This window comes from Aplidium turbinatum, chromosome 17, assembly GCF_918807975.1.
Source record: "Aplidium turbinatum chromosome 17, kaAplTurb1.1, whole genome shotgun sequence".
NCBI classification, from domain to species: domain Eukaryota; kingdom Metazoa; phylum Chordata; class Ascidiacea; order Aplousobranchia; family Polyclinidae; genus Aplidium; species Aplidium turbinatum.
Genome location: NC_137488.1, coordinates 17,082,874 through 17,227,052, shown reverse-complemented (window position 1 = coordinate 17,227,052; position 144,179 = coordinate 17,082,874). Strand labels below are relative to the sequence as shown.

Here is a 144,179-nt window from a genome sequence, read left to right as displayed (position 1 = left end):
GCTCTTTTTTGCCCCCCCCCCCTGTAAAATGGTTCTGGCTATGCCACTGCGGTGAAGTGAACTGAACTAGCATCTGATCAAATTTGACAGGAAGGCCTCACGTTTTCGTCTGACGTAAACAGTGTGCATCAACTGCCGACTGCAACACACTCACCTTTAACAAAAACAAACAAATCTTTAAAAATCGTTGAACCGTGAACTTTGCATAAAACACGTTACGGTTGAAAGCGGTCGAGTAAGTGGCGCTGATTTTATTCTTGTGTGAATGTTTTAAAACTTAAACTTGTAACCAATAGACGTGATGTGCCAAATAATAGTATTTGACTAAGATGTGCCCTATGTGACTCCACAGCTGCGTGATATTTGTCTAAACAATCAGGTCGACTTTTACAACGTTTGTTTTGCGTTGTTTTATGCTAATATAGTGGGGTAGTTTTTGCAGCAATGCACAGAAATTTTGGTAAAGAAATACCTGCTCTTTTGCTTTGATGGCTTCTGATAAAAACATTTAGCCAACACAATGAGGTTGTTATAGGGTAACCCCTGCCGATGAGACGTGTATGAAGTCACAACAATAATTAATCTAATGATAATAAGTAATCTCATCATTGATCCACATATGGTGGTGTCACATAAGTCTCCTAACAGGGGTTGTATCCTTACCCCTTTTGGTTGCATTGTTGAATGCAGGGTTTCACTCTTAAAACTATCACACTTTTTTTGAAAACACTAAGCGGTGGGGGATAATTTGAAACTGAAATGTGTTGAAATTGTAGAACGGTAGCTAGTTGTAAATTGAAATAGAGATAAATAGATCAAAATAGCAGTGGTATAGATCGATACAGCGACAAAACGACATAGCTTATCATGTCTGCTTTCGCCACCACCTATGACCTACTTCAAGTCTAAAAAAACAGTATCATTTACTCACGTAAACGATGTTTATGAAAAACACAAATGAACGTGTGGTCTGCGGCTTTTCTCATCTTTGCAAGGTTACAACATTCTCCTTACTTTCACATGGTTGTTACATGAGTTTCGAAGTGTGCCGAGAGTGTTGTTACAAGGATGGACATAGCTTATAACATGACTAACAGGATGAGTCCCTTTTCAACAATAAGTTCTTGATGAAATGAAAAGCATTAGTAAAAGATCGCTAACTTTTCTGAGAATCGTGTTGGCTTTGCTTTCACATCTTCAAGCAGTAGGCTACCTTACCGGCAGCTTGCAGTAGGCCTACTGTACACAATCATGATAAGAACTAGAGGATTCTTTTAGAGTAAAGCCATTATGATGCCAGCAGAATAATGTTTTGATATTAGCTCTGAAACACACAACCACATCAAATGTGCACATTAAGTGTCCAAACGATTTCTTTTAATTTTTTTAGCTGTTCCGACCAGAATAAAATGGTCATTTGCTATCACAGGATATATCAGTTTTTTTAAAATTCAAGAAAAAATGTCTTCCCAATAATTTTATGCAACATGACATTCACAAAACAAATGGAAAATATTTTCCGTAGCAATTTTGCAAAATGTGCAGAGGTTGCTCTTCTTCGGACCACACGCGAACAACAAATCATTGGTCACCATCGCTCTGAGGTTCAACTTTATTTGAAATGCTTGTAATTTGTTATTGTGACTCCTTAGAGCTCCGCACACGTCATTTCTCTGTTCTCTGACACCACTCATAGAATGTGTGTAGCCCTTGCAGGCTTATAGTTTATTGCTGCGCTTTTCACAACCTTTCTGGAATTCCACAAAGCGCGTGGCCGCTCTCTTGCAATTGCGTTACATATACATAGTTTTGCGTCCATCTACGTTGTTAGTTTGTTGCTTGCCTCTTGTAGTCAGTAAGTCGTGGCCTCGTTTGTAATCCAGGACTAGTTCTAAAGCTGGAACGTTCAGCGTTTTGACTTTTAACTCGTCTTAATTCTCAACTCTTGATATGTGAGTTTCAATAAGCTACAGAAGGAGTTGGTTTCAACATGTAAGTTCGGTACATGTTCCAAGAAGCTTCCAGAAGTTTCAATATGTAGCCGAAATGTAGGAACACAAAGTTACGTCCAGATCAGGGTTAGGCCTACTCAGCTAATCTTTACAAAAGTCCAGTTTGACAAATTGAATATTTTAGCGGTCCGGTGATTAAGTTATTTTACACGCAACCACGAAAGTTAAACTATCTGTACCAAATCACTTTTAGGTAAAATGTAACTCGAATTGGATTTCTGAGAAAGTGTTGGGGAGTCTGGGAGTCGAAGCCCCAGAGCAACTATGATAATCACAGTAAAAATTGCTTTCTTCCAGTAGAAATCTGTTTAAAGAAGCCCTGAAACGTGGCAATGAGGTTATTTTTCCAAAAGCTCAAGGTCCACCACCCAGAAGGTCCGGATTCGGACCGCGGTCCGCCAGTTGAGTAGCCCTGGTCTAGATGTTCGTTTTTTCGAATCTTGCATCGAACTTGGAATCTGTCCAGAGTTCCTTTAATTCAAACCTCCAAATTTAAGCGTCTATAAACACTCGTATGACATTTATCGTTTTGTTCTCAACAAGAAATATAGAAAAGCAGTTTCAATAGTTTTGGAGATGATCGGTATGTTCCAGTATGCAACCAGTGCATTTCAATTCGTTTCAATATGTATCGACATGCACCGGAGAGCTTTGTTATGGGCTTCAGTTTCAAGTTTGATTTCAATCAGTTCTGCACATTGTTGTTGCTTTAATTTCTGAGCGCCAGACCCGTCTTCCTCTCTTTGTTCTGATGGTGTTGGTTTTTGTTGCTGTGATAAACAACTACTCAAGAGCAGGGCCGAATTTAGCTGATGGGGGGCCCGGGGCACTTTTAGATCGGGGGGCCCCCTTGCAAAAACCACCTCTGCGTATACAATAACATCAATCCAGCACTGTACAGCATTTTGCAGAAACTTCAAAGGCTGAAGGGAAGAAAAAAATAACACAAAATCACATTTTTCCACGTAGGGGGGCCCTTCAAAAGTCGGGGGACCCGGGTACCTGCCCCCCTCCTAAATCCTCAAGAGTAGACTATAGACATTGTCTTCAAGTTATCCCACCACTATCGTGCTCGGGATGTGCTGCACCAACCGCAGCTGTGTAGGCTATGAGCGGATTAATATCAATAGCGCCGCTACACTCTCTAGCGTACACATTTGTAAACGTTACATCACAGCGTCGGGTTCCAATTCATTTCTGCAATTTGCTGCCATCTGTTTTGCTGCTTTATAGGAATTAATTTGGCTTTGCACGGTAAAAACAATATGCAGTTTTTGTGGATTCACATATTGTGTTTAGATTGGCTGTGAGTGTGAAAACGTGGTTGGTGTAGTTTAGTTGATTTAAATTATCGTTGTGTTTCCAGGAGAGAGGTAGGGTGAGAGATGGAATCGATAAATCTAAGGGTGATGATGAGTTCGATAAATCTAACAAATGCTTTCTTGCTGCGTGTCAAGTTGTAAGCTGAGAATATTTCATCTACTAAGAAATTAAGGTACTGTCCGTTAAGGTCTAGCAATTCAGAAAAAGGTGGGTTTAAGGCAGGCGCGGATCTAAAATTTTTTTTTGGGGGGGGCCAGAAAATTTGAAAATAAATTAAAAAGTAAGAAAAAGATAAAACAGATATGGACAGTGGCGTAGCTAGGAATTTGGGGGTTTTTGACGGCCGGCGGGCGAAGCCCGACAGCGTGTTCGCCAAAGACGACACTCAGCGGCGGGGGGTCTGGAGGGCCTCCCCCAGAAAATTTTGAAAAATTACTTTGAATTTGGTGCATTCTGAGAATATTTTCAACAAAAATGTGGGTATGAATATTCCTGTAAAATGGTGCTGTCCGGTGGCATAGCAAAAGGATAAGATCATGTTTTCTTGGGCATTTTTCGGAAATAAAGCTACAAGTCTCTATGTTTTCTTGTTGCTAATTCCTGGCTGAGATATTTGAATGTTTGGTAATGGCAAAACTCGCTCTTTGCATATTTCATTTAAAATTAGGCAAACTTTGTTTTTGAGGCATAGACTGAAAGCATCATTCTCAATATCGTGACGTCACACACGTGCCAAAAGTTGTAAGTCCGCTGTGGGACTAATATCAGCTGTTTAGAAGCATATCAAACCATTAACAAATTCTCACAAAATTTCGGGGGGGGGGCCGGGCCCCTTGGGCCCCCCCATAGATCCGCGCCTGGTTTAAGGTAATAAACAAAATCCTACAAACCATGCCAGTAATTAGGCTATTCAAATAAAACAAAATTAAAAAAAGTTGCGTTTTGTTTGAAACACCCCTTGCGTACGCCACTGGCATCTTGTTGCTAACTAGAATAATCCGCCCCGACGATCAAGCACCTGACTTTGTGCATAAACAAACCGCAAGATTAAGCAGCGCTGGTTCGACTCTCGGGTATGCGCTTCAGCCTTCTAAGAATTGCTTTCTATTTAGCGGAACCTAGCGAATGGAATAATTCACACACAAGTGACACAACAACATTCTAAAACTTCACACTGTAACCGGCTGTTGTATTTCCAGACGTTTAATACCTAATTGTAGCGATAGCCAACCAAGTGAGAAAACCATTTACCTCTTGCTACTTACTGACTGATGTGCACAAAAACAACTCAATATATATCAAGAAAGAAACGCAAATCAATCAACTAAGGAGCGTGGTACAGAACGCTCAATCGATTACACGCGCAGTGCGGTGGTAATCAATTCCAACGTCTGTACCAGAAAACGCTGAACTGTGATTATGTAGTGACGCTGGTCACGAGTTACATATATTCAACGTAAATAAAATGACGACTATAACACCTCCCCCGATAATTTTTATACACAAAGAAAAATATGAACAAGACACCGAATTAAACAATAACTCTCAAAGTCCGAAACGGGCCGGAGGTCTGCGGCGACGGCTCGACCTTCGTGGGTTGTGTGGCCCGAATTCCGGTATAGTCGGTGTGTCGTCCGAATCCGTTCGAGCTGAGGTGGAGACAGCGGAGGAGTCGACTGTTGGTGCAGGAGTTTCTCCCGGCTCCTGGTCCTCCGATGATGCATAGCGAGGTTGCAGTTGGTCCATATGGCGCCTCCACGTCGGACCATGTGGCAGCAGACGTACCAGGAAGATTCGGCTACCCTGTCGCTTAATCACCTCGGCTGGAACCCAACGAGGATCCTGGCTCCGTCGTGGAGTGAATGATAGCGCGTAACAGGGATCTCCCGGTTTGAAATGTCGTTTTGTAACTTCAGAGGCGTCCGTGTTGTGAGGGTTTTGTCGGGGTACCACTTGAGACGGTGTGGGGAGAAGCGTGTCGATCTTGGTTCGAATCTGACGATTGTTGAGTAATTGGCTTGGAGAGTAGCCACTCGGAGTGGGCGTGCGTCGATACTGCTGTAGGAATCCCAAGACTGCTTGTTTCGGGGGCAGGGAAGATTTGCGAAGTGCTTGCTTGAACGTACGTACGAGGCGCTCCGCCGCTCCATTGGTTTCCGGATGGTAAGGGGCACCCGTGATGTGTACCATACCCCTCTCCTTACAGAAAGTTTGGAATTCTGTGGATTTAAAAGTAGTAGCATTATCGGTAACTACAGTATGGGGATAGCCGAAATGAGCAAAATCTTCTTCTAACAGGTTGATAGTAGCTGTTGAAGATAAGGAAGTAGTAGCATGAATACAAGGGTATTTAGAAAAAGCATCAATGCTGAGTAACCAATGGTAACCCATGAATTCTACCGCATGATCTATGTGTAAGCGACTCCACGGTGCTTCTGGAACCGTCCATGATTGGACCTGGGTTTTAGATTGCGGTTGATATTCGCCACAGGTACTGCACTTGTGACAAAGTTCCGCGATGTCTCGATCGATGTTTGGCCAGTAGACGGACGTCCTTGCCAACTGCTTCATTTTCTCAATGCCGAAATGTCCTTCATGAAGCAACTGAAGAACGGAAGGACGAAGTTTGGAAGGGATGACCACTCTGGAACCGTAAAGTAGACATCCGTAACAAGTAGAAAGAGAGTCTGCGTACTTACGGAACGGTTCCACCGGGTCTTGTGGAGAAGACTTGGCCGGCCATCCTTCATGAATGAAACGCATTACCGTGGAAATGATAGGATCTTTAGAAGATTCTTTACGCAGTGAGGCGGCATTTGGGGTCTGGACCTGCAAATCCAAAGCATCGATAGCACAGACGATGTCAATGTCATCCGCACTTTCCTCTTCATCGAAGACTTTATCCCCTCCTGCTGGTAAGCGACTCAAAGCATCAGCGTTTTGATGATCCTTTGTCTTCCTGTACTCAATAGTGTATGTAAATTGCGACAAAAAGAGTGCCCAACGAGCCAAACGATTTGCTGCCAAAGAAGGTGTCGATTTGGTCGGGCCAAAAAGACTAAGCAATGGTTTATGATCTGTGACCAAAATGAATGATCTACCAAAAAGATATTGATAGAATTTCTTTAGCGCAAAAATTATCAACAAAGCCTCTTTCTGAATTTGACTATAATTTCTCTGAGAGGCTGTTAATACGTTTGAAACGTTTGCTATAGGCCGTTCTGTGCCATCTGGGTAACGGTGAAACAAAGTAGCACCAATGCCCACACTAGAAGCATCACATGCGATACCTACCGGAAGTGACGCATTGAAATGTGTAAAAACCTCATCAGTAGATAGATGATGCTTCAGCTGAGCAAAAGAGTTTTCCTCTTGTTTTCCCCATCTCCAAGGAATGTCCTTTTTCGTGAGATGGTATAGTGGTTCTGCTACAGTAGAAGCGTTCAACGGTAGAAACTTCGAAAAAAATTGTAAGGAACCTAAAAACGAACGAAGAGAAGATACGTCAGTGGGGGCAGACATCTCCAGTACGGCGTTTACCTTGGGACCTTTGGAGATGCCCTGCCTGGACAAAATGTGTCCGAGATACTCTACCTGAGGTTGTGCAAACTTACACTTGTCTTTTCTACACCTCAGGCCTTTTGAGTGAAGTCGATCGAGGAGCCGTCTAAGATTCTGGAGATGCTCCTCAGCAGTAGTGCCACTGACAAGAATGTCGTCTAGGTAGACTGCAACCCCTGGAAGGTCGGCTGTAAGGTCGTCCATAATCTTCTGAAAATAACCTGGAGCAGAAGATATGCCAAAAGGTAAAACATTTTGTAAAAGTACGCCACGGTGAGTGCTTAATGCGAGTCGTTTTCGACTGTCAGGACCAAATCGAATCTGATTGTAGGCATCAGCCAAGTCTATCTTGCTGAAACCGTACCCACCACCCAACTTTTGCATTAAGTCTTCTGGTAAGGGTAACGGGTGACGATGGGTCTCCAGGGAAGGGTTCACCGTGACTGAATAATCGCCACATATGCGTAACTTGGCCTTCGCTCCTGAAGAGTTTGAAGGCTTACGGACTGGAACAACCGGTGTGCCCCAATCGCAAAACTGAACTGGTGTCCATACACCACGTGCAATGCCCGAATCATAGGCTTGTGCTAACTGCTAAGTCCTCCTTTAGCGCGAAAGGTACAGGCCTAGGTTTGAGAAAAACAGGTTTAGCATCAGACTTAAAATCTATGTCTAGTTCATAATCTCGTAAGCACCCGAGTTCAGGCTTAAAAACATCTTTGAACTCGTCACATAAGAGGGAGCATGCTTTCTCCAGACTCTTATCAGGCTTGTCGTGTGACTGGATACTCTGTAAAGTAGAATAGTTAGACAGAAGGAATTTATCGATAGAAATTCCTAAAAACGAAATTGCATCACGACCTAGCAAGTTCAGTCCTTTGACTGTCGTGACTACAAAAGGAATATTATCTGACCTTCCCGTGGAAGGACAAGTTACCTGGGCCGTGAAAGAACCCGTGATTGGTACTAGATGCTTGGTAGCAGATTGGAACTGCGACACTGGTGCTTGCAATTGAGGTGCGCCTACCCGAGTCCAGACGTCGTTGGAAAGGAAATTTCCATTTGTAGCAGTGTCCAGTTCTAAGTGTGTGGTTACCGAATTAATGGAGATCGGTACTTGCAACTTTGAATTTCGAGGTTTTCTGCAAGAACTAGAGAGCATGTTAATTTCCTCGATACAATTTACCTTAGAGGGTTTGAACTGTCTAGCTTTCTTTCGACAAACACTCTGCAAGTGTCCCGTAATATTGCAGAAATGGCAGGTGGCTTTCTTAAACCTACAGTCATTGGCGTTGTGGTTGGAATTACCACAGCGATAGCATTCTTTATTTTTAGAAGTAAAGAAAGTACCTGCAAGTCGCCTAGTTTTTGGAGGTTTGCTGATGGTCCTTACTTTCGCAACTGGTGCTGGTGGAGTGCCGTAAACAGTTTCTTTGGCCACCTTGGCTGCCTCTTCGGTTTCTGATGCAACCTCCACCGCACGTTTGAAAGTAAGTTCATCAGCTCTGATTTTGAATAACGCCTTAAGCACCGCCTCGTTACCTATTGAACAAATAAAACGAGTACGTAAAGCTTCGTCCAATGGATTTGAAATGGACGAGAAGTCACAGGTGGCAGCTGCCTGTCGTATGCGGATGGCTAGTTCTTGAGCTGTTTCACCGGGCTTGCGCTTCATTTCGCTCCAGAAACGGAATCGCTCCCTCACGATGAAGCGTTTTGGGTCGAATTGTTGAGCCATGTAATTTGTAATTTCCGTCATGGTGAGATCGTTGACTTCTTTTGGGTTTGTTTCCTGCGCAGCCAAATTTGTTAACATTTTGTAGATTGTAGGTGATTGATTGGTGAGAAAAACCTGCGGCATTTTGTCTTGTGCGACTGAATGTGCTGCTACAAAGGTGTTAAACCTCTTCCAATAGTCTGCCCACAGTTCAGTGGTGGCATCGAACGTTACAAACTTAGGTAAAGATACCTGTTGTATTGTTGTTGGTTGTGGTCTTGAAGTTTGGGCTCGCATTTCTCGTAGTTGCTGTAGTTTCGTCTGATCTTGGTGACGTTGTTCTTGTTCTCGGTGACGTTCTTCTTGTCTGGCAATTTGCTCCTTCGTCTGGCGTTCTTGGTTGGCAATTTGTTGTTGTAGGACTTCGATCAGTTTCTCCATGTTTCTAAAATCCTGTAGAAATTCTGTAAAGATCCTGCCGGCGACGCCAGCTAAATGTCTGTTGTATTTCCAGACGTTTAATATAAAATAAACAATAATAATTGTAGCGATAGCCAACCAAGTGAGAAAACCATTTACCTCTTGTTACTTACTGACTTATGTGCACAAAAACAACTCAATATATATCAAGAAAGAAACGCAAATCAATCAACTAAGGAACGTGGTACAGAACGCTCAATTGATTACACGCGCAGTGCGGTGGTAATCAATTCCAACGTCTGTACCAGAAAACGCTGAACTGTGATTATGTAGTGACGCTGGTCACGAGTTACATATATTCAACGTAAATAAAATGACGACTATAACATTCTAAAACTTTCTAAAACATTCTAAGACAACATTCTAAAACCATTCAAAACAACATTCTAAAACAACATTCTAAAACAACATTCTAAAACTTCACACTGTAACCGGCCCTGCGTCAGAGCTCGAAACTCCTACAAGTATGCGAAGCTTTCTCAGTCCGACAATGAAGACTCCCACAATCCAGGGAGTTATTGCATCTGCATGTGTAATTTGTGTCGTTTAGAATCATATAGTATTGTATATAGAATATACTGCTCAACTGAAAAAGTTCCATTAAAGATCATATACTTGATTGTCAAACAATACACCATCCCTGGAGTCTTTTAGAATTGTACATGAATGCTTCACCGAATTTGATACTAAACTCCATGAGGCTTTGCTCATAAAATCTTGCAATCCTCGCCTCAATAAGCAGCTGTTTGCCACAGGCGCCTCCTATTTGCTAAATGTCTTCACGTAATTTTGCGTCATTGATTTGTGTTTTTTCCCAGGCAATTGGCGCAACAAATGAGATGGCGCAATGGTTAAGGCGTTAGCTTTCCAATTATGCAAACCTGGTTCGACTCCAGGCTTCAGCTGGTTGTTGAAAAACACCGTTCACCTCTACCCAGAGTGTAATAAGTTGGGTGGGCGTAGTTGCTGAAGTAAAGGCGGCCGAGAGAAAGGAACTGGCCACCCTACTCTCGTTAGTGCTGAAGGCTTAGTATAATGAGAACCTTATCTTATCATTCCCCAAAGCTCAGTATCTGAGTATGGGACCTTTACCTTTTACCTAGGCAATTAAGCGTCATGTGATTTTGCCTCTCCTCTGCCTTGCCGTTTCATTCTTATGCGTTTCTTTTTTCAATTTTTGTGTAGGCTATGTAGATCAGATCTGTTATTTCAATTTATGACATGAAAATTACCTCTCTACCAAAATTGTAGGACTTGAACAAAAAGTCTTTGGAAACTGTCAATTTGCAGTGTAGCAAAGACATGTACCACGTATCGCCCACTCGGTTTTCTGTGTTGCTGTATCCAGGGCCGTTGAGAATATTTTGAGCCCGGTACCAACCACATCGTCGGGGCCCAAAGAAAGACGCTTTTAAAAAAAACGCACTACATCGAAATAAGCAGTGGTTTCCTTAAGGTTTCGGGCCCAGCGCCAAAAGTATCCCGTCAACGCTACTGGCTGTATCTACGCCCTGACGTGTGGTGCACATCAACCTCGTGTGCATTTTTCCCGGGCGTTGAACTTCTAATTACGCTACTGACCGCTGCTAGCAAAGATTATTGTAGGTATGAGTGAAAAAATAAGTGTTCAACATCAAAGAGCAAGTTTATTGAACAAAACAACATTAACCCAGCCAGCAGAAACTGTGCGGCCGTTGAATCGATGTAAAAAGGACCAGTTTTACTTGCTGGGAAATCAAACTTGTTGCGGTTGAAATAGACACATTAATGTTGCACATTGTGCATTAGCCGCTTGTAAGCAGCACGAAATAGTCGATGCTAGTAATAAAAAATCGTAACGAAAAACAAGGCAACAGAAAGACATGGTTACGCAACGAAAGCGTGTAATTTCATTAGCAACATTGACATAAAACATCGACTGTTTATACAGTGATTGCGCAAGGCAACAAACAATTTGGTTATTTTCAGAGCCTAACAACCAGGGCTGTAGAGTTTGGGTTGTTAGAAAAAACTAAATACAAAACAATAAATAAATTTTTTGTTTGCAATCTTCTCCAGCCTACCTAACAGATAAGTGTTTGTTCTTGTGATCAAAATTGAACGGCAACTTTCACAACTTAAGTGAAATTAAATAAAAAAAAATGTAGCAACACTAAAGTCGGCGTCGGCCAGTTATAAATTTTTCCACAGCCCTGCTTACAACTCTACCATTTTGGAATGACAAGTTTAAAAAATTTAAAATTTTACAGACATGTTGTGCCGACTCAGCTAACAAAGGTGTTACTTGCACATCACTTCGATGTCAAGCGACCTTGCTGTGTGGTCGCAATCTGACTGGAGTGTTCCTAGGTAGTAAAGTAAACAGTGTTTTACTTGCAAAAATACAACAAAGTCCAACGATTAAACAATTTTTGAGAAGTATTCTTTGCAACCTTTTTATAGGGAACGGTGGCAGTTTTGCTAGATTTTATTGCCAATACAAGTTGAATGAAACGTTGAAGCAACAATGATGTTGCCAATAACCCGATTGAAGGAAATGAGGTTGTACGTACCCTGCACAGACAAACTTGTCTATAACTTTAGCCAATTTTTGCTCACAGTGGACTAAGATGTAACTGTGAAAGTGGACTAAGATTAAACTGGAGCAGTGAGGCTTCGTTAAGCCTCCCTAGTGAGGTTGTCCGTGGCAAGAAAATTTGTAATTTAAAAATCCAAACTGCGATCCCTGCACAGCGTGTTACGTCATTAGATGGGCTTGTGACGACACAAATATTGCCCAGTTCAGCTGGTGGTCCTCTGCCTTATAAACCACGTAGCCTCCGGGTTGACTTTAATCAAGGCGCTCATGTTGGTGTCCACATCAAGGCACCGCTCGTGGATGTTCCCACCGACTTCGTACAACGCGTGACTGAAGTTTGTCACTTCCGAGCTGCAATAAACAGAGGTTGCCAGTCTGAGTTGTCTTTCTGAATATTTTAGACTGCTTTTCAGCAAATAGTGACTTAGATTTGGCACTAGTGCTGGGATATCTGAAGAGGATTTAGCAATAGTAAAAAGTGTTTTTAATGGCGTTTTTTATGGCGTGCAACCTTACTAGATTTGTTCAATGTTTTGAAATCACTTTCTAGTGAAGTGGATTTATTAAGTAAATTTTACAGTGTTTGGTAAAGAAACGGGCCATTCAGAAGCCAACACAGTGTGGTCCCGTCCATGCAAGCGCAACTTGTTGAGCGAACTTTGACTGTACAAAGACAATTTGAGTATCCAGGTCGTGGTTAAAATACAGGTCTCCTCGGCGCATATGTCGTTGGTAGATTGAACCATACCATAAAAACCACCTAGCAAAACTACTCATGACGAACTAACTTATCCACTTACGCCACATTGGTGCCACCCAGGTTCATCCTCTCGCATTGACGCTGATACTTCCCGATGACGTCACCGGCGGTCAGTTGGTCATCCAGCTGGACGGCCATGGACGTCAGGTGCATGTCCGGGGCTTGGACTCGTATCAGCCCCTTGGGAGTCTCGTACTGCAAAATAAACATTAAGTTTTATTCGTCGTCGGGGACGGAAAAGTAAATGAGATATAATTGAAAACGGCGCTTTTAACGAGTACTAATGTTGTTGTGTAGTCATGGTAGGAACCCTCACACAAATCCTTGTTTCAAGAGGAGTGAGTTCCTTCCATAGACAATGGCAGGCGGATCAGTTCCTGAAGCGATGACGTGTCTCACACTACCCCATGTATTATATTGTCAACACAAAGTGTTATCCACTGACTCACATCAAACGGTTGGGAGTCATCTTGAGAAGTTTGTTTCTTGCTCGTGTCTTTCTTGGACTTTTTCTTCTTTGCCTAAGTAAAGAAATCATTTAAAACATGTTCCTTATCTGATCATAGAGTTGTTTGTTTCCACAAAGAGGCGGTCAATGAAGCCCAATCCCGAGTGAGCAATATCGCCATCTAGTTCATGGCGTTTGAAAACAACTTACATCAAGATACTTTCTATGTACAGTACATTTTGCTAAAGTATTTCAATAGTGAGAAAGTTGTCTACACATTAAAAAGTTAAAAAGCTGGGTCAGCGAGGTCTACGTGGAAATTTTTTTAAAGGATTCGTAAAGTCACTGATTTTAACACACCAAAATTCACCTGGTTAAAATAATTTAATCAGGATTACTTTTGGAAGAGCAGAGCCGCAGGCGCAACTAAGGTTTTAAATAATGAGTTAAAGCATGGAGTTCCTTCCTTGTACAACATAAGGTACATTTTGACAGCTTTTCATAAAATCTGAAAAGTGGCATACGCAAGGGTGCTTGGGTGGGATGACTCAGCTAGTAAAATTGGTGTTTGCGTTTCAACGTCTGCAGACATTGTATCGAACAATGTAAAATGTATCAACTTCGTTAACTGGAATGAATTCGCAACAGGCTTGTCAATCGCGACCAGTTTTCCTTTTTGAGTAGAAAAAATAACAGCAACTGATTAAGTTTCGCTTTTATGAGCCACGAAACCCTTGCTTCATCAAAGACAATGATGAGAGTCAGTGAAAAGTTCGGCCGCACCCGAGCCCAAATCTGGTACTTAAAAAATAAAAGATTAAGAGGCAATATAACCAATTAACCAACCTTTTCCTTTGAGGTATTCTGCTGCTTTTTGCTGCTTATTTCAGCGCTGTTCATATGTCGAACCTGAAAGCAAAGTGTAAGTGCAATTGGCGATATGTCCAACAAAAATACCCTGTCCAAGCCTTAAAGCTAGGGTTTCCAGACAGCAATATCCGTCATTTTACATTGATTCAACGTCTGCAAACGTATTTTGTTGTATGGGTTCAAGCAATTGCTTAACCTTCACTGCAATATTCTATTGAGAAAACATGCTGTGTTTGTGCAACGTAGTCAAAGGTCAGTACAAATAGAAATATTGTCAAATGGCATCACAAAAACATTCACAAAACTGTGAGCTGAGTCACTACAACGTGACAACATTGACGTGCTTCCTGTCCAGTCAACAGATCAAGCTTTTTCCATTGATTCAACGTCTTTAAACGTTGAATTAATGTAAAAGAATCGGTTTATTAGCTGGACGTGTTAATTTTTACATTGTTATACTGTGGTTTGAAACATGCACGAAATCTTAGACTTCCGAATTCCACGGTTACTCAGAAGCGGACAATGAAGTCGGGCGGGTAAGGTCCACAGCCCTGCTTTGAAGACATAAATATAAAGCATACCTGCGTGAGCATAAAGGCAGGGATAGTCCACAAGAGCTTGTGGTATTTGATCAAGATCCTGACTATGTTTGAGGTACCGGCGGCGTGTTTCAAGTCTTGTGATGTGGTGTTCTCTTTCTGAAAACAACAATAAAAGCGTCACATCTCAATAGTGATTGGTAGATATCAACTTGGTGACTTTGCATACGCGTACGGTGTTGGGAATTAAACCACTGGTGCAGTTCCTTAATCTTAAAGTGTTGCTGTTTCTAGGTGCCGCTAAACGGAGAGCTGTGCTGCACAATGGGACCCACCAAAAGTTGTGCGAGAACAAGGGTGAGAACACTTCCCAGCTTGTGCGTAACAGTAGAGGTGGTAGATTTCCTCATTTGTTATTGACCATCAACAAACTGTCTCACCTTGCTCTTCCTCCCACATATAAACAAGTTCGGAGCTGTTATCATCGCAACATTGTTCAGTGACATCTTGTTTGTCTCCTCATTGACGACCACCTGGGATAAAAACTTCAGGAGGAGTTTTAATGAGTCCCGATGGACCTCATTGAGGAGGATAATGAGAAGATTGAGAGCTTGCAGTTGCTCTTTTCGGTCGGGTATCACTGAAAATAAATAACAATGAGCATTGACCTATATATGCCTCTACCCAGCGATCGATTTCGAGTAATGGGTAGTACCAAATTTAAGTCATAAGTAGAGTAAACAACCGGAAACAGACATTGCCGTCGGCTGCAGCGTGGGTCAGGTGTACGTCGGAAGGCGTACACCGATGCATAGCGCTCAAGTCCGCTTTCCCGCAATGCAGGATAAAGATATGAAAAACGAACAAACAAACAATATATAATCGTCACAATGTTTACTGTCATGCCATAACGCCTGCCACTGTTATCATCATCATCCCACTGTCGTGTTACATACGTGTGTGGTTCACGGTGAAGTTAGAACAACAATGTGTGTTTTCATATAACGTTGCTCTCAACGCTTCACAAGCAAATTGTGCCAGTTTATGATTACTGAGCGGAAACAAGAATTAGTGTAACAAAACAGCGTCTATACCGACACCCTATGGAATTAACGATTTAAATAACAATCAGAAAATCCATCAGATCCCAGGCTATTTACTGCCACGGCTGTCAAGAAAATGCGAAGCTCACTAACGTGTATGCACAATGTTACTTCGTGTAAATACCACTCATACTCACGTCCACATGACTGGAAGGCGTCGATATATTCAGTGGTCAGCAGTGGGTCTGGCAGCTCTCGAAGGAATTGCTTCAATAACGCGGCCACGTCGTGAGAGCGGGCATCCGACCACACTTGCGAGTTGGAGGCGGCTGATGCGTTGCAACCAAATCTTGCTTCTATGTCCTGAAGCGCATAAATTGATTGTTTTAATTGTCGCACCCAAACTTAGGCCTGGTATTAAAAGATTTAGACTTAGCGATATCTAATGTGTGGCCCGCGTGAACACTATCTGCGGCCCCATCTGGACTCTACAATCTTAAAGCTTGGGCTGAATTGCAAGGAAAGAATGAGTGAGAATTTTAATGCGGCGCCAACACCCGCAAATAGCAGCTAAAAAACTTTGGGATTGGAAGGCAAGGAATCCATCATTCGTGTCCACTCTCAAGCATGTCATTTAATGTCTTGCTGAAGACACAGCCGCATGCTCTAAATGGGTGTGGAACCGATGCTCATACGAGGGTCGTGCAGGTGCTAACACCCTTTAAATGTACAAATAAACAGTGCCAAATCATGGCGGCCAACGACAGATGTGAAAATAATTAAGTTTTTTTCGTCGACTGAAATTTCAACATTCAAGCACATAGTTTGTAAATTATTTATGACCAAGATTTTACGTCAGTTTTCCCATTGGTATTCGTTGCCATAGGCGCCGACTTTTCAAAAAACCTTGGGGGGCGAAAAAGGTGATGACGTCATAACCATAACGTTATTTTACTCAATTAAAATAGTCTTTGATTAAGCTTACCGTCTTGTTTACATTGACACCTAAGTCGCTAACCGAATTTATTAGAACCGCTGCTTGAAACGATTAGTTTTACGCATGCAGTACGCCCAGTCATAAAAATTTTGATATTGTTAGCTCATAATTGGAACAGTTGGAAAACAAGCCGATTCATTTCCTTTTCGTGCGAGCGAATAACAACGATCAAGACAGCGAAGTTATCGAAATAAAACGCTAAAAATCATGATTTTAAGCAGAGTGGAAACCCGCTATCAGTTTTATTAACCTCGTTTTGCTAATTACTTACCTTCAAAGCGCTAACAAAGACGAAGTGTTTTCTCTTATGTTTTTTATCGAAAGTCTTTATAGTCTTTTATCGAATCCCGTATATACTCGATTATAGGTCGAGATGTTCGCAAGTGATTTTTACCTCAAAAAGACAGGTTCAACTTATACATGGGACAAGCTGTTGTCTCCAGCTCGACAGTTTTCAAAACGAACGCATTTTACTGCTGCAAAATCATTGCCGACGTAGATTACGGAGTTTGAAATGGTGTCGGCCGAATTAAAAGTTTTGAATACGTTTATTTGCAGTGATTCAAACTTAATTTTCAAATTTAATGATTTCTTGTCAATTCTAAACTTTATGCACTTGTTGAGCAATATGCAAAGCTCACGAGACAAAACAGCGGAAAGAGCTGTTTTAAGAGATCGATTTTTTTTATTTTTGCGTATAGGATATAATCGTTCTTATTACGTAACATTCCATGATCGTTGAAGTCGATGTCAAACCTTAGCGGCCGCATAAAACAATGATGTCAGGTTGGCTAGGTGATAATAGCGGTAAAAGACGTCGTTAATGCAGGCAATATCCTTTTCTTTTCTTTTATCAGTTTTCGATTTAATTCTCAATTAGCGCGTCTAATTTAGCTGGTTTACTTAATATTGCTGTGAATAGTTACGTGACTATTCCAGCAGCGTAATCGTCTACTTTGAAACTTCAATACCGTATGAGAAACTCATGCGATCAGCTGCTGTTTTGCGGGGAAGAGCAACGTAGGCTATTTTTCGCTTTCGGCATTCTTTAAGTCCGTTTAAATAATCTAAATCTCTTTCGCGAAGTGTTTTATCTTTGAAACACCATTTGTAATAACCATTTTTGTTGCCCCTCAGCCATAAGTTTACGGGGGGCGCCGCCCCCCGGCCCCCCCGGAAGTCGGCGCGTATGTTCGTTGCAGTGATAAGTTAAACAAACAAGTCACAGCCATAAGGCTGAGGCGTGTATTCCCTGTTGAATGTTGAAATGGTGTTAAACGCACAGTATATTAAAACAAGTATACGCTCAAATGGGTGTTCTGCTGGCGAAGCATTTCCTTTGATTGTACCATACCTGCTTCAGCAATTTTGTCCTGGCTGCAGAGCCTGACTTTCTTAGAATCCCTTCCGCCTGCAATGCATTGCTCTCGAGGAAGTCTATAATCTCGGTTAAGACCAAAGGAACCCGACAGTTTTCATTCCCGGTTCTTTTCCTGTCCCACTCCACCATGGTAGTAAGTGCTGTCCCAAATGCTCCAGTTTCTGCGCCAGTATAGTTGGAATACTTGAATTAAATTTTACAACTCAACGATTTAATAACCTTAAAAGCGTGCAATTTCTGTCGAAGCGAGTTCTGTGACATATCTATGGTAATCCCCTCTATGAACACGTGAGGTGTAAAAAATAAAAAAAAATTTACTGTTTCAACGAGTGAAGTTTTTAGACCCACAACTCTGAGCTTGACGTCGACAACAACAAGGACCCCCTGTGACGTCAAAAGAAATGGCACCAAGTAATGATATTAAGTAACCTAAATATTATGGTAAGGCAATGTTGTCTTGAAAGATCAAAGAACAAAATATACCGTTGGCTTGAACGCATTGTAACTAACAACAGTCAACTGTCATGCGTATCTTCAATTCGAGGCTCATGGTTACCTTTGTGTTTATTTTTTCCCAGTTTTCGTCGCTTTAGATCAATTCCTCTCAGGTCAAAGAGCGCAGACAGCTCAATCAAAGCAAGGCTCTGTACCTTCCGCATATCCACGTGGGACAGATCACTGCGGAAAAGTTAAAATCTCAAACATAGACAACAAATTATTAAGTTTACATCTGATTCTGTGGGATTGCACTCGGCTATAAAAGAATTGGTTTATCTCAGACAGCAAATTTTGTCATTTTTATGTCTACAGACGTTGAATCGGTGTAAAAATGACGTTTTTTCTGTCTGGGATAAAGTAAAAGACTGTGTGATCTAAACAAGACATCAGGGTACTACATGTCAACACAGTTACAAGTTACACCATAAATCAACACTTGCCTTATTTTTGTAATTCCAAGCCTGTCTCTTACAAGGGAAAAATTGGGAAGGTTTTCTTGGTTGGCTGCTTCACTGTAGCTCAAGTTCTTTGGCTGAAACAAATAAATTAACTCAATAGGTTGAAAACTTGAAAAAATCACTTTCTACTTGAAACCAGTCTTACTTACAATCTTGCCACCAGAGTCATTAGCAGTAAACTGCGTGGGTATTTCCCCTCTGTCGTCACGCCACGTTGAGGAGTCGCTCTTTGTGCTGATACTCAGCATCTCGATACCTGCAAAGCCATAATTCTGGTGTCATGCGCTAACGAGGAATCACTTAAACTTTGAAATCTACACCCACTGTTGACCAACCGTGCATTTTGACTATCTGAATTATTTATCTGGTAAAAAAAAAAACATTTTCATCCTGAAATTAAAAATACACTTGACATACAAATACAAAAATCGAGCTAAAGTCCCAAAGGTTTAAGTTCCTGCACAAAAATATTGTTTTAAGTGCAAATTTTGGGTACTGACGTAGAATTACTTTTAGCAATTGAATACGTGAATTTAAAAAGGGCCCATTTCCTACAAAAGATATTTTTGAGATAAATGCGTTTTATTTATTTTGGCCAGTTATTTTTGTGGTGGAATTGAGATAATGATTACACGCTTAGAGATACCAGTAAGAAATATTATGCCTGAAAATGTCACACGCTGAAGATTCTGTGAAGAAACCATGGAAAAGTTGAAGCCTAACACTAACAGCTGGAGTTGAGCCTTCGAAAAACACTTGGAGACTTTGAGCCTTTTGAAAAACACAAAAACACACACTAACAGCTGGAGTTGAGCCTTTGAAAAACATTGGTCGTTTTTTTAGGTAACATTTGGAAGACATTAAAAGGAATTGAAAAAGTACAAAATTGAAATTTGAAAAAAATGGAATTGGACCCTTTTTGAATTCACGTATTTAATTTTTAAATCATGAAATAAGAATCTCAATCAGGGCACTCCAACTTAAGTCTTGCATTGTCTGTCGATGACAAATTTAGCATGCCATGATAACTTGGTAAATCTCTTTTCTGAGCTATTGGAAAAAAAAACAAGACTTTCTCAACTACAGACTCAGTAAACTAATGTAGTTTAACCGATAACAAAAGGATATTGACTGGTTTAGCAGCACGCAAATTTGAAACATAGCAATGAAATAATAAGCGAATTGATCCGTTAGAAAACCATCAGAAACAAGCAAATCAAGCAAGCAAACATCACACAAAGCTACTATAAGGTGTTGACTGTTGATTCTATGGTGGGATTAGTATTTTAGTTTGAAAACATAATCACGTTGACGGTATTGGCAAGCCTAAAAATAAATATGTAGAATTATAAAGGTTAGACACTTCAAGGTTTGTTTTCTGGTTGATGCAAACCTTGGGATTAAAAAAGCTTTTATTCCATGGTTAATGGTTAAATGATAAATTAGGGGGAAATGCTGATCATGGTGAGCAACACGAATCGATGTTGTTTTATTTCTGAACAATGAACATAATCGTAAAAGAAACCAGGGACAATTAACTGGCTGACGTGGTGGGGAACAAAGAAATCCAGCTTTCAGCCATTCTCTGAAGCAAATCAGGTTTGCTTCAGTCGATCATAAGAAGCATGGTTGTTTGAAGGGTGCGATTGATTGAAAGAGTAGAGAACTGAACGAAAAGAAAAACGTGCGACATCCAAACAGAAAGAATGATTGCATATCAACAGACTTGGAGCGTTCGTGTTGAATTGAGACGCATCGCTGGATGATTGCAGTCTGGCGGATACCAGGCTAACCGGCCGCTTTTTTCTCACTTTCAGCGACCGGGAACGTCGCAGCGATCGGCGATGAGTTGTAGCAGCAGCTTTAACTTCGTAGGAACCGGTTTGAGTCGGTGATGAGCGGAAACTTGAGAAAGACAGCGATGACAGTCTATGAAGTGGCGATTGCTTTACAACATCTTTAGTTTTAGGCTGAACAGGAGGCGGGGAAGTTGGTATGATCAATTTGCGAGCTTTGAGAGGAGAGTTACTGGGAGAGCGACGCTTCAACGCCGATATTGATAATGACGGAGACAGTAGAAATCGGTTCTTCAATTCTGGCGATTGTGTCATTCGCTTTGAAGCTGTTTGTTGTTCAATACGGGTTTTTATAATTGGCTGTTTGAGGACAGGAACGGGTGACGCGGACGATTTGTTATCATTTGCTGCTTTGGATAAGTTAGAGCTCGAAAATACATTGTCGTCACCGAGTATCGAGCGTATTGAAGATATCGCTTTTAATTTCAGACTTCTAGATTTCTTTGGCTTTTTGCTCTTCTTTGCGTCGCGTTCGTTCTCAGCATTCAACAACAATCTGGGCACGTCAGCAGGCGGAAGATCACGTGACTGTAAATCGGAAATGTCGCTGAGAGCTTTTATATTTCGATCTGCGGCGACGGGATGCAGTCGTCTCACGGGAGAGGCAGGAAGGCTGTTCTGCTGCTCGCCTGAAGCAGCCACTGAGCTGTCAGGTGACGAGGGAATGCTGATGGTGGATTCGAGTTCGTCTGGTTCCAATGCGTTTAGCTCCGGCATAGATATGGAGGCAGAAACTGGCACTTCGTTAATGAGATGGTAGTCGTGTTTTCTTGGTAACGTTAAGGTCAAATCATCATAATATAGATTGCAAGGCGGATGAATATCAGTGGGGGTAGTTGTAGAAACCGACTCTGTTGATACAGCTGGCGAATTTGCTGCAGAAAAACATTTAGCCGCTAAACACCATGCTCAAAACAAGGAAAGGTATGCAGATCTTCTGATGTCAATGTTTATAAAGTTAGAGGTACGAAAGTATTACATAACCAACCAATGAATAATTGTAAATAAATATGTTGTTCACCAAAACAACAGTTTCCACCGTTTCGATTCTGAGAATATTACGCAGCAATATCAACTTAATAGTTAGTTTGCTACTCATGCAAATACATTTAATTAATGTAAATTATGTTATTTATTATCCAAAACGTACACGATAAAAAGTGAGCGATTGAAATGCGAAAACAACCAAGCCAACACACTGCACGATTTGATGTGAAGGACCAAAAGCACTCATGACAATCGTAACACAGCTTTCAGTGCAAGGGTTTCCAAACTTTTCATGACGAAGGTCAGAGAAAAAGAAAAGTCATGTGATAGCCTGATAGGCTTGTAGTCCATAGAGATAACTGCATGTGTGAATAGCACTGGTAGAGGTATATTCCAGAACATTGAAATACATTATTTAACATTCGTCCATAACCACGACCAGACAAAGCGACTACAACGTGTCATCCAGAAGCACAAAAAACAAACTGTTCCTAGTAGCTAATGAGAAAAAAAAAGAATTGACTTTTTTCAAGATTAAGTCCAACTGGGATTTGAAGTAAGGGCTCCCTGTCAAAAGTATTGCTATAAATACATGTTCGTCTGTTCAAGCAAATCTCCAGTTTCGCTAAGCACTGCATTGCTGGTAATGAATACTTAAAGGGCCGGAACATGGAATGTACACTGTGAAAGTTGTCTTATTAGGGTACCGGTACTTATTTGTGTGTTAAGCATGGATATTGGATAAGACATTGATCTAACCGACAATTTTTGGCAAATTACTAAAAGTTTGCCAAGTCAGTAGTTTGGAAACCCCTGCTTTGGTACAAGGTAGTTAAATCTTTTGGTAGTAGAATCAAGGTAGTTGAACCTTCGTTGTCAGCATTTCCGTTTAAACAAAAGGAAGTTTTGTAAGATTTTAAATAACGCAGACCACTATTACGTGGCACATAATGCACATTTGATAACTGAAAAATATCAGCTGTCGTTTTGTGATTAGAAAGTGCTATGTAAACACTACGCCATCCTTTCTGAATATATTCTTTCTACAAATCATAAAACTTTAATGCCCGGTCACTACAAGGCTAACAGCACCAGGAAGCCTACAATAGAAAATACATTTCTTCCGGGATGCGGGTTTTAGAAGAATTTCGAGGTTCACAAAACTCACATGAGGTGTTTGGCCATACTGATATAAAAACTCCAATTTCTTATGGAAAAAAACTTTTTTGCTGTTTACTGAATGGCAGCTCAAACCAAGATTATGCAGAAAAAAAGCAAGCGAGCTACGCAGGCGTTGGAAGAATCAAGCACAATCAAAATGTACAATTTTGTTAAGTTGGCCAGTGACACTTTGCTATATCAATTTATGAGCACTTGTGTCAAACAACTTCCTACTGCACATCCAGGGCACGCTGTCAACGCAGGGCATAATCTGTTCCTATTCAGTCCCTTAATTATACTCAACTGCCACAAAGAAATTGGACTTAACTTTGCATAGAACAAAAATTCAATCAAGAAATTAATGCTTAACCGACAATCTTACCTCCTGATAGGTTACTTGCAACAATAGAATCGACAACGTTTCTTCGCTGTTTGGCTCCATAATCCATTCTCAAGGAGCTATCCAAACTCCCTGGGGTCATGGGAGTGATAGGGGAGCCTTTTACTCTAGGTGTTTCTGAGTACCGTCTGGGATAACCCCCTTCTCCAAAGCGGTTCTCCAGAGGAAGTGACCCTGGCTTCACAGGGGGTTTATCCCGCTGTAAATAGGTAATTTCAATATTTATTGGACATACTGAAATAACTCTATCTGAATGTTTCAATCCCGATGCTTTTCCAGTTATCAAAACTGGTTATAAATGCAACCGTGATGCAACGTTTAAAGGCGTTTAATCAATGTAAACTAAAACAATTTTGCTGTGTCCTTTGTCATCCTGAACATAGTTTTGGCGAAAAATGAAATAAATTTATTTATTTTTAAAACAAAGCGATAAAGCTTAGAAAGTTGTAATGCTTTCATAACAATCTTTCTTAGAGCTGTGGGTCGAAGCATAAATGCTACGGTGATACATTTATCAGAAAAACTGAGCCAATACGTCAACGCATTGATGCACGGAGTAGCGCATCACAGGTAGGCAGTCAGCTAACAAAAGTTGCGATTTTTTCCGTCGTTTCAATATCGACAGATGTTGAAACAATGCAAAAAGGAAAACTTTTACCAATCCGGTAGGCGCAGCAAACAGTTTTCTATACAGAGCATATTACGTGTTTGTGCTGTAACCAACAAACGAAAAGTTGTCACGATTTTTGACTGCATCATACTTCATGAAATGAATGATAGCGTCTTGTTTTAAATGTAAACAAATTGAACAAACACAACAAAGAAAGTGTAAAATATTTTTCAAACAATATTTGAACAAAACTGGCTTGAGGTGAAGCTACAATTACAAATTTCCATATGACATTGAGTGAGTTTGGTGGAATGTTTTTACAGTCTAAATTTTAATTGACTGTTTTTTCTTATTTAAACATCTACATGTCGTCTCATTTCTTAATTCAAGTATATAAAAATTCAAGTAAACGTGAAAAATATTGCATAGGCGTAAGTTCGTCTTGAAAACGTGTAATTTTAAACGAGTTCCTCGCTTGCGCTTTAATGTTTGTAGAAAAGTCATTTGCTAGTTAAGGTATGCGGAAATGCCCTGCAAATGTCGAAACACTGAAGTGTTTTGTAATGGTTGTGTGACCATGAATACACAGGTAGGCCATAGTTCCCTATTGCTAAGCATTTTGATACTTTCGTCATGCAAAATTCACGGCAGCAGTAAGAATTGTGAGCGCAAAGATAAGCCAAGGCTTAGATGGTGAAACTATGTGGTACCTTTTCTGAAATCAACTTCGACCCAAGTGGATTGCTTCCGTCTTCAGGAGTGGTTGCAGGGGATGTATCGACAGTAGGAAATATTGACGTAATGGCAGGCTTGGGTCGCTTCTTTGTTTTCTGAAGGCGAAAAGTTAAAACGTAACGATTTTAAAAGTTGATAGCCTGCATAGTGACTTAGCCTACGGTGAAACAAAAGCCGGAAAGTGGTACATTAGTGTTGGAACAAGAATTACTTGCTGCCGAGTATGCTGATTGCTGAATACACATCGCTTCAATTAAGACAAAGTAGAAACAGTCAAATCACTTCTTAATATACTTGAAACGATAACAAAAGCTAGACATACTCTGACTTTTAAAACACTGCCTGTTGAATCGACATCTTAATCATTATGTCGCACATACATTAGAAATTTTGAATACTCTAGTATCGCCTCGTAGGCTACCTGTGCAACGTTAAAGGAGGTGATCCGTTTCAAGACTGCTTCCCGTTGGGGCCGCGTCAGCGTCGATAGCATGGTCATCGACGACATGTCAGTGGGCAGTCCGTCTGACGTCATCATGTTCGGTGACGTCATAACGAGATCTGATAAGCCTGCCTTGCGCAGCCAATCGTCTTCCAGATCGTCATCTTGGTCTTCTGTGGGATAAAAACGCAATAGTTTGAGCATATGGCAACAAACTATAAAATATTAACTTTAATAAGTAGGCTATAAAAACATACATGGAAGACATACAAATTTATATGACAGCCTCTATTTGCGTTTAATATTCACAAGTTTGAACAGCAGATTTGGATAACATCCAAAAACAAAATTTCCAAATTTAACATCTATCGCGCTGATAACTTTACAACCTTTGCGCTTTGGTCAATACGTGTGTGGTTAACGGGGTAAAAAAGCAAAAGTATCACAAAAATGTAGGGATTTAGTTTAGTTAGGCGTATTTTGCCACCAGATTGCACCACACTGGCGCAAATTGCGCAGTGTATTGTGATATGCAGGTCCAGTTTTCTGTTGTTTATAATCTGCAAAATGCAGACTTCTTTTTCTTCTTGCGTTTGAGGCAGCCGCATATCACGTTGTTACATCCAGGCACAGCAGCCAAGACCTCTTATTTTTACTAAATATCTTAGCTGGTTGTAAGAAGTGGTGAAATACGGAACATTAAAGTGTCACAACCCTGGCAGCAAATCAGTCATCTTTTACATTGATTCAACTTCTGCAGACGTTAATTCAATGTAAAAAACGACTAATGTGCTGTCTGGGAATTGTTGGAACCTCACTAACCCCCGGAATCACTTCTGGCCATACGATGTTGGTCATCTTCGCCGCTCCTTATAATCACGCTTTGCCTGATATCCTGAAGTTCTCTTAAGTAATCCTCATACTGGTTGATTGGGAGTGGAGGCAACATTTCATCTGATGATGATAAATCTTTAAAAACATTATATGGTTGAAGTTAAAGTAACAAGATTGTTTAAGATTAAAAAAGGGCAACTATATATTAGGATTTCACAAATGTAGATACAAACGACCTGCTTTTCTCTAATACTGCGGGTTCGCTGTGGTAGTAGCGTTGTCACGAGCTTCCGAAATACAGTTTCCCTACTGCAGCGAACCCGCGGCGTCAAGCTAAAACAGGTCGTTTGTACCTACACATGTGAAATAAACAACGATCATGCTGCTAAAAGCGAAACTCAATAGATTGCAAACTTCATGACATTTGTAGTTTTCTCTATTACTTTAATACGCTCAAGTATGTAGTTACAACCATAAGCATGTAACGAATCATAATCTTAATACAAGCATAGTTTGAACGTGTAGACAATCTGACTAAAAATAGAGCTCAACATGCAGCAACTAAGCTCATGCTGCAGAAAAAGCTGAAGTTAATTGTTTTCCGATGAAAGATGAAGACAGTTTAGTTTTCGAAGCGCTGCTATAATCATGATTTTACTTTTTGTCTTTTGGATTGTATTTTTTATATTGCAAATGAATCAAAGTTACTTTAACAAAGAAAAAAATGTCAATACCGTACCAATAGAATCATCAGCAGGCCCGTTGCCATTAAATCCACTTTCGTTGCTTTCCAAGCTGTCCATTGAGCCACACGATTTTTGCCTGCCAATAATAAATCAAATACCGGAACATCAGATTCAAGTTTGAAACAGATTTTCAAAACTGCTGACAAAACGACATAACCATGGTGGCGTTTTGTTGCTACTGTGGTAAAGTTTCCCAAGTCCAATGTAATAACATTAAACTTACGTTACAGCAGTTCACCATATTAAAGATGAGCTGGCATTTACAAATTAACGAATTTAATGAAACCTGCTAGAGACTACAGTTGCTGGCTCTGTACCATCATTGTGATGACGCTTTAAGCAATCTAGGCAAGTAAGCGGCATACCCATCTTGCGTATGTGGTAGCAGTCACGTTGCCCCATCCAGGCGCTGTTATATTAGCATTTCTATCTCGAAGTCGGTAGACGTAAACCAGTTAGTGCAATGTTTGTTTTTTTTGAACAATCACCTTGAATATATCCCGCTGTCTAGGCTATCAGCAGACTTCCTCGATGGTTTGTTTAATGAAACAGCAGGAGATTTTTGTAGAGGTCTTCTATAGGAATGCAGCTGTTCAGATGCAGGGTACTCGTTTCTTGAGCTGTTCGAAGTACTTGAAGGTTTCTTGCTACCCCCCCAATTGTCTTTTGCGTAGTTACTCATCATGAGAACTGAGCAGTCTTTACAAAAGTGTGTAAACTTGCAAATTTACACATCATAATGAAAGTAAGTCAATGAAGTTAAGTTACCGAACACAATTTGTCCTTATTCGAACTTTCTGAAAGAGATATAGAACACTGTAGTGTATAACGTGTAAAAAATACATCAATCAAGACACTCTGAGAACTGTTTGAAATGAACAGATTGGTGTAAGCCAATTGAAATAATCCCGTAAACAAATTGCGCAACAACGTAATTGATTAATTACCTGGTATGGCCACTACGGTATGTAGCAACAAGCAAAAACACAACTAAGAGCTTTTCAATTGCAAAAAAACAAGTAGCTACTAAATTGATATCTACAGTATTTGAAGCATATGATTTGCGGCATCCCGACTACAAGAGGTCACGCTTTTGCATAGAAAAAGTAGCTTAATTGCATTTCAGCGACGTTGCAACCATAAAAAAATGTTTTGTAGCTGGACACGGTTTTCTGTTTTGATGCTGCCTTAATCGTTTTTCACAAACTAAATATTTCAATGTGATCGGTCGAGTACTCTTCCGTCCAAACTACTGAATCTTTTCTCTCGAAATTAAAATTAGGTGATGTAGGAACTTTTCCATATATTTCATGTTAATACATTGATTTAAATCCCATTTGCAATCAATATATAGAATATTTTGTTTAGTCTACGTGTTGGTGTAGAGTTGAGATAACACGTAATCAATAAAAACCTACCTCCAACGCAATTTATTGAAAAAAAAAAAAAAGACTTTCACGCCGAACAGCATCATAAATCTTGAGCTTGACGAATGATACCATCAATATCCCTTCTTTAATAATTGATGAAAAACCAGTTGCTTTCATAACATTCCAGCTAGTAAAACCTGTCCTTTCAAATCTGCAGCCATTTAATCAATGTCTCTCTATCAATACGATTTAACGTCTCTCGTTCCCCGCATAGTTAAGGTTGGACGCCAACAAATGCCTACTTTGTCTGATGGCATTTCCCCATACCACCCGGTCTTGAGAGTCGACCGACACAAAATCTTCCAATCGCAGACGTTCCGGGATGTTGTCGAGCCAACGCTTCTTAGGACGTCCTCGAGGGTTATTCCCGTGGGTGCCAAAGGAGCGGATTGTCTTTGGTCACGGGAGATAAACGAGTGTTAAAATTAAGTAAAGTGGGGTGTGCGACTGTGCGCTATAAGCACAGATAGAATTTATTCGTTAAATTGATGTTCACAGGAGATCTTTGAGTGTCTTTTTTTAAATTGTGTCTCAATCACATAATAATTTTACATGTATGAAACTGATCACAGTTCCAGTCTAAACATCGCATCTTGGTAACAATTTGCTGCTACTGCTACCAAATAGCTGCTACTTTTCCAAATGTGTAGAATAAGAAACATAAAGTTAATTGGTAGTAGTCAATGAATAAGCTTTCTGAAATTCTACAAACTACATTCATGACATGTTTACAAGCAGTCGCTCGTTTTGGTCTATTTGATGTAGATTAATGTCATATCAATACAAGAAACAAGTCTTGGTACCAAGTTAAATAACATTTATCAGTCGTTTTCATTCCGGATATGCTGTTTCGGAAGTGTTTTACTTCTTCACCAGAAACGACTTCAAGCTGAATTACAGACTCGACGTTCAAAAGACTGCAGATAAAAATACTAACTGGTAAAAGAACGTGCTTCATCAAAACATGAGCTCCGTTTGGGTTAGTAAAGGAGATGAAATAGACAAAGAATTTTGTAGAACTTACAGTGGCCAAAAACTCCTTACTTTTCAAGCTTAAAAGCCTTTTTGAATCATAAAACCAAAGACGGCAACCCATTTTACATAATTTCTATTGATTAAATGCTATTGCGTACAGTGTGAAACAAAAACGCTCGTCTAACTATATAAACCAGCCAGTTGACCGTGTAACAACATATGACGTGATCTGCTCAAGAAGACCTACATTTATCAAAGAACAAACAAAATCCATAGCCATGTCATTGTAACTTCCTAGCTCTTGAAACACCTCAATTAAACAAACATGGGAAGCCGATTAACTGCCACGCCAACTTTTACTGTGCAATGGAACATTCAACCGCTTCAATAAGGGTATGTCAACAGCTAATCCTGTCAACGAACGCATTTGCAAGACAAGCGGGTGCACCATTGAGCAGAGAGTAAGTCGCAATATCTTTGTTTATATCTGACACAAAGCAGGAAATGAACTGGGCCTTGCGGAAACTCGCCTTGTTAAAAATCTCTGCAGGATTATCAAACACAACATGGTCAAGCAAAAATTCAAGCAAGCAATTTTACCGGCATCTCATCTTTGAACTCGTAACATTTTAAGTAGACTATTCAAAGTATACTTGCCCAACTTTTTGTTTTTTGAATCACGAAGCGATGGATTACACTAGTAGTTAGGGAATGACAACTGTCGAGAACTAAGCGTCATTTAGAAGGAGGCAGTTGTAACATTTTCTTAGATTTGTCAATGCAAGCTTTTATGAATACAATGTCCACGAACAGTAGGTCATGATCCGAAGTTTCTAAAATAGAAACCGGTAATTGAGTCACTGCATGCACTACGCAGATGAAGAGTAACCAGTATTTAGAAAAACTGCAACAAACTTATAATAATGATACGACGGCCAGACAAAGGCTTTTACAGCTTTAGTGAAAGCTCTTCTTCACGAGTTTACTCACAGACACAAAACTAATTTAGGAAGTCTAACTGTATGTAATTGCTATTAAAACTACAGTATTCCTATTTAAACTACAAAACTATGTGGTAAACTATTACCAATGATTAAAAGAGGTTATTACAAATAAGAGATCTGCCCTGTGCGCAATATAATACTACTGTTATCGTTTCTAGCACTAGTTGCAACGTTCATCTGATGAAAGTGAAAGTAAAAGCAACAACAAACAGGTTGATTTATTGCTTCACTAACGTTTCGTGCACTATGACAATGCGCATCCTCAGAGCGAATAACATATAAAATAAAATTTACAAAGTTATATTATATACATATTACATACTACAGTACTGTTGCTTTGACTTTCATCAGATGAACGTTGCAACTAGTGCCAGAAACGATAATTGTATTGATGAGAACCCAAGCTTTTCAGTATACCACTTCTACTAAGATCCAGGTTTGGTGAGAATAAATTGACCTACATTATGAACTTCGCAGGATGAAAAACAAGATGTTGACATAAGATGAAGATTGAGGTTCAATTATATCGCTCATTGCTGACTGTTGTGTATAATGTATATCAAGGCGAAAATATGGTCAAAAATACATAAATAGCTTATGGAGTTGGTTAATAACATCAGCATTCAGCACCATTACGTTCACCATTTTCTCACCATAGTAGAGCAACGAAACCGAACAAACGCTTACTGTCACGACAGTTTAAAAACTAAATGAGGCTGTTCACCAGGCATTTAGTTAAATAAAATTGAAATACGTTCTTTGTGTGCAAACTAAACTGAATTGACAAAACGTCGGAATAAAGAAGATTATCACCTTATACATCTTGTGGTAGTTCAGCTTAGTTTGTACCAGAAGAACGCATATCATGTTTTTTATCATGACAGTTTGTTAAATATTTAAACACAACAATTGCTGCCCCTGGTTGTTTTAAGAATATATACATAGTGGTTAGTGGTACGTTACTAAGCTTGTTGTTCTATTGTTAAAATCCACGAAAACAATAACAACTGATCATTACACTAGTATCGCAAAAAATTATCATGATTCATGGAGCTTCAGTGAAAATTGTTATGTCCAACTGAGATATGAGACAGACCTACTAGGGCAGTGGTTCTCAACCTTTTTGTCTTGTAAGACCCCTTTGGTGTCTTCGAAGCGGTCGCGGACCCCTAAAAATTTCAATTTGAAATTTTGGTATATCGCGTTTCCTTATGCAATCATATGTTACATAAGTTTCAAAGCAACACACTTAAAAGAATTTGCTGAATTTGCAACGCACTTGACGATTGATGAAATTATGTTATGACTTATGAGCTATATGTTGGCACACAGGATCAAACATCGGTAAGCTATATGCTCATTTGATGTTTTTCTATAACTTTTATCAAAAGTTAATAGAATACTTGCGACTGTTACAAAGAATTTCTTTCTTTTTTCATTTGAAATCAATATTAATTCGTTATAATCACAGTCATTGCAAAACTGTGAGTGGTGATAGACTGCTGACTAACGTTTGTAAATTTCTAAATTAATCATTGATCATCAATCTGTTGTCTTAAAAGAATTTAGTTGAACATAGCCAACATAGCCTTATTAAAAGGTTTAAGTAATTTATATGATATTTTAGTTAAGAAACCAAACCTTTGTGCAATGTCCTTTGCAATTTCAAACGACGCACCAGTGCGTTGCGACTTAGGCTACAGTTTAAGAATCACTGTAGGCTAATACATAAACAAAGCACAAACAATTTTTAAATTTCTTAATTTATCCATCATGTTGAAAACTCGGAAACTTTTGCGGACTCCCGGAAATCGCTTCACGGACCCCTTGGGATCCGCGGACCCCCGGTTGAGAACCACTGTACTAGGGGGACCTTAAAAAAAATTACATTTTTAAACTTTTTCTTGTTTAGACCTTTGCATTGTGGTCCAAAATGACACCTTGTTATACGCTCTTCTCTTCAACACTTGATGCGTGTTTCTAAAAGCATTCAATATCTTCTTGTAACAACTTCAGCATTCTTTGCAGCCCTGCCTGCCATATACAAACTTGAGCTTCTATTGCTTCTTTCTATCTGCAGCTGAGCTTCTATTGTTGGTATAACATCAGCCTTGTCATTATTGTTAGTTCACACTGCAGCGATCTATGTACAAAAGCCTTGCCAACATGGCAACTGGAGGCCGATGTAATTTCGATTTTGAACTCTAGGTTAAATTTACTTTATATGCCCTGGAAACAATAATTTTGAGAATCCAAATTGCCAAAGTGTGATTACTAAACCGCAAATCACTGCAAAACTCCTAATACAATGTTAAAAAATGACAAATCTTTCCCTACTACCAGCGTCGCCAAAAGCTTTACAAATTTTCAGCACAAGGGTCAAAATATAGTATGGTAGCAATAACATAAAAGCATCGATTTGTAAGTGATCAGTCAAATATGAAGCTGTACATTTGCATGGCCTGAGTATACACGGCGCCATGGTAGCAAGCTGAAGGACAATGAAAAATAAAAAGTTAAATAAATCACTCCTGCTTAGGAGTAAAATGCACTCTGTCACTGCAATCAGAAAAGAGTATAGCCAATAAGCGTCTACAGATTTTTCCAAGCAATAACTTTGGACTTTCCTAACTGCGTAGTAGCTACAGTATTCTTACACATACGCTATAAATCTTCTTCGCATGAACGTTTCAAACAATTATTATGGTTTTGGACTTTTTCCTTTTGCTGATTTTGTTCCTGTATTTTACTTTCACAACCTTCTTTATTTTGCAGTCCAACAAAGAAAAATAACTTTCAGCCATGGTTCACTAGTCACTTTCAAGAGTATGACAGTATTTTTCCCAATTAACCAACAACGAAGAAAGACTGGCTTTAATAGCCCCTCCCATATTTTTGCCTCAACCTAGACTCACTTGTAATATTTTCAACCAAGAACCCATAGGATATCGGTTTGAAACTGCTCAGAAGCATTTTTTTTTAGCAAAATTGATTCTAATTCAAAGCAGCTCATCCTCTGTCATTTGCATCGCATTTTTAATTGTACTTTATGTTGTTATGTTACAATTATCACCAACTGAGTTCGTTATTATTTCATTCTACATTTCCTGAATGAAGACCTTTAAATTATGAATAATTGGCAATGATACAGCTGAATGAATTATTGAAGCTTTTCAATCGTGCGGAAAAGTGAGAATTTTTATTTCACAAAAAGGAATGTTGCCACATTTACTACACAAACTATTAGCCTATATGACTTTTGCCACTTAACTGTTAGCATAAGTTCACTCCTTCAAATTTTGCTTCAATACAGCTATTTACTAGCCAACTTGGGAAAGTGACTGACCCTATGCACATTTTACTGTTAACAAGTAGGTTTGGTGGCTGTACAAATGAACAATAGGCTACTGATTAATTGTAAACAAAATTATCAATGTGTATTTTTAACAGTTTATTCTGCCATTTGTACTCTGTATTGTTGTCAACTTTATGTGTTTATGATGCATACATGACTACTGTATATGTTTTGCAAAAAGAAATACTTAATTGCGTAAGGTCATGTTTGAGTGACATACGGTGGTCATACGGCAGCTGGGCGCAACGTATTTCGTCCCCTGAAAAGATTGAGAAAAAAGTACAACAGAGCTGAAGTCGCTGATCAGAGTTGCCACAAACATTTAAAAAAAGTTTCCTTAAAAAGATCGAGAGAAATAATACAGAAGCGCAGAAGTCGCTGATCGGAGCTGTTGTTGCTGAAACAGTTGATCATGCTAAGTATCTTGAAATAATAGTTGATAAACCGAACCTCACTTTCAGGTTAGGGTTATCAAATTAAGATTGTAGCCCCTCCATTACAAATGATCATGAGCTACCATGTGATGTTTGGCTTCGATCACCGCAAGCTCGCGCGAGAAACTAAATTAGTCTCGCGCTTGCCTTCAGATGATCTCACATTTTTTGTAAGTTACACGATTCATTTTTTGACTACATGGAACAAAATTCACCAGTTTTTAGTTTGGTTGAGTTACGGAAAGGTCGTTTATTTGGCTTATCACTAGAGTTGAGAAAAGGAAGAAATAAAACGAAAAGTGCACAATTGTTTCTTATTATTTGCATGGAGTTATAAACCTAGACCAAAAAAAGGAAAGAGTACAAGACCGTTTGCGCACATTGGTGACCCAACGTGATTACGACTTTTAACGTTATAGAAACTATATTGAACAACTGTAAATACTTCAACGAAGCAGAGAAAGATGGACAAACAATTTCAAAGGAAAGTTCTAGAAAAGAGACGATTTTCCACCCAATTCGTTTTAAGAAGAAGAAGGAAAGACTTATAAAGAAGAGAACATCATAAACTGAAATATTTATTGTACTGTACTTGGTAAACGAAAAATCTCAAACTAAAATTACGGATGCAAGCGGGTATTTTTTTATCTTGAGTGCAGTTTTGTTAATAAATTTGTTAGTATCGCTTCTACATATCATTCAGGGGGTTGTTGTTAGCATACATCATAAGTAAATACTGTTATTTATACTTCATAGATGTTTAAAACGCTTTCCTCTACCCCGCACAGGTTTCCTTTCTACACTTTATATATATACTGGCAGGATTCGAGAAACCCTTAGACACGTGCGAGAGGTTTGATGGAATTGAGAGCAAATACTTGAGGATAAGTATTTAACAACATTACACACAGCACACCTGATACCATGAGCTAAGTTTGTTAATCTTATAGCGAATTGCTGTCCAATGAATTTCAGAGGCTTCTTAACAGAAATCTAACGGAGTCATGTTAAGCCTTGTACAAATCCAAGTTTAAACATCGTCTAGATGATCCTCAGTTATGTTATTGTCGCTTTCTTATTTAATGCATTATTCTGTACATCATTCATCTTTTGTCGATTCACCATTTTTGTTTGGATACTCATATGGTTCATCTGGGGGTGGGCTGGTGTGACGTTTGGCTTCGATCACCGCAAGCTCGCGCGAGAAACTAAATTAGTCTCGAGCTTTCCTTCAGATAATCTCACATTTTTTGTAAGGTACACGATTCATTTTTTGACTACATGGAGCAAAATTTACCAGTTTTTAGTTTGGTTGAGTTACAGAACGGTCATTTATTTTGCTTATCACTAGAGCTGAGAAAAGGAAGAAATAAAACAAAAAGTACACAATTGTTATTATTTGCATGGAGTTATAAACCTAGACCAAAGAAAAGAAAGAGAACAAGACCGTTTGCGCACAACCACACTGGAATGATCTATTCACTTCCAAATTCCAACTAACATTTCTAGACAAAATTACAAAGAAAAAGTCACATTTATTTTGTGGTGGCCCATAAAAATTCAATGATTAATTCAAGGGAAAAATTTAAAATGTTTACGAAAACTCCAATCAGCGACTTCAGTTTTGTTCTCGTTTTTCTCTCAAACTTTTCACGGGATGAAATCGGGGGACGAAGTGTTCAGGGGATAAAACAGGTTAGACCTGTAATAGCTACAAAAGCTACGGTCAACACACCACATACCGGTACTGGTATGATCTACAGCCTCTGCGTATATGCTAGCTAAAGACACTGCAAAAGTAGATTATGGTATTTTATTCAGTAATTGGAAATTCACACACAATTCATGATTGGCTATAAATACTTGCAAGATTGCTAAAAGTTTTTTTTACCTTCATTCCAAGACGTTGAAAGTTACAACATGGTAAATTAATATATTACATATATATTGTGCAAAGCTCACTGCTTGCAGTTTGAGCACTTTGGCAAGGTTGGCAGCTTGTTAATTCTCAAAAAATAGGCACAGCAATTTAAATACAGTACTGTAGCTGACTTTGACAAGCTCATTGCCATTCAGCCAGAAAATAAAGTCAACAATAATAATAATAAAGTACGGTACTGTTATAGTCGTCATTTTATTTACGTTGAATATATGTAACTCGTGACCAGCGTCACTATATAATCACAGTTCAGCGTTTTCTGGTACAGACGTTGGAATTGATTACCACCGCACTGCGCGTGTAATCAATTGAGCGTTCTGTACCACGTTCCTTAGTTGATTGTTTTGCGTTTCTTTCTTGATATACATTGAGTTGTTTTTGTGCACATAAGTCAGTAAGTAACAAGAGGTAAATGGTTTTCTCACTTGGTTGGCTATCGCTACAATTATTATTGTTTATTTTATATTAAACGTCTGGAAATACAACAGACATTTAACTGGCGTCGCCGGCAGGATCTTTACAGAATTTCTACAGGATTTTAGAAACATGGAGAAACTGATCGAAGTCCTGCAACAACAAATTGCCAACCAAGAATGCCAAACGAAGGAAAAAATTGCCAACCAAGAACGCCAGACGAAGGAGCAAATTGCCAGACAAGAAGAACGTCACCGAGAACAAGAACAACGTCACCAAGATCAGACGAAACTACTCATGGAGCAACTACGAGAAATGCGAGCCCAAACTTCAAGACCACAACCAACAACAATACAACAGCAGGTATCTTTACCTAAGTTCGTAACGTTCGATGCCACCACTGAACTGTGGGCAGACTATTGGAAGAGGTTTAACACCTTTGTAGCAGCACATTCAGTCGCACAAGACAAAATGCCGCAGGTTTTTCTCACCAATCAATCACCTACAATCTACAAAATGTTAACAAATTTGGCTGCGCAGGAACAAACCCAAAAGAAGTCAACGATCTCACCATGACGGAAATTACAAATTACATGGCTCAACAATTCGACCCAAAACGCTTCATCGTGAGGGAGCGATTCCGTTTCTGGAGCGAAATGAAGCGCAAGCCCGGTGAAACAACTCAAGAACTAGCCATCCGCATACGCCAGGCAGCTGCCACCTGTGACTTCTCGTCCATTTCAAATCTATTGGACGAAGCTTTACGTACTCGTTTTATTTGTTCAATAGGTAACGAGGCGGTGCTTAAGGCGTTATTCAAAATCAGAGCTGATGAACTTACTTTCAAACGTGCGGTGGAGGTTGCATCAGAAACCGAAGAGGCAACCAAGGTGGCCAAATAAACTGTTTACGGCACTCCACCAGCACCAGTTGCGAAAGTAAGGACCATCAGCAAACCTCCAAAAACTAGGCAACTTACAGGTACTTTCTTTTCTTCTAAAAATAAAGAATGCTATCGCTGTGGTAATTCCAACCACAACGCCAATGACTGTAGTTTTAAGAAAGCCACTTGCCATTTCTGCAATATTACGGGACACTTACAGAGTGTTTGTCGAAAGAAAGCTAGACAGTTCAAACCTTCTAAGGCAAATTGTATCGAGGAAATTAACATGCTTTCTAGTTCTTGCAGAAAACCTCGAAATTCAAAGTTGGAAGTACCGATCTCCATTAATTCGGTAACCACACACTTAGAACTGGACACTGCTACAAATGGAAATTTCCTTTCCAACGACGTCTGGACTCGGGTAGGCGCACCTCAATTGCAAGCACCAGTGTCGCAGTTCCAATCTGCTACCAAGCATCTAGTACCAATCACGGGTTCTTTCACGGCCCAGGTAACTTGTCCTTCCACGGGAAGGTCAGATAATATTCCTTTTGTAGTCACGACAGTCAAAGGACTGAACTTGCTAGGTCGTGATGCAATTTCGTCTTTAGGAATTTCTATCGATAAATTCCTTCTGTCTAACTATTCTACTTTACAGAGTATCCAGTCATACGACAAGCCTGATAAGAGTCTGGAGAAAGCATGCTCCCTCTTATGTGACGAGTTCAAAGATGTTTTTAAGCCTGAACTCGGGTGCTTACGAGATTATGAACTAGACATAGATTTTAAGTCTGATGCTAAACCTGTTTTTCTCAAACCTAGGCCTGTACCTTTCGCGCTAAAGGAGGACTTAGCAGTTAGCACAAGCCTATGATTCGGGCATTGCACGTGGTGTATGGACACCAGTTCAGTTTTGCGATTGGGGCACACTGGTTGTTCCAGTCCGTAAGCCTTCAAACTCTTCAGAAGCGAAGGCCAAGTTACGCATATGTGGCGATTATTCAGTCACGGTAAACCCTTCCCTGGAGACCCATCGTCACCCGTTACCCTTACCAGAAGACTTAATGCAAAAGTTGGGTGGTGGGTACGGTTTCAGCAAGATAGACTTGGCTGATGCCTACAATCAGATTCGACTTGGTCCTGACAGTCGAAAACGACTCGCATTAAGCACTCACCGTGGCGTACTTTTACAAAATGTTTTACCTTTTGGCATATCTTCTGCTCCAGGTTATTTTCAGAAGATCATGGACGACCTTACAGCCGACCTTCCAGGGGTTGCAGTCTACCTAGACGACATTCTTGTCAGTGGCACTACTGCTGAGGAGCATCTCCAGAATCTTAGACGGCTCCTCGATCGACTTCACTCAAAAGGCCTGAGGTGTAGGAAAGACAAGTGCAAGTTTGCACAACCTCAGGTAGAGTATCTCGGACACATTTTGTCCAGGCAGGGCATCTCCAAAGGTCCCAAGGTAAACGCCGTACTGGAGATGTCTGCCCCCACTGACGTATCTTCTCTTCGTTCGTTTTTAGGTTCCTTACAATTTTATTCAAAGTTTCTACCGTTGAACGCTTCTACTGTAGCAGAACCACTATACCATCTCACGAAAAAGGACATTCCTTGGAGATGGGGAAAACAAGAGGAAAACTCTTTTGCTCAGCTGAAGCATCATCTATCTAGTGATGAGGTTCTTACACATTTCAATGCGTCACTTCCGGTAGGTATCGCATGTCATGCTTCTAGTGTGGGCATTGGTGCTACTTTGTTTCACCGTTACCCAGATGGCACAGAACGGCCTATAGCAAACATTTCAAAAGTATTAACAGCCTCTCAGAGAAACTATAGTCAAATTCAGAAAGAGGCTTTGTTGATAATTTTTGCGCTAAAGAAATTCTATCAATATCTTTTTGGTAGATCATTCATTTTGGTCACAGATCATAAACCATTGCTTAGTCTTTTTGGCCCGACCAAATCGACACCTTCTTTGGCAGCAAATCGTTTGGCTCGTTGGGCACTCTTTTTGTCGCAATTTACATACACTATTGAGTACAGGAAGACAAAGGATCATCAAAACGCTGATGCTTTGAGTCGCTTACCAGCAGGAGGGGATAAAGTCTTCGATGAAGAGGAAAGTGCGGATGACATTGATATCGTCTGTGCTATCGATGCTTTGGATTTGCAGGTCCAGACCCCAAATGCCGCCTCACTGCGTAAAGAATCTTCTAAAGATCCTATCATTTCCACGGTAATGCGTTTCATTCATGAAGGATGGCCGGCCAAGTCTTCTCCACAAGACCCGGTCGAACCGTTCCGTAAGTACGCAGACTCTCTTTCTACTTGTTACGGATGTCTACTTTACGGTTCCAGAGTGGTCATCCCTTCCAAACTTCGTCCTTCCGTTGCTTCATGAAGGACATTTCGGCATTGAGAGAATGAAGCAGTTGGCAAGGATGTCCGTCTACTGGCCAAACATCGATCGAGACATCGCGGAACTTTGTCACAAGTGCAGTACCTGTGGCGAATATCAACCGCAATCTAAAACCCAGGTCCAATCATGGACGGTTCCAGAAGCACCGTGGAGTCGCTTACACATAGATCATGCGGTAGAATTCATGGGTTACCATTGGTTACTCAGCATTGATGCTTTTTCTAAATACCCTTGTATTCATGCTACTACTTCCTTACCTTCAACAGCTACTATCAACCTGCTAGAAGAAGATTTTGCTCATTTCGGTTATCCCCATACTGTAGTTACCGATAATGACTACTTTTAAATCCACAGAATTCCAAACTTTCTGTAAGGAGAGGGGTATGGTACACATCACAGGTGCCCCTTACCATCCGAAAACCAATGGAGCGGCGGAGCGCCTCGTACGTACGTTCAAGCAAGCACTTCGCAAATCTTCCCTGCCCCCGAAACAAGCAGTCTTGGAATTCCTACAGCAGTATCGACGCACGCCCACTCCAAGTGGCTACTCTCCAAGCCAATTACTCAACAATCGTCAGATTCGAACCAAGATCGACACGCTTCTCCCCACACCGTCTCAAGTGGTACCCCGACAAAACCCTCACAACACGGACGCCTCTGAAGTTACAAAATGACATTTCAAACCGGGAGATCCCTGTTACGCGCTATCATTCACTCCACGACGGAGCCAGGATCCTCGTTGGGTTCCAACCGAGGTGATTAAGCGACAGGGTAGCCGAATCTTCCTGGTACGTCTGCTGCCACATGGTCCGACGTGGAGGCACCATATGGACCAACTGCAACCTCGCTATGCATCATCGGAGGACCAGGAGCCAGGAGAAACTCCTGCACCAACAGTCAACTCCTTCGCTGTCTCCACCTCAGCTCGAACGGATTCGGACGACACACCGACTGTACCGGAATTCGGGCCACACAACCCACGAAGGTCGAGCCGTCGCCGCAGACCTCCGGCCCGTTTCGGACTTTGAGAGTTATTGTTTAATTCGGTGTCTTGTTCATATTTTTCTTTGTGTATAAAAATTATCGGGGGAGGTGTTATAGTCGTCATTTTATTTACGTTGAATATATGTAACTCGCGACCAGCGTCACTACATAATCACAGTTCAGCGTTTTCTGGTACAGACGTTGGAATTGATTACCACCGCACTGCGCGTGTAATCAATTGAGCGTTCTGTACCACGTTCCTTAGTTGATTGTTTTGCGTTTCTTTCTTGATATATATTGAGTTGTTTTTGTGCACATAAGTCAGTAAGTAACAAAAGGTAAATGGTTTTCTCACTTGGTTGGCTATTGCTACAAGTATTATTGTTTATTTTATATTAAACGTCTGGAAATACAACAGACATACTTTCTGGAAATACAACAGACAAAATTACGTACTTACGCAGCAGAGATGTACGAATCCAAGATTTGTTAGATTCTGATCCGATTCTGTTTTTGAGATCCGGATCTGGAAATTTAGATATCTCAGATCCGGACCCAAAACAGATCCAAAGTAATATCATGTCTGAAATTTTATTACAATAATATTTCACCAACGACATATTTACACTTTTTAAAAAAGTAGTTTACAAAATGGATCTATTAGTACATTTAATACCGTACGTAGCTTACTACTTAGCTTACTACACCTTGACTTAGATAACCGCGTGGTTTTTTCGGTGCCTCCATGGTGTAGTTTCCATATAAAAAAAAAAAAACTATTTGTTATATCTCCTGATGTGTACTTTGAAAATGAACGTGGAGCTATGCCGAAAATAATCTTGATTGATTGATTACTACTTAGGTGTATGATGCTTAGCTTACTAGCGTACATCATTGCATTACTGGCTGACCACCTCTTATAGCACTTTTGGTCCCTGCATAACAAGCATTCTGACTTGAAATGTGTTACGGTATCTTTCTTTCTTCCAACTGCATACTACCGTATGTGACACAACCACTGTTGTTGCTGAAATAGTACTGTAGCCTACATAGCAAAGCAATAACTAAAAGATGTTGGCTGTAAGCTTAATAATGAAATAAAGTCTATCCTCATTTGTTAGCTTAATGTAGGCCTAGTAGCCTACCTTTCAACTCATGCATGTTTAAACACTTCACATACTGTAGTAAACATGCAACAAGCAAAACCAATGATTAGAATTTGGAAAAACTATGTAATCTTACATCAACTTTGACCTGACTCTAAAACTTCAGTGTTGCCACAAACGCAATGGTTCAAAACTTTTTCTGGATTTGGAAATGTTGCCAGGAGCTCATGAAAAATTTGTAGCTTTGTTTGAAAAATTTATGAAAATTTAGGATCCGGATCCGTTGAGGATAATGTCTAAAAAAAAAAAAAAAAAAAGATTAAAATCAGATCCAAATCTTTTGAAAAACAGATTTGGGTCCGAATCCGGTTTAATACACTTTCGTCAATTGGAACGCTTATCCAACTGAGCTTTGTTTTCAGGCTTTGAACGACTGCCGCAGGCTTGGTTCGTTGGCTCCAGCTCGTGAGCGAGCTGTTATTTTGTCTTCAAGATTGGTGAAGATGTCAGATGTAACTGTAAAGGCACAATCTATAGTGGAATAGACGTGGACATAACTTAATAAGCAGTGACGTTCGGTGGCTTAAACCGTTGAGAAAGCAACTTGGAAATATGCTGCATCATTACAGTGGTGCCGAAGTAGGGGGGGATGGGGGGATATATCCCCCCCAATATTTTGGCAGCATCCCCCCCAATAATTTAGAAAAAATTAGTTGCTATGAAGTTGTACTTCGATTTAGTTGTTTGTAAGCATCTCGAATTGTTGTTGTTTTTCTTTTATTGATGTTTAATCACAGTTCTAATTGTCTTGGATTTGACGCTAGACAATGAATTAAGGACCTTTATTGAAGGTATTCCGGAAAAATTTGCTGCTAATTTTATTTGCAAGCACCACGGCAAAGAAGAGTCCCTGAAAGATTGGGTGGAGGCTCGATGGCAGCTACTGTAGACACTCAACTGCATTAAGTTATAAAATACTTTATAATCAGTTCATGGACAGAGTTATGTCTGAACTGACCGAGAGGTTTGAAAGTAGCCTGAATTTTGATTTGGCAAAGTATAAAGAACTTGCACGAATTTTCAAGACCGGCTTAGTTCCTGAAATGGTCAAAAATTATCCAGAGCTGAATAGACAATCGATGAGTTATCAAATTGATTCATTCAGCAAGGCAACAGCACCAAAATCTCTGTACGATACCAAAAGAGCTTACCAGGCATTGTCCGAGTTGAAAAAAACCTCTCTATTCTCAAATACTCCAGCTGATTAAGAACCTCTTTTTGCCCGGTAAGCTTTGCTGCTTGTGAGAGGTCGTTTTCCAATCTTCGTAGATTGAAAACCTGACTGTTTGTTTGTTTGTTTATCTTTATCCTGCATTGCGGGAAAGCGGACTTGAGCGCTATGCATCGGTGTACGCCTTCCGACGTACACCTGACCCACGCTGCAGCCGACTGCAATGTCTTTTCCGGTTGTCTACTCTACTTATGACTTAAATTTGGTACTACCCATTACTCGAAATCGATCATTGGGTAGAGGCAATTATCGTAAAGTTTCTTGCCCAGAGAAACAACAGCAAGTGCGGGTGGCTGGAGTCGAACATGCAGGCTCTCGACTGCGAGTGCAACGCGCTAACCACTCGGCCATTGCTGCCAAAGAAATACTGAGAAATACTTTGGGACAGGAAAGGTTAAATGCTAGCATTGTTTGCAACATTGACCAAAATATTCTTAATGACATCAGCATAAATGACAGAGCTAATGTATTTTCAATGAGCACTACCGTAAAACGCAATTTGGTTGTAACAAGTTCTTGTGATGTGTTTGAAAGTTAGCATTTTTGTCATAAATTTGCAAATGTTCTTCTGTAGCTTCGATTGTTTTCAGTCTCCTGACTAGTGACTTTGTCCTATAGCGCACTAAGTGTAGTGATTCTAGTGAAGGAGAGGGTAAAAAGAAAAGTAGCCTATAACTTCTGTTGTTTTTTTTTGGAAAAACTAAGTATTCATTGGAAGGTCATAGCTTCGAATCCAGCTGGAGGTACCAATTTTTCTTTGCTTGTTTGTTAATCTTGCAGCAGTCATTCACATGAGCACAGGTAGCGCTTTTATCTCCACTATTTCTTGTCTGTGCATTATGCTGTTAGCAGCTAATTTACCGAGGTCCGGTGATTGTTTAATAAACCTAATAGGCCTACCACAACCACTAAAATTGTGTATAAAAGTATGCATCCCCCCCAATGTTCAAAATTGTCTAAAATTTGATAAAATTTTGATTTATCCCCCCCAATCCTCAACTAACTTCGGCACCACTGTGCAGCAAGGTAGTAGGCACGAAGGGCGTAACCGTCGGGCGAAGCCCGAAGGCAACACTTCCAGCGGGGGGTCTGGGGGGCCTCCCCCAGAAATTTTTGAAAAACACTTCCAATTTGGTGCGCTCTGAGAGCATTTTCAAAACAAATCAAAAATAAAAATCTGTCAAATTGTGCTTCGCCTATGTCGTGATCATACATCAATTTAATGTTTAGAAGTCATGAACAATCTTAATTTTAACGTTGCAGGACCAAAATCCAGTGTTAGACATGGAATAATAGTTGTCTAAATATTTAATTCGTCATGAATGTTCATTCTCAGATATTCAGTTCGGCCTACACTACAAAAACTAACACTTAGGCCTAAACATTACAACTGCTACAATTAGAACATTACAACCATTACAACCTTTTCGCCTTTATGATGCTGTGCTGTGTACCGTGACGAGAGACCATTCTGTGCGTATGACGAGATAGTCTAGCGATTGTACGCATTGACGTCACTGGGAAAGCAAGCAAATGGCCGAGTGGTTAGCGCGTTGGGCTCACAGTCGAAAGCTTGCATGTTCGACTCCAGCCACCCGCACTTGCTGTTGTTTCTCTAGGCAAGAAACTTTATGATAATTGCCTCTACCCAGTGATCGATTTCGAGTAATGGGTAATACCAAATTTAAGTCATAAGTAGAGTAGACAACCGGAAACAGACGTTGCCGTCGGCTGCAGCGTGGGTCAGGTGTGTGTCGGAAGGCGTACACCGATGCATAGCGCTCAAGTCCGCTTTCCCGCAATGCAGGATAAAGATAAACAAACAACTCTAACCATAACACATCTGATTGGCTAAGCAGCTGGTGACGTTTTGCAAAACGAGTGAGGATTGGATAAAACGAAGGCGTTTTTTGACATTTTTGAACGTAGGGAAAGCAACTTTGAAAACTAATTTCCCTGGAGCCTCAGTGGTGGTTTCTGACAGGTTTCTAGTCACGAACACAGTAATTTTCAAGTTAAAATAGACGTGATAAAAATAATAAGAAGTTAAACCTAGAATTCAGTCATTGTATTTTGCATAGTTTTCGCTCAGGTAAGCACTGCTTTCCCTCACCGATCGTCACTGGACATAAGTCACATTGTAGGGTCGGGACTTGGGAAAGTGGCTATGAAGGAATGTGAAGCATGTTCGCCCCGTTATCCCAACTTAGGGTTAAGCGCTCGACTCAAGATCACTCGGCGCTGGTTCGGCTATCGGGGTGTGAGCTTGAGCAATGCATTACACGACTGCTCTCCAATCAGCGGCACCTTGTGAATGGAATAATTCCTTGGCAAAAATTCTAACAATTGGAAAACTTCACTCTGCCAATCTCGATAATCGACCATGCGTTAAAAGCCGCTACATGTAGGCCTATGTAAAACTACCAAAAATAACCCATTAAAGCCTAAAAACAATTAAAGACTTTGTCGGTCTGATGACAAAGATTTAAAAACCAACCAACCGTAGACCGTGAATTAGCCTATTAAAGTAAGCTAAGCTACTGTAGCCTTATCTGACAATCCCAGCTGAGCTGGTCAAATGAAAATTGTGTGTTCGACGTTTGTTTAATAACCTTCTCCAAGGGCTTCCCGATACAGAATGAGTTGCGGGAAATTTTAGACAGGCTTGCCCAGATCTTGCAACCAAAACCCGCAGTGTCATCGCTGTTCACGATCTGTGCATAGGTCGGTCGTCAATGTGTGAAACCTGACTGGAGGCTTCCACTTGGGCAGCACCACCTACACCTGCCCCAGTGAAATCATCGCCATTGGAATTTGATTGATTGAATCTTTATCCTCGGACTGGGAAAGCTTCTTTCAGAGCTCAATCCTGGCAGTTTCGTAGGCCTATACTTGTAGAGGCTTTGAATCACTGACGGAGGCCCAGTCACCGAGATTGACTGAGTGAAGTTTCCGATTGTTGAAGTCTTATTGCCAGGGAATTATTCCATCCATTACATGCCGCTGACTGGAGAGCAGTCCTTAACATGAGTTGCTCAAGCACACACCCCGAGTCGAACTAGCGCCGCTTGATCTTGACGCTTCTTCGTTCCAGAAGTCACGCGCTAACCAATTGAGCTATCGGAGCGGACGAAATCTAAATCTGAGATAAAGGCCGGTCGCTTGTTTATTTTACTCCGTTGAGGCATATCTAATCCGTAGCCAATGGTCGTTGAGCCTTACCAGCTTCCTGTACATTCCAATTTTCGTATTGCCAGGGCGAGTAATCGAGATTTTTTAAGATCTGTAAGCTAGGCTGCTTTGAGCATAAGGACAGTAGGCAAAGTCTGCTAGACAAAGTTAAGCCGATATAATCATTTGATGTCGACAGTAAACTTAATTAGACCACAACCTAATTGAACAAATTATTTGAACTAGGCCTACGGTACGAGCATCAAAATTTCTTGTAAACTGCAAACCTGTTAGGTCTACTGTTGTCTATGAAGTGAATATATTATTCCTTTTTGGTGGTGCTGGTAGACCTAAACGACATTTAATTGTCAAATTGCCTAGCAAGATTGTCCCAACTAGTGGAAAGCTTGGCCGCCAAAAAAAAACAGAGTTCAACAGGTGATTGGGTTATGCTAGAAACGCTATTAGCCTATAGCCTACCCAGCTAACAAAATCAAATCCTTTTAGGCTACATTAAATCAATGGAAAATAAAGTGCAGTAAGCGGACTGAGCTTATAAACTTCACGAGTAGCCCACTTTTGTTCGATAGGTTACAAATAGACCAGGGATACTCAACTAATGTTAGCAAAGGTCCAATTTGACAAGTTGAATATTTTTGCGGTCCGGTGAATATTTCATATGCAACCACAAAAATTAAACTACCAGTAGCCTACGAGCACCGAAACACTTTTCAGGTAGTATGTAACACGACTTGGATTTTTGTTTGACACAAACAAAGAAATAAAAAAGGAAAAAATGTATTGTGTTTCTTTGTATAAGTGTAGCTGTGTGGATCGCACACCAGAGAAGACGACAAAGCGTTGAGGGGTCTGGGGGCGAAGTCCACAGCTCCTTGAATAATCACAAAAAAAATGATTTTCCATAATGGAAATCTGTTAGAGGCCCTAAAATGTGGCAATGAGGTTATTCTTCCAGAAACCCGAGGTTCACCTTCAACACCCATAAGGTCCGGATTCGGACCGCGGTTCGCCAGTTGAGTAGCCCTGAAATAGGCCAACAATAGCCTAACATTTATAAATAAAACATCAGATTGCACTGAAGCGTGGCCTAAAGTTCAAAAGTAGTCAAACAACTAAATTCTTCAAAACTAGCTAATGTTTAAGAATTGAAACCAAAACTATGACTACCTGATCATTCTTTTATTGGTGGTCATAAATTATAATATAATAAATATATACTGTACGAGTGTACGTAGCACATAAACGTTTATACAATCAAACACAAAATAAAAACGGAACATATTTGATTAAAAGTAGTTTCAATGAAAATTGTGCAAACATTACAAAAACATATTAGATTGATAAATATTTGATATAAAGATCGTGGTGGTGGTACGAAGCGACTTAAGAAGCAATTGAAGTCTTGGTGTCCTTCGGAACGTCTGATGCCTGTTTTACAACATTAAAAATTATTGTCTTGTGAGGGATGTTTTTGCTCTTTTCCACATTTTTTTGGTAGCTTAACTTTTCTGAAATTACTAATTAAATTTTAACAAGAGTTTTTGTGAACTCTAAAGAGATACAAGTATAAACTACCAACAGAAATCGGTTCAGTTGGTTTTTATTTCTGAACATCACAAAAAAATATTATGATGCTATTATATTAGTTTGTTAATAAAATGCAGGGTGAATTTAAAATGTTAACTAGCCTATAACTATAATAACTATTAACTATAATACAACGGTAAGCCAACCTCACTTGTAGCCCGCACATAAATCAAGAAACTCAGCGAATCTGTAGAATCTCTCTCCGCCTGAAAGCAAGTTCAGTTTAAGTAGGCTACAAATTCAATTCAATTTATTTTTTATTGCTAGAGCAAAAATAAAAAGAACGATAAAGTAAACACACGAATTTGGCACCAACGAAAGGAAAAGATGGCAAAACTAAAAGGTTTATAATATGCATCGATAAAACAGTGTTTGGAAATTAATATTTTTTAATTTGCACAGCCACCAAACCTAGTTATTTGGAGGTAAACTCCCATAAAAAAACAATAAAAGACAACTTAATATGAAGCTAAACTTAGAGTGCGCAGTCGTTATAAAGAAAACGTGTTGCAACTGTTGCATGGATAGAAATACAATGGTAATCTCAGACATAACTGTTTTCACATTAACCATCTTGCAATACTTCAGTGTCCGTCCCGTTAGCTCAGTGGTTACGCCCCGGGTCAAGATCACGCATTTCAGGACTGCTCTCCATTCAGCGGCACCTGGTGAATGAAATAATTCCCCGGCAACAACACTTCAACAACCTGAAAACTTCACTCTGCAATCTCGGTGACCGGCCCCTGCGTCAAGAGCCTCTGCAAGCATGCAAAACTACCGGGAATAACCTATCAAAACTTTGTCAGGCCGAGGATAAAAATTCAAAACCAAACCAACCATACCTGTTGAGAATAATAATGGCTAAAGTTGTCAACACAAGTTTGACTCCAAGAGCAGCCGTAACGTACATCCATACGGGAACGCCTGCAATGCATTGGAAAGTAACATTAATCGAAGCCAGGGACGTAGTCTAGTTGGCTTAGGGAAACAAACCCTCCCAAATTTTCGCCTTCACAACAAAATATGTTTTTAATACTGTTGCAACGTTTTAATGATATTGTATTACTTGTTGAATGACGTTTCATAAATGTTTGACTGCATTCAGTATGACAGTAGGCTAGCTCTATTTTTAAACAAAATCTTTATGCCAAACTAATGTTTTATCCCAACAGTTGCTTTGCCCCCCTGAATTTTTTCTTTCTAGCTGCGTTACTGGCGAAAGTATCAACTTCAAAAATATATTAAAAGAAAGCTTATTGTGAACTGCTCACTAACCGCCACCAAAACATTCTTTTTGGTAAACTTCATTAGGCGAAATGGCAACTTCGTATATTAACTTCATGGCTTCTTTGGCTTCTCTGATATATAAAGTGGTATTAGTTATTTTGGGCTCATAAAGCGTTTAGAACACATTCGTATCAAAATATATGCTTCAACACAAAACTATTAGAAGTAAGTACGAAAATACTCTGCAAGAAACAGTTTATTTACTATTCCATGCAGAATAGTAGCCTATGATGGGACACATAACCAATAAATTGGCACGTAACGATAAAAAGGCAGCATAGAGACGTTCCGGCCATCTGTCAATCAGGATGTCTGAACACACAACTAAACATAAAACAATCAAGCAAACCTCAGCTAATATCAAGCAAGAGGAAAGAATAACGATATTTCTACATTCCGTTGCGTTGTGCAAACAATAGCTTTTGAATTTAGCGTCTTACCGTTGGTTCTTATTGTTCCAATTAACCCCAAGTAAGGAGTGAGTTGTATCTTCAGGATAACCATAACCTTCCTTCTTGCATCCAGCCACATCGATCCATAAGGAGACGAGACACCTCAAGGGAAGAGGAGGATGGTACACTGATGTACAGTTCGGATAGAAATCTGTAATTACAAAAGTTTTAATTTTGTGATCTAAATATAACCTTATATTCAGTCGCCATTTCCGTATGAAGCAGATTGCGCATCAGCATGGGTTATCTGTTTCCACGAGTCACGAATTTGAACAAGCTCGTCCAGCGTTGTCAAATATACCCTTATCTGATGTACAACTTCATAAGGAAAACGTGAAACGATCTAAAATACAACTCTTTTACGAAAACCAGTTTGCAAGACAGACATTTTCTCTTGACTTAACGTCTAGCCAGTTCAAAGAACTAATGGTAGAACACATGCAAATGTAATTAAAGTGGTAAATACTTCAATGACGAAAAGTCAGGCTATTTTAAGAAGCTTTCGCCATTGTAAAAGTAAATTTACCAGTAATTTTGATTGAAAAATCTCCACTAAGGCAACAAAATACGTGGTAAAAATCAAAGATTGAATTAAATTACAGTGCACAAATTTATAAGAACTACAACTGCGGTTAATAATCAAGAAATGTTCAAACTGCAATCAATCATTGTTGCAATGAACCAAATTGATGGTTAACGAAATACAAACCCAATCCAAATCCAGCAAATTGTTGATCAACATCATCGTCGTAAGCTTCATTGGCGATATTTCTGAAGTAATCGAGCAACTCGCTAGAAATAACAAACAACATCGAATAAGTTCTACATCAGAGTGGATACGATCAATCAGGGCCACTTTCATTTCAAGGTCTATTCAGCAGTCGCATCTATTTCTATGCTTGAAACTATGCAAGTATGCATCGTGAATAGTTGATCCAGTTAATAAGTTATATTTCAGCTTAAAAACCAAAACTTTTTCCCTAAATTTAATGGTATGAAAATAGATTTCGTAAAAGTGTAGCCTGCAGCTCTAGCACAAATTTGGCTTCATAGATTAATGTGTAAACTTGCCCAACTGACTAAACAAAACAAAAAACGGTAAGCTATTCGTTTGTACGTAGCCTACTTCTATATAAGTTGCCATGGTGGTCAAGGTGTTCAATTCATCGCAAAATAAATCACTTTTTATCGAGTTAAAAATATATACAGAATCGAAATAGAAAAGTGATTGACTGGAGAATTAATTAATTGCAACAGAATAAGGTTTTTGAAGTAATATTGATCGTTATGGTTTTTTGTCGCTTTGCAACATCTAAGGTCTTTTAGCGGCTTTGAAATGATATGACAGACATTTTAATTCGTTACATATAAGCTGCATTGGCATTCACTTATGAATCAGTTTCGGTTCATTACTCACCGAAGATTCATTTTTTGGAGAGTGTTATTCAGTGCCTTGCTTATGTTCGATGGATGATTCCAACCTTCCTTTGCCAAACCGGCCAACAGTCGAGCTGATTCAATGCAGTGATTCGAGTGCGGTCCTCTGTATTCAAAGCAGCCAGCAGGAAAGACTAGGCACAAAAACCAATGTTTTACGTAGTGATGACGGTTGATCAAACCAGGATTCAACACACTTTTTCTGCACTGCGGTGGGAGTAGTAGGCTAATAGATGTGATGTGTATATATAAACAACATACAATCGCTGCAGCAACACTAGTATCCTACTGGCAGCCTAGTGTTTCACCGATATGTAAATTCATCAAAACACAGCTACTCAGCCTATCTCTAGAATGCTAGATGCTACTATCGCATCTTCCGTTAACGATACCATTTCAATTGCAATATTTCAACTATCAAAACATTTTTTTTTTTTTTAGATTCAAAATGAGGCATCTGCATGAGGTCGACTGTATTGTTTCGGGATGTAAGACGAGGCTTCTTTGAAGCAAAATGGAAACGGAGAGAAAGGAAGCATTTACATGAAACTATAGCGTATTTTAGCTACATTTGACATCCTGCACAAAAGTACAATTATGTTGCTACACAAGCCTCAACAAACTTCAACAGATATTTATTTTTTTTTATCTAAAGTGAACTATTAAACCTACTACATTCAGCACACCATTTCATCCTCTATTCTGTAAAAAAACATTGGTCTTCATCCAGAAACATCAGGGTTGACAATGAACATGTGTATTTAGGGCTGTAGGCCTACACCTCAAATTATATCACATCAAATTCAGTTACTATTTTCTAATAACCTTTACAGTTTGTTTCACCATTAACTGGGGATCAATAGAAGTTTGAGCATCTCATACTATATTCTATTTGAATAAAGACCTTCTGATGATCTCCCTTTTAGGGTGAAACAGGTTGTAGAGGTTTTAGAAAGTAATAACTATATTTGATCAAACTACATCGATATATTTTGTTTGTCATATTTCTGTATAATGTCCACTTACCCAAGCCATAACATTCTTGTTGGAACGTTCCGTTGTTTCTGCCAGGCGTTAGGGCAGTGAGTTTAATTCTTCTCATTTCGTTGATAGCTTGCCTGTTTAAGCTCGTACATTACGTTAAGTCACAGTAGACAGGGTTATGTTTCATCAATAGATTGTTTGTAAATTGTTTAGACGATTATTTTGTCATTTGAATCACAATGAAATATGGAACAAACAATTTTTGACATTGTCTAAGTATGTTTTTGAAAATTCACGCATTACAATGCAAACGGAAAAGATCGTCCCATATAAGCCAAGCATGAGAATGGGAAGATGTCCTCATCATACTAATCCTTCTGCACTAACGAAAGTGGGGTGGCGAGTTCATTTCTCTATTTTTGTTTTTCAGCAAGTCCACCCGGCCCATATATTATACCTTGGAAAGAATTGAACGGTGCTTTTTGGACAATTAAATATACCCGGGAGCCGAACCAAGACCGCATGATTGGAAAGCGAGGACTTTGCGGTTGCGCCACCCCACCTCTTCATAAGACAACCAACCAATGCAACCATACGTTACAGAAAGTTAAAAATTGTAATAAAAGTCTCAAATAATACATTGTATACTGGACTTGTACATCTTAGTTAGTATGTTTTCAAACTATATCGTTCGGAAATCCAATTGCACAAAATTGTAATTATTTAAACGCACTATGTTCATAAATATCTACAGCAATAGTTTTCCCAAAATTGTAAAAAAAATCCATTCTTAGCATAAGTTGTCGGTTGTGTAGCGGCGTGGTGAGAGCCCTGGTACGACATTAGAAAGGGCGCGGGTTCGACACCGCTCAAGAGCATGTAGATGTATTTTTGCAAGACACTTGAAGGTGGACACGAAGATTGGCTGCCTTGCCTTGCTGTCCACTTTTCCTAAAATTTTCAACCACAGGGACAAGCATAAATACGACAAAAATGGTGACGATTAAATTTGTGACAATTGAATAGATAATAACTCAACACTGCAAAAACCGTTGCAATAAAAAGGTGATCTTCATAATTTACACGAAGGCATACCTTTGATTCGCACCGCCCCATCGTCTATTAAGTTCAAAAGCATTGAGCCTGCCTGGGTAGCCGAACCCTTCTTGAACACATCCCGTTGATATACTCCACATGGACAGAATGCACGCTAAACTCAGTCTGGAATGGTAGTCCGGACAGTTTGGCAAAAACGCTGAACAGTTTGACGTAAAAACGCGTATCAAGTTAACGCGTTTGCAACAATGCCATAAAAAGAATTCATTGTTGTCGTCCGCCCCGTTAGCTCAGTGGCTACGCGCCAGACTCAACATCAAGCGACGCTGATTCGGCTCTCGGGGTATGCGTTTGAGCAACGCATTTCAAGAACTGCTCTCCATTCAGTGGCACCTAGTGAATGGAATAATTCCCAGGCAACAACAATGGGAAACTCCACTCCATCAAATCTCAGTGACCGGGCCTGCGTTAGCGGCTTTTACAAGTATGTGAAACTGCCAGGATTAAGCTCTCAAAAAAACTTTCACAGTCCTACGACAAAGGTCAAATCAATCGCAAATGCAGATACAAACGACTTATATTAACCAATTTTGAATAAAATAGGTGGTTTTTATCTACATTTGTAACGTAAACAACGATTATGCTGCTAAAAGTGAAAATCAATCCATTGCATTATCGGTTTAGTTTTAATGCGACGATAAGTGGTTAAGTGCTTACCCATTCCAAAGCCTTGAAATTGAGGCATTACTTCGCCAGCGTGTGCTCGAGTATAAATATCATTCATATGTTCCTTCAATTGCCTGCAATGCAGAATCACCAGTTTCAGTGAAAGAAAACTTCAGTTTATTAATTTGTTTACATCATTATTAGGCCACGTCAGTTGTGTAGCCGAACGTACAGATCGACTCGACGTTCCAAGGGTTGTTGGTTCGATACTTACCAGAATCACGAGGCTGTATCTTGAAGAGGCAGCCAATGCATGCATGTTCGAACAATTAGTTTCATTGAAAATAGCATTGTTAATTTGTTGTGAAGACTTTTTGTAAAACTTACGCTAAAGTCAAAGGTTGAAACAACATGGCGTCTAAAGAAGTCCAATTTTCCGGGTTGTTCCATCCTTCAAATACCAAGTTCGCTTCCATTCGAATAACATGTATGCAATGGATGCTATGAGGCCCTTCGTAGGTTAGACATAACGGGGGAAAAGCTGAAGACAGGATTGGTATGTATCGTTTTACTTTTAGTTACGGAATGCAGGCTTTAAATATATTTTGAGGCAGGGATATCTAAAGAGGAGAATGTAAAGGCTCATAGCGATTGCCTTTTTCTCACGACACTAGAAGGGCGGTAGTTGGTAACGCGTTATAGCGCTTTTTTAATTTACATTTAAAGAAAGTGTTTGTGTGGTGCTGCTGGTACAGTCGGTTACAGAAGACATTTAGCAAATGTAGCGTAGAGCAAATTTAAAGAATACTTGTTTGGAAACGCAGTTGAAAGGTTACCAATAACCTTGTTTTCTTCAACAACAAAGCCTTTGCAGTAGGCTGTAAGTGTAAATCAAGTAGACCTACACGGGTAGTTGAATTAACAGGCAACTATGAGCACGCAGTGAATATCCAGGCCTGATGCTAATAGCGCAATGCAGGTTGTCATAACAAGCTTTATTAAATCACTATCGGTGCCAATTGTCATTTTATGATACACAGAGATTATTCACGATAAACAGAAGCCCTTCTATTTTCAGATGTTATAAAAGCATTCGTATCTCCTTCTAGATATCCCTAATATTGGGGTAGAAATTGCAATGTTGTATATTGTATAGTGTTGCTGTGTTGTATAATATATGCAATGTATTAGTTTTTAATTTATGAGTGGCTAATGAGCATTCTAAATGTAGTAGGTTTTGTGGCCGTGCTATTTTTCTAATTCACGTGTAGCTTAGGGCACTACATAAACAAACCATTGATCTAAAATGTTGTAGGCTTACATCTACAATTTCATCATGCCTTTTCCATTGGCGCACTGACATATCACGCATTGTAACTGGTACTATTTTTGACCCAAACAAGCCAATAACAAAATATAAAAGAAGCTCCATAAAGTGTCTGAAATAAAAAGAAACCTATCGGAAACAACCTAGCGTACCAGCAAGCCAATGAATGAAAAAGGCAATTTGAAACATTGAAATCTTGCTAAACGCTAGGTGCTAGACTTAAGCATGGAGTGTAGTCGGAGAGGAGTGGAGCTGGAGTTTGCCTAACTTTCAAAGAATGGAATGGATTTGGAGTTTCACTTTTCACAGACCTTTCGGAGTGGATTCGGGGTTTGGTTCCGCAAATTTGCATTGCAATTAAATCAAATAAGTCTGGTACCGGTATAGTTCTGTTTGTAGAGAAAAAAATAAAACTATACCCACAATTTTCGACCTTGCAGGAGACTATGCTCAGAAGTGTACGCCGCTAAAGAGAGAACCTACGTGCTACTAAAGTTGATAAAACATTTTTCACCTTTGAGCCATTTCATGGTACTTATAGCTTACTTAAACAAGTCTACGATCAATGCATCCTTCCAACAGCTACATATGGTGCAGAAACTTGGAACCTTACAAAGAAATTAACACTTAAACTAAGAACTATGCAGAGAGCACATGAACGAATCATGATCGGCAGCCGTGGCGGAGTGGTTAGCGCGTTGGTCTCGCAGTCGAGAGCCTGCATGTTCGACTCCAGCCACCCGCACTTACTGTTGTTTCTCTGGGCAAGAAACTTTACGATAATTGCCTCTATCTAGTAAAGTAGACAACCGGAAACAGACATTGCCGTCGGCTGCAGCGTGGGTCAGGTGTATGTCGGAAGGCGTACACCGATGCATAGCGCTCAAGTCCGCTTTCCCGCAATGCAGGATAAAGATAAACAAACAAATGATGGGTTTAACATGGTGAGATAAAAAGACTGCCGAATGGATCAGAAATCAAACGAAATTACGAGATATAGTAAGCACAATCAAGAAACTAAAATGGTCCTGGGCAGGTCATATAGCAAGATATCAGGACAATAGATGGACTAAAAAATTAACAACATGGACACCACGAGAAACCAAAAGAAAGAAAGGAAAACCAAAAGTGAGATGGAGGGACGACATTGATAAACAATGCAATACAACCAATTGGTACCAACTAGCACATAATCATGTAAATTGGCATGAAAAGGGGAAGGCTTACGCTCTGCAGCGGGCTCTCACAGGCTGAAAATGATGATGATGATAGCTTACGCATGGGCTAGCAAGTGGGCTATAAAGTTCTCAGAACTGGATTTGGGAGTGGATTAGATTCGGAATCTAAAATGATGAAAGTTTTCAGAGTTGGATTGGAGTGGAGTCTGGCATCATAGAGTAGGAGTGGAATCTCAAAAACCACACACCGCTCAACACTGCCAGTTGCCGCCACATGAACTCATCCACACTCAAGGACGACCTGATCATCAGTTCTTAGCCTTCTCGATAACTGATTAAAATCTTTAATCTCCGGCCTTATTCCTTTGCACAGTTAATAGGCAAGAGCGACTGGCGTTTTATTTCTGCTGTCATGCAAATGACGCAAGTGCAATTCATATGAAAATCGTAGAACTATAAAAAGTAAATACAACAAGTAGCAAAAAAAATATCCGCTAATGATGATTGAAAAAAAAACAACAAAAAACATGGCAATCGTGTTTTATTCCTGAACACAAAGTAGCTAGTAGATAAATAATTCCCTGCTAAGGTAAATTCATGGGTAAATTAGTGAGAACTCACCGCTACCATAGCATTCGACCTGAGCCGAGAGATTAAAAGCATGGGTACCATTGTTTCTCAGAGCTGCTTCTTTCACTAGCCACATTGAACGGTTTGCAACTCTAAAAGGTAACAAAACAAAAAAAACAGTTCCAATTAAAAAACAATATCAAATTCCTCAGATGATGCTTATTAAAGCTTCATCAGAATATGTTGTCATAATTTGAACTTCTAAATGGGTTAGCAGCACTATTAGGCATGATACGAAGAAGGCGTTGTTTCAAAACGTCTGTATCAGATCAGGCACATAATCATCATGGAATAAATGCGAAGTAGCCTAAATGATACAGCCGCTGATACACAACCTAATATCATTTTGTACTTTCGTCCCATTGGTTATGCTGTAATCATCTTCAATTGGTGCTAATTGAAACTGTTTCAAAAAGATTATTTGTTGAATTTAGTATACATAAAATTCCTTTGCCTCAATATCGATTTAAGTGCCATCGTGGAGATTTTTGTTTCTTTTTGACTAAATAAAACTCGCTTCGACTACTTCTAGTTGTTTACTGTTAAGTCAACAAATATCTTTTACCTTTGATTTGCTTTTCCATATCTCTTAATGCGATCAATATAGCGCAGAATGCCAGGGTACCCTTTTCCATCTTCGGTGCAACCAACAACAAACTTCCAAATTGAGTTAAGGCACCCGATAGACAGCAGTGGCTCGTATTTCGTACAATTCGTGAAAAATTCTGTGAAAATAAAATGTAAAAAGAATTCATTCATTGTTGAAATAGTTCAGCAAAACGAAAAAGTATGAGATCATTCATATTGTATATCGAAAGTACATACTCATCCCATAAATTGACATTTGTGAGGCTTCGTCTCCGAACCCTGCCCTCTTTGCAAGATCTCTCATGTAGTCTATGAGTTCTCTAAAAGGATAAGTTAAAGGCAAATTAAAGGACTGACATTTGTGAATTTTAGGCTCTTAACTGCTAAGGTGGTGAAGATATAGATTAGTTGTATCGTGATGACAAAATATCTTAACTGCAATGAAAAATAGGGCATTGTCAACGCAATTTTGAATATTTGGATGGTTTTCTCTGAATGAAAAGTCTACAATTACCTTTGCAGTACACTACTTGTTCGAACTTTAATTCAAAACACAAATAGGTAGAACAAACCAAATGGAAGGTTTTCGACACCCAAAGAACCGAAATACACACCGAATGAAACATTGAAAAAATGCACTATTTTGATTACATCGTTGTTTATATGTTTTATTGTTTATGCTTTGAATACCCTACCTGAGATTAAAAGCGTTAAGCACTCTTCTTTCATGAGCGGTGAAGTTTTCCGGATTATACCAGCCCAACGCTACAAAGCCAACCATTCGCTGAATGGTGTAAAAGCATTGATCTGTGTGAGGCCCGACGTATGCCTGACAGCCGGCAGGAAACTCTGAGGAAGGTTAGTTGGTTAGTACACGGTTTTCCGTCCTTTGTTCCCAATATTGCGAGGGTTGGACGTCAACAAATTTCGATTGGGATTGGTGGCGGGCTTCTATGCTCTCCTATTTTGAACGTTGGTCACCACAAGGTTCCCTTTTGGAACCAAAAGGTTTTCGTAAAAAATATCTCATAAAAACACGAATTGATTACGAGTTACTTGGAATAACCTGTTGATGTCTTAGCAACATCTTATTTCATATCTGTTAGAGTTTAGTGAAAAGTGCTATCAATCAATCAATCACTTGTTTACTTATCAAAAAACAAAATACAAAAGTGACATAATACAAAAATACACACATTGTGTTAAAGTTGAAACGAAACGACCATCGCACAAAACCAGACAACACCGGTGTCTATCCCTGCGAATCCATTACTACTTAAAATCGGCTGTAAAACTTAAGACAACAGTTAATATTTGAAACCTAAGTTTGTTTTGTTGTGCACAATTTTTTGTGTAAATTTAAAGCATTCACAAGTTTATGAACACATGTGCGTTTAAACGATATGTTGAACCGCTAACACAGCAGTTTATGTACCTAATCCAAAGCATTCCATCTGGGCTGTAGAGTTGAAGGCTGCCTTGGCGTTGTAAGGAGGTACAATGGTATTGCTTAGTTTATGCGAGTCATCAAACATCTGTTGCATAGTGGCTCTTGCCTGCCTGTTCGAAGAAAATATACTGCAACCAGTAAGACAACAACACCACATCTAACAGTATAATACAAAAATAAAATAGCAAACGTTTTCGACTCCGCATACAGCCCTAATAGAACCATCAAAAATATTACAAGAAATGCTAGAGAAACATACAATATGGCAACAAAAATATGGTCTAATCTAAACATTTGAGAAGCTGCAAGATAAGCCAATATATTGTTAGTTCAGTTGGCCATAGCCCTAAGAAGAACCCTAGACATTTCTCTCAAGACCAGGGTTTACTGTTTACTGTTATACTGTTTACAATGATGAAAGAAATCAACGGATATAGACGAAGAGGTGCCACTCTGCAATAAACGGCATGCCTTTAAGTGTCTTGCCAAAGACACAACCACATGCTTTTTAGCGGTGTCGAACCGGCGCCCTATTGAACGTCGAACTATGGCTCTCACCACTCGGCTATGCGGTATGCAACCGCCATATTGTGATGGGTAGAAGTCGCATGTACACTGCGCATTTCCATTACAGCACATTTTACTGCAGTAGCCTTGCTTTGCGTGATGTTGGCTAGTACCACTAGGCCTGTTCTGAAAAGATTAACCTTACAAGGATTACATAAATACATCGATGAATGCTTGAATCTGCAAAGTCTTGTTTGCAAGCAAGATAGAAGCTAACTATAACGTTGGCTCTGTGTGGCCGATTGGTGAGAGTGCCTGATAGATGCTCAAAAGGACATTGGTTCAAAACCGATTGAGAGAACACTACTGTTTTCTCGCAAGGCAAACGTGCTTGAGAGTGGATACAAAAGTCAGCTTCTTTGTGTTCACTTAATCTAGATCTTCAACTACCGGATATAAGCGTGGGTAGGCAAAAACATAAACGAACCTTTGGTTTTTCTTCGACCATTTTCTTGCAAGCTCACTGGGACTTAAAGTGGCTGGGTACTCATTACCTTCCACAACACATTCAACAACATCTTCCCATATTGAGTTAAGACAAGCTGCCGTTAGCCTGGGCAAGTAATAGTCGCAATGTGGATAAAACACTGCAAATGCAATTACAGACTTGACAAATTTGTTTAAATTTACGTAGGTTACAGTTTGACAAAAAAAATCTTCTAAAGTGATTTTATAAAAAGCGACTATTCAACTGGGACATTTTTATAAAGTGATTGAAATCAAGCAGGCAAAGTAGTTTTGCAAACTATGTAACAAAAAAGTTTGCGTGCTCTTTCGTACATGAAACTGCACAAGCAATATTATGTAGATTGTTATTGTACTGCATTGTATTTAAGCAAACAAAAATCGGAAATTTCACTCTGCCAATCTCGGTAACCGGGCTTGCGTCGGTGGTACAAAGCCTCTACAAGTAGTATGTAAAACTACCAGGAATAACTTATCAGAAGTTTTCTTAGTCCGAGGATAAAGACTTAAAACAACCAACTTTAAATAGTTAGACTTGATTCTTCACCAAGATAAACTTATGAACGAACCCAATCCAAATCCTTGTTCCTGTGCTCCTCGGTCTTGCGCAAGAGCCTTCGTGTTAATGTCAACCATTAGGTCTTGCAGTTCTCTGAAGACAAAACAGAATTTAAGGCAACCATAGATGTTAAAAATTACAAAATATCAACGTTTGCAGTGGAGTTGAAAACATGTCTGATGATTCTTACTTCGACTACGTTGTAGCCTACACTGGTAGTCACCGAATTACATAACAATGTTTCACAAAACGCTATATTAGGCTGCGTTGAGTTGTAGTGGATTCTGGAGATCATTTCAAGTCCACCAAGTGAATAAATGAGCCTGTACCGAGACTTATGAAACTTCATAAGTGTGCAAACAAATCGTCAACTTTTAGATCTCTGGGCCCGAAGTTATCTCATTTACCTACCCCTTATTTATGATGTTCCTGGACTACACTAAGAGGTTATTGGGGAAGATACAGTAACCGTAGGAACAAATGTAGAATAAACATCTAATCAGTGGTTCCCAACAAGATGCCACTTGAATTTAGGAGAGCCGCAAATACACTTACTTTTACAAAAGTAGTAAAATGCAAGCATTAAAGCTCATATAATTGTACGTACTTTAAAACGTTTTTACTTGAAGTTATTGTAAGAAAATTGGGGTCAATCAATAGGCTTGACACGTTTGAAAAAGCTTGAAAATCACTACTGGAAATAAACACGTTTAAGATTGACTACGTGATTGATTGTGCAGTGATTGTCTGGTCACAAATATAAGCTATTGTGACAATGAAAAAACAATGTCATGTACTTGACCGTCATAGCGTCGTATTGCTGTCTTCTGCGCTTACTGACGTTAGCTGGATTATTCCAACCTTCGGGGACCAGGCCAGCAAGCTCTCGTATTTTGTTGATGCAATGATCTCTGTGGGGCCCATAGAAAGTAGTGCACAAAATAGGGAATGCTGAGAATACATGAAATTTATTGCATGGTTTGTAGCTTTGAAGCTAAAGAGGGCAATAGTCCAGTCAATCCGGCTCAAAATAGGGCTTGACCCACCACTAATTGCAAATGTTTTGACCCATACATTTTCTGAAAGCTTACACCATACAGAATAACATACTAAAAATCTGCTGCAAAAAATTTAGTGGAACACCCCTTTTTGGGAGTAAAAACAAAATGGCCGCCATGTGTCCCAAAATCTTCATTTTAACGTATCTTTTCGCCTAATTCATGCAATTTAGTTTTGTAAAAGAGCTCGTTCTATATTTCTGGTACAAGGAATTTATAAACAGACACTGGAAAGTTGAAAAATGAGATAAAAATTTGTCTTAATAAAATTATATAACAAAATTTAAAAATAAAATGGCCGCCATGAGTCTCAAAAATCTTCGTTTTTCCTTATTGTTTAACCTAATTCGCACAATTTAGTTCTGCAAAAGACCTAATTTTATCAAACAATTAATAGTTCAAACCAAGGCATCATCATCAGAGTCAATGTCTTCCATTAGGCCTATTGACGAATTTGAACATGACCCATGACATTCACCACATGCAACTGTACATTCTAAACCAGATTTCCAGCATGTGCATCGAAGTGTAGAACAGCCGGTCTTGCAGTTGCAGACAATCATTTCCAGGAACTGAGATGGAGCTGGAGGTTTGTCTGTCATCACAGGCATCAGACTGCCTCCACTAAAACGCCAACCCCACTGTTCCGGTGGAACATCTGTCTCATAACCCAGCCACACCTGCACTTGATGATATACCCTGAGACTGTGAAACCTCGCTGCTGATGACGTGGGAGGAAGAGAACATGGGTCTACTGCAGTCGTACTTCTTGCTGTCTTTCCACAGAAAATTTGATATCCTAGATCGTCAAGATTATCATCTTGCCTTCCATTGTACATGGCAATTAGAGTCGACTTCCCTGATTTTACAAACATCAGTTGCATTTGCAGAGAATGACATGAAAGTTGCTGCAGCTGTTCTGAAGTTTTCATCAGTTCTTAGTTTTGTAACAGCTTTCTGTTTGCCTATTCCAAATACCCTTGAAATGGTATCACATCCCAACAGTACATGGGCAAAGAGAAGATTATTTGACACAGTTGTCTCCAAGAAGTTTTCTGGTGACTGAAATGTTCCAGCACTTTGATGGTTTTTTAGTGCCCTTTTTAGATGCTGTTTGCAACCAGATGTTGTGTGTGGTATTACTCTTCTTGTAATGTATGAGAAAAATCAGAATGTCAGTATCACTTGCTAAAACTACAGTGTCTTTTTGCTGTGCAGATGACATCGCGGTTTCTACTATCAGGACATCTGCATCTCCTCTGGCATGGTGGACAACACATCCTGCTCTTTCGAGCCTGTCCCCATCATATGGATTAGTCTCTGTTTATTTTTATAGTTAGCAAGAAAGTCTTCCTTTTTGGTTTGGAGCTTCATTGTTGGATCGAAGATTACTTCAGCCCCAATCCTACCAACAGTTCTTCGGAAGTGAGCACCATCTTTTGTGGAAGGCGAATCTGTGCAACCATCAAACACAACAATACACTATAATACAGGCTCCATATTTGGACATCACATAATCAGTGTACATCTGCATGATTTCATCCCATGCAACTTCTTTTGTCCAAGGAAGTTTATGGAGCAGGGCACCTCCATCTAGTACATTTGGACTAAGGGCTTAGATGGTTTTGGAGCAGACTCAATTGATGAAGACCACAAGAAGTCAGCCAAGGAGGCCTTGTTGGCTGGTCTAATGATGGACTTTGATTCAAACAAGGCTGATGGAAATTGACAAAGTTCATACTGGAATACCTCTGGTAACTGATTTGTTGTTGTGCCAGCACAGACCAAACGTTGAAATAGGAGGGTGGGATCAACACTCACTTCCCTGTCCTTGACTTTGACCGATTCTTTTGCACCCATGGTGATGGCTTGGTGTTTCTTTCTGAAGGAATGCTCAGTCACCTTTACTCCAGGCATTAGTGCAAGGATTTTCATACCTACATCCCATGCTGAGTCACAGTTGACACTGTCATGAGCTGCAATGCCTGTCACTATGCTTCTCAGGCTTGGTGGGCCATCCTTTCGAAATGGATTTCTCACTGTCAAATACTGAATTAGATCTTGAAGATCTTTCATATCTCTGCTCACCCTTGCTGGGGTACTCTCTTTGTGTTGCTCACTGGTGAGAAATTTCACCCCTGTGAACTGTTGCATGGTTTCATTTATTTGGGCGCATGCTGGTGCAGATAGAACCCAGATGAGTGGTTGTGTCTCTGTCAATCCACGCCCCCTTGTAAGTCCACCCCTTGACTTCAGGCTCCTCATTAGACATTGTTCGATTGTCAGGACAGTCCAGAGACCAGCCCAGCATCTGTCTGTGCGACGAACACCGTGATGTCCTTCCATGAAGTGCTTGTGGACAAGAGGCATCTCACTCTGAAGTTTGGACATCTTGGCTAGGTACAGGTGGATACTTTTCACATAGAGATTGTGACCTGATGCTGCCAAGTACGGAAGCATTTCATACATGGACTGCAGATGCAATGGCCATAAGCCTTGTCGCTCTGCTTTAATGAATCTGCACAGGATTGTGACCATCGAAATGTATTGTAGCCAAAGTCGTGCTGTTCTAAATTCTTTTAGGGTGTCTTTAGTTTGCTGTACTTTCTGTTCTAAGCACTGAAGCACTTCATTCTGATCTAAATCTGATGAAGACATTGCGCCTATTAGTAGTCGTTTCATTAGATGTCTCAACTGAAGAATCAAGTGGTTGTCCTGTTCGTGGTCATTTGAAAAGCACCCATCGGATTCAGGAATACGAGACAAGTTGATATCTAATGCTGACGAGGTTAACAGTGCATTAAGGGCTGCATCCACCAAAAGATGTCCTCTGCGCGACTCACTGCTTTTCCGGACAGCATGTGGACCACTGAATTAGGTGCATAAACTATTTCCAAGAGTTGTTGAAGTCCAGTTCCGTTCATCCAATGTCCAATGCTGCCTAGGTAGCTCATCATGGTGTGAAATCCTCCTAGTCTTATCACAGATGGTTGAAGTTCTGGCTGACTTTCAACCATGCTAAATGCCTTTAGCCACAATGGTTGATCAAGTGTGATGACAGGACACACTTTGTATCTGGTTGCATGAGACGAAATGAATTTCAGGGTAGAATAGATGCATGAGAGATCACTGGGGTCCATGGCAATCATGGGCAGGAACAAGACGGAAGTTTTGCCTTGATGTTCTCCTTGGTGGATAAGTTGCATGAAGCCAGACCATTGAGGACGTGGTACCTTAAGAACCAAAGACGAATCTCACTGTAGGAGCTGCAAAATCCATGCTTGCTCAAAGAGTCAACAAGCATTTTTGACTGGAACAGATGATGCATCTGCACGCCTAAGCCTAACTGTAGGGGAGCAGTAATAGCATTTGGTCTTGCTGCTTGCATAAAATTGCTTGTCCAAAAGAAGCTATTTTAGGGTCAGCATTCTTGCTACAAACCATAGTCTGAAGAAATTGAAGTAGAGACTGAGGTATGAATTGCAGTGCCGTCTCTGTTAACTAAATTAGATGAAAAGATACGAAAAAATTAAAGATTTTTGGGACTTGTGAAGGCCATTTTATTTTTAAATTGTTATAAATTTTAAAGACACGTTTTTGTCTCATATTGCAACTTTCCAATGTCTGTTTTTGAATTCCTGTACCAAAAATATAGAATGAGCTCTTTTACAGACTTAAATTATATGAATTAGGTGAAAAAATATGGAAAAATAAAGATTTTTAGGACACATGGCGGCCATTTTGTTTTTACCCCTAAAAAGGGGGTTCCACTAAATTTTTCGTGGCAGATTTTTAGTATGTTATTTTGTATGATGTAAGCTTTCAGAAAATGTATGGGTCGAAACATTTGCAATTAGTGGTGGGTCAAACCCTATTTTGACTGGACTACAAAGGCGTTTGCCATGAAGCGATGTTCTTAGATTAGGAGACTATCCAACATAAAACGAAATTATAAATATCTGTAGCAGCAAAAAATGAAGTTACCAAAAGTAGTGTACTGTAAATCAGTATATCTATCTGTCAGTTTTCAAGCAATGTAGATGTAGCTTAGGCTACGTTGAATTTACTTTTAACAACAGTATCAAGCTCTGTGTTTGATCGAGAAAGAAAGTTGCAATTTATCGTTTTTCCTCGATTGTCACAGTTTCGTTTTTCAATGACTGACGTATTTTCAATGTTAAAACACAATAAAAACCCATTTTACCGGTTCCATAGCAGTCGATTTGCGCTTTGTTGTTTGCCGCAATCGCGACACCGTTGAGCAAAGACGCCGGATCGAGAGCTAAGGCTTTGTCTTTGATTGCTTGCATCACATTGCGTACTTGTCTGCGTAACATTGCACATTGTCCACTTAACGTCGAATGTGATATCATAACTTTGAACCAAACATTCCACATTTAAGTTGAATCACTGACACATGCTCGGTAACCGAGATTGGAAGAGTAAGGTTTCCGATTTTGGAAGTCAACTCAAGTCAATTTATTTTGTTTCAACAGCGCCATATATTAACAAACAAGCAGACTAAATGTAATTGTCAAAACAATGCATTGTAGGCCTACATTGTACAACTGTTTGTTAGATTATGGCGCAATCAGGATGGTAGCGAAAGACCATAAGCAGTCATCTAGTCAGCCACCACCCCATAACAGTAAATCTAACTACACATTTATACACACAGGTGTGCAGAGGCAGGCACACTACTTCAATGAATAAAAAGGGTTCGCCACTGAGAATGAGAAACTGCAACAAGTGTTGTTGTCTGTGGATTATTCCATCCACTAGGCACCGCTGAATGGAGAGAAGTCCTTGAAATACGTTACTTGAGCGCACGCTTCGAGAACCGAGCAGCGTCGCTTGATTTTGGGGTTAAATAGTTAAGATCTTGAACTTGTCACCCACCTTTGGTTCATATTCCCCCATACATTGTAAAAGTTGGACGTGACAGGGATAGATGGAGGTGTAGTTCCACTAGTTGAAGCAGTGGTTGCTAGGAAATATATGAGATTTCCTGGGTATCTGGCCCCTTTGTCAGAGCACTTCACAACATCTAACCATATAGAGTTGATGCACTCGATTGTTAGCTGAGGCCAGTACACGTAACACTTTGGATAAAACTCTGAAAATGATAAAATATCAAATAAATTAAAACTCACAGAAATAGCTTTATTCAACTTAACAAAATGGTCAATTTGTTTGCTTGTGCTTTGTTTGTTTTTTGGATCTTTATCGTCGGACCGACAAGGTTTTGATAGGTTATTCCATGTAGTTTCGCATACTTGAATACTAAGTGCTCTGCAATCATGCTCCATCACAAAACGCGGAATTCAGACCAAGTGCAATGTCATTGAAACGTAAAGCACAAATGTTGAAGGCAAAATATTTTTGGCTAAATCTAATTTTAAATTTTCTTCCATATTCAAAAGTGTTAAAATAAAAACCAAGTTCATGAAGTAGGCTACATGCCAATCACCGAACAAGGTTTTAGAGTAAAAGATAACTGATGTTTCAAAATATAAAAAGAGAAGGTCTTGAGCACATTAAGAACAAAAACAGACTGTCGATGGAGCCTCTGTTTCGACATTATGGGTCACATCAGTGTATTAATGTAGCCTACAGCCAGTTAGTTATCATCAATAAGTGCCTGTCTTTTTAAGCAGTACGCTAGTCAGCTTTTGCATTTGACCGGGTGCGATGAGGTGTGAGTATCTTTTTTATTCATCGTTAGAGATCTCAAAAAGAAAACAAACCGATTCCTTTTCATTGAGTGTGTTCAGTACCGAGTCAACACATAAATAATTGCACTGATGAGACCCAATAGGACTTAAGTAGTTCTTTAACGTATGACTTCATTAAGCTGCAAGCATCTTACTTAAGCCGAATCCTTCATTTTGGTCAAAAACAACTTGATTATCAACAGCGCTTCGGTTAACGTTATCCATAAAGTTGATGAGTTGCCTGTAAATTCAGATATGGAAGTGTTGAAACAAGTGGTTCAGAGAAATCAAAGACAATAACCACTTTTAAAATTCCAACTCTTTACGATAACAATTTAAACGGGCATGTTGATGAGAAATACCGCAAGCCTGCAAGCTGCAGCTGCTTCAATGAAGACTGAGTCAAATGCTTTGACCAACAGATGAAGTCGCTGTCAGTTCAGGAGACAAAATTAACACTACCGGTACATTAGTGGTCATTTGATCATCTGAAACCAAAGGTTTAGTCTTTTATCAACCTAGTTTGTAGATACCTTCGCAAACTATGCGCTGAGAAGCTACGAAAAGTTGCTCTCTCAATACTAATATAAAATTACCAAATGAAACATGTAGCTTTCGAATAAAGAAAAACATCTTTAATGATTCAGACTAAGTTTTATACCGTAAATTCATTGGATTAAACGTAGCATTATCAGTTTGGCTCCAATTATTGGGATTGTTCCATCCCTCAGGCGCTAAACCAGCCTCTTTACGGATTGTGAGAATACAAGCAATGCTGTGAGGACCCCAGTACTTTTTGCACTTGTCTGGGAATTCTAAACACAAAATAAGCACTGTTAGGAAAGAAATAATTATTGTTACATAATAGAACTAGTTTGACAGAACAATGATTTTCTGAAAATGTCAAATGCCATAAACTTTGAAAAATCTCTTTTGTAATAATGCTGTGATCGAAACTAGTTGATTTGAACCCGGATAATAATAAGTTAATACTGGCTCACTTTGAGCAAGGATCTCAATGATAAGTCTATTCCTTTCCTTTCTTTGAGCTTCTGGGGTCAAGGTTTATACTTTTACTACCTCAAGTTCACGATGTTCCCAGGCTACACTGGAAGGTCACTAGAGAGCATCCGGTTTTTGGTTTCGTGATCTAAGAGAGGCAAACCTCGCGTTCCAATTAGAGGGTGGAAAATGGTGCAAAGGATGGTAATATGGTGTGCGGTGTATTTCTCTGCACTACGTTTACAAGATGAAGAAGATGCCACTCCACAGCGGTGCACGGTTGCGGAAAAGCCTAACGCCGATGCAAAACGTATCGTCAAGAGATGAAAAGTAATGCTCAGAGCTCTGGGGTCTTTAATGCGCAATGAAAATAACTTACCAATGCCGAAGCAGTCTAGTTGTGATTGTTTTGATGTAGTTGCCAGATCAAATATACTTGATAGTTCGTCAATTATTTCTCTGTGGAAGGAAGTGAACACAACATAGTATTTGTGACGTAATAAGCAAGAACAATGAGTGGCCTACGATGAAGTATCTCGCACGGTTTAGGCTTACGTAGAGCCACCTAAATGCTTGCTCTTTGATATTAGGATAAGTTGATTTGAATTTATTTCAAACCAACAATAAAAGTTTACCTGAACACCGCACTTTTCATCACGACAATGTAACCAGATGTTAAAAGGGCAAAAAACGCAAAATAGATTATGAAGTGGCTATTTTTCCACGCTTGTTATTATGGTTGCAATAAAAAAGCGTTGTTTCATGGCAGGTGTTGCTATAGTTAGGATTAAAGTTAGGGTTATAATTTTTTTCTTTGCCCCGGACTTCAAAATTTTCCAAAATCCCAAGTTTTTGTTTTCAACAGCTTTGCACTTTTCTCAAATTTGGGCAGAATTCCTTATAAGGCAACACTACTGCTGGAAAAATAGCCACTGCCAATAAATGAAAACAACGTGTATGCATACGCTAGATTTTTGTTGCGTAAAGTAGAATTGAGAGTGGACGTCGGGAGGCTTGGATGATTTGTGCCTTGTGGCTGACAGCCAACTTTATCCCATACAGACACCAGACAGTTGAGAGAGTGTGGGCCGGAAAATGATAAACAATCACTTGGAAACCCTGCAATAAATACAATTATGTTAATCGCATTTAGTGTAACTTGTCACAATAGCCAAACAATAAAGCGATTGTGACTTACTCAATCCATAACAGTCAAGCTGATCTCTCACGTTGCCGACTTGCGCTCTTGTACTTATGTTGCCCATGTGCCACTCCAGCTTGCTGAGAAAGTGAAAAAAAATCAAATTAGCTTACAAGAAAAACACAACGAATTAGACTAGTTTGTGAGTCGGCCAATTTAGGAATTATACCTAGGCAAACAGAAAATTGCTGGAGTAGTTTGACGTAATTTTGAACATTAAAGCTACAAAATTCAAGGTGGTTTTCAGCAATCTGAAATATTAATATGATGAAACATCAATAAAGAAATTTATTGTTTCATAAATGCAAAGAAATATTTCCCATTATTCCAGCTAGACACTAGCACAAACATTTGAAGGCGTGTGTAAACATTATACAATAGGCTGATGAGTTTTAAAATAAGATACGGAATGAGATAAATTGATTACATACTTCATGATACGCGTCTCATGAGGGATGAAAAAAAACAAAACGGAAACGTTATATATTTGAAAGACGTCAAATGACAAAATAGTCAAATAACGCACCTATTTATGCAGAAATGACATGCCGGTAACCTAAAACTCAGCAAGTTCATCTTAGGGTTATACAAAACATTTGTAACACTTGTAATAAACTAATCATAGTAAAACAACTGAGTGTGACAGTTGCAGCAGTTTGTCAAAAAAAAAAACGAAATTCTTTATTGTATTGCACAATAACTATATTTTGTTTAGTGTAAAAAGTGTTGTTATTACTATTGTTACTGCATTGGTAAAGACGAAGCTTGTTAATCGTAATATTTTTTCCAGCTTTTTATGTGTTTATTTAGATTGTGCAACTAATCCTTGCTTTTAACAATTTATCAGCAAGTGCTTACACGCAATTTGCAAACTTTCAGCGATAAAAACAGTACCCTTCTTCTTTAATTTTTTCGTCATCACCTATGTGACGCCATAAATCACTACCCACAACAAACCACATCTTCTTACACAAGATTCATTTTGTTGAGAGTGTCATTTTTTTCTTTAGATAAGTTTTCTGGGTAGTCGTAGCCATTCTTAATGCAACCACTGTTGGCCCATATTGTCTTCATACAGGCTAGTGTGTGAGGGCCATCGTAAGTCACACATCCAGGGGGAAAAGCTGGAAACACAATAAAAAAGAACTCACACTCTTAGCAAATCAACCTCTTTTTCATACGGAGAGTCAATAGCATAGATACGACAAAACAAGCAAGTTTCACAAAATAGGTTATAAGATGATAAGTAAAGACTGTGAGCCGCCTATAAAAGCTTTTTGTCACCTACCAAAGTTCGAGATCTGACTTGACACAAATGTTGCACCTTACATTGAAATGGTCGGCTGCATAGCCGAGTGGTAAGAGCCATGGTTCGACGTTCGAAAGGATGCCGGTTCGACACCGCTCAAGAGCATGTGGATGTGTCTTTGGCAAGACACTTAAAGGCGTGCCCTCGATTGCGGAGTGGCACCCCTTCGGCTATAGCTCTTGGTTTCATTCGTTATTGAGAAGAGAGAAATGTCTAAGGCCTTTCGGCTATGGCCTACTGAACTGAACGTTAAAATAATTGTTTGTTTGGATAGCCTACCAGTTTAGTATATCAAAGGTTGATTCTAACATTAAATGCGCAACAAACACGCAAACGGTAACACGTTAAATACCTTTTCCATAACATCTCACTTGGTCTGTTGCGCTACCGCCTATCGCAGAAAGGTAAGGCGAAGCTCGCATAAATCGTATAGTATCCCTGCGCAGAAGGTTCCTCAAGGTTCATCGAATGGTATGGGCTTTATATAATTAAGATCAAACTGTTCTCTAGCATTACAGTGAGAGCTAATATGCTTAGTGTGCCCTTTGAGGACCGCTGGGAAAATTTGCCACTGCTGATACCCTAATGTAGCCTAGTATTGGATATCTAATTATCTATGCTTAATTTTAGGATAGACATCCTTTTTTAATTTTTTTTTGCGTAGGTGTTGTTTATATGACATATGAAGTGTAAACAAACAAATTCTACATAAATATTTTTTGGGGAAAATTAATGGTCCTCAAAGGGACAGAAATCTAAGGAAACTGACCAGCAATTTTAAGCTTTTTCCATAATACTCAAATTTCCAAGGTACGCAGTACTTTATCATCATCGAGTTTTGATTTTTAACGTGCAGGTTTTGCGGGGCAGTTCTACACTCGTAGGCCCTACTCTAGATAACTGGCTAGTTGAACGCACATCGAATCTCTGCTTATCACGGTCCCATTAAATTTAGTAGGCAAGCAAATAAAAAAAATCACAAAAAGTTACATCAAATTATTTTTTGAAATGACTGTGAAAGCATTTTGACCTTGTGTTCATTGGTACAGAAATCAAACACCACTGGTTTTCAATTTGAGGGTTGCGGATGTACGGTATAAGGGGGGTAGCAAAAAGTTTTTAGGGAATCGTGAATGTTCTGATCTTAGGAAAAGGCATTAAAATGAAAAGACTAAAATTTGTATATTTTAAGCAAGAATTTACCTTAAATATCAGCAGGATTCATTAAAAAACACTGGGATCCACAGCTTTATGCCTAATCGTTTGTGTTCATTGAACAGACTTATCTCTTTACATTCCAATCAATACCACACAACGACACTAAATCAAAACGAGACAAAAATTTGTTTGCGTTTCAATAGCAAACCATAAAAACATAAAACGGCGCTGGACAAGTTTAACATCGCTTTCTACCTTAAATTGCTCCCTCCCCATAAAGCAGTAACTTTCCCCAACGTGATCTTTGGAGGAAAGTCTGTACCAGATTCCCTGCAGCCCATGTTTAACCATATTGACGTATAACAAGCCAATGACAAGGGCGGATTGAACGACAAGCAATTGGGTGGATAGGCTGAACACAAAACAGTTGAGTGGATTTTCAATGAAGCTTTAGGTAGAAAAAAAATGTTACAACTTAACCAAACAATAGTTTTACATGGGGCCACAATTACTGTATAACATGATCAATTGTTTACCAAACGTGCACAACAAATTTTTAAAACTGTTTAAAAGAATAAACTAGCAGGACATAAAAAAAATCATGCTTCTTTAAAGAGAAAATGAACTCATAATACTATGCTCAGTTAGCTAAAACACATATGCTTTCTGACAGCGCTACTATGTCTGGATCATTTAAATTAGAGTTTAAAAGAACAACTAATAACTAAAACAATAAACACACAAGCCAACGTACCTAACCCATAACACAGCATTTGGGCTGTTGCGTCTCGCCCTACAGCTCTGTTGCTGATATTCTGCATGTACGCTTGAAGGTCCCTGTAATAAAATAACTTTTTCAACTCAATAACTTACTTCGGTCACAAGCACGTTTTAACGTTCGCGTTTTGTCGCTTCTACCTTTTTCTCGACCTTTGCTATGTTGACGTGTATTGTTTTTGATATGATGGTCAGAAATAAAAAACAACTGAACTCAACTGAATTGAACATTGTGCTTTTAGACAACGTGCCATTCTACTCTTGTTCATGCTTTCCAAAAAAGATAATAGCTTTCAAGTCACATCCAAACTATCTTTCTGATTACAAACCTCCTACATAAGCACTTGGCGGCAAAGGCATCTGATTCAGAACGTTTTTGAAAATTTCTCTATTAGATTAAGTGTAGATGCACCAACAGCAGATATTTTAAGCGGCCGATTAAGCCAAACATCAGATTAGTTAATTCGGAATCGGTCTGTGTGAAGTTCATCTGTGAAGCAGTAATCGGCGGTTCTAATCAGCGGATCACGGTTGGTGCATAAGCGGACAAACACTGAAATCGTTCTCTTATTAATCTCTCAATGATCCTCTTTTGATGCATCCAACCCTCAGTGACAGTTTAAATATGTTGCTATGTTGCACCAAATGACGACAATTTTTTTTGCCAGCCGCTACATAGGCCTACAGTTAAGGAAATGATTGATTGTGGCAATGTGCTTTCTTGGATTGAGAAAGCGTTTTCCAGGCAAAGTACTTACTTGTAGGAGCTTTAAAACGCAGACATAAGTCCGTTCCCTTTGTTTTTCGTCAGCCGATTGTAGCAAAAATTAAGGGCGATAAACTCGTGTTACGCCCATTAGGTTGAACTCATCAGTATCGCACCACTAATGCGTGTCACAGACTATCGACTGTCCATGCTGATAATTTGAAGTTTCCGTATGGTTGTTGGAGTGTTTTTTCATTAATATTATTCTATCTACTAAGGTCTCACTGAATAAAGAGCTGTTCTTGAAGTGTATTGTTTAAGCGATCAATACTTTACGTTAGGATGGGGTTGGGATGACGCAGCGTATAAGCTGCCGACTTTCCAATAATGCGAACCAGGTTCAACACCTGGCTTAAGCTGGTTGTTGATAAACATCGCTCACCTCTACTCAGGGTGTAATAACTTGAGTGAGCATTGTTGCTGAAGAAAAAACAGCCAAGAGAAAGGAGCTGGACACCTTACTCTGGTTAGTGCCGAAGGCCTAGTATGACGAGAACCTTATCTTTTCATTCCCCAAAGCTCAGTGATTGAGTATGGGACTTTTGCGTTAGTATCCACTATATGTTAAAAGCGGGCGTAAGAATAAATGGAGTTTTCAAAATTTATAATTGTACTGAAAAGTTTAACTTAGAACCAGGCTGTAGGCCTACTTCCCAAAACCAAAATAGGCCTATTGAATTAGAAGATATGTCTTTGCTGCTTCAACTGTTTATATTACAACAAATAGCAAAACTGAGATAAGACTATTCAAATGTATAACTTTGTGTACGCACGCAAGTAACATTCCACTGAGTCTTGCGAGGTTTGCAGGGGGCAAACGAAGTGGACTGCCAGTGCCTTCATCAAAACAACTGACATTTTTCCAGATGGTGTTCATGCAAGCCAAGTCATGAGGACCGCGGAAGTATTTGCAGTTTAATGGAAACTCTAAACGTTTTATAGTTAGAACAGTAATTACATTACAAAGCTTTGGTAGATAGTTTGCTGTGTTGTACAACAGGCATAAAAAACCAAGTAACTTCAACAGGTTTAACATTCGTGTTTACACAAAAATACAACATAATTAAAGTAAACCCAAACATTTTAGACACGTACTTGTGTCCTCCTACTTTAGATCTGCTATATACATAAATATGAGAATTAGAAGATAAATCAGACTATGCACTATTACTGTAATGACACTCCGGACTAAAAAGCACAAACTCAATAAGTGATACAAGAATAATTAAGAAAAAATAACACGGCGGGAAACAGATCAAAAAGAAATCAATAACATGTGATCTGTTTCCCGCCGTGTTATTTACTCTAAATTATTATTCTTGTATCACTTGCTGAGTTTGTGCTTTTTAGTCCGGAGTGTCATTACAGTTATAGTGCATAGTCTGATTTATCTTCTAATTCTCATATTTATGTATATAGCAGATCTAAAGTAGGAGGACACAAGTACGTGTCTAAAATGTTTGGGTTTACTTTAATTATGTTGCATTTAATTATATTACGTACATAGCCGGATAGCAATAACATAGACAATGCGCTATACACAACACCAGCAAAACACTGATGTTCAGGTGAGATTTCAATTCGTTGCTTTCATCAAAATGAATTGAAAAAGTAACGGAATGAAGTTTTAAAAAGCAAAGCTCAGTGCAAAGTATTATTAGGGTTTGCAATTTCAAAGGAAAACTGCATTTCGTTTGTTTTGTTTGTTTTATTATCTTTATCCTGCATTGCGGGAAAGCGGACCTGAGCGCTATGCATCGGTGTACGTACGCCTTCCGACGTACACCTGACCCACGCTGCAGCCGACTGCAATGTCTGTTTCCGGTTGTCTACTCTACTTATGACTTAAATTTGGTACTACCCATTACTCGAAATCGATCATTGGGTAGAGGCAATTATCGTAAAGTTTCTTGCCCAGAGAAACAACAGCAAGTGCGGGTGGCTGGAGTCGAACATGCAGGCTCTCGACTGCGAGCCCAACGCGCTAACCACTCGGCCACTGTTGTTGTCACCTGGCCACTGCTTTGTCACCTGTAGACCTACAGTAAAGTACAACGTGCATGAGAGAAACCATCATCAGGAGTTGAAATTACTGCAATAGACCTACTGCTTTGTTGGATGTGCTTTGTACGGAGTGGTGAAATCGACTGTTACCATCGGAGGTTGTTGGTTCGATACCACAGCACTTGCACGTTACTGCTTAGCCTACTCATTTGATGTTAAAACAAATGCAACAAAATGAGATATTGCAAACAGAAGAACTTTGCCTTTAAATTTTTATGAACAGTTTGAATTTTGCGAAATTACGCAATGTGATATAACCGACAACTTCGTGGCCTAATTTATTATGTTTGTGTTCAAGTGGGTTACCTATGCCAAAGCAATCCAATTGAGCGTCTTTGTCCACCTTCGGAAATATAGCCTTTTCTGCTATGCTAAACGTATAGTTTAACAATTCCCTGCACAAATAATAAGCAAAATAATGAGATCAACTGTTTCTCAGCAATAAAGTGTAGTAATAATTGACAGCCATAGTTAATTTGTTTTTTCCCATAAAGATGGGTTTAATAGTGAGTATTCAGCTGACGTATATTATAGGCTGTAGTAGCAGATCGCTCTTTCCACACAAGAATGAAATTAGTCAATGCAAATTGTCAACAACTAAGAAACTCTCATCAAAAAGTAAAGGACCCAAAACGCAGATACTAAACTCATATTCAGCAACCGCTTCAAAAATTGTAAGATAAATTTGACTTTGCACTATAACTGTAACGACACCACATGCCAAGTGGCAAAACGTTAAATCTGAAACTCCCTATTTTCTGTCTTCAAACGTCGCGTACAAGTTCACTTGTTCGCATGACGCGGACTGTACATTGGTTTGTCCACGCGACATTTGGCCACAAGAGTGAGGGAGCATTTGGATTTAACTGACTCCAGAAAAAGTGCCATAAAAGATCATATACTTGATTGCCAAACTTGTTCAAACAATAAACCATCCCTGGAGTCTTATAGAATTGTACGTAAATGCTTAAACGAATTTGATACTAAAGTCCATGAAGCTTTGCTGTTTGCGCATTAATTCTTGCAATCCTCGCTTTAATAGGCAGGAGTTTGCCGCAGGCGCCTACTGCTAAATATCCACGTAATTTTGGGTCATTGCTTTGCGTTTTTTCTTAGGCAATTAAGCGTCATGTGATTTTGCCTCTCCTCTGCCTTGCCGTTTCATTCTGATGCGTTTCTTTTTTCGACTTTTGTGTATGTAAATCAGTTCTGTAATTTTAATTTATGAAGAACATCAGTCGGTTGGTTACTTGAAGAGCCAACATGAGTATGGCCGAAAACGTGTGTAATTTTAGTTTATTTTTATGTTGTTATGTTAAATGCCGTCTGGTTGTTGGGTTTTATTTGTCTATGAATAAAAAAAAATCACCTCTCTACCAAAGTTGTAAGACAAGAATCACCAAATACAAATGTAAATAATTGCGTGGTAAAGTGGTGAAAACGTCTCACAAGAAGGCGTTGGTTCGACTCCTGTTGAAAGCACGGAACTATGTCTTGGCAAGAGACTTACTCACATGTCGAATGATTGGTTTCCTTGTCTTTCGTCGATTTAATCAAAAATTTTAGCCAATAAGCACAAGTCTATACAACACATATATCAAACTGCTCGTGACGCGACAATTTGTCAAAAGACAATTTATCGAACGACAGTTAATCGAACGACAGTTTATTGAAAGACAGTTTATCGAACGACAGTTTATCGAAAGACAGTTAATCGAACGACAGTTTATCGAACGACAGTTAATCGAAAGACAGTTTATCGAACGACAGTTTATCGAACGACAGTTAATCGAACGACAGTTAATCGAACGATAGTTAATCGAACAACAGTTAATCGAACGACAGTTAATCGAACGATAGTTTATCGAAAGACAGTTACGGTAATCGAACGACAGTTAATCGAACGACAGTTTATCGAACGACAGTTTATCGAAAGACAGTTTATCGAACGACAGTTTATCGAAAGATAATTCATCGAACGACAGTTAATCGAACGACAGTTTATCAAACGACAGTTAATCGAACGACAGTTTATCGAAAGACAGTTAATCGAACGACAATTCATCAAAACGACAGTTAATCGAACCGACTGTTTATCGAAACGACAGTTCATCGACTCACTGTTTATGGAAACGACAGTTTATCGGACGACGAATCTCCCGAAACAAGTTTTATCTAGGGTTAGTCGTTCGATTAATTTTCGTTCGATGAACAGTCGTTTCGATAAACAGTCGTTTCGATTAACCATGGTTCGAGTAATTGTCGTTCGATAAACTGTCGTTTCGATAAACTGTCGTTCGATAAACTGTCGTAGTACCAAACTGCTTTTACTTGATAAATCAAAAAAGTTGAGTTGACATAATAATGCGGTGGCACAATTTAAAAAAGCACCGTAAAAATGTTTAACTTTCTGTACAACTTGTGTATGAAAATATATGAAGATTGTTTTTCTTTTTTGTATGTGATTTCACCTAGCTGCACTTCTTTAACTTTCTTTCCTAAACGACACAGAGTGTTGACAAACTACATACAACTATAAAGAAAATTCTTCAGTGTACTTCTAGTGTGAAATGTCATGGCAATTTTAAATTATGCCGGCTTGAAATTTTTTTTAGTTCTTAATCAAGAATCGGCACAAAAAATCTTCCTATCCAATCAGGACATGTTCATCACATCTTCTTTTATAATATGCATATCTTTTGTTATTGTGTCTATAATTTTACTTACTGTTCTTTCTCTATTTTATTTAGTAGACCTAAATCTAGAAATCTTTTTCCAGTGCAACCTTCATGACTGTAACGTTTGTTAACGTTTTAATAGAGAGAAAATTCAATAAAGCTTACCTTAAATTTAATCCACTCAGTCGCCTCTTCTCAATGGCGGGCAACTTGGTAGGGTTTTTCCGGCCGGCTGTGCGACAAGCTGTTCTAAGAAAAGCTGACTCAAAGCATTCCTCCGAGTGTGGGCCTCGGTAAAACTCGCATCCCTTTGGAAACACTGGAACGAAGTAGGCGTCGTAATATCAAGGTTGGATTTGTTTTCCTTAACAATAACTAAGTCAAAAAAAAACAGCAGCAGTTTTGACATCAAACGTTGCAAGTCTGCGACAGGTTTCTTGCCCAGAAAATGGTAGCACAGGTTAGTAGGCCACAAGAATCACAAAATATTACATTTTTTAAATTAGACTTTTATTATTTCATAAGTCTATCTGGCGGGTTAAAGCTTGTTTCTTTGAAATATTTCAGTGTTTGTAAAAAAAGACTGGTGTGTTATCGGCAGACATTTACCTATCAAGGTACTGTCAAAGTAATATCTGTATTCCACTTGCAGTAGATCCACTACTGTAGTACTGAGTGCAGCTCTTCACAGAGGATTGTCTGCCAGAGGGAGGTGCCGTTTCCGCATCGAATGAGATAAAAAAAGCTTAAAAAATTTATCAATTATCGCTTCTTCAAAAACTTCTCAAACAAATTCTTTTCTCACCCATTCCAAAGCAAGCCAGCTGAGGATTCCTGTCAGGAACGTGGGGTTTTGGAATCAGTTGCCACAGCAACAGCTGGGGATCTGGCCGAAGAGCCAGGATTGTCAAGTTGTTGTAGTAATGCCACAATTGCCTGCATGCAAAGACAATGTAGAATGGACAGCTGTACCTGCTAAGAACGCAAACGAGATCGCAAAAAAGTCCCAATAACGTTTTGGTCTACATTACGTACACTTGCAATGATCTTTCGTAGTCCACGTCGGTGGGCATCACCGGCCGAAAATTATTTTAAAATAAAGTGTTTTGCAATAGCTGGATTCACCACTGATGTACACTGTTCTTAGGTTTGTACATAGCAATATAACGGACCATACAATAACTATATACCAATCCTCTGAATTCACTCTATCAACGCTGAGTGGTGAGAAGATTAGAATTCAATGCTTTTTCTTGGCGTCTTTACGGTGACTCGATAGGGTATCAAACTCATGACTTTTCTGCTCTAAAACGAGCACTAGATGCACCAAGTTACTGAGTCTGCGGCTGCTATTTGTACCTTACTAGTATCTGAGCTATATTGGTTGGTAGAGTCGAAATTGTGTGTAGGAAGTATTTGGAGTCTTCGCAGTTTTTTGTTTTTTTGGCCCAGCAGTAACGCTTTGCAAGCTTGTAGAGTGTTGAAGTAGTGAAGTTGGAACGCTTTTAGCGTTTCCTGCTCAGTTCGTGATAAACTAGCCGCAGTCGATTAAAATTGTTTTTAATGCAATGTGACCACTAAAAAACTTAACTGGTTAACAATTTAATAGTGTCACCTGTAGAAACCAACTTACCTTAAATTTAACTTATTTAGACTGTCGTTTTTGGAAGGAGTTATGTTGTAAGGATATTCATATCCTTCTTTCAGACAGCCTACTTTAAGCCACATATATCTTTGACATTCTGCTGGGTGAGGTCCTCTGTAGTATTTGCATGATGGCGGAAACACTGCAAAGGTATTTCGTCAGCACATAGCAAGAGCACAATATTCACAAAAGCGTAAAGTAATTGGTTGCTTCCATTTAAGTAAGCACAAGTGGGGCATGGCAACGACATCTGACGCGCAGGGACATTATCACGTTATTTTAGCACTCCCTCTACCAGACAGCAAAATGAATGCGTGGTTCAGCAGCACTGGATGAAGCCATCGGGACCTGGCATGAGCGATTTCCAAAGTTTAAGACCGACTTCTTAAGTTCGAAGTTAAAATACAAGAAAAACGTAAGTTGGCCAAGTAAAGTATTTAACTACGGCTGATGTAGTGAAAATGAAAAAAAAAAAAAAAGATTGTTATCATGACTTCCGAAAACACACAATAAGCAGGAGGAATGGAAAAGTAACATTCTTCGACATTTTCACCACTTACGCATTCCATAGCAGTCTTTTTGTGCCTGTACATCCAGGTTTGGCGTGCTGGCATCTATGGTGTAATTATTCATCTTTTCTTCCACTCCCCTGTGATTCACAACACGCACTATGATATATGTTTTACAACACAACCTGTTTGACCCAGATGATTTCGTTGGCAAAAAAAAATTGTGTCACTATTTACTGATATTGTTATTGCCTCTCTTGTTACGTTACTTTACGTTTACAACATCAATGCAGTACAAATTGTTTCAAAACAAACAAAACGTATCAATATTCAAAGCAGAAGAGAGAATGGTGGCTGACTAACAAAATACAATAGAATTAGAAAATTGTGATATCTGTTTCAAAATCCTGTTATTAAACTCCTGGAATATTCAGCTGTAGTGATTTAAACTATAGTGACATTTTACTGTAGTGACGCTTGTCTAAAGGTCCCTTCAGGTGCCACTAATAGCAAATTCTACTGTAATTATTTAAGTTCTGTGATTATTTACTTAATAAAATCCAACACCTTGTTGTTTAAAACCTTTTTACATACTACGATGCATACTAACAACTAAACCAACCAAATCTGCCATCTACAGTACATACAGTAGATCCAATGCTGCAGGCGTTGAATCGATGTGAAATAGGATTTTCTTGATCAACAAGCAGAAAACTCACGCTAAATTCAAGCGGCTGAGTCCAGCAATTTCGGAGCTGCTTAAATTGACAGGATTTTTATATCCGAGTCGCACACAGCCAACTTTATACCAGATACGTAAAAGGCACTGCCTTGAATGTGGACCTCGATAGTATCGGCACCCGCTAGGAAACTCTAAACAAAATTCATTGATGAGGCAGAAAATGTCTGACTAACAGGTTGCTGGTTCGAAACCCTTCAAAAGCACGCGGCTGTGTCTTAGCAAACAAGACAATGGCATGCATGAACGTGGCAACACTTTAATTTAGCATTACTTTTTCTCGGCAGGTAGTTGGCCAATCGGTACGTTTAGAAATTCCTATGTCATTCAACTCAATTATTATGTTTTTAATCTTTCATTCATTTATTTATGTTCCTTGTTCAACGGCGGAAAGACGTAAGTAAGAGCCTCAAACAATTTAAAACCTTTCTTAAAATCCTCACATGTATTATAAGCTGGTATCAAACCAAAAACTATAACCATAAACCCGACAACGTACATTGTTAGTTAGACCTAGCTGACACTGAAAATTGTAGACCACATTTGTGCTTCATATCAAAAACAAAAATCGAATAAAAAAACTAAGATTTATAAAAGAAATATTAACATGTGATAATGTACTGTAGCATGCATAATTGCATATTGCATATCTTAGTACAAAAAGGTATTAACTTTTCATCTAAAATTTGTACAAACATTCTTGGAAACTTTGCCACGCCAATGTTTAAAATACCAGTTATACACAAATTATTTGACATGGAAAGTTAATGTTTCAACGACATACTTCTTCCAAAGCAATATAGTTGGGCATGCTGATCGTTCCTCAAGGCCCTCTGCTTCAGATGATCCATTTGACTCTTAACTTGTCTGAACAAGCAAGAAAGTTTGAAAGAATGCCTAGACAGCTTAAAAGAAGAACTTTGTAAGGATTCCAAAGCCTTGTTTCATATGATGAGTACTTATAAAAAATAAACAATAAAAAAAAGGTTAGGCTTTCAAAATAAAAATTTAATCTGATTTGCTTGAAAAAAGCATTATCACCGGTTCGTTTATAAATTTATAGGAATAATTTCGCAATGGGAATTACCAAACTACAATAGGTTCAAACAAACGTAGGCCACGACATTTCAAAATACAAAGCCAGAGATCCCTGATACAAAGCGAACAGCTTCATTGCGTAACTGGCATAACAGACCAGCGTTGCCATCTATTGAAACTAAAGCCATAAATTCAGTAAATAATAGATCATTTTTGCGTTTTCCTTCCATGGAACAACAAGCAAATCAATGCAAGACTTCAGTTTGGCCAGACGTTACCGTAAATTCAAGCTTCTCATATACAAGAGTTTCGGCCTTGAATAGTTGTTCGGGTAATCGTAACCTTCTTTAACGCAGCCAACACTCAACCAAATAGATATAAGGCAATCAATATCATGAGGTCCTCTGTAATAATCACAACCGGAAGGAAATTCTGAAAAAGAAGCCAATCAGTTGTACAATCATCACTCTTGAAGAGAGTCAGACAAAACCCTGCAGCTTCGAGCTATGAGTAGCATTCTACTCGCAAAATCATCACCTATAAATTGGTGAAATATTTTTCCGCTTTTATAGGTTTAGATACAATCAAGCGTTAAATCTCCTGTAATCTTTTGTGACGTAACAGAAGATCTGCATCAACTGCTTTTATTTTAAAGATATATTCTAGTGAGGCTGCATCCATGTGCGGCGCTCGCTTTCCAATCATGCAATCTTGGTTCGACTCCAGGCTTTCTTGTTGTTGAACAACACCCCTCACCTCTACCCAGGGTGTAAAAAATTGGGTAGATGTAATTTCTGAAGGAAAGGCGGTCGAGAGAAAGGAACTGGCTACTCTACTCTCGTTAGTTCCGAAGGCTTAGTACAATGAGAACACTATCTTCTCATTCCCAAATGCTTGATCAAGGATGGGACTCACCTTTACCTTACCTCTTCTTCGTTTTTTCTCTTTCAAGATCTTATCATTATCAAAACTTGGTATAGCTCCAAGCATCTACTTTAATGGTTTGTAGAAAATAAACATTCAAGATGAAACGCTAGCACAAAATTATTTTAGATTGCTATAGAATTTATTTGAAATTTTAAATTAATGAAAAACAAAAGAGCTTACTCATTCCAAAGCATTCTTCCTGGGCATGTGCGTTGGGATTGAGAGCAGTCTCGGATATATTAGAGGAATGCTCCTCTAATTCTCTAGAAATGTTTTTATACGATAATTTATCATGACAATAGAGCCAAGTAAATGGGTCAAGTAGCTCAAAGTTTTAGTCGACTATGTGATGTTATTAATGGGTTTTTGAAGAGAAATGAATTAACAAATTGGTCGTCGTGACTTGTGCCTCTGGGGCAGAGAGTCTATCATTTTACCACCCCAGATTCACAATGTTCCCGGACTACACTGGAAGGCTGTTAGAGAGCAGCCAGTTTTTGGTTTCATCATCCAAGACGCGCAGATCTTCCACTCTATTAGGTAGGTTGAAGAATGAAGATGGTACAGTCGCTGATAATGTGTTTTAAGAGTGGAAAAGTCCGACACCCGTACGAAGACGGTTGAGGTGCACCCATGCCTGTTTTTGTAATGTCAGACCGATGGAGCACGTGTCGGCGTGGTAGTGATCGAATGGGGTCTGGTGGCACTTGAATTCCATCCAAAATTCCATTTATGGTCCGCCTAATTAGCCGCAGAGATGTCTTGTCCATCAGCTTCGTTGATCAGAAACTGAGCGGCTGGCACGAATGGGTGTCGATTTCAGTCGATGGAGGTGCTCGTTCGAAGAAGCAGAGACCTTGGAGTGAAGAAGATGGTTGAGCTCCAATGTCTGTCGACCGAGAGACAAAGTGGCTTCTTCGTGACAAATCTCAGTAGGTTGGATGCCAGCAACAATTGGGAGATTATTCAATGGTGCGGGACGCAGGCGTCCGGTCACTGCAAGCAGGGCGCTGTTTATGGCAGTGTGGATGTTGTGGCAGTGAGCACTGCGGCACCAAACAGGTGCACAGTACTCAGCTGAAGATAAGACAAGGGCTAAGGCTGCTATACACAAAGTGTCAGCCCTCGCTCCCCAGCTGGAGCCTGCCAGGCGCTTGAGCAGCGCGCGATGTCAGTTTCTTCCGAAGTGACACCAAATGGTGGATTGGTGGCGGTATGTGTTGTGAATTGCCCTAAAACTTGCCTGAGTTCATTTGTATTCGTTGATTGACACGTTTGTTTTACTCGCTCTGTATTGTGTCTGTGTTCCTTTTGCGTTGACTAATCAGTTCGTTACAAACCCGACCAGTTGTACAAGTGTTTAGTTCCTAGTCAGATGCCTAATTCTATTCTCAGTTATGTGCTTTATTTTCAATAACTCTTTGCGTTTTTGTTAGGGTTCATCACAGTACGTAAACGGTCTGTCTAATGTCACTCCAAAATATTTTGGTTCGGGTAGAAGAACAGAGATTTTCCGTTGTTCTGGACATGTAGCTCGCGATCAGATTGTCGACTGTGTAGGTGGAAAGCTGCTGCTACAGTTTTAGTTCCGTTGAGTTTCAGCCGCCAGTTCTGGAGATAAGCTGAGAGGGTTTTTATGTCCTGGCTCAAGGTGTCTTCTAGGTTTTCCCACAACTTTGTGGAGTGGAGAATTGCCAAGTCGTCCGCATATGCGTATTTTGCGAAGATTTAGGTTGGCAGGTCGTGATGTAGAATAGATGTTGAAAAGAAGTGGAGCCAGAACCGATCCCTGTGGAACACCATTTTTTCAGGAGTCATAGTCTCAGGGATGGACGATAAGTGACTCCCCGTGCCCCATCCTGTGAGTAACATCTGCATCCAAGCAGATGAGAAACGAAACTTGTCTACAAAGAGCCTCCATCTGGACAGCACAACTGTAGGGGAAAATTGACAAATTCAGACACCCCACCATCCTGCAGCTAAACATAGAACAAATTGATAAATTGGGTTAACGGACATATGGCAGGGCTATAGTACAGTAATGTTATAAAAAGTTTGAAAAAATAATACCTCGCATAGTCGCATACAATATAATGCACTATAGTGTTATATACGCTTATGATACTAAGCACACTTTGCTTTGTTTAACTTTAAACTCTACATTGAAGGCGTAATCATAAAGTGATGTTAAGCAAGTCAACCTAACAAGATATCACAAAACTCACCGCAAATTGAGCCGATTCAGCTGTGCCATTTCTCTCGATGATATATTGTTTGGGTGACGCCACCCTTCAAGAACGCAACCCCCTTTTTGCCATATCGCTCTCAGACAGGGCATTGGGTGGGGGCCACGATAATATATGCAACCGAAAGGGTAGGCTGAAAATTTAGTGTTTAATTTGTTTTTTGCCATTAACATCTCCAATCTACATGGCAAGAAAGCTTACGATACATTTTTATTATTAAAGATCAGATAGCAGAGGTCTATCTTCACACCTCTCTAGGTTATTGACGTTTGCCTGGACATTGGACAAGCTCGATGTCATAAAAGATAGATAAAACTGCCCAGCCGTCTCGCTGTGGCTTTAAAAAGCTTCAGTAATCAATGCCAGATTAAATAGACCTTTTTGTAGTCGAAACAATACTGAACGCTAAACTTTACAAACTAACCTGAACCAAAGTTAAAAATTAAACTTACTCATTCCGTAGCAATCAAGTTGAGCTTGTCTACACAATTCTCTGGATTCCTTTGTGTAGTTGACGTAATAGCTTTTCAGTGTTCTATCAAACAAAAAGAGAACATAAAATGGCTAAGAGTGTAAATTACGTTATGGGTAGTAATTTGCAATAGGAAGAATTATTCTTATAAGTTGATTTGTGGTTTTTCAAATCCCAGATGCATTAATATCGTGTATGTCTACAGTAAAACAAAGGGTACGGTAAGACAATCTCAACTACAACCACACAATGGAAGCTATTCAGTTTGATGTACAAGATGAGCAACTGAGCACTTTATCTATTAAATACACACGGCTCTATGGCCGACTTAAAAGTAACAACGTCTCTTCTTCTGATGGGCGCCGGTTTGATTCTAGGTTGGGTAAAGTTAAACATTTTAAAAATGACAGTAGCATGTTGTCTGTTTCCCAAAGAGGTGAGAAGATCAAGGCTGTTTGAAAATTGAAAAAAATATTTTCGACAAAAAAAAGTCAAGGCAACAAATTTTGTGTCGATTTGCAATATTTTAAGGCTTCAATATATTTCTGTTTAACCACTTCCAAACCTCAACTATTGGCTTTTAATGTTGCATTATATTTATAAAAATTCATAGAAAAACCTATGAAACAGAGCAGGACATACGCAAGGTTGAGACGAGTAAGAATGTTAAACTTTCTTGAAGTTATGTTTTTCGGACTCTCCCAGCCTTCCTTCAAGCAGCCTACACTCGTCCATATGTTCAACATGCAATCGACGGAGTGTGGGCCTCGATAGAAGTCGCAATCAGGTGGAAAGGCTGAAACAAACGGTTCTGTGAAAGCTGCATGGTTACTTCTCGACAAAATTCATAAAGTCCCCCAAACAGTTAATTGCTACAGTTTCGTGATGATGACATTGACTATATGTGCCGTAAAACGACACATGAGGATTCTTCAACTCAAGCAAAATAGTTACTTTTTATCAATTGAATAATCATCATACGAAGGTCTTGAAATTCAGACGTAGTAACTCTTGTACCTGAACCAATGTTTCAATGGACGAGCGGTTAGCAAGCAAGTTGCTAATTTGTATATTCGCAAGCTGAAAATTACAACTAAATTCCTATCACTGACTCAAGAGTTTTGAAACAGCTGTAACATTTGTGAGATTTTTAACAGCTGTAACATATGTTCGCCCCGTTAGCTTTGTGGTTACTCGCCCGACTCAAGATCAAGCGGCGCTGGTTCGGCTCTCCAGGTGTGCGCTTGAGCAACGTATTTCAAGGGCTGCTCTCTATCCAGCGGCAACTAGTGGATGGAATAATTTCCCGGCAACAATACTTCAACAATCGAAAAACTTTACTCTGCCAATCTCGGTAACCAGACCTGCGTCAAAAGCCTCTACAAGTATGCGAAACTACCAGGAATAACTTATCAAAGGATTTGTCAGACCGAGGATAAAGATTCAAAACCAAACTACCATACCTGACGGAGTAAACAACATTGAAAGCGAACAATCCATAACAAGATACTTCAATAATCCAACGTCTGCATACTTGAAGTCCTTGTTAAAAGTACTGATTTACTAAGAAACTATGACCGCTTACCAATTCCGAAACAGTCCAATTGTGCTTGTTTGTCAAGAAATGGAAAAATTGCCATTTTGGTGTAATTACGCAAATAATCTTCAACACGCCTGCAAACCAATATATTGCAATTTGCAGTAGTCAGAAAAGTATATTCAATATCAGATTCAAATTTTGAAAAACTCTTTATTGACGGTAAGATAGACTAGATAATTAATAACGAGATTGTGACGAATCAAAAAAATTAATGTGATATTTCAAAAACTGTCATAAAAATTAAACTTTCATTACTGCCTTTTATTGAGTTAGTTTAGCAGTGAAACAAATTGCAATCAATTTAATTCGTTACTAAAGATGTAGTTTTCGCATCTGCAAGCAACCAATGCCATTCAAACATAGTGATCTAAACTAACTATTTGACGCAGAACACTTACACTAAGTTCCATTTGTTGAGTTTTGCTTTCATCAATCCTGATAGGTTGTACGGGTTATTATAACCAGCAGACACACAACCCACTTTTTTCCACACGCTTAAGAGACAATCCTCAGGATGAGGACCTCGGTAGTGGACGCATCCCTTTGAGAAAGCTTCAAAACAAAGCGGAATTAATTTCGACTTGAAAGTTCGAGAGTTAGAAAATGCCTAGGAAGAAACATTATTAACTGCTTAATTTATCCCCGTAGCGTCCTATACTGCATATATGCAACAAAAATTGTGGGAAGTACATGATTTTGAGGAAATAGATTGAATATTTGTGTAAAAAATAAAAAAAAAACTTTTACCTGACCCTCTATAATCCAATGTTGCAAATTTGCAACAAATTGTACAGCTAAATATTCTATGCTGGTCGTACCACACTTTTTTAGAAAGAAAAAAATGTCAAAATATGACTTTTTTTTTCTTGGGCGCTACGGGGCCAACTGCAGACTTTGGAGTAAGTAATTGTTCAAGCGTACTTACTTATACCGAAGCAACGCAGCTGTGCTGAAGCATCTAATGAAAATGCTCTTTGCGTTAACCCGTAAATGTTTAATCCGATTTCACTGAAAATATACAAGTAAATAGTCTCAGTTTCTTTTGAAATTATCATGAAGTTACATAGAAACAAGTCTGATGCGTATAAGATCAGTCTTTTAGTCTTATAGCCTACTTCGTGCGCTGAACTGTTCTCGCTTTATGGGATCAAGAAACTTTGTTTAACGTTTTTGTGAATAACTAATTTCAACACAAGCTGTTTCTTAGGTTTTTTATAGTCTCAGTGCATTGTGACACTCGTTCTGCACTTTGCAGTGAACATCCTACAGCATGTAGGCTACTGAGATACACTGCAGCTTTGTTCAATATGCTGCAATTTGTTCATCGAAACAATGCAATTATTACATCAATAATTCACTATTTGATAAAAAAAAAACAGTAAAACAAAACTGACTCCAAGTTCATTTTGTTCCACATGGTTAACGGTGCGCCTGATCTGTTGCTAGGGCTGTGATGGCCGCTGCTAAGGCAACCGATATGGTTCCATATTGTCTGGTAACATTGTTCTGGGTTTGGACCCCGGTAAAAGTGGCATCCAAATGGGAATTCTAAAACATTTAAAATACGCATTTAGTAGTTTCATTTCATACATCATGTTTGCATTGTTAACCAGCTATAAATACATCAACATGATAAATGCAACTTGGCGTAAAAGAAGAAACAAGATTAGGTTATTGCGAAATTTAACTTCTATACAGCTTTTCTGGGTTGTGAATGACCAGCAAAGAACACAACCTATGCTGTACATTGTATACAATTTCTACTAGACTATTTCAGGTACTGAAATAGCAGTAAGAGCTTTCACAACATTTACTCATAAACAGCATAATGCCAGAAAGATAAATGTAGCTGAAAGAGAAATTACTGGTTACATTTTTGGTGCAAAATATGTGAAAGAAGGAACTAAGTTGCGTGTTATGCTTGCCAGTGAAGTCCACCTCCTAATAGCAATCCCACTGCAAACTAGAAAAATCATATCCTTGTGACATTGATTCACTTCTGTAGATGTTAAACTAGCGTAAAAAATGCTTTGTTGTTTGTTGGTAAGACAGGTTACGATAGATATTCAATTTAACAATTTTACTTCGTCCAAAGCAATTTTGCTGTGATATTTCCTCTAAGATGGGGTAAGCCGCGTATCTTGATATATTACGCATGTGCTTCTCCACATCGCTGAAAGAATGACAGACACGTTTAGAAAAAGTCGCACAGTGTGTTATGGGCGAGACACCACCTTTCACCTTTGAGATATCATTTGTAAAAGCTTGAAACGCTTTAGTTAATGTAGACCTATGCAATGTAAATGTCTGCAGTATATAATAGCCCATCTAAGTAAATGGAATCATTGAGCACTCTTTTGTGGTATAAATACCATTTATCGTACTACTAGCTCATATCTTAATTTCCATTAAGGATAGGATAATTGATAAGGATAATGATTCTATTTGAATAAGGCACTAATGATGCTCTACAATAGTAGAGTGAAATGCATATGCCAATAGGGCTCTGCTGATTTTCCATGTATTTTTGTAATCATTCATACAGAAGAAGTGTAGAGACATCAACAAAACCGGCAATATTTTTAATACTGTAGCCTAACTTGCACATTTTTTATGAGTGTTAAAACATTATTATGCAACAATGCGCATTCTTTTTATCATAAATGTGTAACTTACATTGCACTCTCCATGCGTTTAACAGTGACGGGTTTAAAATGTGTTTCAAATGACCATATTTTATAACTGCATGTAGCCAAGTCTGCTGGGAGGGAAACCTACTTTAAATTTAGCGCATTCCATGTACGGTTTTGCTGTCCTGTTACATTATCAGGGTACATCCAACCCCGGACCATGCAGCCTGAACGGGCCCACAAGGTCTTATAGCATTCCACAGTATGGGGGCCTCGAAAGTGGTTGCATCCATAAGGAAACTCTAAAATGTTGGAAAAAACATCAACAAAGATTTTTCCAATTTTGTATGAAGTTAATGTCTGAATTGATTGATTGATTTAATCTTTATCCTCGGACTGGGAAAGCTTCTTGCAGAGCTTAATCCTGGCAGTTTCGCATACTTGTCGAGGCTTCGAATCACTGACGCAGGCCCGGTCACCGAGATTGACAGAGTGAAGTTTCCGATTGTTGAAGTCTTGTTGCCGGGGAACTATTCCATCCATTAGATGCCGCTGAATGGAGAGCAGTCCTCAACGTGCGTTGCTCAAGCGCACACCCCGAGAGTCGAACCAGCGCCACTTGATCTTGAAGCTTCTTCGTTCCAGAAGTGACGCGCTAACCAATTGACCTATCGGGCGGATAATTTCCATATCTATTTTGAAAGCGCGTTCAATGGATTGACAACTTAAAACTTAAATGTTCTGCTGGGTGAGAACGGCACCCATTGTATTTAATTGTTCTTCCAATTGTAACCAAACAATTTCTCAATTGCATTTTTTCAAACTAAAAACAACACAAAAAAAATAGCCCAAAATGTAGATACTAAACTCATGTTCACCAAATGTTTCGAAAACTAAACTGTTTTCATCCTCAGTGCTATCAGGTAGCTTTAGTGCAACATGTTAGGACGCAAAACCTTGAATATCACGGTACACAACAGGCTGTTGTGAAAATGGACTCGATTTGCATTGCAATGCATTGAAAATTGGTTCCATCTTTTTTATTTGGTGCTTTATTTTAAATGAGAATACACACTTATTCCAAAACAGTCCAATTGTGCTTGAACATTTGGAGCGGTTGCAGTTGTGATGATGTCATACATATGCCGTTCCAATTCACTGTTAAAATAAAATGAAAAGTCGCCACTACGAATTGCATTTTGTTGAAAACGCAGGAGCGGTTCAAGGGAGGGTGAATTCAACACAACACAAAAATGTGTAGGTCTAGATTAACCGGTACTACAGTACGACAGTTTATCGAGCGACAATTAATCGAACGACTGTTTATCGAAACGACAGTTTATCGAAACGATTGTTCACCGAACGACGATTTATCGAACGACAGTTAATCAAAAACCTAACCCCTAACCTAAAACCTAACCCCTGACTCCTAACCCTAATCCAGGGCTACTCAACTAATGTTAGCAAAGGTCTATTTCGACAAGTTGAATATTTTTGCGGTCCGGTGAATATTTCATATGCAACCACGAAAATTAAACAACCAGTAGCCTACGAGCACCGAAACACTTTTTAGGTAGTATGTAACAAGACTTGGATTTTTGTCTGACACAAACAAAGAAATAAAAAACAAAAACAATGTAGGCTATTGCGTTTCTTTGTAGAGTAGCTGTGTGGATCGCACATCAGAGAAGACGGCAAAGCGTTGGCGGGTGTGGGGGCGAAGCCCCCAGCTCCTCAGATAATCACAAAAAATTGATTTTCCCTTATGCAAATCTGTTAAAAGAGGCCCTAAAATGTGGCAATGAGGTTATTCTTGCAGAAGCCCGAGGTCCACCTTCAACACCCAGAAGGTCCGGATTCGGACCACGGTCCGCCAGTTGAGTAGCCCTGCCCTAACCTCTAACTCTTAAACATTAACCTCTAACCCCTAGCTCCTAACCCCTATAGCACCTAGCCCCTGAGTATTCCATTACATATGTGCTTCGTCGTTCGATAAACTGTCGTTTCGATAAACAGTCGGTCGATGAACTGTCGTTTTGATAAAAAGTCGGTCGATGAACTGTCGTTTCGATAAACAGTCGGTTCGATGAACTGTCGTTTCGATGAATTGTCATTAGATAAACTGTCTTTCGATTAACTGTCGTTCGATAAATTGTCTATCGATAAATTGTCGCGTCACGAGATTAACCCGACCTTGCAAATATACCGTGAATAAAGTTACTTTTCAGTGGTTTAGAGGAAATGATCGCCCTAATCGCCCTTGTACCCGCCACTGTGAAGACGTGAATACCATGAGTTAATGCTAAATATATTTTCTTAGAAAGGCACTAAATCTAAAGGTGGATGGGAAGAGGAAACGCGGTCGTCCAAGAAGAACGTGGAAACAACAAGTGAAGGATGAATTTAAAAAAGTCGGACTGAAGGAGGAAGATGCAAGGGACAGAGTGAAATGGAGAAAAGAGATTAAAACAATTGCTGCGAGGAAACAATCGGCCACCCCCACTAGTGAGGAACAAACCGACGATGGATTATGATGATGATGATGATCGACTTGATGCGATAAGACAACTTAGGATATACAAACAAGCAGTAACGTTGACCGGGGGTCTGGGGGGCACTTTTGGATCTGGCCCAAGATGATTGATTGGCGTTTATTTTGTTGCGAGTGTAAATACACACATTCATTAAGCAAAGTCAAATAATACAAACGATCACGTAGAACGTGTGGATGCTGCAACGGGTGGCTGCGACGTGACCTAGAAGGTCTTCTAGTCAAGCAGCCACCGATTTGCAATATAGTGTCTTTCTGCTAAAGATGCCTTAATTTTGAGCCAGAGAATCTCATTGGTACCAGGACCCAATTGTTCTCTATTTCTGTCGATTAAAGTTTATTTTGTGCGGATGTGGAGGCTACACCGGTATGGTTAGCGAATCGCAATTGCTCGCTGTTTTAGTGAAGTAGCTAATTAGCCTTGGGCTGACTGCCAGGAAGCATGCTCCTTTCTGCATACTGCACTACCCTGTGGTTACAACACAGTTCACCAATGCGGAAATACTTTTAAAAACTGGCTTAAAGACCGCGAGCTAAACAGGTAAAAATGCCATAAAAAACTGGTACTATTCAGAGTAGTACGGTAAATATCAGAACCTTGGAAGTTAATTAAGCAAGCAAACTGTTGCCCATGTGATTTTAGGGTTGAACAGAACACGTGGCGACCTATGTCCTATATACACAGGCCATGTCAACGTACGAGCTTCAAATTTGACTGGCGGCCGATCTGCTACGCTGCGTAGCAGTAAACTTATGTTGTTTGAAATTGAACACTGTCACAATCAATGTGCAAGGCCTCGCGTCGGGCTGCTTTGCGTCTTGACAGAATGTGCTGTTTTCATTATGGAATTTTGAGCGATGTGTTATTATCGGATATTGACCTGAAGCAACCTTTGAATGAGAAATCTGTATTATGTAACATATTTCCAGAATCGTCTGTAAGCATGCAAATCTGGAATGTTCGGTTGTTTTCCATAATTTCTGAGCGTCGTTTGTCATGACGTTATAAGGATGTTTACTAGTAGATGTCCGATTGCGAAATATTTATTATGTAAGAATCTTCTACCCTACGTGACATTCTTTAGACTTCTTTGAGCTTCTGCTTGTTGACATTTATTGCAACTTGACAGAACAATGTGACATTACGTAACCTTCTCGAAGTTGCTGGACCGAACGAACCTTTTATAAATAGTGGTGTATTTTGCATTATGAGGATTAATATGGGAGTTGTATTATGATGAGTTGATTATTATGATGAGTTGATTATGAGAGATCATTGCTGTAATAGTAGCAGTTGTTAATAGACGCAGAGATTATTGTTGATCGAGAGTTGAAGTATTGAATACGAGTAAAGCAAAGTTGATGCTAATATAATTTCTGATTGAAATTAGAATCGTATGAGAAGCTGTGAGTGGATCATGTTAAACTCGATCAAAAGCCGCAAGCGTTGGAATCTATTGCTGTTTACTGTTACTTTGATTAACTGCTGGAAGTGGTGCACCATTCGTTGGAGTCCTTCAAGCGTTTTCATATATATCATTTCACTAGTAGAACTATCCGTGAATTTATTTGACTGCTTTTCGGTTTAAACCATTAAACTACGTCATTGAACCTTTCCAAGTCTTTTTCCTGGTAAGAGATAGAAAGAAATCTTGACAAACACTATTTATTATGAAAAAATGCACTATCTTTCAATTTAGAACAAACTAAGAATCAGCTTACAGAAGATTTAAAACGTCAAGTGTGTCCAAATGTCGACCACTCAAATTACGAGGATGTCTGTGCCCTTCAAGTATACAGCCGACTCGTATAAATATGCTTGTCAGACAAGCTCTTGGGTGGGGTCCTCTGTAATAACGGCACCCTTTTGGAAACTCTGAAAATAGACGTATGATCTTTGTTAGTTAGTGATGTTCATGTGAGCATCCATCTGCGGGAAAAATCCTATTACAAAAATGCTTCCTTATTTAGCTTCATATACCATAAAAAAAGGTGATAATTTAAAGTTTAAAACAAGTTTTCAAATTTTATGGAAAAATTTCAAGAGCTTTTAATGTCACTTTTCATGTTTATTTTTTACAAACAAATATCCATAACGTGTATTAATAGTTATTGGTATCCGACCAATAAGTCCATATTCATAACACAACATACAACCCATAATAAAAAAGTAATTATAATATCCCCGTGAAGAACAATGTCTTGTGAAGTATTTTCTAACAGTAAACTGCGAGTTCAGTTAAGTTTTTATTTCTAACCATCACAACGAAAAGTAGCATAGGTCTAAAAGAAGGTAGAAGCGACACAAGGCGCAATTAAAATAACACGACAGTAATAAACTAAACATACTCACCGACAAATAAAACAAACAGTATTAATCATGTTATGAGATAAAGTTTAAGTTTGGGAAGCAGCTTTTTATTAACACAAAGTAGTAGGTGCTTACTCATTCCAAAGCAATCCAATTGGTCAGGTTGATTTAGAATCGGGTATATTGCACGCTTTGAGATGTTGGTCATGTACTCAATTAATCCTCTGTGAAGAGAGAATCAGAAATGCAATAAAAACAAACATATATAAGACTAAATTTATCTTCAAAAATATTGGTGTATTTATTAACTCATTTTTCTGTATGTTTGCAGCAACAGCAAAAACTAAATCGGATTATATTCTTTGCAGGGCAGCGTCATCAAATATTAGTTTAACCATCGACAAATAAAACCTAACAGCCAGACGGCATTTAACATAATAACATGAAAAAGAACTAAAAATTACAAACGTTTTTGGCCATACTCATGTTAGCCCTTTTCAAGTAACTAACTGACTTATATTCTTCATAAATTGAAATTACAGATATCATCTACAATTCTACATTCTACATACACAAAAATCGAAAAAAATGAAACGCATAAGAAGAATGAAACGGCAAGGCAGAGGAGAGGAAAAATCACATGACGCTTAATTGCTGAGGAAAAAACACAAATCAATGACGCAAAATATTATTAAAAAATAATATTAGCTTAAGTTTTCAAGCCTAATTTTTCAAAGTTAATAAAGTGATGATTTGTAGAGATTTAAGTTAGAGCATATAGTTATTACTACTTAGTACTTATATTACTTAAATATAAATACATTTATATTACTATATAAATATACTTATTCAGATAATATGAAACCAAGGAACTTTCAGAAAAAATTAATTAAACTACCATTCAACGTTTTATAAGCAGAGAAAACTTTTTCTCAAACCGTAGAAAATTTCATTATCAGATCACCGCTTCAATGCGTGATGGAAATCTACAGATAAATCTGCATCAAGCATTGCAGAGTGCAAAAAACAGTGTTGCAGAACGCGTTTTCGAATATTATATAATATATAAGTTTTTCTCAAATTGTTGAAAATTGGATGCAGAAATTTAAGTAGTAATAGTATGTGTATATTGTAATATAAGTATATTTAATTAATTAAACTACCATTCAACGTTTTATAAGCAGAGAAAACTTTTTCTCAAACCGTAGAAAATTTCATTATCAGATCACCGCTTCAATGCGTGATGGAAATCTACAGATAAATCTGCATCAAGCATTGCAGAGTGCAAAAAACAGTGTTGCAGAACGCGTTTTCGAATATTAAATTCTCATCAGTGCAACTACGTTTATGAACGCAATAACAACGGTTAAATTTAAACTCAATACAATACATTACAAACATTATAAGGACATATTCTCAGTGTTCAATTGAATATTAATAAATCCAGAGACATCAGAAAATCACTTCCCGCATGCAATTCCAGACCGACATTACTCGCTTAAGGTTTTTTTTTTTAAAACAAACTTAATGTTCAAAGCAAAAAAGCCATCACAATGAACATCTACCGAAGTATACTAATTTACAGTACTTAGATAAGCACTGAAAATTAATAGACGGTATTGTTATTAATATCAATTCAATATGATTTCAGTGATTATAATACAATGTAATACAGTAGCGTATCCAATTAATTAGCGACGACCTTTTAAAGTACACGTTAATTCGAACAGAAATAAGAATTTATCAAAAGTCTCAGTCATTTTAGAAAGATTTCACCACCGGTTACAGGACCATCTTTGCTTGTTTCCTTGACAGAGTCAACTCTGATTGATCATATATATTATAATATTGTATTATATTGTATTATATTGTATAACATTGTATTATATTACATTGTATTATAAGCACTGAAATCATATTGAATTGATATTAATAACAATACCGTCTACTAATTTTCAGTGCTTATCTAAGTACTGTAAATTAGTATACTTCGGTAGATGTTCATTGTGATGGCTTTTTTGCTTTGAACATTAAGTTTGTTTTAACAAAAAAAACCTTAAGCGAGTAATGTCGGTCTGGAATTGCATGCGGGAAGTGATTTTCTGATGTCTCTGGATTTATTAATATTCAATTGAACACTGAGAATATGTCCTTATAATGTTTGTAATGTATTGTATTGAGTTTAAATTTAACCGTTGTTATTGCGTTCATAAACGTAGTTGCACTGATGAGAATTTAATATTCGAAAACGCGTTCTGCAACACTGTTTTTTGCACTCTGCAATGCTTGATGCAGATTTATCTGTAGATTTCCATCACGCATTGAAGCGGTGATCTGATAATGAAATTTTCTACGGTTTGAGAAAAAGTTTTCTCTGCTTATAAAACGTTGAATGGTAGTTTAATTAATTAAATATACTTATATTACAATATACACATACTATTACTACTTAAATTTCTGCATCCAATTTTCAACAATTTGAGAAAAACTTAGCGATTATCAGCAATGATGGCATTTACAGAAATAATGAAAAGTTCATGCTCACCGCAGGTCCAAGTTATTATAGATCAAGAAGTCTCTGGCGGTTATATTGCCTGGGTATTTATAACCCATTTGCAAACAGCCAACCTGTTCCCATATGGTCGTAAAACATGTGATATTGTGAGGTCCTCGATAAAATTTACAACCACAAGGAAATTCTGCGAACAAAATAAACAGAAAAAATCAACTTCTAAACCATAAAGCTGATGGAACCGAAAAGAAATTAAATCAATAGTTTTTTTTTGCAAGTCTAAACCTTAAACCATTTGACCAGGTTAACACTCACAATAGCATTTCAAAAATTTTTTTAATATAATTTATGTTGTGGAACCGGTTTTCTTCCATGAACCGGTTTTCTTCCATTAGGAGTCGTCAGCACAACTGAATCGAAACAAAAACATTACAGTAGCAGGGAAATATCAGCACAACTATTATTTTTTTCATATAGAATTGAGGATTGATTTTTCAGTTTAATCACCTAATATGCAGTAAATACACCAATACAGCTTGATAAGAAAACATGATTAAAACTTACTCATTCCAAAGCAATCGTATTGGGCCTGTACATCTTGTACATGAATAGCTTTTTTGGTGAAGTTTCCCATGTAAACTTCCACTACGCTGCAAATCAAAACACAAATTACATTCAACTACTTTCGAACACAAATATTTTTCTACAAAAGCTGACTTGCGACCATTGCTACTTGTAACATAAACAGCCGAAACATAACAATAAGGTCATGGTAGCGGCCACGTTATTCACTTTAAGCAATGTAGTGTTGCACTTAAATGTATATAATAATAATATGATAATAATAATAATACAATAATAATAATAATATAATATAATGTATTTAAATGTAACACAATGTAGTTAGTTTAAGCAGTGGACTGTTGCAATTAAGCTGGGAAATTGGCATCTTCATCTTGAGATAGGTAGATAGGACACATGTAGATGATACGTTGTGCGAGCTAAGAGTCTGACCTTCATGTATACAGAAAGAATTCGGTGGGACCCCATTGAAACATATTATTCTACGTTATTTTTACAGTTTTATTGTAAATTTTTTAATTGAAGATATGCAATTTTGTGCTGTTTGTGAAAGCATTTTCTGTGAATTGTTACTTTGGAACTACTGAACTATAATAATAATCTAGAATGCTTAATATCTATCTTACTCTAAGTTCATCCAAGTTAATATCTTAAACTGTGGAGCAGTTAGATTTCTTGGGCTTTTCCATCCCTCCTCGTGACAACCAACTCTCTCCCATATTGTATCATAGCAGTCATCAGGGTTGCGTCCTCTGTAGTAACGACATCCTTTGGGAAATACTGTAAAACAAAATAAAAACTGGAATGAAAGTGACCTACAACGAAGTTAGTGAAGAGATGTACGTGAAAGTGTTAATCTATGTGTGTGTGTGTGTTTGGAAAAATTATTTTGTGAAAGCATTTTCCCATACAACATTTATTCGCATTCGAGCAATGTCGGAATAGCAAATTGTCTCTATGAAACACTTCGAGTAGAAAGCATACGGTGATAAACTGTTTGCTGATAAATGGTAAATTGAAACATATTATACAGTCATGTTTCTGAAACTATAACCCTATCTTAGTACGAGCTGTTTTCGTACGCGAAAAGTACGTCACGGGCTATGTTAGCCCGTGCTAATCTAATTAAAAATTTAATGCGTATAGAATTAAATTTTTATTCAACAAATTTATTGAAATAAAGTGTCTGAGAAGAAAAAACGTCAGAAAGTCGGTTTTTATTCTAATTTCCCGAAAATGGCTTCAAAATTGAAATTTTTGAATTATAACATAGAGTAATGCTAAACTAAACAAAAAAATACTTTTGCTCATACATATAAGGCATTTTTGAACGTTTCTACATTTCAAAGTAATTGCAATAACATTAACATAATTATATATAACTACCATTGCACGAAAATGTCTAGTCACCTGAGACGAAAGGCTTATTGAGAAGGGCAGGAAAGTAGAAAAATGTCCAGTGTAGGTGTAGAAAATTCGCAAAGAATAAAAACTAAAAGTCAAGAAATTTCACATGTCTAGCATATTTTCTTCTGTAAAATATTTCACTACTAGAGTGGGGCGTCCTCATGAAACACCGTGTCGCTACAGATAGGGTTAACCTTTGCCGAGGACAATTAAGTGCTATATCTATAGCGGGAAACGATAAGACGACAAATTCGTAAAAACTTGACAAAGGTGGCAACTCAACATAGAAAGTGCGTACTGAGTGATTGTAAAAGCAGCGCTTCAACTTCAGCCACATTCTACCCAAATAATGTAAATAGGAGAGGAACGAAAAGCTATAAAATAAGCAAAGGGAGATGGGCATCACAAAAGAATGGGAACCACCGAAGCAAAGCATCTACGAAACGTATTGTATAAGATCAGAAGCATATAAACAAGCAAACTTACAGATACCAAAGCAATTGAGTTGCGAATTAGAGTTCAGTGTTGGAAAGATGGCGCTCGACGATAGATCCGACATAAATTCTTGGACTTGCCTGTAAAATGTCTCGTTTATAACGTATCAGACCTAGTGCTATTGTAAGAAAAATTGAAGTTGAACGTCGGTAAACAGTTTTAAGTAAACCTAATACTTTAGACAAGAGCCCGAACATGCCAGTGCGAACATAAATATAATGAATTTGATTTAGTACGTTTTAAGCAAAAATTTGAATCCGACTCAAAATTACAGCACAATTATGCAGGAAGTTGAGCACTAAAATCATTACTTGTATTTAAAGACAGGCTCACTACCCAGAAATCAAACTCATGCCTTCAGCTTTGGCATTAGTGACAACCACCAAAAGCACCACTGGAGTACATTGTTGTTTATCCACTTATTGTAAATCAGTCAATGAGGTCACAATAAGGATGACTTACGTGATGTTAAGTTTATTTAAAGTGTCGTTTTGCCTACGACTCAGATTATAAGGATAGAAATATCCTTGCTCAATGCAGCCAGCTTGCAGGTACATAGTTTCATAGCATTCTGCAGAATGTGGTCCTCGATAATACTTGCACCCTCGTGGGAATTCTAAAACATAACCTTTTGTATTGATAACATGTTATTACGAAAAGTTCTTTAAAAAGTTGTGTATCTGTCTTATTTGATTTGTTTAGAACAGCAAAACACCATAGCCATTGTTAATCCATAATAGGTCAACAACTAGGTCAAATCTAGTTATGTTGTAAATGTAAACGACCTTGGCCCGTAGAATCTATTCAATGGCATCATACCGTGTTTAAATTGTCAAACAATACTGACAAAGTAAGTAAGTGGAATAAATAACAAAATTCTTCACACGTCACATGAAACTATGAATGATGATATTATTTCTGCTTGATGAAACTTTTCGCAGATTGAACAAGGTGAAGCACTCTCTCTCGAAACTAAATTATAATTAAATCATGAACAACACTACTTAAATCTTACTCATGCCATAACAGTCGTATTGAGCATAGGTCCTTGGCAGTATCGCAGCTTTTGTTATATTGACCATGTAAGTTCTTAAGTGCCTAAAAGTAACGTAAATATATGTCCAAATGATTTTATTGATCACGACAAAACATCGCAATATAAAGCTACTAAAATAGGTCGATAAGCATCAGGTAGAGCCACAAGATATAATGCAGTAAGTAAATCGAAATATCTATATTGACCTCTAGTTTACAAGAACTTTTATTTCTTTTTGTTAAACTTATGATTCAACAAATATTTTTAATTTTGAATGCATTGAGCTAAGTTAGTTTAACCATTTTAAATTTTTTTTTAATGATTTTCTTTAGTCGCAGATCTGCATAAAGTTGATAATAATAATAATACAAAGTTGCGTTGACAAATTATGAAGGTGACACGAGCTAAGTAACATAAACAAAGATGAATCAGGTGACAAGTTGTACAGAAACAGCTAATGGTGATATTCATTGGCACTCCAATCTCTTCCTAATGCAATAAGCGCAACGTTCTGGTTTTAGAAGCCTACATTTAACGGCTAGGTTTGAGCAAGCGAAAAATTTGGTAGGGCAGTCATTGCTTTTTTGTTTTTCACTGTACAGTATATTGAAAAGTAAGAAAAAGATACAGTGATATTGAAAGGGACAAAAAGTCAGTTTATGTGACACAGAGTTGATGGACGAAACCTTTTCTCAGAGTGTACGCAGTACACATATACCTAACCAAACAAAACCGTTTTCGTGAATACTGCATAAAATATAATTTTTCCATGATTTTCTGCAAAAAAACAAAAAAATTCTGAAACTGCCTTTTATCAACAATACCTTAAATCCATTCTGTTCCAATCAGCGTTAATTTTTCTTGATGCGTTTGTCGGATACAACCAGCCACTTCGTATGCAGCCAACATTAAGCCAAATTGACTCTTTGCACTGCAGAGCGTGAGGCCCTCTGTAGTACAAGCATCCGTTTGGAAATTCTGAAATGATGCAAATTTTTACAAAATGATACCTGCTTCCATAGAACATGAAATAAATCAACAAGTATCCGTGGTAAATGTGTGCTCTTATTGGACGTCTCAGCAACCAACCATTATTATAAACTAAACAACAATTTTCTATTACACTCGTTTTAAGTAACAACGTTGTAAAATAACATCTGATAAAATATGCGAGACCATGTTTATGAGTAAAAAATAAATTATAAATTAAAATAATTTTTCATCAACAAACGTTCTTTGATTAAGTCACAAATAAAATATCTGACAAACTATTCTTACTCAATCCAAAACAGTCAAGTTGAGCCTGAAAGCTTCCTGCACGGCCTATGGCTTTTGCGACAATGTCACGCATATGTTTTTCCACACCTCTGTGGAAACATTGAGACAGATTTAACAAAATTTAACATAGAGAGGTTTTCTTAGTAAATGTTGAAAGTAACTTCAAAAATGTCAAAATGCTCGTCCCCGTTTCAGACTCTGGAACCGAGGCTGTGCCTTGTTGGCTATGTCACCCTTGAGCAGTGTTTCCACTAAGAAAATTTTACACTGTGAAACCATTTTTTGTGTGCATTATGATTAAGGCTGCGTTTTGCAGAGTGGCTAGTGAATTGTTTCTAAATTTAACTTTATAGTGTTGCAAGTGTGCAAAAATTAAATTTCACTGCGCAAATGACCCAGTGTTACTGCGCTATTGCGCACCTTAGAGGGAACATTTCTCGTGAGTGTGCCATGTATAAGAGTATGGCACCAAGCGCAATAAATGGTGTAGAAGCACTGGACAAAGTTATTATCCAGACATGACTTATAGTACCTGCCTGAACCTTTAAAAATCTGCCTTATATTAATAAGATAAAAATATTAAATCGAGTTGTGTTACTCAGCCTTGTGTGATTACTGCTTATAGTGCAACAAGACAAACTCTTTATCAAAGTTCGAACATAAAGAAACTTATCGGAAAAACATACGGCAAAGTTAAGTTGTTCAGGGTACGAGTTTCTTTGCCAGTCATGTTCTCTGGATACTCCCAGCCCTCCTTTAAGCAACCAACTTTCTTCCATATAGTCTTATAGCAAGCGACTGGATGGGGACCTCTGTAGTTGCTACAGCCCTCAGGAAATCCTAAAAAAATGTTCTAGTATGAAGTAAATGCTTTTTATTTTTGCGTCTGTCTCTATCGTAGTAGTTTTCCAGCCTGAAAGCGAAATAGATGAATATCTTGCTTTGTGCATATGGCAAGCAGCAAAATTAAGTAACCAACTAACCATATAATTTAAGTCTTTGTGTGGGCAGCTATAAAACACCTTAAATACTATTGCAGATGATTAATGATTATGGTACAATAATCGATCACTGACAAAAAATTGAAACTTAAAATTATCAATTTTGTTGGTCACGTCTGTATCCGTCGTTCAAAATTTGGCAAAGATAAGCTTTAGGAAAAGCTTTATGCAACAACAATGTGTTTCCATAACATGACGTTAAAGTTAATGCAAATAATTATTTCCTTAAAATTCAAGACAGAAACAAAACTCTTCATTGATACGATAAAAGAAATACAAGCTTCACTATATGCGTAGCCTACGTGGCTTGGAACATACAAAAATTACATACTTAATCCATAGCATTCAAATTGTGATGGTATGTTGCAAGATTTCGCACGTACTGTTCTATTGTGCATGTGCTGCTCAACTTGGCTGAAACATCAATAAACGCATATCAATTTATTATCACAACAGACATTCTTATGTCATAATTTAACAGTAGCAAACAAATATAAGTCATTTTATTGAGCCCGAAAACAATAACTTCAACAGTTTAAACACAGCAAACCAGTTCAATCAAGCCCACGATATCAATAGGCTATGTGACACTTTCATCTTCTTCGTCAATATGCAACGATCAAACGGTTTGTTTTAAACAGATTTTATGGAAAAAGTTTCTCAACAGGCATAACGTTATTAATAGAAGAAACTGTATTGCACAACATTTCGAAAATAGGATAGCACCAAACATTTTTATTCAAACTCTGCCTATTGTTGATAAATGAAAGTTGTAAGTAGTGCGACGTGCACAATTCCTAACTATATAAAACAAGGATGAACGACTCACACTAAAGTGTAATGCTGCAATAGCCTGTTTTCTTGCGTGGTGATATTATCAGGGTATTGCCAGCCTTCTTTTACACAACCAACTTTCGCCCAGTACGTTTTCAAGCATGCGGTAGTGTGTGGACCGTAATAAGTCGTGCAACCGGGAGGGAATTCTGATGTAAACATACAAAAAAGTGAAAAGAACACTCCTAGATTTAACCGATTGTGCCAATAACGAAACAGGCCAATTTTTAACTGTGACGTGACATTGCAATCGATGACATCGCAATGTAGCCCACTAGCTGACTACTGATTTTGCTTTTAGTAGAGGCGGTGTATGAAAACCGCTTCTTCCATGTCATGGTCACTTTAGTTTATATTTGTATCAAACAGTGAGGGGTTTATAGCACGTGTGCCGAAATGTACACCTTTACTCAGACACCTATTTCATCATAAACGTATCGGTGATGTAACAACTAGTAACAGTTACATTGTGCTCGCATGGAAACGAGAATTGAATCACAATTTTGATACAAACATCACATTGTGACAGCATAGAACAATATAAACAACAATAACATACACATTTACTGGATTGTTGCAATTCTATGCCATTTAAAATGCTTTAAAAAAGTTTTTGACTTTCAAGGAAAATAATATTTATATAATCTTGCGAAAAAATTAAACTTATGAAATAGCTTAATTTTGTGCGTGTGACATTAACTCCTGACTGTTGATTGCACACTAAAAAGACTTACTGAATCCAAAACAACTCTCCTGGGACGGTTCGTACAGCACAGGAAAAACAGCATTATCACTGACATTCCACAGCAAAGACTCTAATTTTCTAAAATACATATCAATTAATTATTATTTAAGTAACGTCAACACACTCAAAATTCATTTGTTTTATTTCTAATCATCTTTTTGGTTTCTCAAATAAAAGCTCACAGTTAAATGTTTTGAAGGCAAACATGCAAGAATCTTACCAAGACACAACTGTTTGCTTTTCGCTGGAGTAGAACCGACATGTATGCGATTGTCGGTCAGTTGCCATTGAATATTTGTCGTTGTTTCACAACGTTTGATCAAGTAAAGTTAAAGGAATAGAGATAAAAGCTTCACAAGAGCATTGAATTTCAAACCACAATTTTACTAACGATAACATGCTAATGATGAAGATGTTACATTCTTAAGTAAATAGTATAATCCATTTCAAGAAAACTATAATTTTTAAAGGTACCAAAAAAAAGATTGAATATAAATGCATCAAATAACCACCAATCAGTTTTGTTCTGTGTGAGTTGTGAAAAGGCGCAGTACAATTACGTGCATACTGACGTGTGCACACAAGATAGTTACGTCACAAACGTACCGTAAGTCTAACTGTTGTAAAGTCCAATTTTTCTTTCCGGTTAAGTTGTCCGGATAATCAAACCCATCTTTTACACAGGACACACGACTCCATACAGTCTTTAGGCAATCCGGAGAATGAGGCCCACGGTAGAAGATGCACCCGTAAGGAAAAACTGAAAGATAAGCGATGTAGTATAATTAAAAAGGTAGATTTTGTTTCAGGCAGAACCAAACTCTTGAGCGCTCACTAGTAATTAAACCCCTCGAAGCATTATTATGGAATCGCAGAGCACCTTAAAGAAAACGGTTGACATGTAGTCTAGAATTGGACTTTTATGCTGGACCGTAAAACATCAAAAATGTTGCACTAAGAGTTTGGAATTGTTTGAGAACCTCTGCATAAGTGCGACTGTACCCTGTACAAGTGTACAGTGTACATAGACGTACAGTATAGCATATGTAGTACAGCATACGTTGAAAACTACCGTATTCATTAAAGTACAATCTGCTTACTTTTATCTCACTCTAACTGAAAATTGTCAAAACGTTTTCTGCACATTCTTATTACCCAAGTATGATTGGTGATCATTTTTTGAGGGCATAAGTAAATTTTTTTGAATTATTCTTTTCCCCAGTAAATACTACAAAAACTTTCCAAAATTAGGGGTTAGCCTATCTTAATTTCTTATGTTACCCATGCAAATACGGTTATGTATAGGCCAATTAATATTGGCAGTTTCCTCATCTAGTTGTTGTCAACATAAACCAAAGCACGAGTTCAAATCATTTAGTATTTAATGTGTTTTTTCTCGCGTTTCCTGGATTAGTTTACAAGTATCTCAACGTTGCTATGAACATCTTACAAGAAACGGCAATAATTCAAATAAGAATTACTTAATCCGAAGCAATCCACTTGAGCTTGGGTGTTGGGCTCACTTGATGTAAACGCAATGTCTCGAAAATAATTTTCAACTTCACTGCAAGAAAACATAATGTGAGTTAAAACGACTTTTTCAAAACTCAATTCTTCAACTTAACCAAAACCTATCACCCTTGAACTGCTTAGCCGACATGTCGGCTTCATAGCAGAGTGGTGAGAGCCATGGAATGACAATCGCAAGCACGCAGGTTTGACACCGCTCAAGAGCATGCGGCAGTGTCTTTGGCAGGACACTTAAAGGCATGCCTGAACGTGGACACGAAGATTGGCTTCTTTGCCTTCCCGTCCACCTAATTTAAATCTTCAACCACCAGGTGAAAACCTGAATACGACAAAAAAAAAAACCTTCAACAAGCTGGCGACATAACAATCGTAACTAATTATATTCATCGATATAAATGTACAAAGAAACATGCAACTGTGGTGCAGAGAAAAAGACCGCGGACCACATACTCTACCACTGCCCGATTTTTACTCCACTAACGGCAGTTGGTCTGTCAATGATGAAGAATTGAGTGACCTAAAGGTAGAGTGGCCCAAGTCGAAAATCTTCATTTTGAGTAAATCGACTTCAAAGTTGGGCACTTTTTTTACTATGAAGGTGAAGTTGAATCTATCCAGTGAAGTACAGGGAATAATTCATACGACCACAAAAATTTTTTCGGAAAATTGTGTGGTCATATGACGTCACGTTTTTTTTTATTAGCTTTTTTTATACTTGGGTCACTCTACTGTTTGCATTTTTAGCGAAAAAAGTGACCCAAGTTTACTTGGTTTTGCAAAAATTCATAATTTCCCAACAGTAAACTGGCCCATCTAAAAAAATTCGAATAAAAAAAAATAATAAATGCATGTTTGAATGAAATTTTATCCAGTGGATAATTGCAACGCATATTTTTGGATTGGGGCAGGATAAATCTGACTTACGCTTAATATAATGAATCGTTTGGCAAGCAACTGGTACCAAAAATTTCTGTTGAAACGTTTTTACTTCAAAGTTCAGCATTCTGATCTAACTCATGACATCATCAAAACTCAATGATAAGCAACCACAGACCATTAAATAAAACAGTACACGATATCTTGGCGAAACCCTCTTGGGCGACGGTAGCGAAAGTTTAGCCGTTTGGTGGTGACCTATATAATTTATCTAGTTGCTTTGCGGCGTCACGGTTTAAAAAGTGGTTGACGTCAGTTATGAACGCTCCCTAACCGTTATCGAAACTTGTCAGTCGCAATACCGATGCTGATGGTGCATTCTGTTGAAACATTTTTCGGTATAAGCGACAGGCAGCAGAATCATCCGGAAACCACTGCGAAGTTCTGATTCCGTGTGACTTCAAGTCTTAAAATGTAATGACTGTCAGTCACAATGTGTTCTGTAAACTGCTGATGCGCCTACGCGGCGTCTAGAGCAGCGGTTCTTAACTTTTTGCCTTGTTGGCACAACCTTGAAATTACCAACCAGTTCTCGCACCCCCTCCTAGGATTGGCTGAAAAGTAATAGTCGCTACAGTTCGAAATTTTTGTTGAAACTTGGTAAAACAACTTTGCTTCTTACGTCGTATTATAACATACCTTAATAATTCAGCATCCCCGCACAGCCTAGGCATAGGTCTCGCACCCTTCAGTGGTGCGTACACCCCTGGTTAAGAACATTCGGATTAAAAAAATATCAGTTTACGTTCAGTAGCAGAGGACACAGCTTGTATTAACCACACGCAAAATCAGTAGCTATTAATGCAGTAAATGATGTTATTTTAAGTGCCCACGTTCATTACATTTTAAGACTTGAAGTCACACGGAATCGGAACTTTGCAGTGGTTTTCGGATGATTCTGCTGCCTGTCGCTTATACCGAAAAATGTTTCAACAGAATGCACCATCAGCATTGGTGTTGCGACTGACAAGTTTCGATAATGGTTAGGGAGCGTTCATAACTGACGTCAACCACTTTTTGGCCATTCCTCCTGGGAGGTTTTCGTTTGGCTCTTTTCTGAAGGGTTTCTCTTAAGCTTCACGATAAACCATGACGCCGCAAAGCAACTAGATAAATTATATAGGTCACCACCGTTCCGAACGGCTAAACTTTCGCTACCGTCGCTCACTTTGGTCGTCGCCCAAGAGGGTTTCGCCCAGGTGTCGTGTACCGAAATAAAATGCTGTAACTTTCATTGCAAAATCACATATACGACAAGTAAATCAAGTATAGTTATTACTATCCGAATCCTTAACAGCCTGTTTCACCTATACGGATCATCAGAAGTTCTACTACAGAACCACTATAAATACGTCTCTGGTTACATTCCCGAATCACCTTCCAAATACTTGTTCCAGATTCTCATTGTGCGAAAGCTTTCTTAGCACACCACCTCACAATCCCAAATATCTGGGGAAGAGCTTGAGTAGTTGCGATCCTTAAGCCTTACAAGCCACCAGAGGACCCAAGAAGTTATCGTCCGATATCCCTCCTCTGTGTTCCTTTCAAAAAGTCTGGCTGATCTATGCCCGCGTCAACGCATTCATCAACCCGCTCCTTCCAAAAGAGCAAGCTGGATTTCGGCGCGGAAAATCCACAGTAGATCAGGTTACAAACTTGACACAAGACATCGAGGACTGCTTTGAGGCAAAAAAGAAGGCCGGTGCTATCTTTCTAGATTTCACAGCTGCCTGTGACACCGTATGGCATCGCGGCCTTACTTACAAGCTGCTTTGCCTGCTTCCTGACCGACATATGGTTCGTATGATCAGAGCTGGGGAGCCACTGCAAAAAAGCATAGGCTCCGGCTCCAGAGCTATCAAGCATTCATCTACTAGCTCCAGCTCCGGAGCTATAAACTTTTAAACAGCGGCTCCGGCTCCTTTAAGAGTGTTTTGTAGCATTTGTCACAGTAGGATGCAATGGTTTAGAAGTCTGCACTGCAGCGCTTAAAATTCTGTTAAAAAATATAAACACACATTTCAGATTTAAGCTGAATGAAAAACAAGGGAAGCCACACTCTTGTTGACTTTTGTTGTGCTTTTTGCTAGTCTGACAGATTGATACGTTTAAGCAGTATCTACTATTAACCGATTTCGTCTGTATTCAATACTGGAGCTGATAAATATTTTGTAGCTCCAGCTCCGACGAAAATGCTTGGCTCCAACGCTCCAGCTCCGGCTCCCCAGCCCTGCGTATGATTATGGAACTTGTCAGGATCAAATCGAAGTTTCACCCTCACCACCGGCAACTCACGGAGAAGCAGACTGAGACGCCTGAAAAACGGCGTCCCACAGGGATCGGTCCTAGCTTCACTTCTTTTCAACATCCACACCCACGACCTGCCAATCACAGTCTCAGCAAAATGCGCTTATGTGGACGACCTGGCAATTCTCCACTTCATGAAGTCGTGGGAAATCTAGAAGACACCTTGAGCCAGGACATGCAAACCTTTTCAGCTTATCTCCAAAACTGGCGACTGAAACTTAGCAAAACCAAAACTGTGGCGGCAGCTTTCCACCTGCACAATCGGGAAGCTTATCGTGAGCTACTGTACAAGTGTACATGTCCAGAACAACGGAAAATCTCTGTCCTTCTGCCCTGAACCAAAGTACCTTGGGGTGACACCAGACAAGTCGCTCACGTACCGCCACCATTTGATGTCACTGCGTAAGAAACTGACATCCCGTGCTGCGCTACTTAAAGGGCGGGGAAACCCAAATTCACTTTTTGCGAGTTTTTTGTTTCAGCGTGATGTCATTGTGTACAACATGCGTTTTAGCAAAAAAAAAATCCAAATTTTGTTGCCCTCGTCTCGCTAAGGCCGCTTTTGTTTGATACCCGTTTGCGAGGTCTCGCGCGCATCAAGCTGTGATTCTGTTCGCTGTGACGTCACAAGGTACATATAGTTGTGGCCAAAACTTTAAGACCAGACTTGATTTATGACGATTTTTGCATTACTTCAAAATACTGCATCATATATTGTTTCAGTTGCATCATCTTTATGCATCATCTTATATCTGATGCAGTATTTTGAAGTAATGCAAAAATCGTCATAAATCAAGTCTGGTCTTAAAGTTTTGGCCACAACTATATGTACCTTGTGACGTCACACCGAACAGAATCACAGCTTGATGCGCAATGAGACCTCGCAAACGGGTATCAAACAAAAGCGGCCTTAGCGAGACGAGGGCAACAAAATTTGGATTTTTTTTATTGCTAAAACGCATGTTGTACACAATGACATCACGCTGAAACAAAAAACTCGCAAAGTTAATTTGGGTTTCCCCGCCCTTTAAGCGCCTGGCAGGCTCCAGCTGGGGGGGCGAGGGCTGACACTTTGCGTATAGCAGCCTTAGCCCTTGTCTACTCTTTAGCAGAGTATTGTGCACCTGTTAGGTGCCGCAGTGCTCACTGCCATAAACAGCGCTCTGCGCAGTGACCGGATGCCTGTGTCCCACACCATTGGACAATCTCCCCATTGTCGCTGGCATCCAACCGGATGAGCTTCGTCGTGAAGAAGCCATTTTGTCTCTCGGTCGACAGGCACTGGAGTCTAACCATCTTCTCCACCACAATATCTCTGCTCTCCCAAACGAGCACCCCTCGACTGAAATCACCATCAACTGAAATCAAGACACCCATTTTTGCCAGCCGCTCAACTTCTGATCAACGAAGCTGATGAACAAGGCATCTCTGCGGCTACTTGGGCGGACCACAAATGGAACTCTCAATGGAAGCTGGGTTTTTTTTTTCGCTGACACTTTTCGGTCATTTGTCCGAAATGACTTGAAAAAATTCGGTCATTTTTTATTTATTTCGGTCATTTTTTCTGAGGAAAATATTTCCTTTCAAGTAGCTGATACAAACCAAAATTTGCACTTCCTGACTAGCTACAACATAGGCGCCAACTTTTTATGCTGTATTGATACAAAAAACAATAGATGAACTAGCGATCGGCAGCAGGACAACATTTTTTGAATGCAAACCGCAACAGCTTCGCGATAAATGATCACTAGAACGAGTGGCGATGCTAAAATTCCACACCAAACAAAATCTGTCATTTTTACATTGATTTAACGTCTGCAGACGTTGAATCAATGTAAAAATGACTCATTTTGCTGCCTGCGACATAGCAAAAATCTACCATTTTGTGTCGATTCAATGTCATCAGATGTTGAATGCACCCAAAAACAACATAATTTGCTACGTAGACGGAGCGTGCGTTTAGCTTTATGCGCTTGCAAACAGACTCGATGTTGCTTTCGAAAGTCGAAACCTCTGCAGTGAATTGTCGCGGCAGTGAACCGCTCGCTGTGAAAACGAACTTGAAGTCTCGGCCCGAGGTAACCACTAACCAACGTAACAAGGGCTGGTACAAACCGCACTGCGCACATGCGGAATAATCAACGCAACAACGGACTCGCGCAATCTGCATGGCGCACACACGACCGTTGCCACAGAAACCTGATCAAAGGCGGGGAATATGCGCATCTTTTGTTTCATCTGCAACACAAAAACAGGTCAGTCATAAGTTGCGATATTGTAGTGAAAAGGGAGCTATAATCAAACGTCTCTCCGTAACTACTTTTAAAGAGCTGTTTACGGATGTCAGCAACTTCTAAATTCATTCAAGGTGACGTGCTGTTGAATTGATGTAAACGTGAATGATTTTACTTTCAACAGGTACATTTTCAAGCGTATAATCAAGTTAGTATTTGCATTCCATTTTCAAGACATTGTCATTCCATTTACAGTGTACCTTTTACCTTTTAAGTAAACCTTTTCGTCTCTTGTTTCATGGTAATAAATCTAATTCGTTGCTAAACGTTATGTTATGCTTAGCTTAAAGAGTCGCAGTCCATCAACCGCTAGTTTACGCAGACGCATGGCATGTGTTTGCTTAACCGAAGTGGTCGAGTTTTGTTTATAATAATTAACGGTAAGTCGAACGTAGCGATAACTCCGAGTGTGGCAATAAAAGCAATCCTAGTGTGACGACATAATTATGTCATCCATCTGCGTGACATTTTGCTGAATTTACGTTGCTGCTGATGAAACACGCTTTCACCCCCACGGCCAAAAAAATAGTTAGGCGCCTATGAGCTACAATATTAACTTTCGCTGAGAAACGTTGTCGTGTTTTATCCGAGAAAACTTTCTTCAACGTTCATCAGCGAAACTCAACCTTACAACACCCGACTTGACTAAATATTTTTCGGACATTTTGACCGAATTGACTATATTTTTTTCTGACATTTTGCTAAAAAATCGGTCAATGACCGATAAATGACCGAAAAAAAAAACCCAGAATGGAAGTCAAGTACTGCCAGAATCCATTCGTTCATTTCCGACGCCGACACACGCCCCATTGGCCTGACACTACAAAGACAGGCATGGGTGCGCCTCAACTGTCTTCGTACGGGCGTCAGGATTTTCCGCTCAACCATGCACTAATGGGGAATGGCTTCTTCCCCCTGCTGTGAATGTGGTGCCGAGGAACAGACCGCAGACCACATCATCAATGACTGTATCATCTTCAATAGTACGTGGTCTTTAATAACACTGAGCAGTTGAGATCTTTCCCTTTCCTCCATATACAGTACAACTATGCTTAGGTTCTAATCAGTAGACACTGTCTAGTGTCTACAGTATGCCTGTAATACTGTATAACAGCATAATTTTGGTGCGCAATGACCCTTAGTATTCCTAGCGTTTGTTCTTTGCAATTGCACGTGGAATTTCAGCGCCGCGAACACACTTGCTCATTCGTATGCATTATGACACAACAATGCAGAGACAAATCCCCATTGACTTATTGTGGAACAGTACTGCAGCGCTGAGTTTCCGACAAGTGTCATTGTTACCATGCCAACTCAATTTACTAAGTTGTTGAAGAGTATAATGTTATTACAGATGTTGAGCTGTTATTGCTTAATTGTAATTTTCTTCACGTATTGCAAGCCAAGTAAATGTGGTCCACTGTAATATTAGTTAATTTTGAAAACAAATACAGACCAAGTAGACTTGGGCCACTGTTGGATTTGTAATTTTTTTCAGTCATGAACCAAGTTTACATGGGTCATATTTTTTTCTAACGATAGAATTTCACAATTTTCCCAAAAAAATTTCGCATCTTTTGTTGTTCCTATGGAAGCAAAAACTCATTTTCGGTCCAAGTTGACTTGGGCCACTCTACCTTTAGGTCACTCAATTCTACTATCAAGTGGCTGCTCGAGGAATGCCCAGACGTCTGACCCCGATGAAAAGCAGTAAAAAAAAAACTTCTTATACGAAAGAAGAAGTAAAAGGAACGTATATCAATAAACATGAAGATATTTTTTGTCTGTTAAAGTAAAAATATCTTACCGAAGGTTCATTCCATTTAGAGTGCTGAGATCGACTGCACTAAGTTTCGGCGGATATTTCATGCCTTCTTCTATACAACCAACTTTGAACCAAAGGCTAATCAGACATATTTCGGGGTGGGGTCCTCTGAAGTATGTGCAACCTTGATCGAATTCTGAAGAGTTGCAAATCTTACGTGTTAGTACGATGCGTCAATTATTATTAAAATAATGAGCTTTTTTCTGCAGCATAATGAACAGAAACGGTAAAAGTTGAATACTCGCAAATTTTCTGAATTTATATTTGATTTTATATGAAATGTATACATTTCATATAAAATCAGCCTATAGGCTGATTTCCTTTGAGATAACAATTGGTGTCTTTTGACGATATTGCATCAAAAATAAAAGAATATTGTATCGGTATATGCTTGAAAAGACAAATAAAACTAAAAAAAAGTTGTATCATAAAAGAGAATGCCACATAACCATTAACCAACCTGTGTATTTTTAGAATTTTTTGAAACAACATGGAATATCTCAAAAACTTAAGCAAATTTGGAAAAATTCATTTCCTTAATATACTGTAGGCTACACTAAAACCGTTGAAACTTTCTCCGCACCAAATTGTATGCTAATTGTTAGTTATACTTTACGTCAACCATTGTTAGTACATTAACTTCTCGACTTACGAACATTCGACTTACGAACATTCGGAGATACGAACATTTATATTTTGTCACAAAAAATTCTCGTAAATGTATTTCTGGCGGGTTTGTTTGTGTTGGAAACAGTCCTTATTTTCTCTTTACGTATAATAATTTCTGTATCGTCAAAATGGCAACATAGATATAAAAAATCCATTGTAGATTTTCGTATCCGCGATCCAACAATGTTCATTGTTGCGACGACAATTGCTCAGTAGGTCAGTATTCCGGCCAGTGGAGTGTACTGCCGCAATGCCAATGTCCGCCCCGATAGCTCAGTTGGTTAGCGCGTGACTTCTGGAACGAAGAAGCTTAATTCAAGATCAAGCGGCGCTGGTTGGACTCTCGGGGTGTTCGCTTGAGCAACGCACGTTAAGGACTGCTCTCCATTCAGATAACGCACCTGGCCACCCGCCACACTTGGAAGACTTTGATCCCGATGTGAAAGTTGTATATCTACCTCCAAATACAACTTCACTCCTTCAGCCAATGGATCAAGGTGTTATTGTTAATTTCAAGAAGTATTACACACGTCGTGCATACAATCAAGCATTGAACGCAGTAGAGTAGAGGGTGATTCTAATATGACCTTAACCGACTTTTGCAAAACATTTAACATTCGAACGTGTATAGAGCACATTGATGCTGTATTGCGTGAAGTGTCCCAAACCACAATGAATGGTGTCTGGAAGGCTTTGTGCCCACAGTTTGCAAACACCTTTCAAGGCTTTCAGCAAGAGGAGAAGGAGATTCTTGAAAATCTCATTGAAATATTTAAAAAGCTCGATATTGACCTAAAGGAAAATGACTTTCAAGAGCTTTTTGAGTCACACACACAGAAACTGACAAATGAGGAACTAATGGAATTGGAAGCCATGCAAAGACAAGAAGATGATGAAGAGATTTTTCCTACAAAGAAGTTTGAAACAAAGTTGATGGCCGATGGGTTTAGTTTGCTTGAGAAAGCTCTCAGTGTTTTTGAGAATCAGGATCCGAATGTAGAGCGATTCTCAAGGGTAGCAGCCAGTGTCCGCGATTCCTTCCAGTGTTATCGCATCATCTACGATGAAAAGAAACGAAAGACAGTGCAATCTTCCTTGAACCAATTCTTCAGGAAGAGTGATGACCCGCAAGAGAACGTCGAATCTGTAGAAAGTCTTCAAGAAAACGTAGAATAACTGCATTCAAACTCAACAACTAATGTGTTTTGAATAAGCTGCCTTTTTTGTCAGACGTTCCCCCCTTCTATTCCAACGTCGATGGACAGCTTAAATCCATAAAACAGTATACATAGGTTACTTTGCACACTACACTGTATATTTATGTAAATACAATGCAATGATTTGAGACAATGTTTGCTGTGTTTTACTTTATTTCTATGCGTTTAATATTAGAAAGAACTTAGGTGTATGTTGCGTGTGTGATGGACGAATGTCTAGTAGACATAGGCCTAAGCAGTTCTGTAGGCTACACCAAACAACAGTACAGTTTGAACTTACAAACAATTCAAGATCCGAACGGCCGTTCGGAACGCAACTTGTTCGTAAGCTGAGGAGTTACTGTAATACAGTTTGTATTACAGTATGAATAGTTGAATACCGTAGGTTAAGATCTCAAATACTGAAACTTACTAAACCCGAAACAGTTTCTTTGCTCGTCTTCACTTCCCGTAATACCGGTGGCATTTCGAACTATGTCTTTATAGTATTCCTCCAATTCACTGCAGGTGTTATGAAAAGATATGTAATGGTTTATTTTACCTACATGAGTACTTCCACACCAAAGCTGAAAAATCTTATTTATCGTTGTATTTGTACTTAAATTTAAAAAAGTGAAATCGCTAATCACCTTAATTGTTGTAGTACAACTTCCGCTAGTTAGGCCGATTGATTAAGGTGATTTACGCTTGTTAAATTTGAATAAGTTGTCCGAAAGCATACCTACACTCTTTATGGCACTGTAAGGACTCTCATGGAAGAGTTCCCAAACGAGTTACTACTATTGGCGGAAAAAACTCGAACGAAATGTAACTTAGTCAGTTTATCCAGTTCGCACTCCATGCTCTCTAGAGTAGTTGTGCGTCTGGTAAACAAAGTAGAAACACTTACACCAACGTTTTACTACTTTGAGTAGCATTTTCTTTGGCGGTTATGTTTGTTGGACATTTCCATCCTTCATCGAGACAACCCACTTTATTCCAGATGTTCATACGACATGCAGTGGAATGTGGCCCCCGGTAGAAGTCGCAGTCTTTTGGAAAAACTGTGATGAAACAAAAGAGATTGTTGATCCTTTCAGACTTAAGTATGGAAAAGCGCATATAGGATGAAGTAACTTTTACTTTTAGAAAGAAGTAACTGGCATCCGTGGCTCAGTATCGCCTTCGGCTCTGGTACTGGTAGCCCTGGGTTCGATTCCAGATCGGGTCATACCAAAGACTTTAAAAAGGGTACCAATTGTGTTCTTTCTAGCATAACGCAGTGAGGATAAATCGGGTAATAATCTGGTGACATATCACCCTCTTCCGATCTGCCTTGAGCCAGCATGGAAGCAGTACGGCTCATAAAATCACATGGAACCCTGTCAAGTAACCCATGTTGATGCGCAATCTGCTGCAAGCGGAGATAGCGAATGATTATTAACTTTTACTTTACTTAACTTGCATATTCTTACTCACCGATTCCAAAGCAATCTTGTTGAGCATAACTATCACACCAAGATGCTTCTTTGGTTAAAGTTAGGAATGCTTCTTCAACACCCCTACATGAGAATAATTAAAAATAACATCGCTTGAAACTCAAAAGCAAAGAGTAAAATATAAATATCGTATCTTAAAATTCCTCTCAAGAATTATTGGAACATGAGGATAAACAAGGAAACACATTCAAACCCTTATGCTAACGTTCAGCTGTGAAACTTAGGGCTTCTAAAACTCCCCCTGCTTATCCACTTCAGAAAACAAACTTTTATGGGTTTAAATGCTTGATGGGTTTAGACTATGTATTAGGCTATTGGATTACTTTTGCTATTTCAAAATTAAAATCTGTACCTTATTAGGGATTTCGACCCATAGTTTGAAAGACCTTGGTCTAACGCAACTCTTCAGACATGAAAACAATACTTTTGAGTTTTCATAACGATTTAGATTTAATAAAAAATGGTAGGTTATCTTCAGATATAAAATGGATTAATTGTAAAAATAAGCAATAAAACCTATTTTTCACCCACCGAAGATCAAGCTGACTTAAGATATGTCTCTGTGTCCTGGACATATTCTTGGGGTGTTGAAAGCCAGAAGGAACACAACCAACTGCTTCAAATATGGTCTCCAAACATTCAGTTGTATGATTGCCCCGATAATACTTGCAGCCTTTAGGAAAGACTGAAATGTAGTAGCCTAATTAGTAATAATTTGTGGAATGGAACTGTTCACCAGGCAACCGATTACAATATTTTTCATGTTATTCTAGTAACTCTAGACTACCACAACACTTTGAAAGCGACGTTCTTTTAATAAGTGTCCGCTAAAGCTCAGATTACTACACAGCTTTATGATCATGTGTATCAAATGAAAACAATCTACACTATTGCTGTACCGTAGCCTATATCCGATCAGGAAGTGGTTTGTTAATTAAGCATGTTAAGAGAGCCGCAACAAGATTGGCGAAGTGTTTTGTTTGTGGGAAATGCAGTAAAGGAAGGAATGAAGTGGAAGGCCATGATGATGAGTTCTGCCATGGCATCGAAACAGTGACAGACTTCTGTTATCTGGGTGATCGGATAAATGGAAGTGGTGGATGTGAAGCAGCGGTGACAACAAGGGCAAGATTGGGCTGGGCAAAGTTCAGGGAATGTGGGGAAATGTTGCATGGCAGAAAATTTTCACTAAGGATGAAAGGAAAAGTATATCGGAGCTGTGTGCGGCCTGCAATGCTATATGGTAGCGAGACATGGGTATTGAGAGAGAGTGAACTGGCGATCCTGAGAAGAACGGAAAGGTCAATGGTGAGAGCAATGTGTGGGGTGAAAACGAGAAGGGAAAAAAGGACTGAAGAATTGTTGGATATGCTAGAGATGAGAGAGACCATAGACCAACTGGCAAGGGCAAATGGAGTAAGATGGTATGGACATGTGATAAGGAGGGAGGAAGGAAGTTTTCTTAGAAAGGCACTAGATCTAAAGGTGAATGGGAAGAGGAAACGCGTTCGTCCAAGAAGAACGTGGAAACAACAAGTGAAGGATGAGTTTAAAAAAGTCGGACTGAAGGAGGAAGATGCAAGGGACAGGGTGAAATGGAGAAAAGGGATTAAGACAATTGCTGCGCGGAAACAATCGGCCACCCCCACTAGTGGGGAACAAACCGACGATGGATTATGATGATGATGATGACTTCACAGCCAATTTCGCATACAAATTTCCAATTAAAAGTATACAAGTGACTAGCTTACCCATTCCAAAACACTCTAACTGCGCCAACTTCAAACCAGTCCCAGATTTTTTAACCATGTCGTGAAACACATCGTGTAAGTCACTGCAAAGTTAATAAAGAAATTTCTATGAATACTGAAAAGTTCTGGTGTTCATCAGGATTATTATCTTTTTTAACACTAGTTACAACGTCCATATGATGAAAGCGAAAGTAAAAGCAAAGATTTACAAATTGTTTTATAGCTTCACTGACGCTTCGCGCACAATAACAATGCGCATCCTCAGAGCGAATAATATACAAAATAAAATTTACGAAGTTATCTACTGCAGTGCGATACAAGGCAAGAGAAGTGAAGCATACATTATGGTAATGGACAGCTAAAAGATGTGTGAGCAGTTACTTTCTACATTCGATTAACGAAAAACGTTCAACATTAAACATAAAGTCGAAGCAGTTGAGACAAACAGAATATTCGAAACGAAATTGAATTACGAGAACATTTCCAAGACAGCAAATTCAAACAGTTTGTAAAGTCAAACACGATTTACAATATTGTTCAAGTTTGAATCCCTGTTAAAACTTATCCTTTGTGAAGTTGCTATATAATAATTAAACATAACATACGGTAAATTTATGTTGTTGATTGTTTTGTTGTAGCGGGGAGTTACGTTTGTTGGATATTTCCATCCTTGGCGCACACATCCGGCTTGCAAGAATGAGCTTATAATGCACTGGAGAGAATGAGGTCCTCTGTAAAATGCGCATCCAAATGGAAACACTGAAACGTAACATATGCCAATTGAAGACATAAGTTTAAAATTTATTAACATCACATTTGAGAAAATGCAAATTGACGCCCTGCAAAGCTATATCAAAGTATGCATTAAACAATATTGTAGAAGATTATAGGTATAGTTTCGCTTTCAGCAACACGATCGTTGTTTATTTCACAAGTGTAGATACAAATGACCTGTTTAGCCGGATGCTGAACCGGCAGCATCAGGCTAAACAGGTCATTTTTGTGAAAAATTCTAGAGGTCGATGTGGTAAGATCAATCAATCTTGCTTGATATAGGTTAATTTATCCTTTTCTCGGTCGCCTTTCTTTCAGCAAGTAGGCCCGCCCGATTTATTACGCCCTGGCTAGAGATGAGCAGTGTTTTTCAACAAACTAATCCAATTTGAACTCAACCAGTAAAATGATTTCAGATGCAAATGCAAAATAACTCATTCCCACACAAAAGTTGCATTACAAGACATGCAACCACGTCAATAACACTGAGCATTGTTGTAGGCTTGACATCTGTCTGAAGGTATTAGTTCTTATTTTTACTTGTAAAAAACGAGTCATAAAAGCTCTGGAAAGACGTTGAGAAAATAACAAAGTAACCGTCTTACCCATTCCAAAGCAATCTAATTGAGCTTGGAAATCTCCACAAAGGCAGGTTGATTTGATGGTCAAATTGTGCATATATTCTGAAAGCTGACTGAAATACATCCGTGACTAAACCATGCGTGAAGTGCAGCAAGTTTTACTTAAGCTTAGACAGTAATTCGAAGATGGACCAAAATATTCTATAATCTTGAGATTGTATTTTAGCTCTGTACAAACATTGGCTTCATAGTACAGCAGAGTACCGGGCTACCACATAAAAGTCTACCACAACAACCTGCCTGGCATCAGATAAATCTTATTGATAAACGGATCAAACATCGGCACAATACGCTCAAACCGCAAACAATGTACATTCTGTTTCAAATATCTTCCTGGAGAAGCGACCCAATCGATTATATCGCAGTTTGTTTTCCTTAATGGGAATGTCTTAAGATTTCAGCTCGTTAATTCTTGCGTTACTTTGATTGGAGCATTGAAAGGCATTAAAACAGTGATAGACTAGTGACCATGCAGTCCTTATTAAATAAGTAAATACTGTAAATGCAATTATGATATTGGCACAGAAGGTTGTTGTGGTAACCTTTATGTCGTGTGCCAGGCGTCCTTTATAACTAGCCATGTAAAGGCCAGGATGGTATAATTTGAGGCAATTGGAGGAAGCAATTATTTCTGTATCATATCAAAAGTTTTAAGAAAATGATCTCCTTTGTTTGAGCTTCAGAGGCCAAGAGTCTATTCTTTTATCACCTCGGATTCACGATGTTTCATGAATGGAAGGCTGCTAAAGAGCAGCCAGACCTTGGTTTTACCATTCAAAACACGCAGACGTTCCACTCTGTTGGGTGGGTTGAAGATGGTACGAGAAGGTTATTACTTCAACAAAGTCTAATTAAACACATACCCAACTTACACTATGTTCATGCAGTCAAATGTATCCTGTTTGATTGCGGATAAGTTTTTGGGAGCATCATAACCTTGAAGGACACAACCGGCATCTGCCCACATGGTCTCTAGACACTGTGTTGTATGGGGGCCTCTATAGTACTGACAACCTTTGTAAAACTCTGAAAAAGTTAAATTAATTATATCGACAATGCGAAGACGACCGTGCTATCCAAAGTATTCAAGCTCTTGCTTACTTTTTAGACTCCAGCGAGCCTCTGGTAGGAAGAAAACAACACTAAAGATGTCTTAACTAAAATATGCTGCATATCAATTAGTTACAGTAGGCTATGTCGACAATGTGAACATGCTATCCACAGTGTTCGACAGCTTGCTCTCTTCTTAAATTCAATAAAGACCACAGAACCCAACTACGAATGTCTTAAGTGAAACATATTATGATATGCTTGTCGGCTGCATTGCCGATTGGTGAAAGCCCTGGAATGACACTCGAAAGGGCGGCAGTTCGACACCGCTGAAGAGCATGCGACTGTGTCTTTGGCAGGACACTTAAAGCATGCCTGAAAGTGGTCACAAAGATGGGCTTCCTTGCCTTCCATCCACTTAATTTAAAATCTTCAATCACCGGGCGTAAGCCTGGATACGACTAACAAGATATACTTCAGATGAATGATCGCCAGAAACCAACGTCATAATGGCTAGCAATCGCTTGGACACTCATTTCTTGTTTAATATGAAGTTTTTGTAAATATAAGGAGCCTTCTGAATACTAGCACAAATACTGGGCAATCACTAGCACCGTAAGCATATCCAAAATAAGAGACTTTAATGAATTAGGCAATCAAATCAAATTTTTCTATTACTTTAAAAAAACAGACCAGCATAATGTTTTCAAGCTGAACTGATACGGAGAAGTAGCAGTTTTTGCTTTGATAAGCACAGTTCGAACGTGAAGGCGTATTTACCTATTCCAAAGCAGTCCAGTTGAGATCGCGCATCTAGTGTTGGTGCGATGGCCCTGGTATTAAAATCATTCAAATAGTCCTGCAAATACCTGCACAAAAAACAATATTTTGCTTTCAACAAATATATGGAGCTGTGGTGTTATTTTAATATTTTCATGAAAGTAAGTGAAAGAAGCCATTTCAAACAGTAGGCTATAAGTCACAGGCCACCAGAAATAATTATTCAATTTGTATGATTGCTAGGTTTAAAACCGAAAAACAATGACATAAAAACTTGAAACTTGTATCATTGAGGATGAGGAAGCATGCGCAAAATGTACATACGTTAAATTCATAGCTTGAATAGTGGTGTTTTGAGCGCTTGTGAGATTAGTGGGACAATGCCAGCCTTGTGAGACGCAGCCTGCTTTTTCCCACATAGTATTAAGACACTCTGTTGGGTGAGGTCCTCTGTAGTACAGGCAGGCACATGGAAACACTGGTAAAAGAAATTCAATCAAATGTACAAGATATTCGTTCATGTTTTGTAACTTAGTTGTTGTATAAGTGGCAGCAGCATGAGCCTCATCCACATGAGCCTAACATGAATTCAAGGAAATAGTGAAATGGACGCGCGTCTATAAAGCAGCGCTGAAACTGTCAGTAATACAAAATGCAAAGAGCAACATATATATTTCATGAATATAGCTCTACAGAGTCTACACAATACACAGATTGTTGTGATAATAATAAATTGAATAACAGAACAGTGTTATTTACAAACAAACCACTACACGGTTTAGATTTAGTTGAAGAAAGCATCCAAAAGCACAAACAGATATGGCGACACAATTATGAAGGTGAAAATTCTCCTTACACATTCCAAAGCAATCCAGTTGTGACTGTTGGTTTAACTCTGGGTAAAAAGCGTCCTCGTGCAAGTCCTTCATCCATTGTTGTACCCCTCTAAGTGACGATTTTAGATTAAATCATAAGAAAATTAACAAAAAATGCCAAGCAGATAAAATAAGAAAATACGGACCAAAGCGAAAACCAATGACAATGTATATCGAGAGTGTCAAAAATTTAAGCTTAGAAACCAAGCAACGGTGAACGCTTAGAATGATATCCTATGTTGTGTAATTAACCCTCGTTGGAGCAAAATGCTCAATTTTAGAAATTAATGCAACGTGATATCCGGCCAGGAAGGTCTTGGTCTAAATGAAAAGATATCTGCAGACATTGCTTATTCCTTTTATTTTGACGTTGATGAAATGAAAAAAAGATGGCTTTTATTGCACAGTAAAATGATTAAAACTAGATTCAAACAAGTTATGTAGTTCTCAACCAGAAAGGTGAGTTGTAGGCCTATAGGCTACTTTTCTTTTAATATTGTATTTTCATGAAACTTTTACAATAACCCTTTTACAACTTCTAAAATAACCCTCGAGGAAGTCCTAAGAAGCGTTGGCTCAACAACATCCCGGAAGGTCTACGACCGGAAGATTTGTTTCGGTGGACCTTGTCCCTCTGGACCAGGTGGCATAGAGAAATGCCATCAGACAAAGTAGACATTTGTTGGCGTCCAACCTTAGCTATACTGGGAACAAGATAAAGAGATAGACAGTCTTACGTGATGTTCAATCCTATCCAGGTTCCATTCGCCATTGACGTTGTGTTTTCAGGATGTTTCCAACCCGCTTTAGTACAGCCAACATCTTCGAACATGCTTGTAAAGCATTGCAGAGAATGTGGGCCTCGAAAATAGGTGCAATGATCCGGAAAAACTGTGGAAATGAAATCAAGTCAGTGGACTGCTTTAGAATTAACAAAGTTTAATTCTAAAACTGCTTGACTTACAAAATCTAAGTTTGATTTCATGCACAATTACACATATAGGCCTACACTAGAATAAACAATTGGGCTTATGAAACGTCAGTCAGAGAAAAGTGCTTTGCTTGAAGTTGAAAATTTTGCAACAATATTTAGTTTAAAACGTACCCAATCCAAAGCATTTCAATTGTGCATCCTTATCCAACACAGGAGTAATGGCTCTTTTTGACAAATTGCGCATGTATTCCTTAACATCGCTACAAAGATAAGAGTTATAACATAAAATGGATCGCAGTAAGATTTAACGAAAAACAGATCCATATTGTTTCATCTTTAAAGTGCAATAGAACATAGAATACGAGAATAACACAGGTCATGAAATGGTACTGTATGGTGCTGATAGTCGGCTGCCATCTGCATTATCACTAGTAAATACGTGAGTAAAACAGAACAGCAAAATAGAGAAAAAAGCAACAAAAACATGCAGTGAAAGTTGAAACAGGAAAACAATAACATAGTAATTACAACCGACATGGTCAGAGAAACACTGTCCATTCTCATAGCAAGATGAAAATAAAAAGTAGAGGCCCTACCATGCTTTATTGCTTAACTTACTTGTCAATTACCTAAAAATTAAGCTAGCAGCTCTAACAGATAATGTAAGAAAACAAACACCCACAAATTTATCTAGATAGTGGAGGTGTTCAGTTGTTTCGCAAAACACGACTATTAAATAAAAAAAATGTCAACAAACAGTTTCGTTTCAAAACTATTGTCTTGGTCTAGCTAAGATTCGAACCCGAACATTTGTGTAGTAGTGATTATGGTCACTAAATCAGAAAGCGTTGGATATCTACGATTATGACAGCAATCTGTTGTCTAAGTTGATAAAAAAAACACATCTATTGTTATGCTACATGAAAACTCACACAAAATTCATAGCATTCCACGTGGCATTTTCAGCTCGTGTGACATTTTCTGGGTATTGCCACCCTTTCCTGTCACAGCCAACTTGTAGCCACAATGCCATGTAGCAGAACATCGAATGAGGTCCTCGGTAGTGGTGGCAGCAATCAGGAAATTCTTAGAGATAAAAATACCAAAACGATGCAAAACACAGGAGTAAAAACAGTAAATTAAAAACATTATTGAAAAATTTAAAATAAAAAATTCAAAAAACAGTAAATTCTCAGGAGGTGAAATAACCAAAGGATGCAAAACACGAAGTTATTCAATGATTCAAAACATAGGGTAAACAGCTGGCCCAATTTTTTTTTGCAAACTTGTAGTCAACAAAGTAATATTCATAATGATGAACATTAATCAAGCTCTCAAGAATGTAGTATGAACACAGATGAATGTTGCTGTGTATCACTTACTAACGCCAAAACAGTCGAGTTGGGATTGCACGTGAAGCTTAGGAACCGAAGCATCAAGGTTTATTGTGGTCATCGTATACTGAAGTTCTCTGAATAAGCAAAAGCAACAAGTCAAGTTAAAAAATGAGAAAAGACTATTTAATTCATATTATCTTTATAACAAAATTACTGCAATCCCAATAAAGCGATATCCATACGCTACCTAGAAAATATAGCAAAAAATATAAGACAAGTATGTTTAACAACTAATTAATGTAAAAAATCATAGTCTAGATCGAGAAGCTTCCAAGAAACTGGCAATAATAGAGTCAGGACATGTTATTTTTCAAGAAAATTCTTCATCTTTTCATGTATATTGTATTTTAAGTAATAATCACAGGAGGATTGTTAAGGCTCAGACGACGACTATTAAGTCACGTGTTGTGACGTATGTAAGCCTATCACCAGCCCAACAAAAGCTAACTGTTGTGTATTTTGGTTTGTTTTCGTTGAAACGATGTACCTTGCTTTCGTTCTCCTTAGGTCTTCTCTTTTGCGTTTTTATTAATCAGCGCTTCTCGTTTTGTTCTCGTACAATATATATTTCTCGATTTTGAATACAAGTAGAAAACTTTTGTATGACTCTTGTTGAATGAGTTAAAAAAACAACACCAACCTTAATGTAAGTTTATTCCATGAGGAGTTAATAGAGTAGGATACGTTTGATGGGAACATGTAGCCTTCCTGTAAACAACCTGATTGTTTCCATATCGTCTTATAACATTCTTCTGAGTGTGGTCCTCTGTAGTAACCGCATTGAGGCGGAAACTCTGAAGCAAAATAACACCTTTCTTTAGTTTTAACCATGGACTTCTAAATAGTAGAATCTGGACTGGAAACTCAGTGGGCAACATGAGGCCAAACAGTTGGTACAACAGTTGGCCAACAGTGGGCCAACAGGGTTAGTTACTTGGCTGTTGGCCCACTGTTGGCCAACTGTTGTACCAACTGTTTGGCCTCATGTTGCCCACTGAGTTTCCAGTCCAGATGCTACTATTTAGAAGTCCATGTTTTAACTGAGACTTTTACCAAGAAAAGAATGAAGCCATAGCCATATAGAAAGATCGTTTTTCAAGCCAAACCATTTTGAAAGTGCAGCTTGATAAGGTACAATGGTGAATCTTGTGCTAATGCCGCCAGGCTAGGTGCATTAAAAATTACGAGAGTTTATTGATGTGTTTTATATTGGGGAAGTGGCCATTATCTACAATGTCTTCACAACCATCGTTCAGCTTATTGACCACTGAGGCTTTGGCTATGGTTCTGATAGTTCTTAGTTCGACTCCAGGATTGGTCGCATCATAGACTTTGAAAACGTGTTATTTCTTGCGCAAAGCAGTCAAAATAATCAGGGTAACAAAGTGGTCATATTGCAAATAAAATACAAAATTGAAAAAGTCCCGTCGCTAAAAACCTTAACAAGTTTAAAACAACGAAGCCTTATAGCTGAGTTGGTTAGGCGCCAGACTTTAGGAACAAATAAACCTCAAGATCAAGCAACGTTGGTTCGACTACCGGGGTGAGCAACGCATTTCAATAATTGCTCTCCATTCGGCGGCTATTCGTGGATGTAATAATTCAGGTAACAACAATAGGAAACTTCACTCTGTCAAACTCGGTAACCGGATTAAGATTTAAAACTAAGCATTCACAGTCCAAAGATACAGATTCCCTCAATCAATTAATAAATACATAAACCATTCTATTATTGTTGCTCTAATTCATCTAAGACATGCGCAACATAATATCAAAAACGGCATCCTGTTCGTGCAGTTCTATTCTATCTGAAGATTCGTTTATTTGTTTGTTAACAAATGAGTATAAATTTAAAATTTCATACTCATTCCAAAGCAATCCAGTTGAGCACTGTCAATAAGATTCGGACGAACGGCCATCTTTTGTAAGTCAAATATGTGATCTCTCAAATGTCTGCAAAAGTTTAAAATAGTTATTTGATAAATACTTTCTCTCATGCTTTCCATGCATAGCACAATTAAAAGAACAAGACTTACAATACAAAGTGACACAGATACGCTCGTTGAAAAAAAAATCATCCAACATTGAAAACTAACACTCTCTTTATTTTACAAACAAAAAAAATTCTTCAAGCTAAATCCCGGTTCTGAATACAAGCATCATGGAAGAGTGTAGTTTTAAAATGCCACAGATTTCACGACACGCAATCCTTTTCGTTTTGAAAGCAACTACAAGTCATTCACTTTTGTTCGGGTGCAAAATACATTCTGTCTCAAATTGGGAATTTGGCACTTTTAAAATTACGCTCTTCCTTAATTTTTCTTTCTTTTCAACCAACATACGTTAAATTCCAACTGTTCCATGTTCTATTTTCGGCTCCAGACAAGTTGTGTATATAGGCGTGACCAAGTTGTATGCAACCTGCCTTGTCCCATAAGTATTCGAAACATTGAATAGCGTGCGGTCCTCGAAAATGTTTACAGTAGCGAGGAAAAGCTGCAAGGAAAGCAATTGTAATGCATTTAATTAATTTTGCTTCATTTGTTACGGTATGTGAAAAAAATGCTTGAAAGCCTTCTATGTAATCACAGTCAGTTCGCTTAATTGATTCATGTTGAATTACTCTTTTAATTGGGCAGTTTTTTTATTGTTGGAAAATCTACTTTTCAGTACAATTTCTCAACTTTAAAGGTAACACCCGCTTATTGGACTAATTCTTGTTTGATTGTGGTCGGTTTAAGTGGGATTGACTGTGTGTTTGTATTTTTACTTAAGCTTCTCACTGTTTATGGAAAGTGCGGTTCAATAAAGTGCAGCAACCCCCTAGTTTACACAGGATATTTTTCCACGAGAAATTACCGGGCAATTCCATCATCTATTCTTTACTGTAACTACGCACAAGCATTGCAATGCAATAGAAGTGTAGACATACTACGCATGACTAACATAATCACATTAAACATATAAGGAAAACTTCACAGTGTAGATTTTAACGATCTGTTTTAGCCTGATGCTGCGAGTTCGCTGTGGTAATAGCGAATTGCACTAGCTTTCGGAACACAGTTCCCTAGTCGTGTGCCATGACGAATGGCATTGAAGTCAGTGAGTGGTTCTTCAATGTGGCTTTTTGGTTTGGCTTGAGGCTGTTGGCTGTTGAGTCTCTGTGCTGTTAGGCGTTATTGCTGTGAACTGTGAAGTAAGCAACGATCATGCTGCTAAAAGCGAAACTCAATCAATTATATAAGGAAAAGACACACATAATAACTGTTTGCAACAACATGAAGTGAGTCATGGTTACCTATTCCAAAACAACTCTCTTGGGCTGCTTTATCGAGGTTAGGATGTATTGCCATCATGTGGAGGTTTTCTGAGTCTGCTATGTGCGAGCTGTGAAAACAAGCGTCCAGAAGTTATGTTGTAAATTCTTTCCAGTTAGCTTAGATTTAAAAGAAAAGTTAAACATGAACGTGCCATGGTCATCTTACCGCAAACTAAAGTCATTCATTACAGATAAATCTGCTAGAGTTAAGTTTCCTGGATATCGCCATCCAGATTCTGTACATCCCGATCGAAGCCAAATTGTTACCAAACAATCAAAAGGATGAGGACCCCGATAATACAAACATCCATTTGGAAATCCTAAAACAGAAACCTTTCAATTCAATTCAAGCCGAATTCAAGTATAAAATCCAATAAAATACCAAGTCAAGCTATAAATCAAATAATATAGTTTCGGGAGAGAGTTTGCTTTTTTATACCAAAGACAGGCAAGACACAACAATAACACAGGGTTGAGCATTACAACAGTATATTACATATTTACAAATAGTTCAACAATCAAACGTTTTCGACTTAACTTAAGTCCTCATCAGGAATCTGTAAATAATTATAAACTACAATAAATTTCACTTCTTGACAGTGACTACCGTAACTAATTGACTAACTAAAAGCATCGAGAAACACGCACGATTAAAAGCACTGGAGTGGAAAACATACAGACAGACGAAAAATTACATTAAGAAAAGGCAACTGCATGACTAAGTTACAAACGAATTTGCACCACGGAGTACGTGATACAACTAGGCTAATAAATATTGAGGAGAATGGAGGCGCCACCGGCAAATAATTGTTTGTTTAGATTTGGATTGTAGCGTTTGATTAACAACGCTTCCTGAATTTTTGTGTCAAATTGGGATTTGCCTTTGCGTAAAATTTTAAATGATTCAGCAGAGAATTTTTGATCAGTGCAAAAAGAACAATCCATGATATGGTCCTTGATGGCACTTTTCTTTAAGTCTCTAAAGTTCAGATGCTCCCGTACTCTCGTGGTCAAATGTCTGGTGGACATACCGATGTACGTCAATGCCGAATCACACGGACATGTAAAACAATATACGACATTTGAGCAGAGAGACGAAGGCGTCTGGGACTTTAGTTGAAAATACGAACTAATTTTAAATGTTTTATAAACAGGAAAAACGTCCACATCAAATTTATTTTTCATAAACTGTCCGGTTTTACGAGCAAACGTTTTGGATTCTTTTCCCACAAACGGAATGGACAAGCAATGCTTCACATTTAACTCATTTTCAGCCTTTTCTTTTTGGTTGGAATTCTCAGAGATAAAACGATTCAATATTTTCTCAAAGTACAATTTTGGATAACCATTATTATAAAACATTTGTTTCAATTTCTCTATTTCAATATTAAAAAGAGCATCATTGCAGCAAATCATTTTAGCCCGAGCTAATAGGCACAAGATCAAACCAGACTTCCATTTCAATGGGCATAATGCATCAAAGTTCAAAAACAAACCAGTATGAGTTGGTTTGCGCCAAACCCAAGTATCAAATCCAGTGGCATTAATTTTAATTTCAACGTCCAAAAAAGGAAGGGTTTCACGTGCTTTTTCGATTGTAAATTTAATGTTTTTATGTTGAGAGTTCAGCATATCTAAAAAGGTTTCACATGAGGTTTCTTTATTGAATACCGCAAAAATGTCATCAATGTAACGTAAGAACAACTTCGGGTGAACTGCTAGATGTTTTTCAAATAATTTTGTTTCCAAATGTGCCAGAAAAAAATTAGCAATAGTAGGGCCCAATGGAGATCCCATGGCCACACCGTCAATTTGTTTAAACAATTGGTTTCTATACATAAATATGCCTTCGGTAACACAAGAACAACAATAAATAACACAATGGGGTTTAAAGTTATTTTAATTTAACCTTTTTGGTTCCTTTGTTTGAAAGTTGTACGTTAAAATAACGCAAAAGTAACCGGTTTTACATGTCATGTTGACAATAAAGATGTGCCTAATTTAACTTCTTTCCTTTGCCATCTCTCAGCCGCAGTAGGCTACATATCTATGAATCTTTATATTGTAGGCTTACGTTATGAGTTCTGAAAATACGCATTGTCATAGTGCATGAAATGTTAGTGAAGCAATGCAAGTACTACTAGAAAGCCAATTTTTAAAATGTTAAACGCATGGTTGTTCACATACTCATCCCAAAGCAGTCCAATTGAGCTTGCACGTCCAAAACAGGTTCAATGGCCGCTTTGTTTACATTGTAATATTGAGAAATCACCTCTCTGAAACAAAAGTGAGGCTGCCAAACTTTTTTATTGATTTTACCGTGTAGGCTATCACACTTCACAAAATAGTTTACTTTCTGCACCGATTCAGGTAAAAGTATATTAAAAGTAAAACTCTTATTTTTGCTGGGTAGGTTCTACAAATGCAGATAAAGTTGTTTCTAACCGGTTGCCTTGCTTTACGTTTGGTCGCCAATTAGGAATAGTTACGCCAAGCAAAATTTAAGATCGTAGTAACAACCAGAACACAATACGCAGGGATCGCAAAAATGTGGTCGTTAGTAAAGCTTTGTAGTCTCAAAGTCTATAATGTATACTCTAATATGATATTATCACGTAATTATAGCTGTTGTATTCATACATTATTATGACATCACTGTTATATAAATTCATGAAATCAACCTCATTTCATACTTAAAAGGATCTTCAGAAGATTCTGTGCAATAGTTAACCCTAATTATATTCACTTGCGGAGAGCAAAATTGTTTTAACCTTCACGTCTTATTAACGTAGTCGGCGTACACTAGATTTACATTGATGTGAAAAAGAGCAAGATATAATTTTAATTGCGAGATTAATTCAACAACAAGCAGCCTATCATCTGTCCCTTTCTACGTATTAGTAAATAACTTTGAAATCCCATTTAGGAAATACCGTAATGTGCATTGATTTATATCCTGATATTGTCGACGTGTGAGATTAATTGGAAAGCCATGGCCTTCATCAAGACAGCCCAGTCCTCTCCATATAGTCTCTAAGCAGCCAATAGGATGCGGTCCTCTATAGTAGTGGCAATTGAGTGGAAACTCTGCAAATATTTGAAAATTTTGCCGTTGCTAACAGGTCTGCTTATGTTGGTACATCACAGTAGGTCTAAATTGTTGAATTTGCTGTAATACATGTTTTTGGTTTGGTTTGTAATTGCGTAAATGGCATAAACACAACCCAGGTTAAAATATTCGATAAAGACAGTATATTTTGAGGCATAATATACCACTGTTATGTTTTCATAACTTTGAAATATTTATGTAAAAAATACTTTCAACCTTTGAAGATTGTCTTTGAAAACCTAGATTTGAAAAATCGTGGTATTTATTAGCCATTGACAGAAAACTACACAGCAACGATGAAACAGTCAATAGTGTACATGGGTCTGGTTTGCTTGGTTTTATTTTTGAATCTTTATCCTCGGACTGACAAAGCCTTGATAAGTTATTCCTGGTAGTTTCGCATACTTGTAGACTTGTAGAGGCTTTTGACGCATGGCTGGTTACCGAAAGTGACAGAGTAAATTTTTTTCGATTGCGTTGAAGTGTTGCTGTCAGGGAATTATTCCATGCATTAGGAGACGCTGAATTAAGAGCAGTCCTAAGAATACGTTGCACATGCGCACACCCCGAGAGTCGAACCAGTGCAACTTGATCTTGAAGTTTCTTCGTCCACGAAATCAACTTCAGTGAGACATACCTACAGTAATCAGATCCCAGACAGCGACTTTACATCAGATGTGGATCTTCATCAAGTTAGGTCTAATCGGTTACCGATATGCTTAAAGATCTGTACTACTGTAGATGAAGGGGCTACTGTATCAACGTTAGGACATTTACATGAATATGGTGGCAAAACACTTAGAAGTAATCAAAGTCAGTAACTTCCAACCTATGCTACAATAATAGCATAAAACTAAAGCATGTAAGCGTAGCTATTACTGGCTATTTTCGATGATGTAAGTTTACTTAAGCCTCTGCTTTTAATATCTATGGATCATGCATAAAGATAATTTATACACGGAATAACAAAGTCTTACTTATTCCAAAGCAATCAAGCTGCGATTTGACGTCCAGCACAGGGTGGACGGCACTTAAGCTGATGTTGCGTAAGTACGATTCAGCTTGCCTGTATGACAATGAAATAATATTAATACAAAATATATAACGAAAGAAACATGAACGTAACTGGATGTTTATAAGCATTTCTAAGGTGAAAGCAATTCTATTTGAATAAGTTTGCGCTTGGCGACTGTTTTGCATGAAAACTTAGATAGATCATGACGTATCTTGTTAGGTTTTAAAGTTACAAAAGAAGCAAGTGTACAAAAAGCTCTATGCACCCTGTATCGTGGAAGTGTAACTAAGCAGTTCCGGAATCTGGGTACATATAAAATAAAATAAAACTTTACCAGAGAAAGTAACTGCTTTGAAAACATAGAAACAGACAAAACAAGTTATTGCTATTAGTAAAAAAATATTAAAAAGCCTACATTTTTACTTTAAAAAAAATCAAATGCAATCCTACTATTCACTAAAAACCTTAACAGGTTATTTCACTCTTATTGGGAATATCAGAAGATTTAAAGTTTTCAGTGAATTGTTACTGTATTTGATGTAATTCGCTTGGTATTTTTGCCTGGTAATGAGCACTTTTTTGTAATAGTAGTATTTATTGTCTACCTCAATAAACAAACTATGTAGATCAGGGGTTCTTAACCTTTTTTGTCTCGTTTACCCCTTGCCGAATGAAAAAATTATAATTTACCCCCACCGTTTTGGTGGCCCTTTGTGATGCCATCATGTCCAGTCAACCATGCGAAGAAATGCAAAACATCCTTTTTTGTCTGGATTTACCATGGCAAATATCAAAAACAAGCTGTTTATTTGCCGAAAACACGATTGTTCTTGAAATGAACAACGAAGAGAACCCTCCTTCGCATAGATAAGTAGTTGGAAAAGGTATAATAACTTCAAATGCACGCTTAGTCAGCGTAGGAAACTCTTCCATTAATCCACACCATAGCTTGGAAAAGTCACCATTGCACGATAAGAATTTGGAACAAAGCGTTGTTGAACATTGAAGACGAATCAATTCATCTTTGCAAAGATCATCGTCAGCAATACTTTCTAACTTGGCTTCGAAGGGAGAAGTTATCCAAAGAGCAGTACCGGTACGGTACTGTTAAAACTTTCACCTCCGAAGTAACAGTCAAAGTTCTTTTCTAAGGCGGCAAGGTGCTGGCATATTTCGACTTCGAAGTCAGAAATCTCGTTGCGACTTCTACTGACTTTCCAATCATCAAATGTTGGAAAATTTGCGTAAATATGAGTAATAAAAATTTCCTTTTTACACTCTTCTACTCTACAGATCTAACTTTGTCTGAAAGCCCTGAGTTTTATCATGTACCGTACATCTATAATGGTAACAATTTTCCTTGCATTTGCATATTGAGCTGGTTCAAACTTGAAAAAATGTCTGTCAAGTAAGCCAATGCACCAATAAATTTGTTGTCACCAAAGTGCTTACTCAACGGGAATTTGTGTTCTCAAAGAAAAATCTCGATTTCACCATGTAGCCTAGTTCGAAAACTCGAGACAAAACAAGACCCTTATAGAGAGCCACCGAACTTCGGTGTGATAAAGGAGAACAGAGTGTTCTGATCGCATTTGATCACAAACCACTTTGAAAAGACGATGATTAAGAGCATGTGCCCTGATAAAATTCACACATTCAACCACATGCTTCAATACTGCTTTCAAATATTCTGGAAGGGTTTTACCTGCCAGTGCATGTCGATGAAGGGCACAGTGAGTAGAAATGATGTTCGGTGCGCGTTTTTTTTTACCAGAGTTGTAAAACCAGACTTAGCACCGAGCATAGAAGGGGCACCTTCTGTGCTAAATAAACCCACATGATTTCAGGATATATTATTTTGTAGAAAGAAATTGTCCATTTTTTCCAAAAATGTAGCACACATACGCTGCTGAAATGAAACTGGTAGTCTACTTGCGTGGAGATAAAAGAAAAAAACGAAAACTTACATTTAGCATAAATTTGAATCAAAATCGAGTGCAACGCTACCAGTTTTTTAATAGGCCTAACTGAAAAAATTAAGTTTGCTTTAATTTATGATTCAGTAAATTTACCCCCTCGGTAGGTGAAATTTACCCCCAGGGGGTAAATTTACCCCCGGTTAAGAACCTCTGATGTAGATTATTCCAGAATTTGGCAAACACGCTGTACTTACACCAAATCCATCGCATTTACAGTATTGTTTCTTGGAGTGGTAAAATTGTCTGGTCTACTTAGGCCCGCCTGTAAACATCCAACACGTTTCCATAGAGTATCATAGCATGCAATAGGATGAGGTCCCCGGTAATGCTTGCAGCCAATGGGGAACTCTGTAAAATTTAACGTTTGAATTAGCTGGTGAAAGAAATCGATACTGCACATTGGAATCACTCCAAAATATTAATGTTAAGGATACAGAAATACTGACAACGTTTTCAGTATCAGTGGTTTGATAGGGCATCACAAGCGTTCAATGAATAACCAAAAAAGATTAAATAGATTAATCATGAAAATTGCTTGTCAGTGTTCGACCCGATAGCTCAGTTGGTACACCCGAATTTGTACACAAAAAAACAGCAAGATCAGACAACGCTGGTTCGACTCTCGGGGTGTGCGCTTGAGCAACGCATTTCAGGGACTGCTCTTTATTCAGTGGCATCCAGTGGATGGAATAATTCATAGACAACAAGCGGAAACTTCTCTGTCCACCTCGGTAACCGAACCTGTGTCAGTGGTTCGAAGCCTCTACAAGAATGCGAAACTGCCAGAAATAACCTTTAGAGGGTTTCTCAGACCGAGAATAAAAATTCAACCATTAATGCTAATCTACAGTATGTCGTCAGACACTTTCATCTTACCATTACCACAAAAACTATGCAAGCTTACTAATTCCAAAGCAATCCAGTTGAGCTTGCAAGTTCATTTTGGGATGAACGGCACTCAAAGTTAGGTTTTTTATGTATTCTTGCATTGTTCTAAATAATAAATATTTTTTTTCAACCAATTAATTTTTCAACGTACAAACACCAAATTCAGATCAAAATTGTTTTTATTTCTATCAGAAAGAGCTTTTAAGAAGCATAACAAGTTTCTGGAAGCATGTTTCACTCAAAAATATCTTTCAATAAATACTAAAAACTTGGCACAACTAAATTTTTGTTACATCTGATTTATTTTTTATTTTTAATAATAAAGTTGATTAAAAACATAAAAATAAGTGAATTAATTGAACATATTATTTGCAAATACAAAGCTAGCAATAGTTGGGCTACCTGAGGTTAAATTGATTCCAAGTATGATTTTGTCGGCCAGTTAGGTTTTCTGGATTTTGATAGCCAGCGCACACGCAACCTTGATAGAACCAGTAATGCGTTCTGCAGTTTGTAGTATGTGGACCTCTGTAATAATGACAGCCCGGGCCAAACTCTGAGAAAATAAGCAATTTGTGAATTACTCACAAAATACAAACTTTTGCACATATAGAATAAAATATTGTTTGTTATTATTTTTAATAGAATCAGTTCAAACACAAAGTTAGATTTCTATGAATACGCGTATGCAATGACCTTCGTGGTAGAAGCAAAAATGTCGTATGCGCTGTTGTGAGCTTGACGCGTATAAGAAGCTATCTCTTTGTTATAAGTACAAGGTTGTTGGTAGCATAGCCGATTGGTAAGACCCCTGATTCAACGTTCAATAGAGCGCCGGTTCGACACCGCTTAAGAGCATGTGGCTGTGTCAAGACTAAAAACTGAAGGCATGCTGGCGATTGCGGAATGGCGCCCCTTTGACTATAGCCCTTGATTTCGTTCATGTTTATGAACAGTACGCTGCTCTAAAGAGAAATGCCTACGGCCCTTCTTCTTAGAAGTATGGCCCGCTGAACTGAACTAGGTGTAAATCAATTTTAACTTGACTATGCCTTAGACATAACAATGTGTGTTGCGCACATGTTTGCTATTAACTTACGCATATAGTGATGGCTGTTATGGGATTTCATTTAACTTTCAAAGTACTTCCACAACAAACAAGACTATCCCAGACAGCAAATCAACCATTTTTTACATTGATTCAACGTTTGATTTGCTGTCGGGGTTGAAGCCCAGTACAACAATATTTTTGGCTATTCTACCTACAGATCATCACTTACTAACGAATAACTGGCTATACAACTAGCAAAATCTGTTAAAGTTTGGAAACCTTTTCATGCCATTGGCATGATGGCAGTATATTCCTGCTGATTTTTTTTTTGTTACAAATACTAGAAGGACATGAATTTGCTGTTAATCAAAGTGTTGACTTTTTCTTTGATCAAGTTTCGTTTCAACAGGAGTTGCGGTATAAAATATGGAATGGGATGCGCTATATTTACATGACACAACAAACTTACTGAGTCCAAAGCATTCTCTCTGTGAAGGTGCATCCAATGTAGGGTAGAGTGCACTTTGTTGCAGATTGGACATGAAGCTGCGAACTTTACTAAACACAACAAATAACAACCATGCCCTTCAATTTCTAACTCAAACAAGGTGTCTGCTAAAAGTCAAACAAACAAAATTGACTTAATTTTCAGCTTTGCAGTTGCTTGTACGGTACATGGTGTTATGCAAGTGTCTTCTAACTTGGGTTTGTGTTTCGTGATGCTTGTAATTTGCAGGCCTGCGTGTTTAAACTACATTATAGTAGTAGTGAAAAGGTGGCCTCTGCAAAGAATCCCTTTCAATGCACAGAGACTTTCAGTGCATTTATAGCAGAGTCATTATTCTTTTAAACAAACAACAAAAAATAAAACAAGTTACAGCATAAATACGATAAATGGCATGTTTTCGACTGAATGCAAATGACCGGTATGTTGATATTCACCGTAAATTTAACACAGCCAATGAGGCGTTTTCTGATGGTGTTAAGTTAGCCATGTAGCCCCAGCCTTCTTTCAAGCAGCCAACAGCCTTCCACATTGTAGCAAGGCATTGGCCGGGGTGAGGCCCTCTATAATACCGGCAGCCAGTCGGAAACTCTGGATAATAATGCAAATATAAACTCATTGAAATAAAATATAGACAATAAAGTTTAAGCAAGTGGATTACTAGTTTTAATTGTAAGTATGACTTGTTTCTTTGCTGGTTAAGTAACTCCTGTTTTCAAAATTGTATCAATTCAAAATGTGTCAACCAGCATTAGAATTCTTTTATGTATAACTTTTTTTTTCAAAACCATTTGGATCCTTCTGAAAATATTAAACATCTTATTGTATTTTATGCAAGTTAGAGTTCATCCGTTGTTTGCAAATACCAACTAGATTAAACACAAGCTTTTCATGTTGTTTTTATTTTTTAGAACTATGCATCACGACCATAGAACAAACAACTCACTCATTCCAAAGCATTGTATTTGAGCGTCTTGGTCCAACGTTGGATGCACAGCCCTGTTCAATAACTCAGTCATCTTTTCTTCAAGTTTCCTGGAAGCACAAAGTCATAAATATTGGGATTGTCCACTGTGATAAAACAACTCCCACTTTGTGACGCTTAAGCAGTTCTATTTGAATAAATCAAAGATGCCACAACTATAATCTTTCACAGTGAAGTAAAAGACATCAGACCGTCGCAAAGATTAAAGAAACACTTATGCCTCCCCTCTGTTCTTGCTTTATGGTGTTAAAGAGGATTCTGTGAGAATCCACAAATTCAAGATGCTAATAAACAATTTAGAAGATAGAAAATCAAAAAAATGAGCCATGTTCAGTAACCTATATACTTTTATAGTTCAATTTATTCAAATGGAGCTTTCGCTACCACCAAAACGGCTTCTACAGTATTGTATCAATATTGAATGCATGAACAAAATACTCTGTTTGAATAAGATACTGAATAAACCAACTGTACAAAAGAAAAAGCTTTATTAAAATTAATTATGCAAGCTACTGAATTTGGTTCATTCTACTCACTGTAGAAAAAATACCAAAGTTTATTGGAAATGACGCACCGTAAGTCCAGAGTACCGCGTTGCCAATTCAAACGGTCAGTGGCATTCGGCGGATAACTCCAACCTTCCTCTAAGCAGCCGACTCTCAACCAAATACTTTTTAGGCAGTCCATCGTATGCGGGCCTCTGTAATAACGACATCCAGGAGCAAACTCTGTGATGAGACAAGAAAGATTAGAAAGCATAAATTAAATTTAATGCACAACAGAAATAAAAATTAACTTTATAAAAATGCAATTTGTTTTTTTTGTAAATCTGAATGAATCTCTCTCCATTTTTCTTCAAAGCCCGGCCTTCGTCCTTTCTTCTGAATGAATCTTAACAAAGAAAATCATATAGAATATAACACAACATGAGCGCTTGAGAAAACGATTTCAAATGAAATAAGGCGTAACACAGAAAAAAATAATATGCTTACTCAGCCCGAAGCAGTCTTTCTGCGCTCGAACATCTAGTTCGGGATATATTGCCCTCAAAGTCAAGTTAAGGACATCCTCTTCAATTTCCCTAAAATAAGAAATGAAAAATGTAAGACCAAATATTAAACATATAAGATATGTAACTTCAATGCAAAGACAATAAGCAGTCTTCACTCGTTACATATTGAAAACACGCATAAAAACAAATATATGCAATGAAATAGTTCTTTCAATGAAGTCTTGCTTATTCGACTCTAGCATGGGATCCTCAAATGTTTCTTATTCAAATAAAATATTTTCCAACATTTTACATGAAATTTTAAAGTGAAAAAGGCTGCTGAGGTGTGCACACATATGCATTGTATATATTTAAGTTATTTTGGCAGCCGATTGTAGCATCGAATAGACAGCGATAGACACGTGTTTCGCCCATGAGGCTGGGCTCATCAGTATCGCACCGTATTCTTGCCACTTGAGTAATCGACCGCCGCTTTACCAGTCAGTTTAACTCTTATCTTTGTGGAAAGAAAGAGCCAACAAAACCAGCAGGTGCCAGGGGTAGGTCAATGGATTCTCACATTGACCTACCCCTGGCACCTGCTGGTTTTGTTGGCTCTTTCTTTCCACAAAGATAAGAGTTAAACTGACTGGTAAAGCGGCGGTCGATTACTCAAGTGGCAAGAATACGGTGCGATACTGATGAGCCCAGCCTCATGGGCGAAACACGTGTCTATCGCTGTCTATTCGATGCTACAATCGGCTGCCAAAATAACTTAAACGTTTAATTGGAGGTCTCAATGGCTGGCGTGGAAGCTACACCGTTCTGGTTAGCGAAGCGTCACTGCAGCTCGCTGTGCTAGTGAGTAATCAGCCTTGTGCTGATAGCCGGGAAGAACGCCTTTCTTCACATTGTATATATGTTACGTAAACTATAAATACGCATACTAGATAAGTTAAAGGCCAAGAAGAAGATATAACTAAGACAAAATTAAATCATCATATCTTCTTCTTGCGTTTGAGGCCGCCGCAGATCACGTTATTACATCCAGGCTCAGCAGCCAATGGATTGTGTGTTTATCGAGCGTTGTAAGGTCCACATATCTGTCCTGGGGTCGATATACAGGACAATGGTAGATAATGTGATGTCCAGTCTAAGAAGCTGAGCCACACGCACAAGATGGTGAGTCGGCGAGGCCCCGTTGGAACATGTTGCTGTTGAAACGGCCCACTCCAGTCCGCAAAAACATCATATGAGCAAAAGTCTTGTAGCAACGAAAATAGTGCAGACTGCGCAACATGCGAGGTAGGCTACACTCTAATGTCTTTCTCTCTAAACTACACTTACACCAGAGTTCGTTGCTGCCACGCAGCAGCTTTAGTAGGAGTCGTGTTCTTTGGCCAGTCGTATCCTTCCTCTAAACAACCGATTTTCTTCCAGATAAAGTCAAGGCAATCCAATGGGTGAGGTCCTCGATAAAAATGACAATGGAGCGGATATTCTAAGCAAAAATTTTTCAACACTTGTGTCAAAGAAGTAAAAGGTAAGTCAAGTTAATGCATTTTCAACATTAAGAACCATTGTGAAAAACGACTGAAAAGACAAAGGTCAACCATGGCTACCTAAAGATACGGTCTGATTTGTCACATTTTGCAGAAATTTCCAGATTTTGCTAACTTGGGGCAAATATTTCAACGATTTTTTAAAGAATTATATTTTTACGCTTTCTTTACTGTTTTCCCCAGATGACACAATAAGTGTTAACATCCTCACATGTTGAAAAACAAAGATCATTTGATTTCGAAGATTTTAGTCTTTCGCTCAATCAATAACAGTCAATTGAACGTTTTTCAACTTACTTTTTCTCATTTGCCACTGCTTCCTCAAGGCAAAAAAAGCTTTTATATCATTAAGAGACATCAAAAAGTAAAAAAAAATCTCAGAAAATGTCAAGCACTAGCAGTAGCGGTAATCGAAATCTGCTAAATGTGACAAATCAGGCCGCACCTCCAGGTGGCCATGAGTCAACTCACAAAAGAAATCTTGTGTTTTCAAACATCAGTTAAAACTATTTGCTGGAAAAAGCTAAATACAATCTTTTCTGCAAAGTTGTATCATATTTATACGCGGTGAAAATGGCAAGATTTGCAACGCATCTACAGTCTACAGTAATTCTAAATCGAAAGGTTTGATTGTCGACCCCCTGTCTATTCTTTCGAGATAGTTATGTGAATGCTTACAATGAATGCAAAGCGCACTGGTACCCCACTAAGTGTCTTATTTTTTTTACAAGTGTCTGATAAAGCCTTCCTGGTACAGAGAACGCAGCCCAAGCAAACTGTCTGCTTGATAATTTTTACAAATGAAGAGTATCTATAGTTTGGGAATGGACTATCAAGATGAGCTGAATTTAATTCATGATAAAAGTTTTTTAATTGATCATTCAAATTGCTGATTTACACACCAATCGAAAACATTGGAAAGGTGATAAAATGCAGCAGTTCCAAAACTAGCCAAACTAACTTTACAAACAAAACTGATCTCGCTTTATATTAAACTTGGTAGTACAATTTCTTTTTGAGAAAAGAATCGCATTTATTTCATTATTGTTACGACACAAATACGTACTTATTCCAAAACATTTAAGCTGGTCGTCCACATTTAGGTTAGGGTGGTTTGCTCGAATAGTGAATTCCTTCATGTTAGCTTGTACATCGCTAAATACAAAACAACAAACTTAACCAATCGACTGTAGAAACTCGACCAAACCTATGCAAGCATGCGTAACTACTTCAATTGAGTTCACAAAATTCAATTTAGGTTTACAGCAGAATTAAATATCGCATGAATGATTGAATGTATTTTATCTTCGGATCATGCTTTCGAACAACTTACACCAGATTTAAACTGTTCCACGTAGCATTCACTTTGCCAGTTGCATTAGGCGGATATTCCCATCCATCTTCCACACAACCAACTCTCAACCACAAGGAGATGTAGCAGTCTACAGGATTAGGTCCCCTATAGTACCGACAACCAGGGGCAAATTCTGAAAAGAGGAAAACACTGTTTTGTAAAAAAAAAAGGAGGTGACAGAATAATTTTTTCCATTCATTTATATCATTTATTGAGGATTTTTAGTTAATCTACTGTAGCTTGTTTTACCGCAACTGAAATGCAATACTGTAAAAAAATATATCTAGCCTATGCCATGTCTGTTGCTGACATACGTAAACGTACAATAGACTCATAGAAATATAGAAAACTCAAAATACCAACAAAATCTTACTAATTCCAAAACAATTCTTTTGCGATGGTACATGAAGAATTGGATAAACAGCTTGCTGGGTAATGTTGAAGAAGCTTTCTTCCACGTCACTGAAAAAGTTGTAAAAAAATGTCATTTTTTTTATCTTATACAGTTGATATTAACGTTACAAAATTTTCGAAAACAAATTAATGCCAAAAAAAGATCACACTTATACGCGTCAACCGCCGAATTACAATCTTGTCAATGTTCCTCCCTACAGAGCCACATATGTTACAGATTTTCATGACATAGCCTACTGTAGTAGAGCACGGATCAATACCGGAGTCTAGTAATGTTCAATACCAGATAAAGTTGGTGTTTGGGCCACCTCTAGTCTGAATGAATTAAAAGTCACGTAAAGAACCAATAACTTCATTGTCTGTACAATTCATTCTGAGTTAATTGTGTAAATTAAAGTTTACTTTAAAGAAGTTTAAAATGCACTGATTAGAATGTTTTTATAAGTTCAGTTGACTGCACAACCAAATATTCAGCTCTGGTGCGACGTTTAAAAGGTTCGACAAACGCTCATAAGCATGCGGCTGTGGTTTTTAGTAAGACACTTAAAGGCATCCCTGAAGGACGAAGGTGGGAACGAAGATTAGCTTTCTTGCCTTCCCGTCCACTTAATCTAAATCTTCAACCCCCAGGTGTAAGCCTGGATACGACAAAAGAAGTTTAGTTACTAAACATAAAAAATACATACAATAAATTCATCGAGCTGATAATAGCCTTGTGGAATGCACTGATGTTAGAAGGAAAATCAAATCCTGTTCTCAAACAGCCCACTTTTAACCATAGCGCGATGAGGCATTTCTCTCTGTGCCGTCCTCTATAGAAACGGCACGGGGGTGTAAAAGCTGAAATACAAATTATTTAGAACGTGATTAGTTCTGCACTGCTCTTTTTAATGCAGCGTTAATTTTATCTATATGGCTACGCCCACAACCTTTGATACAATTCCGAGTTCGAGACGGTTAATAAATTGTTCTTTTTCCATTGTTTAAACTAGTGGTTGCCAACATAGGGCCCACGGAAACCCAGGGAATGTGAAAAGTTTCAAGGGGGTTCTTGAATAAATTGCAATTTAAAAAAGCTAAAATTTCGACAATTTAAAAGTCATTTTTCTATATTTTCATTTAAGGTCGATATAAAAAGTTTAGGTGTCTGTAAGCCAATAACCAAGATATAGCCTACTGTATATTGGAAACCATTGGTCCAAACAAACTGATGTTGTCAAGAAAGCTTTAACGAACAAAATGTCTTGATTTAAAATCTCCCCATAATAACTAAATACGTGTCAGTGATACGGCAAAAAATAAAACAATTTATATGCAAAATTTTAATCCTGCCATTGTCCATCAACGGATCAGAGGAATCTTTATTCGTTTGCAATAAAATTGCTTATATCTTACGTATTCCAAAGCAGTCTAGCTGGGCTTGCTTGTTCAGAGTCGGGTGAATGGCTTTGCTGTTCAAATCGCGAAAGTGTTGCTGCACTTCACTGAAAATCATTTGAAATCATTATTACTTTGTAATACACCAGGCAATAAATTACTCACCACTGACTACAGAGGCCAATAAATTATAAGCCAGAAAAAGGCTGGGAAGAAATGTTGAAAATCACCGTAAGAGTAAGAAATCGGATAAGCCCTGAGTCAACAGGAAAACATAATAAAACAACAAAAGCGATGTTTTCAAACAACAAAGGCATTGAAAATGACACAGAGTCCCACTTACTACAAGTCTAGTAGATTTAAAGTTATATTATGTCCAACAGTTATATTGATGGGATAGCGATAACCTCTCTCGACACAGCCAGCTTGCAAGTATATAGAGACGTAACACGGAATCGGGTGAGGTCCGCGAAAGTATTTGCATCCAGGAGGAAAACCTATAAAATAAAGCAGTGGAAAAGTAGTAAAACAGAAATCATTTCAGATATGCTATAGGTAACTTGTCAACTTTATATCCTATCAATCAAATAGTTAAGTAATACAGTGCTGTCTGCAAACACAAAGCTGGCATGTGATTTATTAGTCATTAAAGATTGCACTGCTAACACTAAAAACCACACAGACCATTATCTTCGAACATGAAAGAAAAGCCACGATATATGAAGCACAATCTTTGATTCAAAGTACTTCCATGTATATATTATTATTATATATAGATTATCAAG

General features: G+C 38.5%; 4 protein-coding genes across 5 annotated transcripts; 1 reads left to right on the top strand and 3 right to left on the bottom strand.

Moving 5' to 3' along the window:
- Positions 1–10,719: 10,719 nt before the first annotated feature.
- Positions 10,720–27,656, bottom strand: LOC145786756 (rho GTPase-activating protein 18-like). Of its 2 annotated transcripts, XM_082598489.1 has the most exons (18): positions 26,925–27,656; positions 26,430–26,512; positions 25,679–25,825; positions 24,836–25,029; positions 24,390–24,509; positions 23,052–23,268; positions 20,392–21,396; positions 18,815–18,921; positions 18,648–18,739; positions 18,266–18,387; positions 17,683–17,870; positions 15,529–15,694; positions 14,729–14,928; positions 14,331–14,447; positions 13,726–13,788; positions 12,881–12,952; positions 12,472–12,626; positions 10,720–12,022 (listed from the first exon to the last, which is right to left on the bottom strand). In XM_082598489.1, the coding sequence occupies exons 1-18, from the start codon at positions 27,119–27,121 to the stop codon at positions 11,875–11,877; spliced, it is 3,393 nt and encodes a 1,130-aa protein (XP_082454615.1). In that variant the 5' UTR covers positions 27,122–27,656; the 3' UTR covers positions 10,720–11,874. The 2 variants fall into 2 exon arrangements, with proteins under 2 accessions (XP_082454615.1, XP_082454616.1); XM_082598490.1 differs by lacking the exon at positions 20,392–21,396.
- An 8,510-nt stretch (positions 27,657–36,166) lies between these two features.
- On the top strand, positions 36,167–41,931 carry LOC145786266 (uncharacterized). Its single transcript, XM_082597907.1, has 5 exons — positions 36,167–36,350; positions 36,528–36,720; positions 38,783–39,180; positions 39,651–39,793; positions 41,809–41,931. Exons 1-5 carry the CDS (start codon positions 36,167–36,169, stop codon positions 41,929–41,931), a joined length of 1,041 nt encoding a protein of 346 aa, XP_082454033.1.
- Positions 41,932–47,043: 5,112 nt separating this feature from the next.
- Positions 47,044–123,193, bottom strand: LOC145786265 (uncharacterized). Its single transcript, XM_082597906.1, has 71 exons — positions 123,063–123,193; positions 122,496–122,584; positions 121,964–122,117; positions 121,640–121,728; positions 116,055–116,208; positions 115,578–115,666; positions 113,262–113,415; positions 105,869–105,951; positions 104,994–105,147; positions 104,377–104,465; positions 103,638–103,791; positions 103,140–103,222; positions 102,494–102,647; positions 101,808–101,896; positions 101,354–101,507; positions 100,509–100,591; positions 99,956–100,109; positions 99,485–99,573; positions 98,218–98,371; positions 97,574–97,659; positions 97,043–97,196; positions 94,633–94,721; positions 93,909–94,062; positions 90,709–90,793; positions 89,784–89,935; positions 89,090–89,178; positions 87,404–87,557; positions 86,991–87,079; positions 86,048–86,201; positions 85,386–85,468; positions 84,913–85,066; positions 82,868–82,950; positions 82,039–82,192; positions 81,507–81,589; positions 80,703–80,856; positions 80,035–80,123; positions 79,463–79,616; positions 78,635–78,765; positions 77,995–78,148; positions 75,458–75,546; positions 73,861–74,014; positions 72,299–72,381; positions 71,800–71,956; positions 70,739–70,824; positions 70,048–70,201; positions 69,075–69,157; positions 68,842–68,995; positions 68,256–68,335; positions 67,536–67,689; positions 67,030–67,115; positions 66,060–66,276; positions 65,365–65,486; positions 60,900–61,053; positions 60,113–60,195; positions 59,506–59,665; positions 58,497–58,621; positions 57,757–57,910; positions 57,299–57,381; positions 57,039–57,198; positions 56,465–56,565; positions 53,726–53,879; positions 53,390–53,472; positions 52,712–52,871; positions 51,659–51,750; positions 50,613–50,766; positions 49,905–49,987; positions 49,184–49,346; positions 48,732–48,814; positions 48,299–48,380; positions 47,603–47,662; positions 47,044–47,297 (listed from the first exon to the last, which is right to left on the bottom strand). The coding sequence occupies exons 1-70, from the start codon at positions 123,191–123,193 to the stop codon at positions 47,635–47,637; spliced, it is 8,466 nt and encodes a 2,821-aa protein (XP_082454032.1). The 3' UTR covers positions 47,044–47,297; positions 47,603–47,634.
- Positions 123,194–123,247: 54 nt separating this feature from the next.
- LOC145786264 (uncharacterized) lies at positions 123,248–135,256 on the bottom strand. Its single transcript, XM_082597905.1, has 14 exons — positions 135,172–135,256; positions 134,462–134,615; positions 132,251–132,339; positions 131,098–131,251; positions 130,352–130,440; positions 128,331–128,484; positions 128,144–128,232; positions 127,188–127,341; positions 126,710–126,798; positions 125,486–125,639; positions 124,831–124,919; positions 124,381–124,534; positions 123,620–123,708; positions 123,248–123,405 (listed from the first exon to the last, which is right to left on the bottom strand). The coding sequence occupies exons 1-14, from the start codon at positions 135,254–135,256 to the stop codon at positions 123,248–123,250; spliced, it is 1,701 nt and encodes a 566-aa protein (XP_082454031.1).
- Between the last annotated feature and the right edge of the window lie 8,923 nt (positions 135,257–144,179).

Coding starts and splice junctions, on each gene's coding strand:
- LOC145786264 (XM_082597905.1), bottom strand. CDS start 135,256: ATGCAAGAATACATAAAAAACCTAACTTTGAGTGCCGTTCATCCCAAA. Junction 125,640..126,709: donor ACTGGATTGCTTTGGAATGA/GTATGAAATTTT, acceptor ATTTTGCTTCAG/AGTTTCCGCCTCAATGCGGT. Junction 124,535..124,830: donor ACTCGACTGTTTTGGCGTTA/GTAAGTGATACA, acceptor TTTATCTCTAAG/AATTTCCTGATTGCTGCCAC.
- LOC145786756 (XM_082598489.1), bottom strand. CDS start 27,121: ATGATGAGTAACTACGCAAAAGACAATTGGGGGGGTAGCAAGAAACCT. Junction 13,789..14,330: donor CTGCCTTTATGCTCACGCAG/GTATGCTTTATA, acceptor CTTTGCTTTCAG/GTTCGACATATGAACAGCGC. Junction 12,023..12,471: donor CTGGGTGGCACCAATGTGGC/GTAAGTGGATAA, acceptor TGTTTATTGCAG/CTCGGAAGTGACAAACTTCA.
- LOC145786265 (XM_082597906.1), bottom strand. CDS start 123,193: ATGTCTACTTTGTCTGATGGCATTTCTCTATGCCACCTGGTCCAGAGG. Junction 122,118..122,495: donor ACTGGATTGCTTTGGAATGT/GTAAGGAGAATT, acceptor TTCTTTTACCAG/TGTTTCCATGTGCCTGCCTG. Junction 82,951..84,912: donor CTGAATCGGCTCAATTTGCG/GTGAGTTTTGTG, acceptor AAACATTTCTAG/AGAATTAGAGGAGCATTCCT.
- LOC145786266 (XM_082597907.1), top strand. CDS start 36,167: ATGCCAAACGAAGGAAAAAATTGCCAACCAAGAACGCCAGACGAAGGA. Junction 36,721..38,782: donor GCTGCCACCTGTGACTTCTC/GTCCATTTCAAA, acceptor TCTTTTTGGTAG/ATCATTCATTTTGGTCACAG. Junction 39,181..39,650: donor AGACCCGGTCGAACCGTTCC/GTAAGTACGCAG, acceptor TTAAATCCACAG/AATTCCAAACTTTCTGTAAG.